The sequence below is a fragment of the Choloepus didactylus genome, chromosome 10 (genome assembly GCF_015220235.1).
Source record: "Choloepus didactylus isolate mChoDid1 chromosome 10, mChoDid1.pri, whole genome shotgun sequence".
Taxonomy (NCBI): Eukaryota; Metazoa; Chordata; class Mammalia; order Pilosa; family Megalonychidae; genus Choloepus; species Choloepus didactylus.
This window is the reverse complement of record NC_051316.1, coordinates 15,627,962-15,772,140: the sequence shown is the minus strand read 5'-3', so window position 1 is coordinate 15,772,140 and position 144,179 is coordinate 15,627,962. Positions and strand designations below refer to the sequence as shown.

At 41.6% G+C, this 144,179-nt stretch overlaps 2 protein-coding genes and 2 pseudogenes across 2 annotated transcripts; 3 read left to right on the top strand and 1 right to left on the bottom strand.

The window, feature by feature from the left end:
• The first annotated feature begins 11,040 nt into the window (after positions 1-11,040).
• LOC119545113 lies at positions 11,041-13,855 on the top strand (annotated as a pseudogene).
• A 17,811-nt stretch (positions 13,856-31,666) lies between these two features.
• Positions 31,667-100,823, top strand: LOC119545112 (putative serine protease 47). The gene is made up of 6 exons (XM_037850719.1): positions 31,667-31,769; positions 32,541-32,718; positions 36,696-36,973; positions 40,104-40,267; positions 44,192-44,455; positions 100,503-100,823. The coding sequence occupies exons 1-6, from the start codon at positions 31,667-31,669 to the stop codon at positions 100,821-100,823; spliced, it is 1,308 nt and encodes a 435-aa protein (XP_037706647.1).
• A 1,077-nt stretch (positions 100,824-101,900) lies between these two features.
• On the bottom strand, positions 101,901-102,297 carry LOC119505414 (40S ribosomal protein S24-like). Its single transcript, XM_037798189.1, has one exon. The coding sequence runs from the start codon at positions 102,295-102,297 to the stop codon at positions 101,977-101,979; it is 321 nt and encodes a 106-aa protein (XP_037654117.1). The 3' UTR covers positions 101,901-101,976.
• Positions 102,298-117,809: 15,512 nt separating this feature from the next.
• LOC119545420 lies at positions 117,810-118,245 on the top strand (annotated as a pseudogene).
• Positions 118,246-144,179: the final 25,934 nt, after the last annotated feature.

Below are 144,179 nucleotides of genomic sequence, written 5' to 3'. Positions count from 1 at the left end.
AACTTATGAAAAAAGTGGTCTGAAAAATAACAAACCCTACAAAAGGTAAAAACGGTAAATTATGGCCAGACATAACTGAAACCACAAATGCCATACACTGCCCAGCCCCCCGGCAGGCAAAGTAAAGCCACAGCACTAAATTATGTTTCCTTTTGGGAAAGCAAACAGGTAGTTACCCATTTCCATTGATTTAGAACATGTGTTCACATTTACAGTTAAAAATAATGATGATAATAACAAAACACCAAAAAAAAAAACAAAAAAAAAAAAAAACAGGATGGGGCAAAGACCAGGATTAGTGCACCTCTGGAGTGCACGTTGTGAAGGTAGGTGTGAATGGCTTGGGTCCTATGCCCAAGAAGGGGGTCTCGCGGGTAAGGGGTTCGGCCTACGCCTGCGGATAGCGGATAGCTCCTGCACCCGGCCCTGCCAGCCTTGGTTTAGTGGGCGGCCACGACTGACATGGAACAGCCCGGACGCAGCCAACTGGCTGCATGTGCCGCGGGTGGCAGGAGCTTAGTCCTTTGCCACAGGATTGCGGGCAACGCCTCTGGCAGGGGGGTTCCAGGCATTCGCTGATTATGGGGGTGGGGGTGGGGTGGTGGTGTCTGATTTCGAGGGTGGTCAAAGAAGCCGGTAAGGCAAGGGTCACTACGCGCATGGCAAAACCTAGAGCACCCGGTATTCCCAAGCGTCCTCCTATACAAGGCTTGACCCTGCTTAGCTTCCAAGCTCAGACGCGGCAGGTGGGATCAATATATTATGGCGACAGGTACTGTCCCCCGCCTGCTGGAGCCTCAACTGTCAGTACTGCCGTGATCAGCTGCGCAGCCTCGCCCGACCAGCTGTCTGAGCTGCACCATCTGGTGCGGGGCTCGGAGACGCCTGGCACCACTTTCTGCACTTCTCAGGGTTCCTGCGGGGGCAGCGCAGGCGGCCAGAACCCCTGCCGGGCAGGGGGCGGAGCCTATGGCACAACGCCTGCCACTGTACCCTCAGCAGGCAAGTTCTTTCAGAAAGGCTTCTGAGGCTCAGAATCTGAGACCCTCCAGCTTGCAGTGTTTAGGGGGGCTGCTGCACCACCACTCCTGCCCCCGTCAAGCCCCCGTCGGCCCCGTCAACATCCTCAACCCCTGCCAGGCACCACCATATATAGATCACCAGCCCACAGCCGAATCTGTCCCAGGCCTTCCAAGAGCTCCAGAAAAGGTGCTCATTTTGGCCACCTGCAGAGTATCCGCCTCTTTCCAAGTTTGACCAAAGCGTCCTGGACCATTGAGGAACCGCTTCCTGTTGTTTCTCCCAAGGGGCTCTCAATTGGGGACAAGGCAGGGAGTGCACTTCCCATATCGTCCGGGCAAGCAAGCCCTCCCGGTGCAAACACCCCCCCCCCCCACCGCTGACCTGACTCCCGGATTCTTTTCTTCTGCAAGCACTAGCCTCGAAGTTGGGTGAGAGGCAGCGACTCAGCCCACTCTGCTCTCTTACGCCACACGCGATCAGCGCCAAAGGTAGACCCTAAGGCAGTCTGGTCCATGTGGGCAGGAGGAGAGGCATGGCAGGTGGGCTCTCTGAGCCCGTGGGTGGCCGCTGCACAAGGAGGGAGCGCTTGTGCAGGGAGAAGGCCTTGAAAGGAAAAGTCTGTCCTGTGGAGGAGATTCAGCCAAGTATGCCTCAGGGTGGCTCTTTGTTTTATTGCTAAATTCTTAATTATTTAATTACTTAATTACTTAATTAAATTATTTCGGAGAAAACAAATTTTAATGGAAGACATTCTTTAGTGTAATATAAAATATGTTATCGAAAAATTTGTTCAACCTGGTAGTATGTGTTGATGAAATTACTATAAAGTCAGGTAGCTGCCCAAATATAAGCCAGAGGAACTGTCTTCTGCTCTAGTCGTGGCACAGAATTTATTGAGTTAAACTGATGTCATTTTATTAAAATAAAATTTGTTTTCTTTTGACATCTTATTAGGGGTGGAGCAAAACTTGGTTTATTTACACGTATTGTTAGAAAAGTTAATTTGTTTCCAAGATCTGAACAAATACAGCTCTACTTGATGAACCCAATCTTATGAAAGATACGGTTGAAAATAAAGAGCTCTCCAAAAGGTAAGAACGTTAAACTGAGGCCATTTCAAACAGAGCAGAAACCACAATTTCCATAGACTGACCCCTCCCAAGGCAGCCAAAAGAAAGCCAAGGCACTAAATTATTTTCCTTTTGGGAAAGCAAAGAAAGAGGTAGTTCCTTATTCCTTTCTCTTTGATTTAGAACATTTGTTCACCATTTACAGTAAAACGAAAACAAAAACAAAACAGAAAACAGGATAGTGCAAAGAAGTTCCAAGCCAGGATTGGTGCACCTCTAGAGTACACGCTGTGAAAGCAGGTGTGAATGGCTTGGCTCCGATGTCCAAGACTGGGTCTCGCGGGTAAGGGGTTTGGCCTCAGCCCTGGGGGTTGCTCTTGCACCTCACAGGCTTGGTTTAGTGGGAGGCCAAAACTGACCTGGAAGATCCCGGACGCAGCCAACTGGATGCATGTGCTGCGGTTCGCAGGAGCTTAGGCATTTGCTGCAGGATCGCGGGCAACACCTATGGCAGGGGTCTCCAGGCATTCGCTGAGTATTGGAGAGATGTCTTATTTCGGCGGAGGTCAAAGAAGGGAGTAAGGCAAGAGTCACGACGCGCATGACAAAAGCCTAGAGTACCCGGTATTCCCAAGCGATCTCGCATCCAAGTTCTTACAAGGCTAGACCCTGCTTAGCTTCCTAGGTCAGACGACGCAGGCGGGATTAATATATTATGGCGATAGGTACTGTCTGCCGCCGGGGTTAGCCTCAAGAGTAAGCGCTGCCTGGAACAGCTGCGCAACCCCGCCCGACCAGCTGCCTGAGCTGCACCACCCAGTGCGGGACGCCCAGACGCTTGGCACCGCTACTTTCTCTTCTCAGGGTTCCTGCGGCGCCAGCCCAGGCAGTGGGCGGAGCCTCTGGCACAACTCCTGCGACTTCACCCTCTGCAGGCAGGTTCTATCTGAAAGGCATTTGAGGTTCAGAATCTGAGATCCTCGGGCTTGCAGTGCTTAGGAGCAGATGCTGCCCCACCACCCCTGCCCCTGTCAAGCCCTCGCCCGCCCGGTCCACACCCCCACAGCCAGCCAGGCAACACCACAAATAGACCACGGGCCACAGCGGAATCTGTCCCAGGTCCTCCAAGAGCTTCAGAAAAGTTGTTCATCTTGGCCGCCTTGAGAGGATCCGCCGCTTTCCAAGTTTAGCCAAAGCGTCCTGGTCCATTGTGGAACCTCTGCCTGTTGCTTCTCCCACAGGGCTATAAGCTGTGGTCCGGGCAGGGAGTGCGCTTCCCAGATTATCCGGGCAAGCGAGTCCTCCCGGCGCAAACACCTCTGCCGCTTCTGTGACTCTCGGATTTCTTTCTGCAGTCGGTCTGTACCCGCTAGCCTCGAAGTTGGGTGAGAGCAGCGACTCAGCCCGCTCCACTCTCTTGCCGGACAGGCGATCCGCGCCCAAGGTGGCCCTCAGGCAGTCTGGGCCCTGCGGGCAGGAGGAGAGGCATTGCAGGTGGGCTCTCTGAGCCGGTGAGTGGCCGCTGTACAAGAAGGGAGCACTTCTGCAGGGAGAGGATCTTGAAAGGAAACCTGGGTCCTGTGGAGGAGATTCAGCAAAGTATGCCCAGGGATGGTCCTTTGGTGTATTGTTAAATAAATAAATAAATAAATAAATAAATAAATAAATAAATAAATAAATTACTTCCGAGAAAAAAAATGTTAATGGAAGACGTTCTTTAGTGTTTTAAAAGATGTTTTTGAAAAATTGGTTCAACCTGGACATATATGTTGAAAAAATTTCTATAACAGATCTCATAGCTGCCCGAATATGAGACCGGGGAACTGTCTTCTGCTCTAATGGTAGCCTAGAATTTATTGAGTTAAACTTATTTCATTTTATTAAAATAAAATTTGTCTTCTTTTGACATCTTATTAGTGGTGGAGCAAAACTTGGTTTATTTACACATACTGTTAGAAAAGTTAATTTGTTTCCATGATCTAAACAAATGTAGTTCTACCTGATGAACCCAATCTTATGAAAGATATGGTCTGAAAAATAAAGAACTCTCCAAAAGGTAAGAACATTCAATTAAGGCCATTTCAAACAGAACTGAAACCACAATTTCCATACACTGACCACTCCCAAGGAAGGCAAAATGAAGCCAAGGCACTAAATTATGTTTCTTTTTGGGCAAGCAAAGAAAGAAGTAGTTCCCTATTCCTTTTTCTTTGATTTAGAACATGTGTTCACCATTTACCGTTAAAAAAAAAAAAAAAAAGAACAAAACAAAACAAAAAACAGGATGGTGCCAAGAATTTCCAAGACAGGATTGGTGTACCCCTGAATTGCACGCTGTGGAGGCTGGTGTGAATGGCTTTGGTCCGATGTCCAAGACGGGGTCTAGCAGGTAAGGGGTTTGGCCTCAGCCCTGGGGATCGCTCTTGCACCAGTCCCTGCAAGGCTTGGATTAGAGGGCAGCCACGACTGACATGAACAGCCCGGTCGCAGCCAACTGGCTTCATGTACCGCGGGTGACAGGAGCTTCAGGAGCTTAAGAGGTTGCTGCAGGATCGCGGGCAACGCCTGTGGCCGGGGGCCTCCAGGCATTTGCTGCGTATGGGGGTGTTATCTGATTTCGCCAGCGGTCAAAGAAGTGAGTAAGGTAAGGGTCAGGACGCGCATGGAAAAATCCTTGAGTACCCGGTATTCCCAAGCGGTCTCCCAACCAAGTTCTTACAAGGTTCGACCATACTTAGCTTCCTAGGTCAGACTCCGCAGGAGCATCTATATATTACGGCAACAGGTACCGTCCGTCGCTGGCGGAAGCCTCAAGTGTCAGTGCTGTCGGGATCAGCTGAGAAGCCCCGCCCGACCAGCTGCATGAGCTGCACCACCCAATGCGAGGCTCTGAGACGCCTGGTACCGCTCCTTGCTCTTCTCAGGGTTCCTGCGGGAGCAGTCCAGGCGGCCGGAGCCCCTGCTGGACAGAACACAGAGCCTCTCCAGCCACCGGACCTTCCGCAGGCAGGTTCTTTCGGAAAGGCTTTTGAGGCTCAGAATCTGAGCTCCTCCGCCTTGCAGCGTTTAGGTGCTGACGCTGACCCACCAACTCTGCCCCCTTCAAGGCCTCGTCCGACCCGTCCATACCCCCCATCCCCTGCCAAGCACCACCACATGTATACCACGGGGCCACAGAGGCTCATCTTGGCCTCCTGAAGAGCATCTGCCGCTTTCCATGTTGAGCCAAAGCTTCCTGGCCAACTGAGTTATCACTGAGTGTTGCTTGCCCAAGGGGCGTTCACATGGGTTAGGGGCTGGAAGTGCGCTTCCCAGATCGTCAGGGAAAGCGAACCCTCCTGACGCAAACACAGTAGTGCCCTCCGTGACTCCCGGATTCCTTTCTTTCTGTCTGTCTGTACCCACTAGCCTCGAAGTTGGATGAGAGCGAGCGACTCAGCCCGCTCCGCTCTGTTACCAGACAGGCGATCCACGCCCAAAGTAGACCCTCAGGCAATCTGGGCCTGCGGGCAGGAGGAGACGCATTGCAGATGGGCTCTCTGATCCCGTGGGTGTCCACTGCACAAGGACGGAGCGCTTGTGCAGGGAGAGGGCCTTGGAAGGAAAAGTCGGTCCTGTGGAGCAGATTCAGCAAAGTATGACCCAGGATGGCTCTATGTTTTATTGTTAATTGCTTAATTATTTAATTATTCGTTAATTAAATTATTTCAGAGAAAACAAATTTTAATGGAAGGCATTCTTTAGTGTCAATATAAGATACGTTATTTAAAAATCGGTTCAACCGGGTCGTTTGTGTTGATGAAATTACTATAAAAGATCTGGCAGCTGCTGAAATATAAGCCAGGGGAACTGTTTTCTGCTCTAGTGGTAGCATAGAATTTATTGAGCTGAACTTATTTAACTTTACTACAATAAAATTTTTCTTCTCTTTACATCTTACTAGTGGTGGAAGAAAACTTGGTTTATTTATACATATTTTTAGAAAAGTTCATTTGTTTCCAAGATCTAAACAAATACAGCTCTACTTGATGAACCCAATCTTATGAAAGATATGGTCTGAAAAATAAAGAACTCTCCAAAAGGTAATAAAGCAAAAACACTATATTATGTTTCTTTTTGGGCAAAAACCAGGTAGTTCCCTATTCTTTTCTGTTTAACTTAGAACGTGTTCACCATTTAACGAAAAAAAAACAACAACAACACAGCATGGGGCCAAGACCTTTCAGGCCAGGGTTGGTGCACCTCTGAAGTGCCTGCTGTGAGGGCAGATGTGAATGGCTTGGTTCCAGTGTCCAACAAGGAGTCTCGCGGGTAAGGGGTTTGACCTCGGCAATGGAGATTGCTCCTGCACTGGGTTCTGCCAGGCTTTTTTTTTTTTTTTTTTTTTTGCGGCCACGGCTGACATGGATGAGCCCAGATGCAACCAATTGGCTGCATGTGCCGCGGGTGGCAGCAGGTGGGGATTTTCTGCAGGTTCGCGGCACTGCCTGTGTTAGGGATCCTCCATGCGTTCGCTAAGTATGCAGGGTGGGGCGCTGCTCTTGGCGACGACCAAAAGTAAAGAGGAAGGCAAGGGTGTCGACACGCCTGGCAAATGCCTAGATTACCCGCCATTTCCCGGCGGTCTCACATGCAAGTACTAACCAGTCCTGACCCTGATTAGCTTCCCACGTCAGAAGCAGAAGGGGCATTCAATGTGTTACAGCGGCAGGTACTGCGCGCCGCCGCCAGGAGCCTCAAGTGGCAGTGCTGCTGCGATGGGGTGCGTAGCCTCTCCCGACCAGCTGCTGGAGCTGCACCATCCGGTGCGGGACTCTGGGACGCCTGGCACGGCTCCTTGCTCTTCTCGGGGTTCCTGCGCGGGAAGCACAGACGGCCAGAACCCCTGCCGGGCAGGGGGCGGAGCCTCCGGCACAACTCCAGCTACTGGACCCTCTGCAGGCAGGTTCTTTCCGAAAGACTTTTGAGACCCAGAATCTGAGATTCTCGGGCTTGCAGGGTTTAGGGGCGGATGCTACCTCACCATCCATGTCCTCATCAAGCCCTCGCCGACCCGGTCCACACTCCCAACACCTGCCAGGAACCTGCACCTATAGACCACGGGGCCACAGTGGATTATGTCCCAGGGCGTCCCAGAGCTCCAGAGAAGGTGCTCATCTTGGCCGCCTGAAGAGGATCCGCGCGCTTTCCACGTTTGGCGAAAGCATCCTGGCCCATTGAGGAACCGCTGCGTGTTGCTTCTCCCACTGGACTATCACATGGGGTAGAGGCGGGGAGTGCGCTTCCCAGATCAGCCTGGTAAGCGAACCCTCCCGGAGAAAACATTTCCGCCGCTTCCGTGACTCCCGGATTCTTTCTTCAGCCTGTCTGCTGCCACTAGCCTCGAAGTTGGGTGAGAGCCAGCGACTCAGCCAGCTCCGCTCTCTTACCCGACCGGGGATCCGCGCCCAAGGTAGACCTTCAGGCAGTCTGGGCCCTGTCGGGAGGAGAGGTCCAGTGGTGCAGCCAGAGGGGTGGGCGTCTAAGGCATCGCAGGTGGGCAATCTGAGCCGCCGTGTGGCCGCTGCACAAGGAGGTTGCGCTCGTGCAGGGAAAGTCACTGGTGAGCCAGGGCCTTGAAAGGAAAAGTCAGTCCTGTGGAGGTGATTCAGCCTGGGTTGCCGGGTGATGGCTCTTTGTTTTATTGTTAATTACTTAACTACTTATTTAATTATTTTAGATAAAAGGAAATTTTAATGGAATACATTTCTTAGTGTCAATATAAGGCACTTTATTTAAAACTTGGTACAACCTGGTCGATTGTTTTCCTTTTTTCCTTTTCAATATCTTATTTTCAATGCAGTTTTATTGAGATGTATTCATGTACCATACAATCATCCATGGTGTACAATCAACTGTTCACAGTACCATCTTATAGGTGTGCATTCCTCACCCCAATCTATTTTTGAACATTTTCCTTACAGCAGAAAGAAGCAGATTAAGAATAACAAATAAAAGTAAAAAAAAGAACACCAAAATCACCCTCCTCCCCAATTTTTCATTTAGTTTTTGTCCCCATTTTTCTACTCATTCATCCATACACTGGATAAAGGGAATGCAATCCACAAGGTTTTCACAATCACCTTATCACCCACCCCTTGTAATCTACATTGTTATACAATCGTCTTCAAGTGTCAAGGCTACTGGGTTGGAGTTTGATAGTTTCAGGTATTTACTGCTAGCTATTCCAGTACATTAAAACCTAAAAAGTGTTATCTATATAGTGTGTAAGAATGTCCACCAGAGTGACTTCTCAATTCCATTTGAAATCTCTCAGCCACTGAAGCTTTATTTCGTTTCATTTTGCATCCACTTTTTGGTCAAGAAGATGTTCTTAATCCCATGATTCCAGGTCCAGCTTCATCCCTGGGAGTCACATCCTGCATTGCCAGGGAGATTTACACCCCTGGGAGTCAGTTCCCATGTAGAGGGGAGATCAGGGAAATCAGCAAGAAACAAAAGGACAAATACTGTATAGTCTCACTAATATGAACTAACATTAATGAGCAAACTTTGAGAGTTACAACTGATAACACAGACTACCAGGAGATAGAAAGAGGGTAGAGATCAGGCATGTGATGCTGAAGGACTACAAAATGTTCAGCAGGATTGATTTCATAGATCCAGAAATAGATACCATAGTACTGTGTGATGGTAGCACAAAATTATAAGCACACTGAACAAAGAAGTCTGTGAGTAAAGCTGAAAAAGGTGGTACAGAGGTATGTATGACACCAGAGGTAAAAATAGATGATGAAGACTGTAACTTGGCAAAAACGAGTGGCCAATGACAGTTACTAAATGTACAAATATGAAAATATTCTCACATGTGGGAGAACAAATGAAACGTCAATCATGCAGAGTGTTGAAAAGGGGATGGTTAGGAAAAAAACATAATCAAAGCAAACTGGAGTCTATGGTCAACAGTAACATTGTAATATGCTTCCATTAAATGTAACAAAGGCAATATACCAAAAGTTAAATGTGTATGAGAGGGGGATATAAGGGAGAGATATGGGATTCTTGGTGGTGGTGGTGTTTTCTGTACTTACTATTATATTGTACTGTATGACATTTTACTTTTCTATTTATTATCTTTTTTATTAGTCACCAAAAAAACTTTTTTGTAATAATCAACATGTTCAAGTGCTGAATGTGGTGATAAATGTACAACTATATGATGATACCATGAACAACTGATTGTACACTGTGGATAATTGTATGTTATGTGAATATATCTCTACAAAACGGTCAATTGTTTTTGATAAAATTACTATAAAAGATCTCTTAGCTGCCAAAATATAAGCCAGGGAGCTGTCTTCTGCTCTAGTGGTGGAGTAGAATTTATTGAGTTAAAATTATTTAATTTTATTAAAGTAAAACTTGCCTTCTTTTTACATTTTATTGGTGGTGGAGCAAAAATTTGGTTTATTTACACATATTATGAGAAAAAGTTAATTTGTTTCCAAGATCTAAACAAATACAGCACTACTTGACAAACCCAATCTTATGAAAAAAGTGGTCTGAAAAATAACTCTCCAAAAGCTAAGAACATTAAATTATGGCCATTTCAAACATAGCTGAAACCAGAATTTCCATACACTGCCCAGCCGCCAGGCAGCCAAAATAAAGCCAAAGCACTAAATTGTTTTCTTTTGGGCAAGCAAAGAAAGAGGTAGTTCCCTATTCCTTTCTCTTTGATTTAGAACACATATTCACCATTTACAGTAAAAAACAAAAACAAAAACAAAAACAAAAAACATAAAACAAAAACCAAAACAACAAAAAAAAAAACAGGATGGGGTGAAGACCTTCCAGGCCAGGATTGGTGCACCTCTGAAGTGCCTGCTGTGAGGGCAGGTGTGAATGGTTTGGTTCTGGTGTCCAGCAAGGATTCTCACAGGTAAGGGGTTTAGCCTTGGCCCTGGGGGTCGCTCCTGCACCAGGCGCTGCCATGCTTGGTTTAGTGGGCGCCCACGACTGAAATGGAAAGGCCCTGACACACCCAACTGGCTGCAGTTGTTTGCTGAGAATGGAGGGTGGGTGGTGCTCTCGGCACCAGCCAAAAGAATTGAGGAAGGCAAGGGGACACCACGCGCCTGGCAAAAGCCTAGAGCACCGTGTATTCCCAGGCAGTCTCCCATCCAAGTACTAACCAGGCCCAACTCTGCTTCAAGTTTTCCAAATCAGATGAGGCAGGAGCTTTCACCATGCTATGATAGCAGGTGCTGCCTGTTGCTGCCAGGAGCCTCAAGTATCAGTGCTGCTGTGATTGGCTGCCCAAACTTGCCAAACTAGCTGCTGGGGCTGCACCAGCCAGTGCGGGTCTCCCGGACACCTGGCACTGCTCGCCGCTATTTTGAGGGGGTTGTCTGTGCCTTGGGACCACCAGCCCAGGCCATTCCTGCCTAGTCCATGTCATTCCCGACACAGTCCACCTTAACCATAACCCCACACAGCCACCCAGCACAACAAGGTTACCACCATAGGTGCCTGCCAATCCCGGGTCTCTGCTTTTCCCCAACCCCTAAACTGAACCGCCCATGACCCCTGCTGATGGGCTGTGTGGCAGTGGCCATCCTTCCCCTGGGACCCTTCCCCGGGGACTCGAGTGCCACCGAGCTCTGCAAGACCAGATCATCCCTTGGGACTTGACAGAGAGCGCCAGGCCAGACCAGGGGAAGGAGGCAGCCTGAGGTGTTTGGCCACCTAACTCACAGGCATGTCTTCCACCTACAGCCATCCCATTGCCTGGCCTCCCCTCCCAGTGTGTCCCACTGACACACCCATCCTTTTGCCCCTGGGACCATTGCATTCCTGCCACTAGCTGACCCGGTATTAGCACAGGATCTGTCCCTCGGCCCTTAGAGCCATCTAGGAGCTGTCTTACCTGGAAGCGGACTTGGCCATGAGGGTCCTCCCAGGCACGTCGCCGCGACTTCATGACGCACACACGTCCAGTCCCCTGAGCATTCAGAGCTGCCGATCTCATCCACTGTCGCCCAAAACCCCAGCCATGGCCTGGGACAGTGGCGAGCAGATCGTGGCCTTGGAACAGGCTGTCTGTCCAGAGGCATCCTCCTGTGGCGGAGTAGATGCCCTTGGAACAGGCAACTGACATCTGTCTTGACTGGGCAGATGGCACAGGCTCTGGGACGAGAGGTGAGGCTAGTGAGTCACGATGGAATTCCCTGAGTAGTGGCCGCGGCAGCTGCGGCAGGGCAGGTGGCGGGCACCCTGCCAGACAGTGGGTGGAGCCTCTGGCACAATTCCCTCCACTGGACCATCTGCTGGCAGGTTGATTCCAAAAGCCCTTGAGGCACAGAATCTGAGGTCCTCGGACTTGCAGTGCTTAGGGGTGGATGCTGCCCCACCACCCCTGCCCACTCAAGCCCTTGCCTGCCCCTCCCCAACCCCATCCCCTACAAGGCACCACCCGGGGTCACACTGGATCCTGTCCCAGAGCTCCTGAAAAGTTGCACACCATGCCCCCCTGGTTGAGGATCCACACACTTTCCAAATTGGGTGAAAGCATTCAGGCCCTTTGAGGAACCCCTGCCTGTTGCTTTTCCCACTGGGCTATCGGTTGGGGGTAGGGCAAATAGTGCACTTCACAGATCACCCAGGCAACTTAGCCCTACCTCTGCAAACCTCACCTCTGGTTCAGTGACTCTGGGATCCGTTTTTTCAGCTGTTGTCCACCCACTTGTCTCCAAGGTGGGTGACAGCCAGCTACACAACCTGCTGTGCTCTCATCTGAGACAGGAGATCTGCACTCACGGTAGACCCTCTGTCAGCCTGGGCCCTCCCAGCACGAGGCAAGGGAGTCCAGGTGTGCTGCTGGGATAGGGGCCAAAGGCATTGCAGGTGGGCTCTTCGAGATTGTTGGTGGCTGGTGCATTCTCCCAGGGCAGGGTTCAGCTGAGATGGCACCACAGCTGCCAGCACTGAATCTGTCTGCTACCAGAAGTCCCTTCCTGCTGGCCACCCCTGCTGCTTCTACCGTTGACTAAGCAGCCACTTCTGCTCCTTTGTTTTTTCCTGGCCTGGTACCTCCACTAGGTCTTTCTGCTCCCACCCAGCCCCTCAGGCCACATCTCCATGTCAGGCTGCCCCGTCCCCACTGAGACATTTGCACCCACCTCTGTCCTTGTCAGCACCCTCCCCTCTTCTGCCAACTTGACTTTGAGTCCAACAACAGCTCCAATTCTGCGTCATTGTTATGGGTTTTTGCAGGGTTCCCCTTGCCCTTAACTTCCCAAGGGGCATCCACCCCCAGCCCCTCCGGTGTTTGCTGCTGGCTCTGTCCGCAGTGCCGCTGGCCCCTTGGTATGAGCAGTCCCCTTCTGTCTGCCCTGAAAGGCTCCCTGCCTCCAGTGACACCAGTTTATCAGCCCCTCTGCTCTGTCCTCTGGCTTTGTAAGTGGGCTGGCCTCCTTGGCTGTCCTCACTCATCTGTGCTCTGACTCTCTGCTGCTGGACCCCACCAAGTGCTGCGCCCCCTAGCGGTCCCCCACTCCACAACTGGCTGCGCTGCCAGGTGCCTCTCTCCCTGCCACCAACTCGGCACCCACCCACCTGCTGTGCCTGTGCAATCGCCATTGGCTGCACCCATGTTGTCCTCAGCAGCAGCGCTTGTGAGTCTTGGCTCCTTGGCCATACCCTTGTGGGGCGCAGGCCCAGGTAACTCAGACCTGCACATCCTGCCACCCCCACTGTCACAACCTTTGCTGTTAAGATCAAAGCTAAACCCAGTAACCTCACTCCTTCGGCCTTCAGGTTCCGTCTCACCTGCCTGGGCCCTGTCCCACCTTAGGGTGCCAGGGGCCTTGGGGCACCGCATACACGCTTTACCTGCTTGCCTTAACCCTGCGATGTCAGGGCTCCACAGTTTGAGTTCTCCCTGGGATGGTTCCAACCCACTTTCCTTTATTTCCCTCCCACGACACGTTCGGGCCACCACCCTCATGCCAGTGTTCAGGGCTCTCTTCCGTTCACGTCTTTGACCAGCAGTTTCACTTTAGCTGGCAGCCCATCCCTCAGCCCGTCAGTGTCTCTTGCCGGGGCCTTAGCAGCCATTTTGTCTCCCACCACGGTGCCCACGCCGGCCCCTCACCCCAGCTCCAGGGCCGCAGTCCTCTCGGACCTGTCTGCCTCCCCACCGCTCTCGACAGCGCCTTTTGCCCTCAACGTGTCCGCCGCTGTCTCCTCGGTTTTCTCGGTCACACAAGAACTGCTGCCACCTTCGAACTCCTCCTACCGAAGCTTGTCCATCTCTGGTGCACCCAGCGTCACCCCTGCCCTCCCTCCCCAGGGCTTCAGGAGGCTTGCACGGTTGCGGCAGCACGCCTGCCGTCGCAGCCACCGCCTCATCCCCAGCTCCAGTCCTCCCAGGGTCCGCGTCAGCGTTCAGCTCCAACTTCAACTCCGCTCTTGCTGCAGCAGCCGGCTTCTAGTGGGGACCTGAGGCCTCAGGTGGCTCTGTGTTCCCAGGCCTTCTGTCCCTCCCTGGCATCCCGGGCTGTTCCCAGAGCCCCTCGCAGTCGTCTCTGCGGGAATTCCAGCGCAGCGAGGTGTCCCAGCCAGCGCCGTTACAGCAAGTCCATTCTGACTCTGCTCTGGAAAACTCTCCAGCTCAGCCTGCCGGGTTTCCTAGTTACCCTTCAGCACCAGAAGCACCATTTTCTCTGCAGTCAGGCCTCTCCCAGAGTGGGTGGCAGTGAATGTGTTTTCATGTTGTTCTACCTGGGAGCAGCACCAGGACTGCCGGAGAACTGCGGCTGCGGCGAGCCTGAGGGGCCAAGTCGGGAAAGGGTCAGAAGAGGAGAGTCAGGGTGCGCTGGGGAAGTCGTGATAAAATTTAAAAATCATGGTTGCATTTTTAAGAACAGTTTTAGATAGGTACACTCCCTATGTAAATAAACTGACAGTAAACTGTACAGGGAATAATATTAAAAAAGCATTTGGGGGATTTTCACCTCCCATCTTATGAAGTTTTGAATGATGTATGTGATCGACATAGAAGGAATATTAAAGAGGAGACTGAACTCTTTCTAGCTGACTACAGCCTTATATCTGCTTGTGTGGCCTTGCTGGCGGAAGTCACAAGTGCCCTGGATGCTGGGGTGGCCTGTGGCCACAAAGGGAGCTCTAGATGACACTATTTTTTTAATTTTTGATACTAATGACCATCCTTGTACTGTTGAATTTAACTCAATATATTTCAGGTAAGTGAAAACGGTGCTTAGTGTAGTTTTAGAATGACTTTCAGGTGTTTCCAACTAAAATATATATGCAGAACTACTTTCTTACAGGAATACAAGTGAGGCTGATGATTTGCCTTCAAACCTTATCTCTTCACCTAAGCACTGTCCAGGTGGGCGAACATTTCACGGGCTCCTGGACCACCTCTGTTACTCTGGAAGCTCTGGGCAAATGTTTACAATCATGGGATGTAAGATTTCTATTTGTACTTAAAATTTGGATGCTCCAATTTCACACTGATTATGTGAAGCCAGATGGAGGAGCCTTCCTCTGTTAAATTTTGCCCTCTGTTTAAGGATCTGTGGTAGTGGAAATTTGAATGTCATTTATTTAAGAATAATAACTGTCACATCTGGGGGGAAGTAGGGAGAACGATATCCAATCCTGGGAGGTGAGTACAGGATTAGCAGGCACTGAAGCCTCTCTTAGGTGGAGGTTGGATGGCAGGCTCCTTAAGGCAGACTGGAGGTGGGGAAGCTGTTTCTTTAGGGCAGACTGGAGGTGGGGGGGGGGGGTGCTGTTTCCTCAGGAAAGCGTACTACAATGACTCAGCAGAATCAGGGGTTCCAATGTCTTCACTGCCATTATTATCAATCCATATGTGCCTATCCCAAGTTTCAGGATCCCATTCCTTTCCCATTAATGCCTTTACTTTCACAGCAGACACCCTGAGAGGTTGAGATTTTAGTTTACATTGTAAATCTGCTACTTGCACAATGAGAGTCTGTGGCCACAGGAAATAAGATTTTCTTTCAGAGCACACGAAGAAACCTTTAAATCTGTCATATGACACTTAAGTTTTAAATTTGAAGACTTTAGCTCCTCCCTTTCTCTTATAACTTTATACAATGTACCTAAGAGCAGCCAGCCAACATTATTACACCTCTTAATTAAGCAAAACTCTGTGAAGGTGTTGAAAACACTGTCACCCAGAGCCTTGCTTCATACAAGAGTATGATTAGGAGAATCAAATGGTGCTATTTTTGCATATTTCCATTGCCAACTCACGCCATGGACTGTCAATGCCATCTTGATTATTGGAAATGGAGTCATTAGTGCCTTTGAATCTAATCAGAGTAGAAAACAAATTGTAAAAGCCCATTTTAAGATTTTGTTTCTCAAGAACCAGTCCTGGTACCAAGTTGTATCAGTTAGGGTTCTCTAAGGAAAAGAATCAATGAGAGATATCTATAATAGAAGACTACAAAAGTGTCTCAAGCAACTATGGATATGAACAAGTCCAAATTCCGTACAGCAGGCAGCAAACTGGCAACTCCAGTGAAGATGTTCGATGAACTCCTCAGGAAACGAACTGGCAACTTTGACAAACTCCTCAGGAAACACTCCGCTGGTCAGCTGAAAAAGAAATGAAGGTCCTTTATCTGTCTCTCTTAAAAGTCTTCAACTGATTGGATTAAATCCAGTTGACTGCATTCTCTCATTGTGGAAGACATGCCCTTCATTGATATCATCAGTCACAGCTGCAGCCAATTGACTGATGATTTAATAAACCAGCCTGTTGGTTTATTAACCAGCCACAAACATCCTCACAGCAACATTTAGGCCAGTGCTTGCTTGACCAGAGAGCTGGGTACCATCACCTGGCCAAGTTGATACATAAACCTAACCATCACAAAGTATAAATGATAGAATCTCCTGCATAGCAGCATCTAGAAGTTTTACTTTTATAAATTTGGTGTCTGGAAGATGTTGCTAATGTATTTTCCTTCCACATGGGAAATAAACTTTTTAAGGTTAGTAAATATTCCTGGATGATTAGTTTTATGTATTTATTTACTTATTTATTTTAATTTTTATTGAGATTGTTCACATACCATACAATTATCCAAAGATCCAAAGTGTACAGTCAATTTTCCCTGGTACCCTCATACAGCTGTGCATCCATCACCACATTTAACTTTTGTTCAATTTTTAGAAACTTTTCATTACTCCAGACAAGAAGTAAAGTGAAAGAAGGAAAAAAAAAAAAGGAAAAGGAAATTCAAATCCTCCCATATCCCTAACCAATCCCCTCCATTGTTGATTCGTAGTATTGGTATAGTACATTTGTTACTGTTTATGAAAGAATGTTGAAATACTATAACTGTAGTATATAGTTTGCAATAAGTATATATATATTTCCCTGTATGCCCCTCTATTATTAACTTCTAGTTGTATTGTCATATATTTGTTCTGGTTCATGGAAGAGATTTCTAATATTTGTACAGTTAATCATGGACATTGCCCACCATAGAATTCAGTTTTATACATTCCCATCTTTTGACCTCCAGCTTTCCTTCTGGTGACATATATGACTCTGAGCTTCCCCTTTCTACCTCGTTCACTCACCATTCATCACTGTTAGTTATTCTCACATCTTGCTACTGACACCTCTGTTCATTTCCAAACATTTAAGTTCATCCTAGTTGAACATTCTGCTCATACTAAGCAACCGCTCCCCATTCTTTAGCCTTGTTCTATATCTTGGTACCTTACATTTCATGTCTATGAGTTTACATATTATAATCAGTTCCTATCAGTGAGACCCTTCAATATTTGTCCTTATGTGTCTGTCTTATTTCACTCAGTATATTGCCCTCAAGTTTTCATCATCAACCCATTTTTTTTAAGACGGTTTTGTTCCCATGCCATACATTCCATCCTAAGTAAACAATTGATGGTTCCCTATATAGTCACATATTTATGTGTTCACCACCTTCACCTCTATCTATATAAGGGCATCTACATTTCTTCCACAAGGCAGGAGGGAGAGTCAAAGAAGGTAGAGAGGCAAAAGAAAAAGAAAAAAGAAAGAGGAAAAAAAATGACAGCTAGGAAGCAGCAAAAGGAAAGATAATCTTAAATTAAAGTAGAATAAATAGCCAGACAACATCACCAATGTCAAGTGTCTCACACCTGTCCTCTATGTCCCCCTCTTATCTGCATTTACCTTGGTATATTGCCTTTGTTACATTAAAGGAAGCATAATACAATGATTCTGTTAATTACAGTCTCTTGTTTACGTTGATTTCATCCCTCCTCCAATGCCTCCCCATTTTTAACATGTTGCAAGGCTGACATTCGCTTGATCTCCCTTGTGAAAGAACATATTTGTACATTTTATCACAATCTTTGAACACTCTAGATTTCACTAAGTTACACAGTCCCAGTCTTTATCTTTCCTCCTTCCTTCTGGTGTCTCATATGCTACCAACCTTCCTCTCTCAATCTTCCTCTCTCAATCATATTCATAGTTATCTTTGTTCAGTGTACTTACATTGCTGTGCTACCATCTCCCAAAATTGTTTTCCAAACCTCTCACTCCTGTATTCTCCTATCACTCTGTAGTGCTCCTTTAGTATTTCCTGTAGGGTGAGTGTCTTGTCCACAAAGTCTCTCACTGTCTGTTTGTCAGAAAATATTTTGAGCTCTCCCTCATATTTGAAGGACAGTTTTGCTGGATATAGGATTCTTGGTTGGCGGTTTTTCTCTTTCAGTATCTTAAATATATCACACCACTTTCTTCTTGCCTCCATGGTTTCTGCTAAGAAGTCCGCACATAGTCTTATTAAGCTTCCTTTGTATGTAATGGATTGCTTTTCTCTTGCTGCTTTCAGGATTCTCTCTTTGTCTTTGACATTTGATAATCTGATTATTAAGTGCCTTGGCATAGGCCTATTCAGATCTATTCTGTTTGTAGTATGCTGTGCTTCTTGGATCTGTAATTTTATGTCTTTCATAAGAGATGGGAAACTTTCATTGATTATTTCCTCTATTATTGCTTCTGCCCCTTTTCCCTTCTCTTCTTCTGGGACACCAATGATACGTACATTCTTGTATTTTGTTTCATCCTTAAGTTCCTGGAGACATTGCTTATATTTTTTCATTCTTTTCTCCATCTGCTCCTTTGCGTGTAGGCTTTCAGGTGTTTTGTTCTCCAGTTCCTGAGTGTTTTCTTCTTCCTCTTGAGATCTGCTGTTGTATGTTTCCATTGTGTCTTTCATCTCTTGTGTTGTGCCTTTCATTTCCATAGATTCTGCTAGTTGTTTTTTTTAACTTTTGATTTCTGCCTTATGTATGCCCAGTGTTTTCTTTATAGCCTTTATCTCTTTTGCCGTATCTTCTCTAAACTTTTTGAATTGATTTAGCATTAGTTGTTTAAATTCCTGTATCTCAGTTGAAGTGTAAGTTTGTTCCTTTGACTAGGCCATAACTTCATTTTTCTTAGTGGAGATTGTAGTTTTCTATTGTCTAAGCATCTGACCTCCTAGGCCACCCCAATCAGGTTTTCCCAGAGGAGAACAAGCTCAGATCACAGAAGCTTGAGGAAATATTCAGTATCTAGTTTCCCTGAAGGTTTTCTTAGAAGATTGACACACCTTGTGCTTTTCTGCCCAGCAGGTGCACCTGTCAGCCTATCACAGGCTGGTTTAAGGGGGTGTGGCCCACAGCTCTCCTCCCCCAGGCTCTGCAGTCTGGTTTTGAATGTAAGGCTGGTAATAGAGCTGGGACTCTCCCTTTCCTCTTGGGAAGCTATGCCCCCTACAGAGAGGTCATTTGCATATAAATAGATTGTTTCTCTGACTCTGCTGGTCAGAATGCTGTGATTTAAAAATGACTGAAGCTTTCTCTACTGCAAAGTGCTGCGAGCTGGAAACAGCTGAGGCTTTCTCCACTGAGCCGCCCAGGTTGACAGAGAGAGAAAGGAACAGAAAGCTCCCAGATTCACCTTTCAGCCAGAGGTGGCACCCAATCCTCTGGGCTCCCCATTCTGAGTTAGATATGTCCCCTGACTCTCCTAAGGTCAGTCATCACCAAAAGCCTCTGTCTGCTTTTTGGGGATTCGCTGTCTGAATTGAGCAGTTAGCATAAAACCTCAGTTGGATCTGGGCTGAGGTACACTTGCTTGTTCAGACAGTTCTGTTCTCTAGCACCCTGAGGCTTCCATGAGAGAGAGGCTGTCGGCACGGGTCTGCAGTTTTTATGTACAGATTTTATGCTGCTATCTTGGGCATTCCTCCCTATTCAGGTTGGTGTATGATGAGTGGACAGTCACGTTTGTCTCTCCACGGTTATTCCAGGTTATTTACTAGTTTTTCGGTCATTTAGGAATTGTTCCAGTGGGGCTAACAGTCTTCCACTCCTCTCTATGCTGCCATCTTAGCTCCTCCGGATGATTAGTTTTTAATAATTTTTTAAAATAAACTTTATGGATATATAAAAAAAATTGCTGAGTCTCATCAGGGTCTTCCCCCACCACCCTTTTTGCTTCCAGACCTATAACAAGATTCAAGTCCCAGTAAGCCCTGAAATGTGAGATCACAAACTGCACGGATCACAAACTGTGACCATGAAGAGGTAAACTGTACCAACGTGGAACTGCATAATATTCCAAACTTTACAGACAGAAATCTGGGCAATATGTTTGGAAATGGATATTAAGGATGTGAGATAACAGTGGAAGGAACATAAAGATTGATCAGGCTGAATTTACTGATACTGACCCACTAGGCAGAGATTCTGGGTTCAAAGTGTTAGAAGTGATTGTTGGTGTGGTTGGATGAAACATGAAGAAAAATTTGGCCTACATTTAATGAAGTTGAAATTCCAGAACTGCCTTGTTAAATTGTGGAAGCTATCCAAAGGCTTTGGGACCCTGGAATGTTCCAGGCAATTGATTATGTAAACCTGCTCACCAACATAAAGAGTGTCCAGAAGACATACCTTGCACAATGACTGTGGAAACCAATTTGTGAGGAAAGCCTCAGCATCTTTGAAAAGGTCTGTGGTTAGTCTTCAGAGGTCAGAAATTACAATGGTGGGAACTGCTGCCACTGAACTGGGATCTTTAAACGTAATGAGGATAACTGGACCCTGAGAAGACAAGTGCCAAATGGCAGTATTTAATCGCCAAAGTCAAGTTAGGTGTGGTTACCATAATGGAAAACAGAGTTCAAAGCAGTCATCAGAAGAGTCTGACTTGCAGAGAACCATGATGTTGGCTAGTTTTTCATGATGTCCCTAGAAGATAAATAGAAAGGTATCTACTAAATTCTTCTTTGACCTGTTTAAGAGGAAGAATTCTGGGTCTAATGAGTAGAAGTCTAACTTCAATCACCAAAACAGAGAATCATGATCCCTCAGTAGATTCCAAGATTTGAGCCCATTTGCAGAACAAGAACCCCTTGAATGAAGTGGAGGATGCATTCCTAATGGAAGTACCCCAACATGCTGTCAAAATTTATATTGTCGCTCTTTCTCCCAAAGGGACCTATGGCCTTCACCAAGGTGAGAGTGCATTGTGTTAAAGGGAATAATCAGACATTGGGGGATTATAGGAAACTGTCTCTGAAATGACAGTAATTCCAGGAGACTCAAATCATCACTGTGGTCTAGCCTCCAGGGTAGGGGCTTATGGAGGTCAGGTGATCAATGGAGTTTTAGCTGAAATCCATCTCACAGTTGATACAGTGAATCCCCAAACCTATCCTGTTATTTGTCCAGTTCTGGGATGCGTGATTAAAATACAAATATTCAACAATGGTCAGAATTTCCACATTGGTTCCCCAATCTGTAAAATGAAGGCTATTAGGATAGGAAGGCCAAGTGGAAACCACTACAAATGCCTCTATCTAAGAAAATAATAAAACACAAACAACAGCATATGCCTTGGCAGGTTACAGAGATTAGTTGTACCAGTAATAACCAGAAGGATGCAGGGATGGTGATTCCCACCACATCCTCATTCAACTCACATATTTGGACCATACAGAAAATAGATGGATCTTGGAGAATGACAGTGAATTATATTAAACTTAACAGGTGATGACTTCAATTACAACTGCTCTTCAGATATGTTTTCATTGCTTCTGCAAATTTACAGATCGCCTGGTGCCTGGTGTGCTGCTCTGAATCTGGCCAGCATAACAGGATACTAAATCCAGATGAAGACAGTTTGAGAGAAGAAAACTACAGACCAGTATCCTCTTGAACACAGATGAAACAATATCCTCAACAAAAATGTTTTTGTAGTAGTTTCCTAGAGTGCTGTAACAACTACCAAAACTTGGTATTTTAAAACAACACATTTATTTTCTTCCTGTTCTCCAGCCCAGAAGTCTAAAATCAGTTGCAGTGTTGAGTGTTGGCAAGACTTTTGAGGTGTCTTCTGAGGCTTCAGGAGATAATCTATTGTCCTGCCCTCTCCAGCTTCAAGAGGCAGCCTTTGTTCCTTGGATTGTGGTCCCCTCTTGCACCTGTAGAGTGAATCACCTCAATCTCTGTCATCACATGGTCTCTCTGACCCTCACTCCTCCTGTGCCTTCCTATAGGGACTTGTGATTATACAGTCTGAATTACCCCCAGGTAATTCAGGATAATCTCCGCATTTTACAATCCTTAACTTAATCACATCTGCCAAGTCACTTGCCCTATAAGGTGAAATTTGGAAGTTCTAGTGATTAGGTGTGGATGTATTTTGTGGTCCATTATTTCAGCTTACTGTAAGAATTCAGCAATGTGTTAAAAAGGAAATAATTCACTTTGACCAAGTACAGTCTAATCCAGGAATTAAAACCTGGCTGATTATTCTAAAATCATCAACATAATCCACCAATATGTTAACAGTCTAAAGAAGAAAACTGCCACAGTCATATAAATGCAGACAAGGCATTTGACAAAGTCCAATTCATTCATGTTAAAAATTCTCAGAGAACTAGGAGTAGAAGGGCACTACCTCAGTCTAATAAAGAACATCTACAAGACACATACAGTTAACAGAGACAGAATGAATGTTTTCCCCCAAGTTTGAAAACCAGGCCAAAATGTTGTCTCTCACCTCATCCTTTTCAGTTTACTACTGTACATCAGAACCAGGGCAATATGGCAAGAAAAGAAATAGAGGAATACAGATCAGAAAAGAAGAAATATAACTAACCATCCTTTTTGCACATGACATAGTCGTCTACATAGAAAATACCAAGGAGTCTATAAGAAAACCTTTAATAAATTATAATTAATTACTTCAGCAAAATCTCAGGATAAATGATCAATATAGAAACAATCATGTTTCCAAGTACTAACATTAAACAACTGTGAAAAATTTTAAAACAAAATACCTTATATTTCAAAAAATTAAATATTTGAATATAAAACTAAAAAGATCTGTATGAGGAAACCTACCAAACTCTAATGAAAATAATTAAAGAATGTTGAAATAAATGGAGAGAACATGTCACTTCCATTGATTGGAAGACTCACATATTAAAATATCAATTCATCACAAATTGATTCACAGGCTTAACTCAGTTCCAGTCAACTACCACTGGGACTTTTATTTTTGTCAATATAGACAAGTTTACGCTAAAATTTATACAAAAGGTAAAGGAACTAGAATAGCTCAAACTATTTTGAGAAGGCATAATAAACTGGGAGGAATCACCTTATCTGATATTAAGACGTTGCATAAAGCTACAGTAATATAAGAGAGTGTGGTATTGTCAGAGGGATAGACACATATTTCAATGAACAGCATCGAGAGTCCAAATGTAGATGCATACAAGTACCATGCACCTTTTGACAAAAGAGCGAAAGCAATTTAATGGAAAATGGATAGTGGTTTTAATGGATGTTCTAGTTTCAAAATGGCTTTCTCCCACGATGTTCCTCTCTAGGCCACAGCTCCTCTTCAAAATGTCACTCTCGTTTGCTCTTGGGGCATCCTCTCTTAGCTTCTCCGGAGCAAGAGTCTGCTTTCAACGGCCATCTTCAAATTGTCTCTCATCTGCAGCTACTCTCTCAGCTTCCATGCGTTCTTCAAAGTGTTCTTCTTGGCTGTGGCAAGCTTGCTCCTTCTGTCTGAGCTCATATAGTGCTCCAGTAAACTAATCAAGGCCCATGCTGAGTGGGTGGGGCCACACCTCCATGGAAATTATCCAATGAAAGATCTCACCCACAGTTGATTGATCACCTCTCCATGGAAACATCCAATCAAAAGTCTCCAATCCAATCAACACTAATAGTTTCCTGCCCACTCAAGACTGAATCAAAGATAATGGTGTTTTGGGGGACATAATACATCCAAACCAGAACAATGGATTTTTTAATTTATTGACTATCCATTGGCAAAATAAAAATAAACTTTGGCCTAAACCTTACACCATATGCAAAAATTAATTCAAAATGCATCATAGATACAAATGTAAAAATGAAAAGTATAAATATTTTTAAAGAACACAGAGAAGAACATCTTCAAGATGTAGAGTTATGTGAACAGTTATTAGACAGGATACAGGATTGGGAAGGGGCCACAAGAGCGTCAGAGAACAAGGGGAATGGGAAGCATAGGCAGGAGTGTTGGGGAACATGGGGAATCGAAAGAGGTCAGAGGAGTGTTGGGTGACACAATAGCAAAGGAGTCCAAAGCAGATCTAGGGTGAACAGAGAACTGGAGAAGTTCTGAGAGGGTTTAAGATCCAGGGGAGTTTTAAATAGTAGCTGGATTGTTGGGAGGCACTGCTTGGGGAAGTGTTAGCTGTGGCTGGGGACAGAGAGAATGTGGAAGAAGTCAGAGGAGAGTCCAGGTGATTGGAGACCAGGAGGGAGTCCTATGTGGTTCAGGGGCACCAAGTAACCTCAGTTTCTTAAGGCCAAGTGTGCCATATAACATAACCTAATTAAGGAAGTAAAATTCATCACATTCATAGTGCTGGGGTTTAAACATACAATGTACACAGCAGCAGTGGGAAGTCTTGGGAGACCTCTTAGAATTCTGCTTATCACAGCTTCCCATCCCATTCCTGTCCAGCTGGGATGGACACTTGGTTCTCAAGGGAGGCATCTGGTGATTCACTCATGCCCCCCACATAAGGCATCTTCAAGTCCCATTGAAATAAACTGTTCACTGAATACACTTTGGCCTGTGAAGGTGAACCATATGTAATTAAGACCATTGAAGATATTTTAAGTTAAGATGCACCAAATTGGATGCAAATTGGATGCAGATGGACCTTATTCCAAAATGGTTGAAGTCCTTATAAGCAAAGAAATTGGAGCAGCCAGAAATTAGAAGTCCTCAGAACCTGGAAGAGAAAAGGGAATATGCTGCTATGTGCACTGCCATGTAAAAGAAAAGCCAATGACCAGGGGTCACTGGTAGCCAGCCCCAGAACACAAAGGCCTTTGGGAAGAGAACATCAGCTTGCTGGCACCTCACCTTGGGACTTCTAGCCTCAAATCCATGAGCAAATGAGTGCCCATTGTTTAAGCTAACCCACTGAATGGTATATGTTTTAGTAGCTGGGAAACTATAACAGCAGGAGTTTTCAAATATGTGCGTGCAAGTTGGATCTCCTCCCGATACTTTTTTAACCCTATTGAAATACCTTCTCTTACCTCAGGTATTATACCACTGAAAGGAGTTCCAAGGCCTCATCCTCTTCCCTGGATGGTCTATAGAGAATCTGGATCAGTCAGGGTTCTCCTGAGACAGATATATATATATATATATATATATATAAAAGAAGAGATTTATTTTAAGGAATTTGCTCACATGATTGTAAGGAATGACCAGCCCTAATTCCTTGCATCAGGGCAGATCATGGGAAGTACAATAAGACAGAGGCTGAAATCTTGTGTCTGTATTCCTTAGGCTGGAAGCTGAAGAAGGATTGGAGGGTGTTTTCTTGAGGAAGTATTCCTTATGGTTACTGGAACCTCCACTTCTCCCTTTTGAGACCCTTCATTGATTGCATGAGCTCTGGCCATATTGGTAAGGATAATCTCCTTTACTTAAGGTCAACTGATTTTGGATACCTAATCCCATTTATGAAATAACTTTGCAGTAACACCTAGGCCAGTGTTTGAGCAAACAACTGGACACCATAAACTAGCTATGATGACATATGAAATTACAATCACAGTCCATCAATTTGTCAATTTGATACCCATTCACATCTCCTTAAACCATACTTATCTCCACATAAAGACAATAGCAAAGTCATACTTCCATCTCACATGATTCAACTATTCCATTCACAACTGAAAATGCACTATTGCTTTCCTCAGAAGAGAAGGCAAGTCCTTGGATGATAATGATACTCACTCTTTGATATCCTGTAACTTAAGCGCTATGATTTAAAGTTAATATAATTAATGTTATTTTATAAGAAGATAGGAAAAGGATGAAAAGAATGATGTTTTCTTTATACATGCAAACACATTCATACACAAACATACTTATAACAACATAAGGAACAAATATTCCTGAGAATTACTGTTCTTGTTTCTGCAAATGGTCACATGGTCATAACTGGTCATTATAACTACTTCCTCCTACCCATTCCATATTTCATTTGCCTTCAAATAAACACACTAGCTGGCCATGATTCTTTGCCTGATGGGGTGACCCAAACCTTTATTCCTGAATGGTCTGAGCTGTTAGTGGTCCTACATAGATAGGGTTGTTGGAGTTTTCCATTGACTTTATTCACAGGAATAGTACTGAGACACTCTAGGGAATATCCTATAATATGGAACAGTCTTCCTACATTCCACTGTGTAGTAGTAGTCTACTTTCCCCCAGGTAATCAGGATCAATCACCTCATTCAATCCTTTGCTTGTTGATTCAAGGCATGAGGAAACCAAAGTGGTCCATGGTAATCTTGACTTCCAGTTCAATGAAATCATTTTGTGGTCTCCTGGAGGAAGACCTCCTCCCTTTGGAACTAAGACCTCTAGACCAGCAGAGTTTAAGGTCATGGGGATAAGATGTAAAAATTTTATTAGTGGATCACTAGTGACTGATTCCCATTTCCATCTCTTGATTTCTGAACTCATGAATCATGGCTGTGGGAGAAACAGAATAATATATTGGATGGTGATTTAGAGTACACACAGACTCCTGGAGAACATTTACCCAGCACCATAAAGCGGGTACCACAATTGAGTCTTCCAAAGGCCATTAACAGTCATGTCAATCCAGCTGTTTCAGGATGATGGGGAATCTGGTAAGATCAGTGAATTCCATGAGCATTGGCCGATTGCCACGCTTTATTTATTGTGAAGTGTATTCCATAATCAGAAGCAATGTCGTGTAGAATACCATGATGGTGGATAAGGCATTCTATAAGTTTTGATAGAAGTGTTCTTCCTGGGGAAGGATAAGTAATTTTCAGAGTAAGTGGAAAATTATGTCAATTTGAATAGACATTTTTTGATTGATAGACAAGATAAAAATGCAAGATCCCTATAAATGTGATAACCAAAGGTACACATTAGATTCAAAGGCACAAATTGGCCGAAAGTAAAAGGATGAAAAAGGATGTACCACTTGGACAGCAATCATATAAGAGATGGGGTATCTATTAATTTCAGATATAGTAGGCTTTAAGACAATAAATTTTATAAAAGCAAAGAGGAATATTTTGTAATGAGAAAATGTCAATACATCAGAAAGACACAATTGTAAAATATATACATACCTAACAAAAGAGTTTTAAAATGCCAGAAGAAAAAACTGAGAGATGTGAAAAGAGAAATAGACAATTGAACAATTATAATCCAAGGTTTCCATACCCACTTTCAGTAATTTATAGAACAACTTAGACAGAAAATCCTCAAGGAATATATTTGAACCACACTATCAGCAAACTCTGCCTAACTGACCTGTACAAAACACTCCATTCAGTAGCTGCAGTATACGCATTGTTTTCAAGCACACACAAAACATTCTCCAGGATACAACTTCTGCTGGACAAAACAAAACAAACAAAGCAGCAAAACCCAAGTCTCAATAAATTGTGAAAGATTAAGTCATGCAAAGTATGTTTTCCAACTGCAACAGAATGAAAATAAAATAAACAACAGAAAGAAATCTTGGAAATCCCCAAGATTTGGAAATTAAACAACAAATGTGAATAACCCATGGGTCAATGAAGACATCACAGGGAAATTGGTAAATATCTTAAACTGATCTAATATGAAAACACAACATATCAAAATCTATGGGCTACATCTAAAGTAATGCTTAGAGTGAACATTATAGACTTAAACACTCATATCAGAAAACAAGTATCTCAAATAAATAAGCTAAACTTCAACTTAAGATAGTAGAAAAAGAGCAAAGTGTGTCCAAAGCAAGCAGAAGGAAATAACACAGATTAGAAATGAGATCAAGGAAAGAGAAAGCAGAAAACCAACAACAAATAATGCAGACATATATATATATATATATATATATATATATATATATATATATATATATATATATATTTTAAATGGGAATAAATGGAGAAGCATTCCATGTTCATGGTTTCAAAAATTTGATATTATCAAGATGGCAATTCTCCTCAAACTGATCTATAATTTCAATGCACTCCCTAACAAAATCCCAAAAGTTTTCTGTGCCAGTTTGAATGTACTACATCCCCCAGAAAAAGCCGTATTCTTTGATGCAATCTTGTGGGGCAGTTTTACTGCTGATTAGATTCGAATCCTTTGAGTATTTCCATGGAGATGTGACCCACCCAACTGTAGGTGATAACTCTGATGAGATAATTTCCATGGAGGCGTGGCCCCACCCATTCAGCGAGGGCCTTGATTACTGGAGCGGTATATAAGCTCAGACAAAAGGAGCGAGCTTGCTACAGCCAAGAGGGACACTTTGAAGAAAGCACAGAAGCTGCAGATGAGAGACATTTTGAAGATGGCTGTTGGAAGCAGATTCTTGCTCCGGAGAAGCTAAGAGAGGACAAATGCCCCAAGAGCAACCAAGAGTGACATTTTGAAGAAGAGCTGTGGCCTAGAGAGGAACATCCTGGGAGAAAGCCATTTTGAAAACAAAACTTTGGAGCAGATGCCAGCCATGTGCCTTCCCAGCTAACAGAGGTTTTCCGGACACCATTGGCCATCCTCCAGTGAAGGTACCCAATTGCTTATGTGTTACCTTGGATACTTTATGGCCTTAAGACTGTAACTGTGTAACCAAATAAACCCCCTTTTATAAAAGCCAATCCATTTCTGGTGTTTTGCATTCCAGCAGCATTAGCAAACTAGAACGGGGGGAAGTCTAGTACTAGCATTTTGTTATTATTGTCCTTCTTCTTCAACAAATGGTGCTGGGGCAAATAAATATCCACAAGCAAAAGTCATAACATAATAAAATGAAAAAAAAAAAGCAAAAATCAGGTAAGGGCTGAATTTAGAGCTAAATGTAGGTGCCAAACATTTAAGAAACATAGGAGGAAATTTTCATGACCTCTTAAATATGACATCAAAAGCACAATCCATATAAGAAAAAATTGATGAAAAATATTAAAAAGTTGCTTTTTGAAAGTCGTTGTTAGAAGAACAATAAGACAAACCACAGATTTGAAGCACATATTTGAAAATCAGTTATCTGGTAAAAACTTGTATCCAGCACAAATAACAAACTTTTACTATTCAAAAAAAAGGAAAACAATCTATTTTTTGAAATGGGCAAAAGGTTTGAATAGACACTTCACTAAGATATATGAGTGGCAATTAAGTAGATGAAAAATGTTCAACATCATTAGGAAAATGCAAAGTAAAACTACAATGAGATAGCATTTCAAACCCAAAAGAATGGCTGTAATAAAAAAGACGGACAATACCAAACATTGGCAAGAATGTGGAAAATGTGGAACCTTCATTCATTGCTGGTGGTAGTGTAAAATGATTCAGTCTCTTTGGAAATAGTTTGACATTTTCTTAAAACATTAAATGCGAACTTACTGTATGATCCCGTAGTTTCACTCTAACAATCTACCCAAGAGAAATGCAAACATATGCCCACCTAAAGACTTGCACTGCAGCATTTTCATAGTAGCCAGAAACTGTAAACAATTTAAATGCCTATGAACTGATAAACAGATAATCAAATTGTGGTACAAGTATACAACAGAACAAAAAGAAACCCAATACTGACACATGCTACAACATGGATGAACTTCAAAAACATTACGCTAAGTGAAAGAGGCCAGAAGCAAATTCTACATATTGCATCATTCCATTGATAAGAAATGTCCAAAAAATACATATTTACAGTACATATAATTGGCCAGTGGTTACCCAGTGGTGGCTGTGAAATTGGGATTAACTGCAGATTTGGTGATAATTGTGTAATTTTATACACTTAATAAAAACAATTGAACTGCACACTTATGAATAGTGAAACTGCACACTTGACAAGATGCAAAATTGTATCTCAAGTAGGCTGTTAAAAAATGGATAAGAGATCTTATAAAGATACTTGATTCAGTCTTTCAGTGGTTTACATTTATCCCATGCAGTCCTCAATCTCTCTTTTTTTTTTTTTCTTGTTTGGCCCTTATTCAGCTCCTTAAGTTTCAGTCTCCAATTTTGCTCTTCATGCTTTTTTTTGATGAACTTTGCTACTCACAGGGCTTTGACTATCACCTAAATCCTTAAACTTCTCTAATCTATGTCTCTACTGAAATCCACTTGCCAAATTCCAAAGTGGTATTTTCAAATGTATGTTGGAGAACTCCAACTATATATTCCATAGGTACCTCAATCATTTAATATGGTACTCATTATTTTACCCCTCCTTCACTCTCATTTCTATAGTCCCTTTTGCAAAATGTGTTGGAGAATGAATTCTTCTACTAGTCTCAATATTGAAGTCTAAACTCTCCTAACACTAACACAATTTTTCCAAACCCTAAACATATACTTCAAAATTTTTATTGAAGTTTAAGTTCTTAATTATTCCTTAAGTAAGACTGCTGCCCTTGGTTTCTGCTTTCATTAATAACAACAGTAACTTTAAATTGATATTTAGGTGTAAACTGTGTGCAGTGCTACTTCCCTTACTGTCTTCTCCCTGGAGTCAGTGGCCATTAAAATAATTTTCCTGCCCTCTGGACTTGACAGTATAGGGATGAAGACAAAAACATAAGGAAATAAATGTAAAACGATGAGCTCTCACCTCTAGTATAAAAAATTCAGGACATTCCTTCCTGGGGTAGACAATAGGGAGCCTGGCTCTGAAATTTGAATCCTTCCCCCTTCCCACAACTCTATGGAATAATCATTGATTAATATAAGATTAGGGGCCTTTATCAATCTTATGAAATGTTTGCAATTTGATAGTTCAATTTGAAAGTGGTGAAAATGGGACATTTTCCGTTGCATGTTTCCACAACAAAATGTATACTAAAAATACACTTTGCTTTTATTTCCAGATTAGATTGAGCATCTTTTATTACAAATAGTCCTTGCTTAATTCCATCTTCCGTGACCTATTCTACATATTCTTTCCCATTTTTCTACATGTAGTTTACGTTTTACTCATTAATTCACGGGAGCCCTTGATGGCTTTTGGGGCGGGGTCGGGCGCCAGGCTCTTGGTGGAGTCAGGAAGAGAACTCGGACCAGCTGGGGACAGAGTCAGGGGTTGGTCTCCTGCGGGGTCACGTATCGGGGTCGGGACTGGCTTAACCCGAGGCCCCTTAGAGTGCGTCGGGGGCGGGCTCAGGGAGGGAGGGGGGACGCGGTCAGCGACAGGACCAGATGCCTGGCTTCGGGCGGGGGTCAGAGGCCCGGCTCAGACGCTGTCAGGGGCGGGGCCAAGGGAGCGGTTAGGGGCGGGGTCAGGGCCTGGCACGGGCGGGGCCAGGGCGGGGCCAGAAGCCAAAGTTCCTTGGGGTCTGGGGTCAGGGGCGTGGTTAGCGGCCGAGCTCCGGGAGTGAGGGGTTGGGGTCAGCAGTCGAGCTTGGGCGGCATCAGCAATGGAACTCTGGCGGGGTCAGGCGGCAGGATCACCGGCCGAGCTCGGGCGGGGTTAGTGGTAGACTCAGGACCCGACCAGGCGCTCCGCTCTCTGGGTGTCGGGGGCCGCCGGATGCGGATCCTGGTCATGGGCGCTAGCGCGGAGCGCCCTTGGGAAACGCTGCCCAGGTGGCGCCTGCAGCTGCTGCTGCTGCTGCTGCCGCCGCTGCTGCCTCTGCTGGTGGCGGCCCTGCCTAAGGATCCCCCTGCTGCCGAGTCCCTTTCCCCTGCCCCTTCCCAGGCTCACGGTGAGGGGACTGAAACATTCCCTACCAGGGGGAGGAACAGGAGGGTGCAGCCACGCTGACCCCAGAGGTGGAGGCGTCGGGAGTGGATCCCAGAGCTGGGGTCAGGGTGGGTGGGGACAACATGGCAGGTACTGAAGCCCAGGTATGAAGGACTGAGATCAATTTAGGTGGGAAGAGCCGGGGAGGGAGGGGTCTTGGGGGAGTCAGACACGATGCCACTTGCCCTGGTGCCTGGAAATCACCTGAGTCTCATCTCTGCTCTGTTTTCCTCTCTGAACAAGGAAGCCCCAGAGACAGCATCAACCAAGGTGGGTCAGCTCCCCACACTCCCAGGCCCTGCTTGGGTGGGAACTCGTCCCAGGCTCCAGTGTAGGGCCATAGAAATGGGCAGAGGCCAAGGGCTTGGGGCCTCGTGAAGGAAGGGAGTACCAGGACTGCTGAAGCTGGGGGCCCCTGAGGTCTCTTGGCCTTTGCCAAGGCCTGAGGAACTCAGGACACGCCCTCTTCTGAGTCTCTGAACCAGGCTTGTCAGCATTGGCCCCACACCCCTTCTTCTTTTAGAAATGGAAAATTGTGAGTCCAGAGATTGGAAGCAACTGCCTAACTCACCACATAGCCTCACAGAAAGTCTTGGCTTTTCAAACTCCTGTTCCCGCCCATGGATCTCTCTTCTCGGTATATAAGAGCGAGGTGGAAGGAGCACAGCTACTTAAAAGCCATGACCTTGAGCCAGTCAAGTAGCCTCAAAGACCCTCAGTTCCTTCACTTGCACACTAGGTGTAGAGGTGTGAGTTAAGGAAAATTTTCTGGCAGGCCAATGGAAGGAGGGGTCTGTCTTCCCAGGAGATGCTGCCCGGAGCTCCTGTGGCCCCACCGTTCACCTCCCTCCCCCCACCCAATCCCTGGGTCCTCATTCCCACGAGATTTTCTGGGTTTGGTGGTCCTCAGCAGCAACCACTGAAGGCACAGATGGGGCAGCCGTCAGCCATTTTGGCCAGGTGACATTTCTCTTGAAATGGAGGAGGGGACTCATTGGTAGGGACCTTCTGGGGTACCACTGGTGTCTCTGATGTTTGTGGGTGGGTGGGGGTGTCTCCACAGTGTGCGGGAAGCCAAAGGTGGTGGGGAAGGTCTTTGGTGGCCAGGACGTCGTGGCCGGCCAGTGGCCATGGCAGGCAAGCCTGCTCTACCAGGGCCTGCACCTCTGCGGAGCTGTCCTCATCGACTCCCACTGGGTGCTTTCAACTGCCCACTGCTTCCTCAAGTGAGTTTTCCTTCTTGTGTTCCCCTAGCAGAAGGGCTGGGATTGGGGAGGAGGAGAGAAGGGGTGAAGGCCGTCCCAAGCCTTTCTCTTTTGGCCATTGCTCGGGGACAGTCTGCTGGCAACAAACACATCACTGTTCCTGCCTTTGAACAGGCAGTTCCTGCACATCTGGAATGTCCTCCTGATCACCTTCCAACTCTCCTTTCATCAGCCTAAATCCTTCTCATCCTTTATCCTCAGATCAGGCAGCCCCTCCTCCAGGCAACCTTGGGCTCCCTTTGTGCTGGGGTCAGGCACACTTGTGGGGTAGCCTAGGGTTTCCTCTTGGAGGCTGCTCTGCCTCTTTTTCTCCCAACACAGAGGCTTTTAGAGCATCTAGAGTGTCTTCCTGGCCATGATGCTGTGTGGATGAGCTCCTTGCCACCTGTAGACCAGGTTTTCTCCATGGATCACCTGGGCCCTCAATATCCCACACACTATTGTTGAGTCAGAATCTCTAGGCAGAGACATGGGACTCCAGAATGTACAGGCAAACCTTGGAGACACTGCAGGTTCAGTTCCATGCCACCACAATAAAGCAAAAATCAAAGTAAAGCAAGTCACACAAAATTTTTGGTTTCACAGTGCATATAAAAGTTATCTTTATACTGTAGTCTATAAAGTATAGAATAGCATTATGTCTAAAACATGGACATACTTTAACTAAAAATACTTTATTGCTAAAAAATGCTAGTCATCATCTGAGCTGTCAGTGAGTCATAAACTTTTTGCTTGTAGAGTCTTGCCTCAATGTTGATGCCTGCTGACTGATCAGTGTGGTGGTTGCTGAACGCTGGGGTGGCTGTGGCAATTTTTTAAAATAAGACAACAGAGAAGTTTGCCACAGTGATTGGCCCTAGATTTCACAAAAGATTTCTGTAGCATATGATGCTGTTTGATAGAATTTTACCTACAGTAGAACTTCTTTCAAAATTGGAGCCAATCAGCTTAAACGCTGCCATTGCTTTATTAACTAAGTTTATGTAGTTTTCTAAATATTTTGTTGTCATTTCCACAATGTTCACAGCATCTTCTCCAGGAATAGATTCCGTCTTAGAAAACCAGTTTCTTTGCCCATCCAATAAGAAGCAACTCCTCATTAACTCAAGTTTTATCATGAGATTGCAGCCATTTGGTCACATCTAATTCTAGTTCTCTTGTGATTTCCACCACATTTTCAGTTACATGCTTCACTGAAGCCAGGAATCCCTCGAAGTCATCCATGAGGGTTGGAATTAACTTCTAAACTCTTATTAATGACGATATTTTGTCCTTCTCCCAAGAATTAGGAATGTTCTTCATGGCATATAGAATGGTGAATACTTTCCAGAAGGCTTTCAATTGACTTTTCCCAGATCCAATCAGAGGAATCGCCATCTATGGCCATCGTAACTTTATGAAATGTGGTTTTTAAATAATAAGACTTGGATGTTGAAATGACTCCATGATCCATGGGCTGCAGAATGGATGTTGGGTTAGCAGGCATGAAAACCACATTAATCTCATACATCTTCCTCAAAGCTCTTGGGTATCCAGGTGCATTGTCAATGAGCAGTCATTTTCTGAAAAGAATCTTTTTTTTTCTGAGCAGTAGGACTCAAGAATGAGCTAAAAGTATTCAGTAAACCATGTGATAAATAGATATGTTAGCAGGCCCAGGCTTTGTTGTTCCATTTATAAAGCAAAGGCAGAGTAGATGGCATAATTCTTAAGGGCCCTAGGATTTTCAGAATTGTAACTGAGCATTGGCTTCAACTGAAAATTTTCAGCTTCATTCACCCCTAACAAGAGTCAGCCCGTCCTTTGAAGCTTCGAAGCCAAGTATTGACTTCTCTTGAGCTATGAAAATCCTAGATGGCATCTTCTTCCGATAGAAGTCTGTTCATCTACATTGAAAATCTGTTGTTTACTTTAGCCACCTTCATCAATTATCTTAGCCAGAACTTCTGGGTAACTTGCTGCAGCTTTTCCTTCAGCACTTGCTGCTTCACCTTGTACTTTTATGTTATGAAGATGGTTTCTTTCCTTAAACCTCATGAACCAGCCTCTCCCAACTTCAAACTTTTTTTTACAGCTTCCTCACCTCTCTCAGCCTCCATAGAATTGAAGAAGTTAGGGCCTTCCTCTGGATTATGTTTTGGTTTAAGGGAATGCTGTGACTGGTTTGATCTTCTATCCAGACCACTAAAACTTCCTCCTTATCAGCAATAGGCTGTTTTGCTGTCATCATTTGTGTGTTCACTGGAGTAGCACTTTTAATTTCCTTCAAGAACTTTTCCTTTTCATTTATAACTTGCCTAACTGTCTGCACAAGAGGATTGGCTTTCAGCCTCTTTCTGCTTTAGACATGCCTTCTCCTCACTAAGCTTTACCCTTTCTAGCTTTTGATTTAAAGTGAGAAACGTGTGACTCTTCCTTTCACTTGAACACTTAGAGGGCATTGCAGGCTATTAATCAGCCTAATTTCAATGTTGTCTTAGGGAACAGAGAGGCCTGAGGGGAGAGAGATCATGGATGGTGGTCGGTGGAGCAGATAGAGCACACAAAACATTTATCGATCACCTTTGCCATCTTATATGGGCATGGTTTGTGGCACCCAAAACAACTGCAGTGGTAACATCAATGATCACTGATCCCAGAACACTGTAACAGATATAATAATAGTGAAAAAGTTTGAAATATTGTGAGAATTACAAAAATGTGACACAGAGTGAGCACAGGCTGTTGGAAAAATGGCGCTGATAGACTTGCTCAGCTCAGTGTTGCCAAAATCCTTCAATTTGTGAAAAACTCAGTATCTCTGAAGCCCAATAAAAGGAAGTGCAATAAAACAAAGTAAGTCTGTATAGCCAGCATCTGGGGAATTCTTATCAGTTCTGAAAGCAGTGTGCTGGGAGGAGCTGTGGTACCTGATACCTTTGTGCTGGGCTGCATGGGTGGGAAGGGTGGGGGCTCCCTACTCCTCAGGCCTCTCCCAAGCCTGGCTGTGTGCCTAGATTCTGAACAGAGTTGGAGGGATCCTGGAAGGGTGGGGGAGGGACAGCACAGCCCCAGGCTGGGAGTTGGAGCTCTGGCACCCACTGGCTTTGAGGCCCCAGCTGGGTCCTGTCAACCTCTGCTCTGAGCCCCACTCCAGATGAAGTCTTCTGGCACAGGGGATGGCAACACCCCACCTTGAGGGGTCACCAGCCTGTCAGGAGAATGAGGCACAAGCTCAAATAAGCATGATGCAGGAAAGCAAGCTCAAAGTAAGAAGGGCAGACCCGAAGAAGGGAAGTCAGAAGAGATGCTGTGCTCCAGCCTGGGTTGTGAGGGAAGCTGCCTGTGGAGGGGTGTGGAGATGCAGGGCCTTATCCTATGGAAGGATCTGGACATGCAGAGTGTGGGGAAGGGCCTTCTGAGTGGATGACTTGGGTGGACAAAGTCATGAAGGTTGGAAGTTTCTTCACTCATTTTCAGGGAACATGGGGAGGTTCAGTTTCATGCACTTATTCGTTCAATTAACAAAGTTATTATGAATGCTGGTGACATGTGGGATAGGGTGGGTAAAGAGGAGAGGAGTAAGGCAGGTGTTTGGTCCAGCAGGTGGGTCATCAGCTACCTCCAGGAGGCCCAGGTGAGAGCCAGATCTCCTCCTGTTTAAAATGAAAAAAACTTGTTGTGATGATCCCTCCAAGGGTTCTTCTACCACTAGGATTCCCTGTTCCTCTGATTGTAGCATGTGATAGGGAAGCCATATGTCCTCAGGTTGTGAGCAGAATATCAGTCCACCTCAAGAAAGAAGGCTAAGGAGTAGAGGAAAGAGGGAGACCAAAGCTTCCTGGAATCTTGGCAGGGTGGATGACCCAGAAGGGTGTGGGAGGTTAGGCAAGGATGCAGGGAGAAAGTACTGGCCCCATTCCGAGATAATGGGTGCTAATGAGCCCTTCTTCCTCCAGCAAATCCCACGCCCCTAAGGACTACCAGGTTCTATTGGGAAATACCGAACTGTACCAGCAAACCCAGCACACCCAGAAGATGTCTGTGAATCGGATTATCACCCACCCAGACTTTGAGAAGTTCCACCCCTTTGGGAGTGACATCGCCATGCTGCAACTGCACCTGCCTGTGAACTTCACTTCCTATATCACTCCTGCCTGCCTCCCACCCCCTGGCATGCAGCTGACCACCTACAAGTCCTGTTGGATAACTGGCTGGGGAATGCTCTCCGAAGACAGTGAGGGAGTGTGGGCCAGGGTGGGGGAGTAGGGGTGGAGGGATCATGAAGGAGGGGAGGGAGAGGAGGGAGCAAAGGGAGAGTGAGAGGAGGAGAGAGGAAGAAGGAGGGGAAGAAGCATCCCCAGACAGAGAAGCCCAGGACTGCAGGTAGGTCGTCGGCAGCCTCCCTATCCTTGAGGCCCTTCTAAGACCTTGACTCTCTGTGCCTCTTTTTCATCACCTTTAAGTACTAGTCCATGTGGGAGCCCTTACAGCTTCAGAGGCCCTGAGTGCAAGGCTCTACAGTCTGAGAGTCTTCTACTTTGGGAAGCAAGAATGGAGTTCTTGATTCCAAGCTTTGAATCATTGATGGATCTGAAATTTTTTGCTTCAATTCTAAGGTCATGTGTGGGACTGGCCAATTTGAGACCACAATCAAAAACCTTGATTTTCCATTGCCAGAGAACGGACTGGGAAAACAGAAACCACATTTATGACTTCTCACCTCTGGGCCTGCAAGATGAAGTTAGAATGATTATGACTTCAGTGGGTTTAACCTCTCTCAACCTCGCCTTGTTCTCTCCTAGCCCAGGTCAGCTGCACACTTCATAGCCATATTAGGGTGAGCTGAATAGCAGAGGAGGAAGTATTTTATTTAGATTGAAGGAGAAACTCAGGCAAAGATTTATTCAGGATATTTATTAAAGACAGGAACGTTTGTAGTTTGGGGAGCTACTTTTGGTGTAATGTTAAGGAAAAAGAAGAAGATATATTTGGAATTATCAATAGGGCCATAATTTGGTTGTGTTTTCCAACAGAGGTACTGCAGGCATTTTGGGCAGAATACGTCCTCATTAGTTGGGGCTGTGCAGTTCAGCTTCTCTGGCCCTTTCCCACTAAACGGCAGGAACACTCCCTAGTCACTGTGACAAGCAGCTCCCCAGCATTTCCAAACCTGCCTCGTTGAGCAAGGACATTAGTGTAAACTGAAAAAGTACATCAGCACTCAGAATCTGGAAGAGAAACAGCCACTCGAACAGAAAGCAAGTAAAAGATTCATGAGGGACACAGGCCTTCAGCTATCTGTCCCACCTAGCCTCTCCCCCATATAGCTCTGTGTTTGAATATTTGTTGGTTCACTTCCTTACACACACACACACACACACACACACACACACACACACACACACCCATGACAGGGGCCATGTCTTATTTGCTTTAATGTCCCAATCTCCACCACAGGCCCTGTCACCTTGTAGGGTCTCCACTGCTGCTACCCTGGGCTGACAGATCATCATGTCTTGCCTGTGGCCTCCTAACCGGTCTCCCAGCTTCTGCTCTTGTGTGCCTCCACTTTACTCTCCACACAGCTGTCATTGTTCATTTCTAGTCATGACTTTTGTCACTTACCTGTTAAGGATGCTCCGGTGCCTTCTCATTTGTGCTTTGAATCAAATCCAAACTACCTACCTTGGCTATAAGGCCCTGCATGATATGGCCTCCATCCCTGCCACAAGGGCCTCAATTGTGGTCCTTGACCATGCCAGCCCCGTCCCTACCTCAGGACCTTGACCGCTGCTGTTCCTGCTCTAACATGCTTTCCCCCTAATCTGTGCATGACTAGTTTCTTCTTCACATTTGAGAAGTTTTAACTGGTCGTGTGAGCTAAAATAGACAACTCTCATTATGTTGCATCCCCGTTGTTTTTTTTTTTTTTTTTGCTTCATACCATTTCTTATATCTGCATTAATTTTTTTTCTTAATTCAGTTTTATTGAGATATAGTCACATACCATGCAGTCATACATAGTGCACATTCAGTTGTTCACAGCACCATTACATAGTTGTGCATTCATCACCAAAACCAATTCTTAAACTTTTTCCTTACCACACACACAAAAATAATAAGAATAAAAATTAAAGTGAAAAAGAACAATTAAAGTGAAAGAGAACATTGGGTGCCTTTTTTTTTTTTTTTTGCCCCCATTTTTCTACTCATCCATCCATACACTGGACTAAGGGGAGTGTGGTCCACATGGCTTTCCCAATCACATTGTCACCCTTCATAAGCTACAATTTTATAGAATCATCTTCAAGATTCAAGGGTTCTGGGTTGTAGTTTGATAGTTTCAATATTTACTGCTAGCTATTACAATTCATCAGAACCCAAAAAAGGTTGTCTGTATTGTGCGTAAGAGTGCCCACCAGAGTGACCTCTTGGCTCCTTTCAGAATCTCTCTGCCACTGAAGCTTATTTCATTTCACATCCCCCTTTTGGTCAAGAAAATGCCTTCCATTCCACGATGCTGGGCCCAGATTCCTCCCCATGAGTCATATTCCACGTTATCTGCATTAATTTTATTTATGTATTGATTTACTTCACTTAGTCTGTTTCTGCCAACTAAAAATATTCCCTCTATCTCATGAGTCCGTAAGATACCTAGCATGAGTACAGGTGAATAGATGAGTGAGTAGGTTAGTGATTGGACAGAAGGACAGATAAGAAGATGGAGGGGTGGATGGGTGGTGGGAGGATGAATGGGTTGGTGCAGGGGAAGATGGATGGAGGTGAGAGAAGAGTGGCTGCCTGTGTTGATAGACAGAGTACAATGGGTAGGTGGGTGATGGAGGATGGATCAAGAGATGAATGGAAGTGTGGGCGGATGGGAAAATGGATGAAAGAGTGAAAGCAGAGTGCAGGTTGTGAGATAAGTAGATGGAGGAATAGGCAAGTGGATGGGTGGTTGGAGAAATGGCAGAATGCTGAGTGACGGATTGAGAATGGATGCAACAGTTCATGAATGAGTAGGTGGGCCAGTGGGTGTTGTTAAGGTCCAGTGAAGGTGTCAAGTGTTTGTGAGGCTTGTCTCTTTTCTTTATGGAAGGAGGGGTGTAGTCTATGGCTGAGAGGAATGGAGAAAGGAGAATGAGTTTGTGTAAAGTGAGTACAGGAGAAGGGTTTCTCAGGTGTGTGTAGAGACACCTGAAGCAGAGCTGAGAGTTCAGCTGCCCTGAGAAAACTCCATGTCTGGGGGAAGGTGATACTGAAGAGACACTGGTGAGCAGGCAGGCAGAATGGGAGTGCAGAGAGCCTGGGATTCCTCTGCTAGTCTACAGACCACCTCACTGACTTCCCCCTCATCCTCACAGCACGGCTGCTCCCACCCTTCCATCTCCAGGAGGGTAAGGTGGGCCTCATAGAGAATGAGCTCTGCAATATGCTATATACTCAAAGGACTGCTAATGGCAAGAAAATGGTGCATGAAGAGATGCTGTGTGCTGGGGACTTCTCATCCGGAAAGTCCATCTGCCAAGTGAGTAAGGCCGTTTCTCTTCTTCCCTTGCCTGTCCTCACAGTGTCAGTTTCTCCAGGGGGGAGCGTGTGTTGCCCCTACTCTCTTTGAGGAGACACCCAGGCTTCCTGTTCCCTCCTGCTGTGTGTCTCCCTAAATCCCACACCTTAGTAGTGTCCCTAGCCAAGCACCTTCCCAAGCCCATCTCAGCAGGATGGCAGCAGCTAGAAGGACCTTCCAATAGCATCTACTTTTGTTGTGTGTTTTTAAACTTTTTATTGAACTATACATTCCCACAGAAGAGTGCATAATGCATATGAGTATAGCTTGATGAATTCTTACATGCTCACATGTGGGTTACTAGCAGCTCTGTAGTCCCCTTCCTTTCCCTTCTTCTCACTAATACCCAAGCACAACCACCACCTTCACTTTTATTTATAGCTGGCATCTTTCATGTCTGTTCTCTTTCTCTTTACATTGTATTTGTAGTTATACTTTGATTATTCTCATTGCTCTCTGGTATTATATTATGTGAACTGAAGTCTATTATCAATTCTGTTGATTGGTCTTTGAGGTGTTTCCAAGTTGGAGGTGTCACGAGTCGTAGGGCTATGAACATTTTCATACTAGTGTGCGAACACATTTCTGTTTCATAGATACTTCTGGATAGAATTGCTAGATTAAAAGGTAGGTTCAGCTTTGGTAGATGCTACAGAGCAATTCTCCCCAGTGGTTGCTCCAGTTCATGTTTCCTAAGGTGGTGGATGAGAGTTTAAATCTTGTCAATTCTTGGTACTTCCCATTGTTTCTCATTTTAGCCATATTGGTACATTCATAGTGATTTCTTATTGTGGTTTTAATTGTATCTTTCTCACAACTAAATTAAATACATTTTTCATGTTTATTGTCATTGGGTATTCTCTTCTAGGAATTTTCCATTCAAGTTTTTTTCTTCCTTCATTTTTCTGTTGGGTTGTCTATCTTTTTTTTGGTGGAAGCTCTGTATTCTAGATATAAGTTCATTGTTGGATATATGGATTTTAAAGGTCTCCCACTCTCTATAATGTCCCATTTTGTAAGTGTGGAAACTGAGGCCCACAGAGTGAATCTGGCTGGCCTAAAGGACGGTAGCACAAGTTGGGGTTCTGTGTTCTGCCTCCAAGCTCAACCTGCCACTACAAGGTCTCCCGCAGACCACCCTCCTCAGCTGACATCTGTGGGTGGAGCTTTTGCACAGAGCTCCATGGGGACATGGCGAGGAGAGCATTAGGGCTGTGGAGTTGGAGAAACCAAGCTTCAGATCTGGCCTCTGCTGCATATGCCAGCTCTGTGGCCTTGGACAGTCTCTTCACCTTCTGAGCTTGTTTCTCGTCTATAAAGTGGGGTTATTAGGGCCTCCTCATGGGTTGTCTACAGGATGGTGCTATGGAGTGAATAGTGTCCCCCTGAAATTCATGCCAAATGGAACCTCAAAATTTGGCCTTATTGGGAAATGAAGTCTTTGCAGATGTAATTAGTGACAGATCTGGTGATGAATTCATCCAATGACTGGTGTTGTGGGGAGGAGAGGACAAGGGAGACCCACACAGGGAAGATGCCATGTGAAGGTGGAGTCTTAGACTGGAGCGATGCTGCCACAAGCCAAGGAACGGCAACATCCACCAGGCTCTGGAGGAAGCCAGGGTGGGTCCTCCCTCATAGACTTCTGAAGGAGCACAGCCCTGCTGAAACCTTGCTTTCAGACATCTGACCTCAAGAACTGGGGGAGTAAATTTCTGTTCTTTAACCCACAAATTCCTGGTCATGTTTACAGCAGCCCTGGGACACTAATCCAGACGGGCTGAGATGAGTCTGGCTCCTGGAAAGGGCCCACTGCCCAGTGAGCTGGCTGAGCCAGGGGGAGGAAACTCTTCTCACCTGCCTTCTTGACAGCAGGTAGACACAGGTTTCTTGACTCATAGTCTGTATCCCTATCATTCTCTCTGAATGTCTGTCCTGACCCATCCTCTCACAGCATCAGCTGAGCCCAGAGGTGGAGTGGGGTCCTATAGAGAGCCAGAGTCTGGTGGAGGCTCATCTACTGAGTCCCCAGTTCAGGCTGGCCTCCTTGACCCCCCTTCCAGCCTTGTTTCCCACGTGACTTCTCCTGCAGAGGCCAGACACATGGAGCCCCCATTAGCACCATTTGTCTGCTTGCTTGATGGACATCCCTAGTGCCCCCAGTCCTGCCCCTCCTGTGATTCCATTCCCAGCCTGAGGATGCCACTGAGCTCCACACCTGGGAATCAGCAGGTGCTTCTTCCCTCTAGCCTTCTCTCCCTCTTCCCGCCTCAGCCTCTCAGTTGCTCAGCTTGTCCCTGAGACTCCATTTGGATTCATCTTAGGCCAAACCAAGGTTCTACTTTCCACTCCCTACCCCAGGCGTTGCCCTCCTCTCTCTTTTGAGGGACCTCCTACCCTGCCCCTGGCCTGAGAAGCACATCCCTGAGGAGAGACAGGGTTGGAGGGAGTGAAACAGCTTTCAGACTACAAAGGGTACAGACCTTGTTCACATCTAAAATCTGTCACTTACTCCCTCTGTGGCATTAGCAAAGTTTACATGCCCATGGAATGCACTTACTAACAGCCTCTACTTCTTAAGGTTTTTGTAGGAGTGAGATGATACAATTCCTGTGGAACACTGAGCAAAGTGCCTATCATTTAGTAGGTACTTAGCAAGTGCTGGTCTTTATGGACATTGCCTTATCTATTGCCACCTGTATGCATTGTTCACACATTTCTAGGCCTGTCTTAGACCTGTCCTCTCAAGCACAGGTGGAATTTACCACCTCCATGCACACACACACGTGGTTTCCTCCTATCTCTACAGCAGTGCAATGGGGTTGGGTATATTTGTATTTGTTTTTCCTCTCCCAGCTGGGAGCTCCTCTTGTCTGTTGGAGTCCTTCCCTTCTCTCCCAGACTGGGTCACAGTCTACCTCGTCCACCTGCTGAATCACTGCTGGCTGGTGGGGACAGGGACCCCTGCCCTGGAACATCAAGCCTTCCCGAAGGCCATGGACACCTCAGGGTTGGGGATGCTGTTGGGAGGGGCAAGGGTACTCCTGAGGGGGACCCTAGAGGAAAAGCACTGACACAGTGATGGGACACCCTGACTCTTCGAGAAGACCACATGTGTTAGTTTCCTAGTGCTGTGAAACAAATGACCACAAGCTTATTGGCTTCAAAAAACAGAGTTTATCATTTTACGGTTCTTGAGGTCAGAAGGCTAAAATGGCCTGGCAGGGCTGTGTGCTTTCTGGAGGTTCTTTCTTGCCTTTTCCAGCTTCTTGGCTTGTGGTTCCTCTCTCCATCTTCTAAGCCAGCAGTCACTTGACTCCCTTCTCTTCTTCTGTCATCACATCTCCTTCTCCAACCTATTCCTCCCTCTTTCCCTTATAAGGATCCTTGTGATCACATTGGGCCCCTCTGGATAATCTGGTATCATCTCCCCATCTCAAAGTACTTAATGTAATCCCATCTGCAAAGTCCCCTTTACCATGTGAGAAGTATGTTCACAGATTCAGGGGACCATGACATGGACATCCTTTGGGTTCCATTTTTCATCCATCACACCAAATCACCCCTTCTTTCTCCTTCCAGCCTCCATGTCTGATGTTTGACAACCCCCCACCCCCTCTCAACTGTTGATGCTGCTTCTTATTTCACTGTCCAAAGCAAAGCCACAAGGCCAGAGCCCTCTTATATCCTCAACTCTGCTTCTCCCACCTCCTGCATCTGTGCCTGGTCTCTCCTGACCCCTCCCCTGCCTTGACTCAGGCCAGCCTCTCTGTTGACCACAGGGGTCCTCAGAGGCTTTTCTCCTGCTCCTCTGCCACAGGCCTTTCCCTTTGATACCATGAAGGGTAACTCCCTGGCTCAACTAACTTCTATTTCTTTGCTCAGGGTGATTCCGGGGGGCCCCTCATCTGTCAGCTCAGCAGTGCCTGGGTTCTGGTGGGGTTGGCCAGTTGGGGCTTGGACTGCCGGCCTCCCATCTACCCCAGCGTCTTCACCAGGGTCACCTACTTCACCACGTGGATCGATGGCATCAAGAGAGTCACACCTGTTCCTGAAGCAATTTCTGCTCCTACTCAGAACCCCCTTTCAGGCCAGCTCCACACAGCTGCTTGCTCACCCAGGCTCTGTCCATCCCTTGTGCCTCCACAGGTCTTTCTCCTACTGCTATGTGTATTCAGGTCCTGGGGGCAGACCCTGTAGTGACCTATTGGGCCCCTCCTCTCCTTCAGCCTTCTATCCACTTTGGGCCCCAATCTCATGCTAGAACCTTCCACAGCCCCACTGTCTCTTTGAACATTTCCTTCTCTTTAACTTTACTTTTCACTAGTTCCCACCCTGCAAACCAAGCCTGACAAAATAAAACCAAAGTTAATAATGGTCCCCCTCCCTGCTCCTTCATCTGCCCCATCTCCAGCTCTTTTCCAGCACCCCTGCACCTTCTGCTCTTGCCTGCCCATAGTGAGCATGCAGCCTTTCAGAGCAAGTATCTATACTGCAAAGAAGTAAGGGCTTCACCCAGTATAGAATAACCAGCACATCTGGGGTTGGGAAGAGTGGAAACCAAGGGAGGGGAGGCTTCTGGAGCCTGGGACCATTGACCTAGACTTGGGTCCTTGACGTCAAGGCAGGGGGTCAATAAGGGGGATCCATGCCTGCCTATCTGGAGCATTCTCAGCTGTGGTTGGAGCTGGAAGAACAGTGTTGGAAGCAGGCAGGGGTGGGGGAGATGCCGATGCCAGGCTGAGAGCCAAAGTTTAAGTCTGAAACCTCAGGCCTCTGCTCCTGGAGTCAGCTCTGAGCCCCATCCTCAGCTACCCCACAAGCCTCACTTTCTCCTTGTCTGCAGAAGCCACTCCTTACCTTTCATGCCCACCCCTGCATGGACTTCTTCATCCTGCCAGAGGCCACAATGCAGGCCTGGCTTGACATGCCCACACACTTTCTGTGTTGGAACTTGGTGTCACCTTTTCTGCTTAACTGAACTGGGACTTATTGGCCCAGCAGTCAGGCTCTAAGCAGAGTTCTAGGCCATCCTTCATGCCATTCTTCTCAGAAAGAGTCCTTCTGCTCCCAGGAAGGCCCCACAGCCCACGATAAAGTGGGGGAGCTCCCATTTCTTACAGATCCAGATCTTTCACAAATATATGCAGGTTAAACAACCAATGGGCCAAAGAGGAAATTGCAAATGAAATAGGTAAATACCTAGAAATGAATGAAAATGAGAACAAACCATATCAAAACCTAAGGGATGCAGTGAAAGGTAGTGCTGAGAGGAAAATTTATGACTCTAAACGCATACATCAAAAAGAAAGAAGGAGCTAAAACCAAAGATCTAACTGAACAACTGACGAGGCTAGAGAATGATAAGCAAACCAAACCTAAAGCAAGTAGAAGGGAAAAATCAAAGATTAAAGCAGAAATAAATGAGCTGGAGAACAAAACAAAACAAAAAAACAGTAGAGAGAATAAATAAAACCAACAGTTGGTTGCTAGGATCAACAAGACTGGCAGACCCTTAGTTAGACTGACAAAGCCAAAAAGAGAGAAGACACAAATAAACAGAATCAGAAATAAGAGCAGGGTAATTACTATGGATTCTGAACAAATATTTAAAAATCATAAGAGGATACTATAAATAATTGTATGCCAACAAGCTAGACAATTTAGAGGAAATGGACAATTTCCTGGAAACACATGAACAACCCAGACTGACCCAAGAAGAAATTGAAGACCTCAACAAACCAATCACAAGCAAAGAGATCAAATCAGTCATCAAAAATCTACCTATAGATAAATGCACAGGGTCAGATGGCTCCCCAGGGGAACTGTATCACACTTTCCAAAAAGAATTGACAGCATTCCTGCTCAAACTCTTCAAAAAACTGAAGAAAAAGGATTATTACCTAATCATTTTTTCTTTCTTTTTTTTATTTTTTCATTTTTTTTTGTTTTTTTATTCATTTTATTGAGATATATTCACATATCACGCAGTCATAAAAAACAAATCGTACATTTGATTGTTCACAGTACCATTACACAGTTGTACATTCATTACCAAAATCAATCCCCAACACCCTTATTACCACACACACAAAAATAACCAGAATAATAATTAAAGTGAAAAAGAGCAACTAAAGTAAAAAAGAACACTGGGCGCCCTTGTCTGTTTGTTTGTTTGTTTCCTTCCCCCACCTTTCCACTCATCCATCCACAAACTACACAAACAGGAGTGTGATCCCTATGGCCCCCTCAATCCCACTGTCCCCCCTGATAAGCCACATTTTTATACAATTGTCTTCAAGATTCATGGGTTCTGGGTTGTAGTTTGATAGCTTCAGGTATCCACCACCAGCTACCCCAATTCATTAGAACCTAAAAAGGGTTGTCTATATTGTGCATAAGAGTGCCCACCAGAGTGACCTCTCGGCTCCTTTTGGAATCTCTCTGCCACTGAAGCTTATTTCATTTCCTTTCACATCCCCCTTTTGGTCAAGAAGATGTTCTCCATCCCACGATGCCAGGTCCACATTCCTCCCTGGGAGTCATATTCCACATTGCCAGGGAGATTCACTTCCCTGGGTGTCTGATCCCACGTAGTGGGGAGGGCAGTGATTTCACCTTTCAAGTTGGCTTAGCTAGAGAGAGAGGGCCACATCTGAGCAACAAAGAGGCATTTGGGAGGAGGCTCTTAGGCACAATTATAGGGAGGCCTAGCCTCTCCCTTGCAGCAACAGTCTTCCCAAGGGCAAATTCCTTGGTAGAGGGCTCAATCCATCAAACCACCAGTCCCCTATGTCTGTGGGCATGTTAGCAACCATCGAGGTAGGGAAGGCCAATACCCTTGCATTCTCCACCAGCTCCTCAAGGGGGCTCTGCATATTTTTTTTCCTTTTTTTTTTTAAAAAACTTTTTTTTTTTCTAAATCAACTGTATGAAAAATTAAAAAAATAAAAAATAAATTAAAAAAAACATACAATAAAAGAACATTTCAAAGAGACCATAACAAGGGAGTAAGAAAAAGACAACTAACCTAAGATAACTACTTTACTTCCAACGTGTTCTTACTCTACCCCAAGAAAGTAACCTAGTATAGCAACATTTCTGTGAACGTGGTCCTACTATACCCATCAGAAATTAACAGACCATAGCCATTCCTCGGCATTCCCAGAACATTAAATTTATCCATGATAGCCTATCTGTTCTTCTAGGATTATTGTTCCCTCTTCCTTAATTGCTCTCTATCGCTAGTTCCCCTACATTCTACATTGTAAACCATTTGTTTTACAGTTCACATTAGTGGTAGCATGTAATATTTCTCTTTTTGTGCCTGGCTTATTTCGCTCAGCATTATGTCTTCAAGGTTCATCCATGTTGTCATGTTTCACAACATCGTTCCTTCTTAATGCCATGTAGTATTCCATCGTGTGTATATACCACATTTTATTTATCCACTCATCTGTTGAAGGACATTTGGGTTGTTTCCATCTCTTGGCAATTGTGAATAATGCTGCTATGAACATTGGCGTGCAGATATCTGTTCGTGTCACTGCTCTCCGATCTTCTGGGTATATACCGAGAAGTGCAATCACTGGATCGAAGAGTATCTCTATATCTAGTTTTCTAAGGAACTGCCAGACTGAATTCCAGAGTGGCTGAACCATTATACAGTCCCACCAACAATGAATAAGAGTTCCAATTTCTCCACATCCCCTCCAGCATTTGTAGTTTCCTGTTTGTTTAATGGCAGCCATTCTAATTGGTGTGAGATGGTATCTCATTGTGCTCTTAATTTGCATCTCTCTAATAACTAGTGAAGCTGAACATTTTTTCATGTGTTTCTTGGCCATTTGTATTTCCTCTTCAGAGAACTGTCTTTTCATATCTTTTGCCCATTTTATAATTGGCCTGTCTGTACCATCATCGTTGAGTTGTATGATTTCTTTACATATGCAAGATATCAGTCTTTTGTCAGATACATGGATTCCAAAAATTTTTTCCCATTGAGTTGGCTGCCTCTTTACCTTTTTGAGAAATTCCTCTGAGGTACAGAAACTTCTAAGTTTGAGGAGTTCCCATTTATCTATTTTTTCTTTTGTTGCTCGTGCTTTGGGTGTAAAGCCTAGGAAGTGGCCACCTAATACAAGGTCTTGAAGATGTTTTCCTACATTATCTTCTAGGAGTTTTATGGTGCTTTCTTTTATATTGAGATCTTTGGTCCATTTTGAGTTAATTTTTGTGTAGGTGTGAGGTAGGGGTCCTCTTTCATTCTTTTGGATATGGATATCCAACTCTCCAAGCCCCATTTGTTGAAAAGACCATTATGAACCAGTTCAGTGACTTTGGGGGCCTTATCGAAGATCAGTCGGCCATAGATCTGGGGGTCTATCTCAGAATTCTCAATTCGATTCCATTGATCTATATGTCTATCTTTGTGCCAGTACCATGCTGTTTTGACAACTGTGGCTTTATAATAAGCTTCAAAGTCAGGGAGTGTAAGTCCTTCCACTTGGTTTTTCTTTTTTAGAGTGTCGTTAGCAATTCGAGTCATCTTCCCTTTCCAAATAAATTTGATAACTAGCTTTTCCAAGTCTGCAAAGTAGGTTGTTGGAATTTTGATTAGGATTGCATTGAATCTGTAGATGAGTTTGGGTAGAACTGACATCTTAATGACATTTAGCCTTCCTATCCATGAACATGGAATATTTTTCCATCTTTTAAGGTCCCCTTCTATTTCTTGTAATAGAGTTATGCAGTTTTCTTTGTATAGGTCTTTTACATCTTTGGTTAAGTTTATTCCTAGGTACTTGATTTTTTTTAGTGGCTATCAAAAATGGTATCTTTTTCTTGAGTGTCTCTTCAGTTTGTTCATTTCTAGCATATAGAAACATTACTGACTTATGTGCATTAATCTTGTATCCTGCTACTTTGCTAAATTTATTAGCTCTAGTAGCTATATAGTCGATTTCTTGGGGTTTTCCAGATATAAGATCATATCATCTGCAAACAATGACAGTTTTACTTCTTCCTTTCCAGTTTGGATGCCTTTTATTTCTTTGTCTTGCGGGATTGCCCTGGCTAGCACTTCTAGCACAATGTTGAATAACAGTGGTGATAGCGGGCATCCTTGTCTTGTTCCTGATCTTAGGGGGAAGGATTTCAGTCTCTCACCATTGAGTACTATGCTGGCTGTGGGTTTTTCATATATGCTCTTTATCATATTGAGGAAGTTTCCTTCAATTCCTACCTTTTGAAGCGTTTTTATCAAAAACAGATGTTGGATTTTGTCAAATGCTTTTTCAGCATCTATTGAGATGATCACTTGATTTTTCCCTTTTGATTTGTTAATGTGTTGTAATACATTGATTGATTTTCTTATGTTGAACCATCCTTGCATGCCTGGAATGAACCCCACTTGGTCATGGTGTATGATTTTTTTAATGTGTCTTTGGATTTGATTTGCAAGTATTTTGTTGAGGATTTTATATTCATTAGGGAGATTGGCCGGTAGTTTTCCTTTTTTGTAGCATCTTTGCCTGGTTTTGGTATTAGATTGATGTTAGCTTCATAAAATGAGTTAGGTAGTGTTCCATTTTCTTCAATGTTTTGAAAGAGTTTAAGTAAGATTGGTGTCAATACTTTTTGGAAAGTTTGGTAGAATTCTCCTGTGAAGCCATCCGGCCCTGGCATTTGTTTGTGGGAAGCTTTTTGATGACTTATTGAATCTCTTTGATTGTGATTGGTTGGTTGAGGTCTTCTATTTCTTCTCTGGTCAGTCTAGGTTGTTCATATGTTTCCAGGAAATTGTCCATTTCCTCTGCATTATCCAGTTTGTTGCCATACAGTTGTTCATAGTACCCTCTTATAATTTTTTTAATTTCCTCAGGATCTGCAGTAATGTCACCTTTCTCATTCATTATTTTGTTTATATGGGTCTTCTCTCCTTTTGATTTTGTCAGTCTAGCTAGGGGCTTGTCAATCTTGTTGATCTTCTCAAAGAACCAACTTTTGGTGTTATTTATCCTCTCTGTTGTTTTTTTGTTCTCTATGTCATTTATTTCGGCTTTAATCCTTGTTATTTCTTTTCTTCTACTTGGTTTAAGATTGGTTTGCTCTTCATTTTCTAGCTTTTTCAGTTGATCCATTAGTTGTTTGATTTTGGCTCATTCTTCCTTTTTAATATATACGTTTAGTGCTATAAATTTCCCCCTATGTACCGCTTTTGCTGCATCCCATAGGTTTTGGTATGTTGTGTTCTCATTTTCATTGATCTCTATATATTTAGCAATTTCTCTTGCTATTTCTTCTTTAACCCACTGATTGTTTAGGAGTGTGTTGTTTAACCTCCAGGTATTCGTGAATTTTTTATGTCTCTTAGGGTTACCGAGTTCTAATTGTATTCCATTGTGGTCAGAGACTGTGCTTTGAATAATTTCAATCTTTTTAAATTTATTGAGCCTTCTTGATGTCCTTTATATCCCGTGCCATGGTCTCACTGTTCATCTTTAGTTCTTTAATTAGTTGCTCTAAGTACTGTATTTCTTCTGATCTTTTGATTTGGGGGCTTGGGCTTGGGTTATCCATATTGTCTGGTTTTTACATGTGCTTTAAAATTTTCTGTTGTTTTTGGCCTCTTGGCATTTGCTTAACTTGGTAAGGTTCTTTTAGGATTTGTAGACCAATTGAAATCCTTATCTCTAATTTGTCAGGTCTACAGTTTCGTGCAGTACACTTTCTGTGACTAACCAGCAGGTGGTGTCCGTGAGCCACCTGTTCCCCTCAAGCCAGTTCTCCCCCACTTTGCCTCTGTGGTGAGTGGGGGAGTAAGTCTTGTGGGGTCCAGTCGGTGTATCAAGCTTGCGTGTGTAGTTGGTTTTGCCCACCCTGTATAAGGGGCATGTGTCTGGGCGATCAGGGAGGGGGGCGGCTCTAACAACCAAATCTCCCTGGTGTTCCTGGAGTTTTAAAGCTACTGCAACAGTCTAATCCTTCAGTTCAGTCCTGCCACAGTTTGTCTCTGCCACTGACCCACAAGTCCTTGGTATTGGCGTGTGGCCCCTGAGACTTGTGAGTGGGTCCCTCTTCCAGCCTTGCACCCCCTAGTCCTCTCTTGAGGGGTGACTGTGCTATGTCACAGGTGAGTGCCATCCCCCCAGGGTGGTTCTGGGCTGCCGGTCTGTGTAGGGAGGCTCCCAGTCTGCTGAAATGATGCTTGAATGGGGCTTGTTAATTCCCACTGCTCCACCTTCCCAACTCTGGGACAACCAGCTGAGGGTGCAGGGAAGGCTAATGTCCATGCCCAATTTTGTGATGTATGTGTGCTATTGTAAGCACTTCCATCACATTTGGTTGTCTGGGGCAGCTCTGGCCTATGGGGCTGGTGATGGGCAGGAGTGTTTCCTGTCCACCAGGATGATGGCTGTGAGAAGATGCCCCCCTTTTCTTGGGAAGTTGTGGTGTTTAGTGAATTTTCTCAGCCACTGGATCATTGCCTTTTGTCTCAGAGCTCTCAGTTCTGCTCTTGTCATGACCTGCCCAAATCACAAGTCTTTGAGGCCCTCTGTATTGGGCTTCCTAGAGTAATTGTTTTAGAAAATGAAAAAAAGATTTAAAAAAAAGAAAAAAAGAAGGGCCCTCCAGCAGATCTAATGCATTATTGAAATGCTAAGAGACAAAGCAATTAGGGCTATTAAGGAAAGATCCAGGGGGCAGAGAGATCAGTTTTTCTTCAGGTTTTGCAAATGAGCCTGCAGGCCTGAGCTCTGCCCTTCCCCTTTCCATGTTCACCAGAACTCCAAAAAGCATCCGCTTTCATTTTTGAGTTTGTCTTGCTGTTTTTTTGCTATGCCTATCTCCTCTCTGCTGGGCTGGCTGCTCTCAGATTCTCTAGTGTCTGGTCTCAGTCTGTCTACGATTGGAGTTTGGATCAGTAGAATGAGTTTCTGATAAGAGCTGCCACTGCAGTTTTCCCTTCTCCTTCCTGGTGCTGACAGCCCCTCCTCCCAGGGGACTAAGCCTGGTAGGGAGGGGCGTGGGTCCCCTGGCCGCAAAAATGTACAGATTTCACTGATCTCAGCAGTTCCACGTTTTCATGAGTGTTGTATGAAGTATGCCCAAAGTCAGATTGCTCTGCGGTGTCCAGTCCATGCAGTTTCTGGCTTTCTACCTACTTCCCTGGAGGGGTAACTAAAACATACACCTCACCAATCCACCATCTTGCCCCGCCTCCCCTAATCATTTTTGAAGCTAATATTACTCTAATACCAAAACCAAATAAAGATACTACACAAAAACGGAAAACTATAGGCCAATCTCCCTAATGAAGACACATGAAAAAATTCTCAACAAAATACTTTCAATTTGAATTCAAAGGCCATTAAAAGAATTATACACCACAACCAAGTGAAGCTTCTTCCTGGCATGCAAGGGTGGTTCAACATAAGAAACTCAATCAATGTAATAAAAAACTTTAAATAAAAAGGGAAAAATCAAATGATCATCTCTATAGGTGCTGAAAAAGCACTTGACAAAATTCAGCATCCCTTTTTGATAAAAACACTTCAAAAGGTAGGAATTAAGGTACCTTCCTTAACATGATAAAGAGCATATATTAAAAAAACACAGCCAGCATAGTACTCAACAGTGAGAGACAGAAAGTCTTCCCCCTAAGGTCAAGAAAAGACAAGGATGCCCACTGTCACCTCTATTATTCAACATTGTGCAAGAAGTTGTAGCCAGAGAAATTTGCCAAGACAAAGAAACAAAAGGTATCAAAATTGGAAAGGAAGAAGTAAAACTGTCTTTATTTGCAGATGATATGATCTTATATTTGGAATATCCTGAGAAATCGATGACAAAGCTACTAGTGCTAATAAACAAATTCAGCAGAGTGGTGAGATACAAGATTAATGTACATAAGCCAGTAATGTTCCTATACATTAGTAATGACCTAACTGAAGAGACAATAAAAAAAATCCATTCATGATAGCAACTAAAAAATCAAGTACCTAGGAATAAATTTACCAAGGGTCCAAAAGACCTCTACACAGAAAATTACAATTTGTTACTAAAAGAAATCAAAGGGGACATAAAGATGTGGAAAGATATTCCATGCTCATGGATAGGTAGGCTAAACATTGATAAGATGTCAATGATACCCAAACTGATCTACAGATTCAACACAATTCCAATCAAAATTCCAACAACCTACAGACCTGAAAAAGCTAGTCATCAAATTTATTTGGAAGGGAATGGGGCTTCAAATTGCCAAAAACACTCTAAAAGAGAGGAATGAAGTGGGAGGACTTACACTTCCAGGCTTTGAAGACTACTATAATGCCACAGTGGTCAAAACAGCATGGAGCATAGTCCTGGCACAAAGATAGACATATTGATCAATGGCATTTAATTGAGAGTTTGGAAATAGATCCACAGAACTATGGTCAACTGATTTTTGGTAATGCCCCTAAATCCACTGAACTGGGACACAACAATCTCTATAACAATGAGCCTAGAAAAACTGGACATCCATATCCAAAAGTATGAAAGAGGCCCTCTATCTCACACCCTATACAAAAATGAACTCAAAGTAGGTCAAGATCTCAATATAAGACACAGCACAATGAAACCCTTAGAAGATAATATAGGGAAACATCTTCAAGAACTAGTAAGAGGAGGTAGCTTCTTAGACCTTACATCCAAAGCACCAACAACAAAAGAAAAAAATAGATAAATGGGAACTCCTCAAAATCAAAAGCTTTTGAGTCTCAAAAGACTGTCAAAAAGTGAAGAGGCAACCAACTCAATGGGAGAAAATATTTGGAAACCATATATTTGATAAGTGACTTATTTCCTGCATATATAAAGAAATCCTACAACTCAAAAGTAGTACAAACAAACCAATTATAAAATGGGCAAAAGATGAAAAGGCATTTCTCCAAAGAGGAAATACAAATGGCTAAAAAACACATGAAAAATATTCATCTTCACTAGCTGTTAGAGAAATGGAAATCAAGACCACAATGAGATACCATTTCACACCAAAAAGAATAGCTGCCATTAAACACATAGAAAACAGCAAATGCTGGAGAGGATGTGGAGAAATTAGAACTCTTACTCATTGCTGGAGGGAATGTATAATGGTACTGCTGCTGTGGAAGACAGTTTGATGGTTTATCAGAAAACTAGATATCGAATTACCCTATGATTGGCAATTCCAATTCTTGGATCTGAAAGCAGTGACATGAACAGACATTTGTACACCAATTTTCATAGCAGTATTGTTCACAATTGCCAAGAGATTGAAACAAAGTGTTCTTCATCTTCACAAACGAGTGGATAAACAAAATGTGGTATATATGTATGATGGAATACCATGCAGCAGTTAAGAAGGAACAAGAACCTGTAACATATGGCAACATGAATGAACCTTGAAGATATAATGCTGAGTGAAATAAGTCAGAAACAAAAGGAGAGATATTGCATGTTACCACTATGAACTCCCTGAACAATGTAAAATCAATGTCTTATAATGTAGAATATTGGGGACCTAGAGTTAGAAGCTAGTGAAAGGGGAATGATAACCTAATAATTCATCTATATTAATGAGGGTGAATTTAAAGGTATGGGCATGGATAAGGATGATGATTCTTAATGGGATTATAAGTATCAGAGCTGCACCGCAGACAAACAGGATTGAAAGGGGTTGTTTAAAGTCATGTGTCCCACAGATTAGCACTAAAATACAGATAGGTGCTTGCATGATATACTTCTAAGATATGACACTGGTGCACAGAGTTGACAACAGGGTGGCATATGGGAAAAATTTACCTATTGCATACTAGGGAATATAATTAAAAGTAACACCTTACTAGTACTACACAAATACTGGGGACAAATAATCAAGGGCTGAAAAGAGTTGTGGTGTGTTTTGGGTCATGAGAACTGTTTAAAATGGAGAGTGATGAGGATTGTACAACTAAGTGATGATAATGTGAGATAGGGATGGTTTATCATGGATAGAACATATGCTATGTAAAATTAGGAACCCCTGAACCCCTACATTATAACTCCAACCCTCAATCTTGAGGCTTGCTCTGGTGAAACTAATGGTGTAAAATGTAGGCTAAGCCCACCTATAATTATCCCTAGGAGCGACCTCCAGAGAACCTCTTTTGTTGCTCAAATGTGGACTTTTTCATCTAAGCCCAACTCTGCAAATAAATTCATCACCTTCCCCCCAATGTGGGACAGGACCCCGCAGGTGAGTGAGTCTCCCTGGCGACATGGGACACAGATTCCAGAAAAGAGCCTGACCCTGGCATCAAGGGGTTGAGAATGCATTTTTTACCAAAAGGGGGAAAAGAAACGCAAGAAAATAAGGTTTCAGTAGCTAAGAGATTTCAAGTAGAGTCAACAGTCTGTGCTGGATGTTACTCCTATGCAAGCTTCAGCTAGATAACACAAATGGCCACAATATGATAAGTCCAAGTCAACAGTAGTCCTGAAACCCTAAAGAATACCTGGGTCCCCCTTTGAGACTTTATAAAAAGTTTCACTCACGAAGTTTATTCTTCAGAAACTTAAATCTTCCAGAGAGCTCCTATGCCAACAAAGTCCCCAAACCCAGAGCTAACAGTCTCTTCAAGAACATCAACCAGTTGCATCATCTTTTCCCATAATGTCAACACTCCTTTACAACATGAACAAGTTAGTGTGGTCACTGCCTAGACATCCCTAAAGATTGGGAAAATAATTAAACTAGAGGCAGGGGTAGCGACAGAATAGACAGAATTTAACAAAGGATTATGAATACTGAATCTCTATGTAATTTTCTTTTTCTTAGTTGCTAAGGTATTAGAATAGCTAGAAGGAAAGAACTGAAATGGTGGAACTATATCCCATGACATGCTTTGAAATTTGACTATATAGCTACTTGTTAAATTGTAATTTGAAAGTTATCACCTTTTTGTTTATATGTTGTCTTTCACAATAAGGAAATAACTGAAACTATGGTACTGTAACCCATAACATTCTTGGAAATTTCCCATATAACTACTTTTAAAATTATACTTTGAAAGTTATACCTTTTTGCATATATATTTAACAATAAGGAAATAACTAAAACTGTGGAACTGTCTTTGAAATTTGCTCTCTACTTATTAAATTACACTTGGAAAGTTATCACTTCTATGTAAATGTTATAATCCACAATAAAAAAAAACCCACACTCCTCACCTCTACTTATTCCCAAATATCCACATGGACACCACCAATCCACAAATTGGAACATATATATGTGTGTGTGTATATGTATACGTATATGTATATGTATGTGTATATATTCCCACCAACCTATTAAATATGCATACAAACCCCAAACTATGAATTCATAGGAACACAATCCCAAATAGATGCACAAGACAGCTCACACTCTCAGAATTTCTACTATCCCCAAGAGGCCCACAATTATCACATATAGAATATCCCATTTCAAGGAACATAATCAGCCATTACTTCCACTCCCACAAGGTCAAAACAAAACTTGCTGAAATACATGTCCTGACCCCTAATAGCACAATGATGAACACATATGGACCTCACACTCCAAACACATCCCCTTCCACCAAACCTCCACTCCTCAAGAATACAAGGACAAAATCATGCAAGCACCTCAATTACACAGAGTGGTGCGCAGCAAAATTTAACAACCTGAACATCTGCTTTCTCTAAAGTGCAGATGATACATATACACATGTATAAAAAACTTTAATATGTGTGTAGCTTGGATCTACAGTTACAAAATATATAACACTATTTATTGTAATTCCATACAGCCAAATGATTCTCACATAATGCTTTTGCCAATTTTTATAGATTAGAATTTCGCTCAAGTTTAAATGAGTTAGCAATCTCTTTCCTCAAAACAATAATGGTTTCAAATACTGAAGAACTTAACCTCATTTTCTGTATTATCAGAATGTAACAGATACAGACTTGACACAGTTAACTTTACAATATTAAATTTCCTAACACATTTTAACTGTAGACAATCCAATAATCAATAAATGCAGCCAGCTCTGGATCTGCATGTTTCCAGTTCTCAAGGTATAAATGCTCCCCCACAGCGCAGGGTTGCAATCTCGAGAGCAGGAGTGCACCTTAGGGAGCAGCCCCCGATACAGACACAACAGATGCAAATACCCTGAGAGCACATACTGTAGTGAGTTCAGTGACATCATTAGGAAGCCATGAGTCTCAGGAGCCACTGCCTTTATTTTTTATATAACTCGTGTATAAAAGTACATAGGAGCCACAGGACTGCCATCAGAGGATATCCCCTCCCTCCCCCAGCACTGAGGTCCACTGTTAGGGATGTGCCCTCTGTGCTGCATGCATGCACTTCCCTTCAGAGGATGGATCCCAAGGGACACCTGCTCTGGGAAGAGGCAATGCTTCCTATCCCTGAACTTCCACAGCCAACTATCCCTCCCTAAAAGAGCCTATAGGAAAAGCCCACCCATGATTTTTATAATTGCAAACCTGCAGGGCAGTTCCTTGCACTTAGAGAGGACCCTTGGTGAAGTATTTTTAGAAAAGGGCTACACTAAGGCTGTGTCCTCAGTTTGGAAGGATTGTTTATGCACACCTTGACTCCATTTATCTTGTTTTCAACCATGGCCTTTAAAAACTGCAAACATTTTCTCAGCATACATGTATATCATGTAACATGTGGGACATTTTTTTTTTAATATTCATTTTATTGAGATATATTCACATACCACACAGTCATATAAAACAAATCATACATTCGATTGTTCACAGTACTGTTACATAGTTGTACATTCATCACCAAAATCAATCCCCAACACCCTCATTACCACATGCACAAAAATAACCAGAATAATAATTAAAGTGAAAAAGTGTGCTTCAGGTTTTAAAGCAGGGAAGGATAGTGAGGCATTTGCCTTGGGCCCCAAATTTAAGGGGCACCAAAAAACTCAGGAAATAGTATTTGAATGCAAGGTTTTAAAAAATAAAAAGTAATGCAAAAAGTCCGTGGTGAACAAAATATCAAAATTTCAAATACAGATAACATTGGTAATGGTGCCATGCCAAGCCATTTAAGAGCATGATGCAAAGGTAGAATATCAACAATACTAATTTTTTTTTTTAGAGATAACAGTAAAAATAATGTTTATTGTTTATTTTCTGATTACAACACAAATATATGTTCCTTGAATAAAATTTGGAAAACATATAAAAGTTTCAATGAGGAAAAGTAAAAATTACATATAACCCAACTTTTTAAAGTAACCAAATTTCTTATTATATTTCACTGAGTTTCTTTTTTTTATCTTCATTTTGTTGAGATATATTCACATACCACGCAGTCATACAAAACAAATCGTACTTTCGATTGTTTACAGTACCATTACATAGTTGTACATTCATCACCTAAATCAATCCTTGACACCTTCATTAGCACGAACACACAAATAACAATAATAATAATTAGAGTGAAAAAGAACAATTGAAATAAAAAAGAACACTGAGTACCTTTGTTTGTTTCCTTCCCCTATTTTTCTACTCATCCATCCATAAACTAGACAAAGTTGAGTGTGGTCCTTATGGCTTTCCCAATCCCATTGTCACCCCTCATAAGCTACATTTTTATACAACTGTCTTCGAGATTCATGGGTTCTGGGTTGTAGTTTCATAGTTTCAGGTATCCACCACCAGCTACCCCAATTCTTTGGAACCTAAAAAGGGTTGTCTAAAGCGTGCGTAAGAGTGCCCACCAGAGTGACCTCTCGGCTCCTTTTGGAATCTCTCTGCCACTGAAGCTTATTTCATTTCCTTTCACATCCCCCTTTTGGTCAAGAAGATGTTCTCCGTCCCACGATGCCGGGTCTACATTCCTCCCCGGGAGTCATATTCCACGTTGCCAGGGAGATTCACTCCTCTGGGTGTCTGATCCCACGTAGGGGGGAGGGCAGTGATTTCACCTTTCAAGTTGGCTTAGCCAGAGAGAGAGGGCCACATCTGAGCAACAAAGAGGCATTTGGGAGGAGGCTCTTAGGCACAACCATAGGCAGGCCTAGCCTCTCCTTTGCAGCAACCGTCTTCCCAAGGGTAAAACTTATGGTAGAGGGCTCAACCCATCAAACCACCAGTCCCCTATGTCTGTGGTCATGTTAGCAACCATCAAGGTGGGGTAGGTGAATACCCCTGCATTCTCCACAGGCTCAAGGGGGCACTACATCTTTTTTTTTCCTTGTTTTTCTTTTTTTTTTTTTTAACTTTCCCTTCTTTTTTAAATCAACTGTATGAAAAAAAGTTAAAAAGAAAACAAACATACAATAAAAGAACATTTCAAAGAGACCATAACAAGGGAGTAAGAAAAAGACAACTAACCTAAGATAACTGCTTTACTTCCAACATGCTCCTACTTTACCCCCAGAAAGTTACATAATATAGCAACATTTCTGTGAACTTGTTCCTACTATATCCATCAGAAATTAACAGACCATAGTCATTCCTGGGCATCCCCAGAACGTTAAATAGCTTATCTGTTCTTCTTGGATTATTGTTCCCCCTTCCTTAATTGCTCTCTATTGCTAGTTCCCCTACATTCTACATTATAAACCATTTGTTTTACATTTTTCAAGGTTCACATTAGTGGTAGCATATAATATTTCTCTTTTTGTTCCTGCCTTATTTCCCTCAGCATTATGTCTTCAAGGTTCATCCATGTTGTCATATGTTTCACAAGATCGTTCCTTCTAACTGCCGCGTAGTATTCCATCGTGTGTATATACCACATTTTATTTATCCACTCATCTGTTGAAGGACATTTGGGTTGTTTCCATCTCTTGGCAATTGTGAATAATGCTGCTATGAACATTGGCGTGCAGACATCTGTTCATGTCACTGCTTTCCGATCTTCCGGGTATATACCGAGAAGTGCAATCGCTGGATCGAATGGTAACTCTGTATGTAGTTTTCTAAGGAACTGCCAGACTGAATTCCAGAGTGGCTGAACGATTATACAGTCCCACCAACAATGAATAAGAGTTCCAATTTCTCCACATCCCCTCCAGCATTTGTAGTTTCCTGTTTGTTTAATGGCAGCCATTCTAACCGGTGTTAGATGGTATCTCATTGTGCTCTTAATTTGCATCTCTCTGATAGCTAGTGAAGCTGAACATTTTTTCATGTGTTTCTTGGCCATTTGTATTTCCTCTTCAGAGAACTGTCTTTTCATATCTTTTGCCCATTTTATAATTGGGCTGTCTGTACTATTGTCATTGAGTTGTAGGATTTCTTTATATATGCAAGATATCAGTCTTTTGTCAGATAGATGGTTTCCAAAAATTTTTTCCCATTGAGTTGGCTGCCTCTTTACCTTTTTAAGAAATTCCTTTGAGGTGCAGAAACTTCTAAGCTTGAGGAGTTCCCATTTATCTATTTTCTCTTTTGTTGCTTGTGCTTTGGGTGTAAAGTCTAGGAAGTGGCCGCCTAATACAAGGTCTTGAAGATGTTTTCCTACATTATCTTCTAGGAGTTTTATGGTACTTTCTTTTATATTGAGATCTTTGGTCCATTTTGAGTTAATTTTTGTGTAGGGGGTGAGGTAGGGGTCCTCTTTCATTCTTTTGGATATGGATATCCAACTCTCCCAGCTCCATTTGTTGAAAAGACCATTATGGCTCAGTTCAGTGACTTTGGAGGCCTTATCAAAGATCAGTCGGCCATAGATCTGAGGGTCTATCTCTGAATTCTCAATTCGATTCCATTGATCTATATGTCTATCTTTGTGCCAGTACCATGCTGTTTTGGCAACTGTGGCTTTATAATGAGCTTCAAAGTCAGGGAGTGTTAAGTCCTCCCACTTCGTTTTTCTTTTTTAGAGTGTCTTTAGCAATTCAAGGCATCTTCCCTTTCCAAATAAATTTGATAACTAGCTTTTCCAAGTCTGCAAAGTAGGTTGTTGGAATTTTGATTGGGATTGCATTGAATCTGTAGATGAGTTTGGGTAGAATTGACATCTTAATGACATTTAGCCTTCCTATTCATGAACATGGAATATTTTTCCATCTTTTAAGGTCCCCTTCTATTTCTTTTAGTAGAGTTATGTAGTTTTCTTTGTATAGGTCTTTTACATCTTTGGTTAAGTTTATTCCTAGGACTTGATTTTTTTAGTTGCTATTGAAAATGGTATCTTTTTCTTGAGTGTCTCTTCAGTTTGTTCATTTCTAGCATATAGAAACATTACTGACTTATGTGCATTAATCTTGTATCCCGCTACTTTGCTAAATTTGTTTATTAGCTCTAGTAGCTGTATCGTCGATTTCTCAGGGTTTTCTAGATATAAGATCATATCATCTGCAAACAATGACAGTTTTACTTCTTCTTTTCCAATTTGGATGCCTTTTATTTCTTTGTCTTGCCGGATTGCCCTGGCTAGCACTTCCAGCACAATGTTGAATAACAGTGGTGACAGCGGGCATCCTTGTCTTGTTCCTGATCTTAGAGGGAAGGCTTTCAGTCTCTCACCATTGAGTACTATGCTGGCTGTGGGTTTTTCATATATGCTCTTTATCATGTTGAGGAAGTTTCCTTCAATTCCTACCTTTTGAAGTGTTTTTATCAAAAAGGGATGTTGGATTTTGTCAAATGCTTTTTCAGCATCTATTGAGATGATCAATTGATTTTTCCCTTTTGACTTGTTAATGTGTTGTAATACATTGATTGATTTTCTTATGTTGAACCATCCTTGCATGCCTGGAATGAACCCCACTTGGTCATGGTGTATGATTTTTTTAATGTGTCTTTGGATTCGATTTGCAAGTATTTTGTTGAGGATTTTTGCATCTATATTCATTAGGGAGATTGGCCAGTAGTTTTCCTTTTTTGTAGTGTCTTTCCCTGATTTTGGTATTAGATTGATGTTAGCTTCATAAAATGAGTTAGGTAGTGTTCAATTTTCTTCAATGTTTTGAAAGAGTTTGAGTAAGATTGGTGTCAGTTCTTTCTGGAAAGTTTGGTAGAATTCCCCTGTGAAGCCATCTGGCCCTGGGCATTTATTTGTGGGAAGATTTTTGATGACTCATTGGATCTCTTTGCTTGTGATGGGTTGGTTGAGGTCTTCTATTTCTTCTCTGGTCAGTCTAGGTTGTTCATATGTTTCCAGGAAATTGTCCATTCCTTCTACATTATCCAGTTTGTTGCCATACAGTTGTTCATAATATCCTCTTATACTTTTTTTAATTTCTTCAGGATCTGCAGTTATGTCACCTTTTTCATTCATTATTTTGTTTATATGGGTCTTCTCTCTTTTTGATTTTGTCAGTCTAGCTAGGGGCTTGTCAATCTTGTTGATCTTCTCAAAGAACCAACTTTTGGTGATATTTATCCTCTCTATTGTTTTTTTGTTCTCTATGTCATTTATTTCTGCTTTAATCCTTGTTATTTCTTTTCTTCTACTTGGTTTAGGATTGGTTTGCTGTTCATTTTCTAGCTTCTTCAGTTGATCCATTAGTTCTTTGATTTTGGCTCTTTCTTCCTTTTTAATATATGCGTTTAGTGCTATAAATTTCCCCCTTAGCACTGCTTTTGCTGCATCCCATAGGTTTTGGTATGTTGTGTTCTCATTTTCATTCGTCTCTATATATTTAGCAATTTCTCTTGCTATTTCTTCTTTAACCCACTGATTGTTTAGGAGTGTGTTGTTTAACCTCCAGGTATTTGTGAATTTTCTAAGTCTCTGATGGTTATTGACTTCTAATTGTATTCCATTGGGGTCAGAGAATGTGCTTTGAATAATTTCAATCTTTTTAAATTTATTGAGGCTTGCTTTATGTCCCAGCATATGATCTATTCTGGAGAAAGATCCATGAGCACTAGAAAAGTATGTGTATCCTGGTGATTTGGGATGTAATGTCCTGTATATGTCTGTTAAATCTAATTCATTTATCAGATTGTTTAGGTTTTCAATTTCCTTATTGGTCTTCTGTCTGGTTGATCTATCTATAGGAGAGAGTGATGTGTTGAAGTCTCCCACAATTATTGTGGAAACATCAATTGCTTCCTTTAGTTTTGCCAGTGTTTCTCTCATGTATTTTGTGGCACCTTGATTGGGTGCATAGACATTTATAATTGTTATTTCTTCTTGTTGAATTGCCCCTTTTATTAGTATGTAGTGGCCTTCTTTGTCTCTCAAAACATCCCTGCATTTAAAGTCTATTTTATCTGAGATTAATATTGCTACACCTGCTTTCTTTTGGCTGTAGCTTGCATGAAATATTTTTTTCCATCCTTTCACTTTCAGTTTCTTTGTGTCCCTGTGTCAAAGATGAGTCTCTTGTATGCAACATATTGATGGTTCATTTTTTTTGATCCATTCTGCGAATCTATATCTTTTAATTGGGGAGTTTAATCCATTTACATTCAACGTTATAACCGTGAAGGCATTTCTTGAATCAGCCATCTTATCCTTTGGTTTATGTTTGTCATATTTTTCCCCTCTGTCTATTAATAGCCTTTATTGTACCCATACCGAATCTCTTTAGTACTGAACCTTTCTCCAAGTCTCTCTGTCCTGTCTTTGTTTCTCTGTCTGTAGGGCTCTCTTTAGTATCTCCAGTAGGGCAGGTCTCTTGTTAGCAAATTCTCTCAGCATTTGTTTGTCTGTGAAAAATTTAAGCTCTCCCTCAAATTTGAAGGAGAGCTTTGCTGGATAAAGTATTCTTGGCTGGAAATTTTTCTCATTCAGAATTTTAAATATATCGTGTCACTGCCTTCTCACCTCCATGCTGGCTGCTGAGTAGTCACTACTTAGTCTTATGCTGTTTTCTTTGTATGTGGTGAATTGCTTTTCTCTTGCTGCTTTCAGAACTTGCTCCTTCTCTTCTGTGTTTGACATTGTGATCAGTATATGTCTCGGAGTGAGTTTATTTGGATTTATTCTATTTGGAGTTCGCTGAGCATTTATGATTTGTGTATTTATGTTGTTTAGAAGATTTGGGAAGTTTTCCCCAACAATTTCTTTGAATACTCTTCCTAGACCTTTACCCTTTTCTTCCCCTTCTGGGACACCAATGAGTCTTATATTCGGACGTTTCATATTATCTATCATATCCCTGAGGTCCATTTCGATTTTTTCAATTTTTTTCTCCATTCTTTCTTTTATGCTTTCATTTTCCATTCTGTCATCTTCCAGGTCACTGATTCGTTGTTCAACTTCCTCTAGTCTTGTACTATGAGTGTCCAGAATCTTTTTAATTTGGTCAACAGTTTCTTTAATTTCCATAAGGTCATCCATTTTTTTATTTAGTCTTGCAATGTCTTCTTTATGCTCTTCTAGGGTCTTCTTGATTTCCTTTGTATCCCATACTATGGTCTCATTGTTCATCTTTAGTTCTTTGAGTAGCTGCTCTAGGTGTTGTCTCTCTTCTGATCTTTTGATTTGGGTGCTTGGGCTTGGGTTATCCATATCGTCTGGTTTTTTCATATGCTTTATAATTTTCTGTTGTTTTTGGCCTCGTGGCATTTGCTGAACTTGATAGGGTTCTTTTAGGATTTGTTGACCAATTGAAGTCCTTATCTCTAATTTATCAGATCTACAGCTTCGTGGGGTACACTTTCTCTAACTAACCAGCAGGTGGTGTCGACGAGCCACCTGTTCTCCACAAGCCAGTTCTCCCCTGCTTAGCCTTTTTGGTGAGTGGGGGAGTGAGTCTTGTGGGGTCCAATTGGTGTACCAAGCTTGCATGTGTAGTTGGTGTTGCCTGCCCTGTATATGGGGCATGTTTCTGAGCAGTCAGGGAGGGGGGGTGGCCCTAACAATCAAATCTCCCTGGTGATCCTAGAGTTTTAAAGCTGCTGCAATAGTCTAATCCTTCAGTTCCGTCCTGCCACAGTTTTTCTCTGCCACTGACCCACGAGTCCTTGGTATTGGCGTATGGCTCCTGAGACTTGCAAGTGGGCCCCTCTTCTAGGCCGTGCACCCCAGGTCCTCTGTTGAGGGATGACTGTGCTATGTCACAGGTGAGTGCCATCCCCCCAGGGCAGTTCTGGGCTGCTGGGCTGTGTAGGGAGGCTCCCAGTCTGCTGAAATGATGGCTGAATGGGGCTTTGTTAATTCACACTGCTCCACCTTCCCAACTCTGGGACAATCAGCTGAGGTTGCAGGGAAGGCTAATGTCCACGCCCAGTTTTGTGGTGTGTGCCTGTTATTTGAAGCACTTCTGTCACCCTGGGTTGTCTGGGGCAGCTCTGGGCTATGGGGCTGGTGATGGGCAGGAGTGTTTCCTGTCCACCAGGATGATGGCTGTGAGGGGACACCCCCCTTTTCTTGGGAAGTTGTGGTGTTTAGTGAATTTTCTCAGCCACTGGATTATTGCCTTTTGTCTCAGAGCTCTCTTAGTTCTGCTCTTGACTTGACCTGCCCAAATTGCAAGTCTTTGAAGCTTTCTGTATTGGGCTTCTTAGAGTACTTGTTTTAGAAAAAGAAAAAAGGATTAAAAAAAAAAAAAAAAAAAGGGGCCCTCCTCAGAGATCTAATGGGTTATTGAAATGCTAAGAGACAAAGCAACCAGGGCCATTAAGGAAAGGTCCATAGGGCAGAGAGATCAGCTTTTCTTCGGGATTTGCATATGTGCCTCAGGGCCCTTCCCCTTTCTATGTTCACCAGAACTCCAAAAATCCTCCGCTTTTATTTTGGAGTTTTTCGTGTTGTTTTTTTTTTCTATGCCTGTCTCCTCTCTGCTGGGCTGGCTGCTCTCAGATTCTCTGGTGTCTGGTCTCAGTCTATCTATGGTTGGAGTTTGGATCAGTAGAATGAGTTTCCGATAAGGGCTGCCACTGCAGTTCTCCCTTCTCCTTCCCAGAGCTGATGGCCCCTCCTCCCATGGGACTGAGCCTGGCAGGGAGGGGCGCGGGTCCCCTGGCCGCAAAAACTTACAGATTTTGCTTATCTCAGCAGTTCCACGTTTTCATGAGTGTTGTATGAAGTATGACCAAAGTCAGATTGCTCTGTGGTGTCCAGTGCACGCAGTTCCTGGCTTTCTACCTACTTTCCTGGAGGAGTAATTTGTGCAGGGAGCTACACTCAACATTTTTATACTAAAATATTATTTATGGCTTACTGAATTCTAAATTGAACTGGGAATGAGGTATTTTTTTTCTTAACTACGCCAACCTTATTCTTAGGCATACTTTAAAATTTAAAAGAATTGTAGACTTGCTCCTTTGAATAATCTATCCTAAAAATATAAGGGTAATAACTAAGCTACCAGTACAAAGATGTTAAACACAATGAAATTGATAATGGAAAATGTAGACCCATGTATTGTTTTCATAATAAGAAATAAAAGTGGAAAAGGTTATCTAAAATGAACTTACATGATACTAGCTTTTAATTGCATGAAATGTCACTGCAACATTTATAAAGAAGCAATTAATCTTGATATCCTATGGTTAGGTGAACAGGGTTGCCAGTGGAAAGGGGCAGGTGGAAGACTTGTCACTGAATTTTCTATTTTGCAAAATTTGACTTTCAAATCATGCAAAGGTGTCCTGTTTAAACTAGAAAATTAAAAGAATCAAAAGTTAAAATTTAAATATTTAAAAACAACAAAATAATATTGGAAAAAGCTATGATTTTTCCAGTAAACCTAAAAGCCTGGAGTTCTTTGATGTAGTGGGTCCTTACCACAAAGCAAGATTATTAGTAAGACAGGCCTTGATGGACACTGCAGAGCTTACAGTAAGGGACATTAATTATGGGAAATACAGATGATATACATACAGAACTCGATCATGCATTACCTGCTAAGTCAATCCTAATTTCAAACATGGTGTTACCTTGTCTCCATAAACACACATGAATTTACCAGATTATATGTTCTGATTTTTGTACAGAAAATAATGTTGCCTTGAAATGAATGAATAACATACCACTACAGTTGCAGAGCAGGGTTGGTTGAAGGACACAAAATTAGGTTTACTGATAAAGAATCCAAGCATAAAGAATGTAGAATAAGTCTTTTGCTGTGAATCTGAGAAAGAATCCACAAACTGCCCTGAAGAAGTACTTGCCAATAGTGCTGTCCAATTATACTTTGAATGGAACACCTACATTTTGCCCACCTGTCAGAATTCTTCAAGAAATGTCTGGCCCGCACCTCCCCCCATCTCAGGCCACCTACCCTCTGACACCCCCACACTGTAGAATGTCTTGAGTCCTACATTCTCACCCTGTTTAGATTCAAACTTTCTCATACCTTCCTTGAATTCCTGAGAATCTGCTGGAAGCAGGTCACTCTCTGAGAACTGGAATTGAATCCTTGTGAACCTGGGGGCTGCCAGACAGCAGTGGTCAGTGTCCATGCCTGTGGGGGTGACTTCAGAAGGAGGCAAGAATGTAGGGTAGAGGGTATGTTACTAGAGAATTTCTTCAACTTCTTCTAGGGCCATTCTTAAACTCTAGGAAACTTCAAAACTGACAAGATTTGAGATGAACAAGAGGAAGAAGAAAGTACTGGACTTCACCAAAGACCACTCAACTGGAGGGGTGGGGATTGGTCAGAAACCTGAGACTTACAGTTGAGAAAGGAGTCTCCTTTGAGGTAGACCTTGATTTCTGAGAACTACTCTGGCTATACAGAAATAAAGGGAGCAGGCAGATTGATTCTCTGTAGAATACAGAAAAGCCACATAACAAATGTTCAAAGAATAGTAGGATTATGTTATGTGGTGGCATAGACTGGCTAGCCTAGATCCTGTGTCATTTCTTTGGGTACCTGGAAATTCTTGCATGAATTTATTTGAAGGATATGAACTGAAGTAAATGAGATCTTCTGGAGTAGTTATAAGCAATGGTCTAATCTAAAATCTGTTCAGAGGGATTATCTTGTCAGTAGTGAAAGATTCTATGGATGAGAAAATCTGGAAGTTACTGTAGCCCAGGGTCTCTAAGTTTCTACCAGCCCAGAGATGTATTCACTTTCAATCCAGATAGATATTTTCTTTCATTCAACAGGGTCAGGGCATATGGATAACTTCAATTTGTATTAGAAGAAGTTGGGCTTACTTGAATTGTTCTCAGATTGTGGAATCTCATATCTTCAGAACCATGACAACCCTTAGCCCTTCATTTTACAGTTGAGATGAAGATGTTGTTTATGTTCCATTAATCCTTCATGGTCATGGAATGGAAACTGGGTGGTGTTGGTTTTTCCAGTGGAACATTGTATGAAGGGTGATTTCTTTTTAAAGAGGGAAAGCAAAGTAGCAAAGACTTAAGTATGTTTTCATCTAATATTAATGATCCTAGGACAGCTGTTTGATTAATTGCACTCATGTTATGGGTTCCTGGTCTCTTTGACTCCAATCTGAGAGAGGATCTTATGAACAGGAATGTGTTCCATATTCCATAGACTCTGCTCCAACCCAGCTCAACCCCAAGACCGGAGAAAACACCAGGCAAAAAGTTACCCATGAGTTTTACTTAGGGACTTACGTACACGAGGATTTTTCCCAATGGTGGCTGGTTGGGAAATGGAAGTCGATAATGCAGGCAAACAAGAGGAAATGGAGTGCTTTATACAGTTCGGCAGAACCTTGTGATATTTGGTTACAAAGAAGCCTCAGCAGAGTCTCAGGAAAGTTGATTACCAACAGTGATTAGGCTCAATGACCTTCAATGTCTGTGCTCTGGTAATGCGGACTACTGCATGCTCAAGGCTCCATCCTTTTCACTAAGAGAGGGGAGGTTCCAACCCCTGTGCTGCTACAATCCACCCCCAGGCAGTAGTTTGAATTGGCCAAAGGACAGACATTGTATCTATATTCCACAACAGCAGTATAAGAGATAACAGAACCTTAGGAGTCCCCCCCACAGAAATAACAACTTCACAAAATGATGCCGCCATGGCCTAGAAAAGGAATTAAACCATTCTACTGATAGCTGATAAGACCTGTTATTTCAGTCTTAAATGAAAAGATCCTCTTCCAGATTTTCTGATATGCTGAATTCTGTCAGGCCAGTGGGGTATTTAATGCAGTCCAATTTGCAGGGGTCACAGTCCAAGACAGGCCGGTGGCATCCAACGATGACAGTTCAGCTTTGAGATTTATTGTGCATGTAGATTAGATTAACGCAGAAGCCGATGGCAGAAATGTATTTGCTACACTGCTAAGGGCAAAAAAAAAAGATGTTTATGGGAAACTAGGAGAGGCAAATACTGTTCATGTAAAAGAATACAAGCTAAATTTGCATTAGTAGACAGAAGTGTTCCTGGAAAGGGGGTATTATGAGGAGGGTTTCAAATACCGTATTTTTCCTCCATGAATTTGCTTTTTGGTATTATATCCACTGTTAACATAGAAACGATATGTGTCCATAAAGTAATACATATAGTTCCCTAGGGAAGTGGGGTTCCTGGATTAATGATATAAAAACCTGTGGCATTTTTTGTATAAACTGTGGTTTAATATTCAAATTCTGAACAACAGCAATACCCCATGGGCTTAGGATACCCAACCAACATGGCCCAGGACCAGGGCCAATCGACTCACTCTTCCCCAATTTCTAGGATTTGTTGCACAGGCAAGAGCACATTATTTTCATTACCTTGTCACAGTTGTAGCATCACTGGTCCCTTTACCTATATTTGAACAGCTTTCATAGTTCCCACAGTTACAAATTCAACATGAGTGGGAGGAGTTGCATGGGGCCAAACTGAGATTGCTGAGTGCTGGACACAAACAGCATGTCCACTGCTGCAGAGATTACCTGTTACTTTTTAACTGCTTTTAAAAGCACATTCATTTTTTTCAATTAACCTCACTGCTATAGGGTTTTAAGGCAAATGAAATGCTTATAAGGTGTCATGTTCAGTAGCTCAAGCTTTGGTTAGCAGTCCAGAAAAGGGGGTCCCTCTAACACTGCCCATATTGTGGGTATGCCAAAAAAAGCACTTAACTTTTCTAGACTACACAGTGTAGCCCTATGGCTAGCTTTCCTTACTGATAAGATCAGCAACAGTCCAGTGACCATATCTATGACTGTAAAGGCATATTTTTCACCTTCTGATAAGGAAAAGGGCCCAATTTAATCTACCTGCTACCTGGTGATTGGAATCTGCTTACAGCTGATGTTTCCGAGTTCATGAGGAAGCATCCCCAGGCATCACAGTGGACAGGAGGGGCAGGCATCCGTGATTAATTTCATTTGTTGTCTTGTGATGGGCAGCTGTAATCGCTGTGCTGGTACCCTCGGAGCCTAGTATTTCTATGCAACCATTTGGCAGCCTCGTGCAATGTTGGCTCTAGGCTACAAATTTTTGCTAAAGCATCTGCTTCAATAATGTCAGGTAAAGAATCAGTGTTATGGGCAGAGACATGAAACAGTTACCTGTTGCTTATGACAAGCAGCTGATATGTCCTCCCACATTTATTTTACCCATAAGGGGTGGCCAACAACTGTCCATTGCTCTCACTTCCACATGGCCATCCATACCGTCAGGCCTCAGCACACTGCCCAATTCTCAGTACAAATAGTTAATGCATCTCCAGGTTCATGAACAATGACCATCCACACAGCCCTTAATTCAGGCCACTGGCAGCTTTCCATAGTCTCAGCTTCCCATCATATGGTGTCTGTATTAGGTTGCATGGCTACTGCTGTTCAGGTGGCAGGCTGCCAGTGTGCTGTCATCAGTGTACCAAGCAGACTCAGGTATACTGCCACATCTGTCAATGGTGGGCACAGAAACAGCCACCTCAGGAGGATCAGCAGGGAGGGGCAAATCTTGTTCTTCCACATAATAAACTGTCCTAAGATATCGTGCATCTCAGCTTAAAGAGCTGTTGTTGAAAACGCTGCGCTGTAGCAGATAAGCTTTCCATTTCATTAACGTGCTCAATTGTACAGAGTGAGCTTAATGGGAATGCCCCATATCCACCTCTGTATGGGGATGGCTGTACTAAATTTCGCAGAGAATTTCTGAGTTGGTCCTTCAGCTTTCTGGGTGAGACCTTCAATGTCCTAAGGCATTATAAGCAGCACACAGTTGTTTTTCTAAGAGACTCTACCACAGTTCGGCTCCTTTCCTCAAGAGACCAAAAGCCAATGGAAACCTGGTTTGCCTGTTGCCTTTACCACAATCCCCCTCCATGCCAATATCCGTACTGACAGCCCATCTTCAGCTCTCAAGGTGGGCCACAATAGTCTTAGCTGAGGTTTCCAATTCTGCAAGAGAGTTACTTGTTAATATATCATCAATATAATGAAAGAGAAGTGACTTCTGCTGAAGGTTTCCACATTTTATAATCTTGAGATACCAAATCAGGGACTATGAAGATATCCTGTGGTAGCATGGTAAATGTCCACTTTAGTCCTTCTCACATGAAGGAGAATGCAGGCTATCTGGGGGATCTAAAGAAACACTAAAAAAAGTAGTTAGCAATATCCAACACAAAATGAAACTGGGCTAAGTGAACACCTAAGGCCTATAACCAAGTAGCTATGTTTGGTACAGCTGTAAACAAAGGAGAAGTTACTAGGTTAAGTTCTGTATAATCAAGTCATCCCCCAGGCACTATCAGGTTTCTTCACTGGCCAGACTGGGCTATTAAATGGGTTGTGAGCGGGGATTATAATGCCCACTGTTTCCAATTCCTTAATGGTGGCAGTGATTTCTTGATGGCCCCCTGTTCACTTATATTGATGCACCACCATTGTGCATCTGGCAGAGGGTACCTCTACTGGTGACCACTTAGCTTGTCCTCTTTGAACATTTTTTGGGGGTTTGGTTTTTTTCTTTTTTTAAATGCAATTTTATTGAAATATACTCATATACCATGTAATCCATCCAAAGAATACAATCAATGGCTCACAGTATCATTGTATCATTCAGTGCCACAATCAATTTTCAAACATTTTCATTATTCCAAAATAAAGGAAAAATATGTAAAAAAGAAAAAATAACACCCAAACTATCCCATACCCCTTATCCCCACCAATATTTATATATTTTTGTCATTTTATTACTTATCTGCCATATGATGGTTGAAGGGAGTGTCAGTTACCAGGTTTTCATTACCACATGGTCACATAATAAAAGCTACATAGTTACACATTTATCATCAAGAACCAAATCTTCTGGATTACCTTCAACAGACACACGTATTTCCTTCCAGCTATTATAATACACTAGAAACTAAAAAGTAGTATCTATATAATGCATAAGAATAACTTCCAGATTGACCTCTTGACTATCTGAGATCTCTCAGCCACTGAAGCTTTATTTTGTTTAATTTCTTTTCCCCCTTTAGGTCAAGATGGCATTCTGAATCCCAGGTTGCCAGGGCCAGGTTCATCCCTGGGAGCCATGTCCCTTATTACCAGGGAGACGTACACCCCTGGGAGTCATGAACAGTTCTGACCACCCAACACCAGATACAGAATTCACCTATAGTTTGCGAAATGATATTCTGCAATATATCAATTCACAATATATATCCTGGAATAGGAGATATGTACATGGTATAACTTTGAGGTGGTAACTGGCCAATCTGTGTTAGTATTTGTCGTATTAGTTGTTGTGTTGCTTTAATACTTTGGCCCCAATATCTGACAATGATTAGCATAGAGCCCCCAGTCTGTGGCCATTTCCCATAAATTGAGGTATATCTGATCTGGTGTCTGTTAATGCCAAAACCCTATGTTCATTGGCGGAGTACGAAAAACAGATAGTTCTATATGTGGCCTCCAATCCCAGTGTCACATACATTGTTCTTATTTGGGGATCTCAACTTACTCTCTATGCTAGGGGGAAGGGGGCCTCATAGGGGGCTATTTGAGCAGCTTGCTCAAGTCGACTGCATTTGACTGTCCATCAATATCCTCAATTTCAGCTCCAGCAGCTAATAGATCTCTCCACATTTGTCTATGCAACACCTGGTCAGGACAATCATGTCCCCTCGGGACATGACCCACAGCTCCAACTCCAGCTCCCCATCACCTTAGGTGAACTGTATCTCCCAGGTGTGCAATCATTTGCGCAGCCTGTGAGACGGACTGTCCTATAAGTGGGTTGAGAAAGGCACCAAAGTTCCATACCACTGACTGGGAGCAGTATGTAGAATTATCTCATTAATTCCTGTGGGGTAAGTTCCACTACTTGGTCCAATGGCAAACTGGTGTATAAATCATATGCTTCATCCACAGCCCCCTAAATACATCTTGTAGTTCTTCAATGGTATTCTAGTAGGGGGTATGATGAAGAAAATCCCTCTCACTGGGCCACACCTCCTTACACTGGAATGTAAGTCAATTAAGTAGGAAATTTCTCTCCATTTTAGGGGCTAACAAATATATGTGCTGATGCAGAGAAGGATGGATGATGAGAAAGGACAATTTACTCATCTCATAAACTGAGAGCAGTACACCATCTACACCAGTATCCCACCATCACAGTAGCCAATTTGGTAAAAGTTCTTTAGGTTTTTGCCTATAATGAGTACCAATTTCTCATAATTCAGAAATGGTAAAATCTCACATTGTAATGTATATTCTTTGCTCAATGGGTGCAGCTGGGGCTGTGGCCACATCAATGGCATCATCCCCATCCACCTGGGGGCCCAGTGGAGCTGGGACATGCACTGAATTAACCTTACATTGGACCAGGGAGTGAACAAATTTACACCCTTCCTCCTTATCCAGACTGGGAAGCCTGAAGAAAAATCCACTGGGTCCCAAACTTCAGGATCCAAATCAGGGGAAGTTAGAATATGTATTACTTGAACCTTAAGTAACTTCTTGCCCATTACCCTAGTTTAATGACATGTTCATTCTTCCAAATTTCTATCTACTGGGCATAGCCTCTCATTTAATTGTCCAAATCAGGAAACAAGGGGGACCAGCTGAGGTCCCTCTAACTCACTTCTTTGTCCATCCTCAGACCACACAAATTTTGAGTGCTCCAGGGATCCTCTGTGGGGGTGTTCAGCATCCCACTCCTGGAATCTCAAGAGCCTCTGTTGAGGAGCTCTATAAACCTGCTATGCCTGTGCAGGGCTCACAGATTGCTGAGGGTGGCTGGTCCCAGGCCTTCCTACTCAAGCTCCACCCCCAGCTACCCAGCTGAGCCCCACAGTTCCTCCAGAGAAGGCTTTCTCTATGCCACAGGGAGCCACCAGGGAAAGAGTCCCTGTCTCCACCCACACAAAACCATCACTGGATGACCCCTGCAACTCCAAGAGTGTTTACCAGAATTTCCAACATTGGTTGGAGTTCAAGTCCCTTGCCTGGAGGCACTTTCTAGTAACTCTGGATGCTGAAGCTTTTTCCTGCATTCTCATATGACTGACTTCCCCTTAGGGACATATTGATTGCCCTGGAGTATTCCAATAAACAGGGCTTGGGAATGGACAACTGAGTTAGGGTATTCGGGAATACTTGAAGAAGGTCATGATGCAAGGGGAAATGTTGTTAGAAGATACATTCTCAATACTTTATAACATACTTTTAGGTGCACATCTCAATTGCTCCTTCACCAAACTCTATTAGGTGTACAACAATCTTCATTGTGTAGCATTATCCTAATAATCATTTACGTAAGACTAAAAATCAGAGAGGTTTCAGGTGATGAAGTGAGGAGCAAACACTTGAATTGAGGTGTCTGACTACAAACATCACACTCCTCCCATTGTATTTTACCTTCTAGCACAAGACTTGAAGTCAAATACTCCAAAGTGATGAAGGGTGCAAGTATTAGGCAAAAAACTTTACTTATGTCCCAACCCTGAGAGTTCTGGAAAATTCCAATTAGAACCGGGAGGTGGTAGAACATGTACAGTTGCTAAGCACTTGGACTTCCACTCACTCAATTTGTAATCCTGGAGTGGGTACCTCACTGGGTAAACTCATCTATAAGGGGACCATTATATTTAATTCAGAAGATTGCTTAGAAAGTTACATAAGCTAATATATTAAGTCCTTGGGAAAGTGGACTGCACAAGCTGTTTCATTTTAGGACAGGTACTGTTTTTCTTACTATTCTTATAAATCATTTTTGTTACTGTTATTATCATTATCATTTTTAAAATTTTGAAAGTCCAATGAAGAGGAGCAAAAGAGCTCACAAAAGCAAAATATTCTACTAATGTTTAAGAGTGAATGCTTGAACAAGGAGTCCAGGGCCATGAGCAATTTTGAATGTGAGGCAGAGACATTAGGCGTTACGATAGTTTTGTCTTTTCTTACCTAGAATGGCCAACTTTCTCTACTCTGCACAGCCTCCCAGTAATGACATGTCAACCACAATCAACACATCGATTCTATAGGACACTTGTATTTCTATTACATTATGATCCTCAATGTTTGAACTCCAGAAAGACTCCCCTGCTCCAGGGAATAATATAATGGGGACCCTAAAAATTCCATTTCCAAACAGTCTTAAAGATTCCTCACATCCTTGAACTGCTCTTAGCTCCCTCTAGGAACAGACATTGAAATACAGTCAGGCAGCCTGATCTTCTAACTCTTGAGCCAGCTCAGGGCTCCCTGCATCTATAGGGGCTCTGATCACCTTTGTTTCTGGACATGTAATCCTGTTCCTCACATCTGAGGCTCCAGGTCTGTGTTTCCCAAAGTATATACCTCCACCTCAGAATCATATGGGGAGTTGCTTAAATTGCCACTCTTTGGATCCCTGGGAATCAGACACGGGAACCTGCTTTTAATGCATCCTCCCTGGTCATCCATAAAATAAGAGAATGACAACTCACAGGCAAATCAGAGAGTCTGAAACAAGTCTTTCCTCTGAGCTAGACCTTCAAGAAGAGAACCCCAGTATGGATATTTGATCTCCAACAGGGATAAATTGAAGCAGGAGTACTTAAATCCCAGATTAAATGTAAGAAGGAGGGCATGAAGGGATAGATGGCAAAGTACATACGATTTGGGGGCAGGAAATGTGTGTTGGGGCAGGGGAAGGGGGAGGTGCATGTAGAATGTTACAGACAGGGAGGATTTTAGCCCAGTGCTTCCATCTCTGGCCCATTATAAGCCCACCATGACCCTGGAGGAGGGACTTTGTAGGACCAGGCAGGAATGGTGGTGCACAAGCAACTCTGACCAGATGATCTACTTGGAGATGGCAGGAAAGTGAGTCCCAGGACCCTTGTTACTTTGAGGGGGCTGTGGGGTAGGGGATGATGGAGGAGGATGAGGCAGACTCTTGTCAGGCAGTGACAAGAATGAGTCTCCCTGGTGATGTGGGAAATGGATTCTGGGAATGAGCCTGACCCTGGCATTGAGGGATTGAGAATGCCTTTTTGACCAAAAGGATGGAAAAAAAGGCAACAGAATAAGGTTTCAGTGGCTAAGAGATTTCAGATAGAATCAAGAGGCTGTCCTGGAGGAATTCCCATGACATTGAAGGTGCAACCCTTCCCTGCAGTACCTTCCCCCTTTACCTTGAGTGCTGGGACTGTTGTCACCTCCCTTTCCTAGGATACTCAGCCCTTCTCTGAGAGGGGGTCTGAACACACTGTGATAATGACAGTCTTTGGATGGTGTGGGGGATAAATCTTACAGATACCACTAGGATTAAAATTCCAACTTGTAGGGACTGAGCAGTGGATGATATGTTCCACCAGTGACATCCATATCCACTTTTGTGGATACATAACAGAGGCTATAAGCATAGACCTTAGAGCTCACCACTCCTCAGGAAATAGTGATGAGAAATTGTTTCCTCTCAAATCAGAGAGGACAGGGTTCAAAGAGGTAGGTCAAGGGGAAACCAGGGTCTCAGACGTCCTGTGGATTGGCCCTTCAGCCCTTACCTCTATGCCTGCATGTTAATCCTTTGGCTAAAACACGTCATGGCAAACACACAAAAAAACCACCTCTTTATCACCATCCATTACCAAAATATTTCATCATTCTAAATAGAAGGCCTGCACATTTTAAGGGAAATTAAACCCTTTACTCAATGTTGGCTTCCACTTTCTTTCCAGGAACTACTTCACCTTTTCCTTGCTAGGTTTACTGTTCCAAAGCTCCAAGTCCCAGCCCAGGATTCCTAGATCTAGTCACTGATCCTTGCTTTATTTACAACAGTTAACATTCCAGACCCAGCTTCTGACTGTCAGCTCTTCTGTGTATGTCCAGGCTGTGATAGCAGTGCCTTGGATGTGGCGGTCCACCTGTGTGGCCTTGACATGTATCACACAGGACTGATTTAATTCAACAACCTATACCAATATTGTTTAACCCACTGGGTCCTAGATGATGGAGGGTAAAGTAAAAAAATTTGAAGCTATGGATCTATCCTTGAGACTCTGCCATGCACTAGATGGTTCATTTTCTTCACACCCTTCTTAAGCGATGATGGGTTGTGCTATAAGTGAAAGGATGATATGGTGACCTCAAGAGGTTCCCCAGAACTGTGGGTGTTCCCCTGAGAGAACAGCCCTTTTTAGGAAAGGATTTGTCCAGGACCTTGATAATTCACAAAAGACATTTCTTTTCCTCTGTTATTGGTGCTGATGTCCAGTGCTCGGCTCTCAGTTGGCCAAGACTTCTTAGCACTGTTTTCACCTTCCTCCCATGCTAGGTTCATGGAGTTTGAGATTGAGAAAGAGATGCAGATTGAGATGTTGGAGAAGTGGAATGGTCCCCAGTGACCTCCACTTCCAACCCCTCTGAAGCTTCATCTTCAGGTGCCCACAGGCACTGTGGAAGGCAAGCAGCCAGGTACAGATCACAATATTAGAAGAGAAGATGAGGGTCAAATGCACATAGAGAAAGCCATAGGACTCACACTTGCTACATTCCCTTCAAGGTGTGCCATTTCATATTTCAAACAGAAAAAAACCCACCAAGAGCCTGGTTCTCAGCTATACTTTGTCATGAACTTGGTCAATTTTTGAAGTCATAACTATTCTCTTCCTTCAACCATAAATTGAGGTCCATTTATATAATATGCTTAAAATTTAGGGGATTGATGAGGGGATATCATAAAATATTGAAGGCTCCAGACTTCCTTGTACAGTGACTCTCTCTGGGATCCTTCATCTCTGAAATCTTCTCTCAGATGATCTGACCCACGCAGAATTTTTTCTTTTTTGGCTGTCTAGGCAGTGACCACACTAACTTGTTCATGTTGAAAAGGGGTGTCAACATTATGGGAAAAGGGGACACTTCTGGTTGATGATCTTGAAGAGGCTCTTGCCTCTGAGTTTGGGGACTTAGCTGTCATAGGAGTTCTCTGGAAGATTTAAGTTTCTGAATAACCTTAGTGAGTGAAACTTTTATAGAGCTCAGATAGGTATCTGGTTATTCTTTATGGTTTTCAGGGCTACTGTTGACTTGGGCTTATCACACTTGGCCATGTGACATATCTAGCTGAAGCCTGCATAAAAGCAACCTCCAGGACAGCCTCTTGACTCTATTTGAAATTTCTTAGCCACTGAAACCTTATTCTGTTGCCTTTCTTTTCACCCTTTTGTTCAAAAAGGCATTCTCAATCCCTCAATGCTAGGGTCAGGCTCATTCTCAGAATCCATTTCCCACATCACCAGGGAAACTCATTCACCTCAGGAGTCCTGTCCCACATCAGGAGAAGGGTGACAAATTAATCATGCAGAACTTTTAATGTCCTTAAATTATTGCTATTACCAAAATATGGTTGAGGATAAAGCTGGAGACTCACACCACTTTCTCTTCCTGATTTGCATCTCTACCTTTAATGCCAATTCTGAAGAAGGCAGGTCTCAAGGCACTGTGTCCCAGACAGCAGAAACACAGACATTAGCAGAGTATTAAGATGAAGGCACCGAAGGAGATCCCACCTGAAGCCCTCCAAGAGTACACTGACATCACGGATGCACTGCTGGGGCCTTTGCTCTCAGTCTCTGAGGAGGCAGATGGAAAATGGAAAAGAGGAAGACCACAAGGAATAGCAGGAAGAGGATGCAATTTATGCAAACCCAGGTTTCTTGATCTACATCAACAAGCTGTGTGCACAAGCTGTGTGTTAACAAGGTGGGCTGGATCTACAGGTGTGGTGTCTAGCAGATTACCGATTCTTGGCTTTGTCAACAAGATAAGATCTGCCCATTTGCCATAGGCCATAGGAACTCAGGTCACTTCCTTAGCAGTGGGGCTGCGTATACATATGCAGTTTCTTAGATGTGTATTTATAAATGTGTTCATGAGTGTATAGGTTTGTAGCTGGTGATGCTCATGGTCCAAAACAACCACAGAATGCATGCCATGGTGCAGTATCAAGGCTTATCCTCTTGGTCTCTAGACTGGCAGGTTACATTTATTAAGGATGGTCACTACTATTTTGCTAGGTGGATGTTGTCATTCACCCTCAATTCCAAGAAGAATTGCCTTCCTCAGGACCACATACAGATTTCTTGGCCCTAATAGAGGAGCTGCAGCAATAGGAAGGACTCACTGCCACACAGGTAAACCTAGGGTTGGAGGGAACCTCACAACATAAAATCCAAATATTATCTACCTGTACCTCGCCTTGGATGTCATAGCTTCTTTAGAGAAACAGCAGGTGTGGGCACAGGTGGAGAACTAGTGCATAGGAAACTGGAGATATGTTGGAAAGGAGTGGCAAGGGTTGAAATCTTGGGATAATGCACAGGAAGATGGGAAAATGAGTAATAATATCTGCACATGAAACACAGCTGCATTGTGCCAAATGCAATCACATCCACCATCAATCAGCCCCCTTATCTCGCAATCTTGTGCAGAGCTATTAATTGTCCTTTCTCCTTCCTCACTGCCAGTTGAAAAACATCTCCTGGTCTTGACAGATGGACAGTGTGTGGAAGCACCCCATGTTGCAACATATCCAAGTTAGACTCAATCACTTCCATGGGCAAGAAGAGCCAGGGAGCAGTGAGCAGAGATGACTATTGCCTCCATCTAGGAGATAAAATTAGTACTTATACACCACATAGGGATGGCAGTGCAGAGAATAGCCTGGCCATCTCTAAAGACCTTGCTTTCTCTCCAAGGGAACATGAGTCTCCCAAAATCATAACTACAAAAATCACCTCTCATGACAGTTCCCCCAGATTGGGAAGCAGGGATGAGGAATTTTCCCAAGAAACCTTGTCTACATGTACAAAATCCAGGCCAACAGCTGGGACCATTGAGGAGGAGGTGTAGCTCCCAAGCTTTGCTTTCCTACTGGCTCCAAGGGGTTTTTTCCAGCATCCACTTTCTGCCTCAGGCTTTCTCTCTACTAGAGTTCAGGAGGCCCAGGAAGCATCCCAGCCCTACCTTCTGAGAAACATAGTCTCAGTCATACTCCACAATCTGCTGCCACTTCTCCAAAGAGAGCTCCCTTTGATGACCCATCCTCTCCTGAAAACACACCCCCATCAAGAGGTTGATTTGGCGGGCGGAGGCTACCCTTGGTGCTGGGTTTGGTTCTTAACCATCAAATTCAAAAAAGGTGTGACCCTCTTGTAGGTCTCAGAAAGAAGTGCCATTGTAGAGAGTAGGGAGCAGTGGGAAGAAACTCTCCTCATACCAGCCCCTCCATGTTGGGTCCCAAAGAAAATTCTCCCCTTGCAGTACCAAAATGACCCTCAATGCTGCTTCTGATGCCAATGCTTGTCCTTGGCAGTTCCAGAGTGTGTGTGTGGGGGGGGGGGGGTGGGTAGGGAGGGGTTTAAGACTTTCCAAGGTGGAAATGATCTCCTGGGCATGGGAAGAGGGGTGGTACTTTTAGAGGAATTTTATACAAAATGTATTTAAAGGTAGTTGGGTTGAATATACCAGTGCCGAATATTCTATAAACCCATCACTGATGTGATGATTGAGGGACTGTGAAAAAGGAAGGATGTGGATGGCAGCAGGCTCTTTGGTTCCATAGTTGACTGGCTGAGTTCTGACTTCTTTTAGACTCCTCCTGGAAATAGACTCACTCTCAGGCTTTCCCTGGTAACTGGCCAGTCTCCAGTGATCCCTTCCATCATCGACTTCACCCAAATTCTGGGTTAGGTGTGGGTGCCATTCTTCTGTACTTGCCTTGGTAACAGACAAGTCCCCAGTGATCCCTTTCCTATTTCCCCCCCATACAAGCCCTGGATTGGTTTTGAGTGGCCTTCTGTGGACATCACAACATTTTCTATTTATTTTCATAATTTATTGATGGGAAGTTGCTTTCGTACCATTCAGATTTCTGGACAATTAGCTAATTTTCTATAATTGATCCTAGATGAAACACCTATGCCAGTTTGTATATATTATGTCCCCAAGAAAAAGGCATATTCTTTAATGCAATCTTTTGGGGGCAGATTTATTAATCTTTCTGATTAGGGTGTAATCTCTTGATTGAATGTTTCCATGGAGATGTCACTCACCGAACTGTAGGTAATACCTTGATTAGATTATGGCCAGGGAGGTGTTACCCTGCCCATTCAGTGTGGGTCTTAATTAAATCACTGCAGTCTTATAAGAGCTCTCAGACAGAAGGAGCTCAGTGCTGCAGCTGAGACTTTTGGAGAGATGCTTTTGCTGATGCTTTGAGATGCTGGCCCACAGTTTGCTCTGGAGAAGCTAAGAGACAAAAACACCCCAGGACACACTAAGCCAGGAGACCCAGATGCTTACTGATGCTTGGAGATACTTGGAGATGTGGAAAGAAGGACATTTGGAGATGCTAAGGTAAGAGATGAAGCCCAATGACATTTTGGAGAAAGCCATTTTGAAACAGAACCCAGGAGCAAAAGAACACAGACACCAGCCACATCATGCCTTTCCAGCTGACAGAAGCGTTCCAGATGCCATTGGCCATTCTTCAGTAAGGTACCATCTTGTTGATGCCTTAGTTTGGACACTTTTATTGACTTGGAACTGTAAATCTGTAACCTAATAAATCCCCTTCATAAAAGGCAATCCATTATAGTATTTTGCGTAATGGCAGCATTAGCAATCTGGAACACCTTCCATTAGAGTTCTTCTGTTGTGCTTCAGTGAAAGATGAAGACATCGGGGCTTCAGTGATCCTCAGCACACCAAAGTTAATTGCTGTGTGGGTGGTTTGAGCAGAGATAAATGACCCTGGCTTCTTGGGGATACAGCTGTGTGCATTTCAGTCTCAATGTAGGAGATGACATTTTTAAGACACAGAAATTACTAAATATGTAATTGTAGTCAGCTGCTTTTTAATCTTAGTTAGGACAGACAAAATGAAATGAGCTGGAAAGAGATTCGTGATGCATCTATCATGAAACAGTTTATATTAAGTAGGGCATCAGTGGCAGAATATGAAGACCATTTGTGTATTTCTGTGCAGGATTGACTCTTGTCCAAGTAGATGGGAATGAGTCCATTTCCAGTGGCCAAGGGGCCTGATCTCAGGAGATTTGGGGATCTTTCAAGGATCATCCCACAAACACTATTCCCTCTCCTTCCCAATTAATGACTGAAATCCTTATATTGAAAACATGTAAATAGTGATTTATATTCATATCTAAATTACTTCCAACAAAACTAATATCAACTTGATTATAAAAGCCCAGACACGGGTTCAGGTGTACTGCAGGCCCTGGGCGACCCGTGGTGTGCAAGGTGAATATGAGCTGGGGAGGAAGGGGGTTAGTCTCCACCTACTTGGGCTCTTACACAGGCCATCGTCAGAGCAGTGGAGCTGCCTGGAGAGGAGTCTTTGGGTATCTGGGATTTGATTCTGGTGTAGAAGGTTTAGGTGGGCACTGGGCAGACAAGTTCAGGACCTGACATTAAAAGGTAACTACCACATGAAAAAACATTCAAGAGAGAGCTGACACCAAGGAGACAGGGTGAACCCACTCCTTCTGCTGAATGGTCTAGTCCTCACCTTTCGATCTCTGGGTAACTCTTCAAAACCAAATTTGCATGCTCAACCTCTCTGAACACTTCCTACCAGCCCTGTCAGACACTCATAATCCCTGCATGGAAAATCCCTGACACCATCCCTTGTTCCTGTTCACCAGTGGTGGCTTCTCCAAGTTTTAAGTCCTGATTCCTGCCCCACTGCCTGTGTGGTTTCAGGAAAGCTGTGACTCCCAGCGTGTTTCCCTGGCACAGTTCAGCAGGCAAAGCTGTAGTCCCAGTTATCCCAGCTGCAGAGGCAAAGTGGGTCTAAAATAGTCCTTGGACCAAGGTGGCCTAGCCCCAATGCTAGCTCCCAGCAGAGGTTAGGACAGAAAGAGCCAGATGTCAGCATCCTCTCTTCTTATTATCTTCCCATGTATTTCACATTTTTGCTCTACAGTTTGTCCCAGCCACTACCTTCATCTTCCCAAGTAGGCAGTATCCAGGACTTGCCTCTCTCTATGGGCTTTTGTGCAATGGAATTTTTTATGCAGCCTTACTTTTCCAAGTTGATGGCCTCTCTCTGTCCCTAGCTGGGCCTCAACAAAGAGAAGCAGGGCTCACAGGCTATGGCCCCCTTAGGCAGTATTACCAGTGCTGATGCCAGGCACCAAATGTCCAGAAGAGTCTTACATATTCCAACAGGCCCATGCAGGCCCCTCTCGGGTGAGCCTCCTTACAATATGCCCCCACCCCCTACTTTTCCTGATATCTAGACCAGCACTCATATTGGCAATATACTGAGGAAACAGCAGAGTCCTGACTCCACCATTCACAGGTGTATAACTTTGGGCAAGTCACCAACTCCTCTACATTCCAAGGTTTTCATCAGGAGATAGAGGTAACACAGAGTATCTCAGGAAGTTCAGCATAGTAAATGCATCCTCTTTGAAGGGAACATGGTTCACTCTTGTCCTGTTCTCTCCATCAATGATGGGCATCACCAAAGTTACACCCTGGGAGTGCAGGGGTTACACTCATGTACTCACACACCTGGCTCTCCTGTGCCCTTTGCATCCTTATTTTGTTTGAATTGACAGCAGGAGACAGATTCTGTTGCTTCCCCACCCTAAATTCTACCTGAACCTGAAGAGTAGGAACAGACTGAAAGTCCATCTTGTGTGAAACTCCAAATCTACCATTGGACAACCATGCGTCAGGGCCACCAGCAGTGCGGACCTGCCAAGGTTTCCCTGGCACATAACAGGCATTCACTCACCAATGAGTTGTTGCTTCTCGGCCAAGTTTTCCATATCTTTTCTGGGAACACATGTAAGGTCAGGATTCCTGATGTGAAGGATTGATTACTCTCCTAGTATCGACAGAAAGTGAGGAAGACATTGTAGGTCATCCACTATTTGCTGCTTAGGGTTAATCAATTAACACACATCCCACCCACACACCAACACTTCTCACTGCCCATCACACACTAACATCTCCATGGACACTCATCACTATCTTCTCAGGGTTTATATTTAAATACAAGTCAAGTTTGCCTTGGTATTCAGTGGGCAATGGTATACTCCAGTGACGTCTTTTTCATTTTTTCTTTAATGCCCTTTGACTTTGCCATTCCTGAGCTGATTTGCAAGGGTCCAAAGTAAGAGATTATGCAACTAAATATGCTCTAATTCTACCTACAGAGGATGGCATGCGAGTCATTGGAAAAATAGTATAGGAGGTCCAACAGGAAATGAAAATGAAGTATATGCTGTCAAGATACTTCAATCTCACAAAACATACGACATGTGAAACTATACAAGTACAGTGTATAAGACATGACGAGGTACGTTAGATGTATGAAAACATCTTGCAGACCCTGAGGTGCCTTCAGGGCCTGGGTGCAAGGCAGAGGCATCTGTAGATAAGAATGAATTCTTCTGAAACCCAAAGCAGTTAAGGAAAACAGAATACATTAATTGATTACAAGTCAGGGATCATAAATTCTCCAAAAAGTAGTGTGATGCTTAAGATAAAGGCTAACAAGGAGGGCAACAAACAGCAGGGAGGGAATGGAAAATTCCAATCCCAGAACCTCACCTACAGCTCTCCAATTAGTACAGAGGCTTCAAAGGCCAATTGACAATCTATATTTTATATGTGTATAAACCAATAAAATGTGCCAATGTCTCTAATCTTACATTCCTCTGTTTAGACTAATAAAACCCCATGTGCCAAACAGCATGGCGCATGTCTCTCTCTTGAGCACAACTCTGCTGACCCCCTTAAACATACACTCTCTTTCTCTTCAAGAAACTTTTCTCACTTCCTTTTACCTGCTTGTCTCCTCCTTGAATTCCTTCTCACAACAAGATGTCAAGCCTGAATAGGGGCTCCCATGACAAAGGAGCTCCTGTAATACTCTCACACATGTTCTCAATAAATTTTCTGCCTTCTTATTCTATACTGTGCTGTGGCCATGTATTCTTTCTTGTAGCATGGCCATGAACCTGGAAGCAGAGTCTGGCAACAATGGACCTAGAAAATATTAAAAGAAAGTGAATGAAAATCTATGAAAATTCACATTGTCAACATATCATGGCTCATTACTCTTTAAACAAGGGAAATAATGATATTTACACAGAGAAAATGCTTAATATGAACTGCATATGCCCAAGTGCTTTATGGCCTGTTAACTCATTTATTCTCCACAAAAGAAAGCCTCTGCAGTTAGTTGAAATCATCTCCTTTTCTGTATGAGGAAACCAGGGCATAGAGATGTCAAGTGACTGCCTCCAGGTCGTGTAATAAGAAGAAGGACAGCCAGAATTGGCCCAAGCATGTTTGGTTTTGGAGCACACATCTTTAACTACTAATTAATAAAACATGTCAAAGTAGTTATATTATCCTATGCAAATTTCACTTGACAATCTGAGAAAGACCTGGCACAATAAATGAAAACACAGAATGTCTGCCAGTGACCAGGATGGAATCCCTCCATATGTCTCCCCTTTTGTGGGCAACCTTTCATTCATTCTTCAGAATTAAAGGATGTTCTACAGTTAAACAGTCAGCATGTGATAATGCCGGAACATGTTCTGGAGTTTGTGTTGGGGGGGCAGGGATAGGGCAGGGGCTTGGCCAAGCTGTACCCTTGTTTCCATATCAAGTACCTGATCAATGGCTCTGTGTGCCCAAGGCTGGCCACTGGGCTTAGGTCTCAAGGAGGCTCATAGCTGAAGATACTCCATCAGGGGTCTGGAAATTACATCCAGAATATGATTCATTTCACGCCATTCCTCCAACCTCATAAAGCATGTGTGCAGAGATTCTGGGTTTGGAAGAATGGAACTTGGAAAGTGGCCATTTTGTGGCTCCATCTGACCTACAGGACCCTCAACCTAAACTGGCTGTCAAGTGTCAACACACTCGTAATACATACCTCCCTGTGACAGACCCTGAAGAGACTTCAGAAGCCATTTTACTGAATTCTGAGACCAGACGGTTTTGGTATGATTTGTGAACTAACCTGGGCCCTTTGACATATTTTAGTAAAATGCAGTGAGATTCAGATTGAGATACAGAAAGCTATCAGAGAGGGGAATATTTGGTCAAGGCTTGGAAGTCTGTTTATTGTTTAGGATGATGGACCCTCCCTTTATCAGAAAGACTGGCATAACTGGAAAGGGTAAGCTTTAACTTGGATTTAAAATTTAACAGTCAGGAACTAAGAAACTTAATTGCAAGGAATTTTACAAAGAATTACAAAGATTTAATGCTGAGATCCCCTTATCAAGGATGGGCAGTGCTCTCACTGTCAAAGATGGGAACTCTGAGACCTAGCTGCAGGGGCTTTTTCAGATTGAATACACTCAGGCAAATAATAAATCTTTGCCTATACTTCCCACCTTACACAAAAATTAACTCATCTTTTGTCATTTAAATATGAAACATAAAACTATGAAACTTTAAAAAGATAATATAGGAGAAATCTTCAGTACCTAGGGCTTCGTGAAGAGTTCTCAGACTGACATCAAAAACAATATGAATAGAAGAAAATACTGATAATGGGACTTCAAGAAATTTAAAAGGTTTTCCTAGGTGAAAGACGCTGTAAAAAGATGAAAATGCTACAAGCTTACAGAAACTATTTTCAAAGTGTCATGTTTAGAAAATATAAAGAGCTCTCAAAACTCAGCAGTGAAAATAGAGACAGCCCAAGAAGAAAATGGACAAAAAATATGAAGAGGTATTTCCCAAATAGGACATATACTTTACAAATAAAATATGAACAATTTTTAAAATCACTAGCCATTTAAGAAATGCAAATCAAATAAACAATGAGACATTATTATGCATTTATCAGAAGAGCTTAAATAAAATTTAGTGACATTATGAAATGCAGATGAGGTTGCCAAAAACCTGGATTATTCATACATTCATGGTGTGAAATGATCCAGCCACTTTGGAAAATAATATGACAAGTTCTTACAAATTAAACATACACTTATCACACTACCCTGCAATTGCACTGCTGGGCATTTATTCCAGAAAAAATGAAGAATCACATCTACTAAAAAATCTGTACATGAATGTTCATAGCAGTTTTATTTGTTATAGCCCAATTCTTGAAACAACTGAAACTTCTCTCAATTGATGAATATTTAAACAAACTGTGGTACATCCATACCAAGAACTACTACTCAGCAATAAAAATAACATCTTTTAACATAGAAACAACTTGGGTGGAACTCAAAAGAGCGTTGAAGAAAAACAATCTGAAAAGATCACATATTCTGGGATTCCATTTATGTAACATTCTCAAATTGACAAAAAGTGTGGAGATTTGGAGCAGATTCATGGTTGCCAGGGGTTAGGATGATGAAGGGGAGGATATGTGTTTGGCTGTGAAGGGGCAGCATCAGGGATTTCTTTGTGGTGCTGGAATCACTATCTTGATTGCAATGGTGCTTACCTGAACCTCCATGTCATAAAATCATATGGAGCTCTGCACATATGCTGTGCCAATGTCAGTTTCCTGGTCTTGATATTGTTTCATAACTATGTAAGAAGTCATGAACGACTGTGGGAAATTGCATTTCATTGTTATTGTCTCCTTGGTGTCTCTCTCTCTCTCTCTCTTTTAAAATTTTGGTACCTTATACACAACATAAATTTTCCCATCTCACCCATATCCAAGCATAAAATTCACTGTAATAGGTCACATTCAAAATTGTGCTACCATCACTACAATCCATTTCCAAAATTTTCCATCATCCCAAACAGAAACCCTGCATCCATTGTGATGGTTTGAAGCTGTATTGTACTCCAGAAATATCATGTCCTTTTAATCCATTCCTGTGGTACACCTACAGCTGTTTTTGGTGGGACCTTTTGATTAGGTTATTTCAATTGAGGTGTGACCCACCTCATTCAATGTGGGTTTTAAACCTCTTACTGGAGTCTTTTATAAGAGGATAAAAGACAGGAAAAAAACTTCTGAGAGGCTGAGAGGGACAGAAGTTAAAAGAAAGGTCTACTGGTTTGAATCTACTATGTACCCCACAAAAGCCATGTTCTTTTAATCCAATCTTGTGGTGCAGACTTACTGTGGGTGGGATCTTTTGATTAGGTTATTTCTGAGATGTGACCCACTGAATATGGGTGGGGCATTTTGATTAGATTATTTCCATGGAGATGTGACCCTGCCCACTCAAGGTGGGTCTAATTAGTTTTCTGTAGCCCTTAAGAGAACTGACACACACCCAGATGCTTGGACATGCTGACAGAAAGACATTTGGGGATGATAAACTAAGAGATGAAGCCCAGAATTTGCCCCAGAGAAGCTAAGTGAGAACCCACAGACACTTGAAGAGAAGCCATTAGAGTCAGAAGCTGTAAGCAATGCAACAAGGGAGAAAATGACTAGCAGACACCAGCCACACACCTTCCCAGCTGAGAGGTGTTCTGGAGGCCATTGGCCTTTCTTCAGTGAAGTTATCCTCTTCTTGATGCCTTGGTTTGGGCATGCTTATGGCCTTAGAACTGTAAATTTGTGAAATAATAAACCCCCATTGTAAAAAGCAATCCATTTCTGGTATTTTGCATAAAATCAGAGAGGAACCCACTAAAGCTAGAAGATGAAAACAACAAAACCTAGGAATGAAGGACCAGGAGAAGCCGGGATGTGCCCTTCCATGTGACAGAGGTGTCCTGGATGCTGGCAGCCTGTCTTCAGAGTCCAGGTATCATTCAGGACAAATTAAAATCAGGGACCCAAACAGATACTTATACCCCAAGTTTAGAGCAGCATTATTCACAATATCCAAATGTTGGAAGCCACACAAGCGTCCATGAAGCAAAGAATAGACAAACAAAATGTGGTACGGTGTATACAAACAATGCAATAGTATTCAGTCATTTAAAGCAATCAAGTTCTTATATACATGACAACAAGGATGAACTCTGAAGACATTACGATGGGTGAAAAAAGTCAGAAGAAAAGGACAGATATTGCATGATTCTGCTTATAAGAATTAACTAGAATATGTAAATTCACAGTGAAAGAAATCCTAGTATAGATTATCAGGCACAAAGGAGGGGACAGGAAATGAGGAATTAATGTATAACAGGTATTTCGGTTTGCTAAAGCTGCCAGAATGCAATATAACAGAATTCAGTTGGCTTCCACAATAGGGATTTAACTTACAATTTAGTCCTTAGGCCATGAAAACGTCTAACTCATGGCATCAACAGGATACCTGGAATCTTAAGTCAGGCTGCCAGCATCTTGGACACCTCTGTCACATGGCCAGGGTATACTGGTCTTTCTCTCCCAGGTTTTGATGCTTTCAGGTTCTGGCTTCAGTAGCCTCCTCTGTATTTTCTGTGGGTCCTTTCTTAGCTTCTCCGGGGCTTTTCTCTAAACTTCTCTTAATTTCATCTCTATGTGCTTTATTTTCTTAAAAAGGATTCCAATAAGAAGATTAATACCAACATCTCAATTTAAATAACTTAATCAGAAGGTCCCTCACACGAAAGGTCTAAACCCACCAGAATGGATTAAAAGAACATCATCCTTTCTGGGGTACATCCAGTCTCCAAACTACCACATAGATCTTCACTGTACTTGGTGTATCTCTTACTCTTACATGTCTGTGGCTGAGGATCCTTACACTACAAACTATCCTAACTTGATTATGTTGGCTCCAAAGTCTGCTCTTCATTGTGTTTAGTTCTCATTTGTAATTTTCTGTTGTTCCAATCTATTGAATGCATTATTTAAACTATTATATTTTTCATATGTTATATTAAACTTGTGTTGTTTTCTATGGGTTTCTTAGGTTGAGTCATATTCCTAATAATATTTCCTTATTTTCATAAGAATATCTGTTGGCCTTCTCTAAGAATTTTAGTCCACCTGTTTCAAATCACATGTAATTTTCAGCTTGTTCCCTTTTGTGGTAATTCTACTTCTTGGGTCTGTATTACTGTGATTTATGAGCTAATGCCCCCAGGGTGAGAAGCTACTCTGTACTGTGTACTGTGGAAGGGCTGCAGAGCAAGACTTAGCCCATGTCCAAAATGGTGAGTTAAAGGAGAAGAGAGGGGCCCAGGTACCAGAGAACCACCGCTAACCTCCTTCTTCCAGTCCCTCCACCAGGAAACTCCCATTCTTAGGCTTCAGCCTCAATCCCTTAGAAAGTAACCACACTGGAAGGAGACAGTCTCCCCAGGTAATAATTCCCCAGCCCTGGACATGGGGTCTGTGTAGGGACACATGCTCAAAAGTGGCTGCCCAGGCCACATGCACCCTCACCAAACCTTGCTGGCTATGCTCACACACTTCCAGACAACACCCCACTGCTAGCTGGCAGCAGAGAAGGATAAGGCAACATATACCCCAAGGCCATGAGGTGGGAAGATGTAGGTACAGAAAAGGTAAATGGCCTTCTTCTAACCCAACCTTCCGTTGAGGCCAATTCCACCCCAGGCTGTAGCCACTCAACACATCCACACATGGAGTCAAGACAACCTTAAGTTTCCCCAAGGCTTTCTAATGGACTTTGGTTTGTTACTCTGCCACAATTACCCACCCCCACCATAGCTTGTCCAGGGTTGACTCTGGCAAGGAGAGCCCCCAGCTGCTGCCACCGTACCACAAGCAAGAATGGGAAATCGAGACAGGGAGCAAGGTGGTTGCACAGAGAGGTGTGGAATTTAGTTAGTCCTCTAGAACAACTATTAAATAACCAGTAACAACTAGAAAATAATCTAGAACAATTGTTGGGAGACATCCATGAATGGACACACATTGTACACCAGCCTGGAAGAGGTGAAACACCTCAGGCTGTAGAATAGAATCATAAGTAAATCTCTGCAAACCTGGAGCTGGTGCCCCTCCCACCTTGAACAGGGCAGGCTGAGCTGAAACATTGCCATTTGGAAAAAAGAAACAGGTTACAGGGAAAGTAACTCAGCCAAGCTGCAACTGTGGTTTTAATTTAACAAAATTGGACTACTGAATATAAGCTACAAGCACAGATAATCGTGCTTGGAGCAGCAAGGGACGCCGGTTCCTTCCAGTAGGCAGGAGACAGGGCTTATGGGAAAATAATACATAAATAAATAAAAACAGAGACTTTTGGAGATGGCTGAGCTCAGAATACTGGAAGATGGTTGTTTCCCAAGGGAAGAGGCAGACTGGTGAAACTGAGGGGCTGGGGACTTGCTCTGAAAAGTGGCTTTTGCTCTTTTTCTATTTTTTTCTCTCATTCTAAGCAGCCAATTAGAGAAAGCCTCAGGCATTTTCAACTCCTTGCTGACCCAGGCAAGGGAGGAGTTAACAGAGCCAGAAAAACAAAGGAGGGATTCAAGTGGAAAAGACAACACCCCAGGGGTTATATCTTCCCTAAGAAAACGGTGGTAGGACTGGCTCAAGTGGCTGCCCTCTCTCAGAGAATTCAGACCTGAGGAAAAACAAACAAACCAGAAACAACTTAAGCTTGGCTTCTGACACCCTTGGCCCCTTGCCAGGTCAGGGTCCACTGTGAATTAAAGGGACCACACCTCTTTACACCAGCGGAGAGCTGCGGGCTGACAAGCACCATCTGCTGGGTGAGGGAAAGCACAGAGTCTAGAGGCCTCATGGGAAAGTCTGTCAATCTTCTAGGACTCACCCACAGGGAAACCTAATACTGAATACAGACTCCTCCTGAGACCTGAGCACCTCTGGTCTGGGAAAATATGATTGGGGCAATCAAGGAAACCAGATGCCTAGACAACAGAAAATGAAAAATCACACAAGGAAAAACAAAGACATGGCCCACTAAAAGGAACAAACTTACTCAACTGAGTATACAGGAATTGAAACAACTAATTATTAACCAAACAAAACTACTAAATCAATTAAAAAATCAATCCAAAAATCAATTCAATGAGTTGAGGGAAGATATGGCAAAGGAGATGAAGGATATAAAGAAGACATTGTGCAAACACAAGGAAGAGATTCAAAGTTTGAAAAAACAGTTGTCAGAACTTATGGGAATGAAAGGCACAACACAAGAGATGAAGGACACAATGGTGACATAAAGCAGCAGATTTGAAGAGAAAGAAGAAAAGATTCATGAACCAGAGAACAGGATATCTGAAATCCTACACACAAAAGAACAGGTGGGGAAAAGAATGGAGAAATATGAGTGATGTCTGAGGGAACCGAGTGACAACATGTAGCCTTTGAATGTACGTGTCATGGGTGTCCTGGAAGGGGAAGAGAAGGGAAATGGGGCAGAGGAAATAATGGAGAAATAGTCACTGAAAATTTCCCATCTTTTATGAAAGACATAAAATTACAGATCCAAGAAGGGCAGCAAACTCCAAACAGAATAGATCGAAATAGACTTACACCAAGACATGTAATAATCAGATTATCAAATGTCAAAGACAAAGAGAATTCTGGAAGTAGCAAGAGAAAAGCGATCCATCTCATACAAAGGAAGGTCAATACGACTATGTGCAGATTTCTCAGTAGAAGCCATGGAGGCAAGAAGGCAGTGGTATGATATATTTAAGATACTGAAAGACAAAAACCACCAACCAAGAATTTTACATCTGGCAAAACTGTCCTTTAAACATGAGGGAGAGTTTAAAATATTCTCAGACAAACAGACAATGAGAGAGTTTGTCAACAAGATACCTGCTCTACGGGAAATACTAAAGGGAGCACTACAGACAGCAAAAAAAAAGGAGAGACAGATTTGGAGCACAATGGTTGGAGATGGTAGCACAATAATGCAAGTACACTGAACAAAGATGACTGTGAGTAGGGTTGAAAGAGAAAAGTTAGGGGCATGTAGGACAGAAGGAAAGATAGAAGATAAAAACTGGGACTGTGTGGCCTAGTGAAACCTAGAGCAGTCAATGATTGTGGTAAGATGTACAAATATGTTTTTGCATGAGAGAGAACAAATGAGTGTCAACTTTGCAAGGTGTTAAAAAGGGGGTGGTATTGGGGGAAAAATACAATCAATGCAGACTAGAGTCTACGCATTGACTCTGCATAGAGAAATGCAACAGTAACATTTCTTTAATTGTAACAAAGGCAATATACCAAAGCTAAATGCTTATAAGACCGGGACAGAGGGAAGGTCATGGGATTCATGGCATTAGAGTTGTTGTCTGACTTTTTTATGGTATTTTATTTTATTTTTAACTTTCCTTTTGTTGCCATTTTTTCTTTCTTACAGGGAAAAAAATAAACAGAGGGACACAAGTGCTGGATAGAACTTGGAGGGAGAGATTTACGTATTCACCGTTGGTAGGGAAGTACAATGGTGTAACCTATATGGAGAACAGTGTGGTGGTTCCACAAGAATCTAGGTATGTGGGTGTCACAAGGTCCTGCAACCCCACTATGGGGTATATACTTGGAAGATCTGAGAGCAAGGACACTAATGGACATTTGTACACTTGGTGTCTATGGCAGCAGTATTCACAATTTGCAATGGATGGAGGTTGTCTAAGGGTACATTGACTGATGAACACAATGGTGAACTGTGGTAGATGCACACAATAGAATATTGAGTGGCTACAGGAAGGAATGAAGCTATGAGACCTAGCTGAATGGATCTTGAGTACAGCATTTTGACTGAAGCTCGCAAGAAACGAGAGGAAAAACATTATAATGCCTCACTAATAAGGACTAACAACAATATGTAAACTCTCAGAACTGAATCTTAGGGCATAGCTTATCAGGAGAATGACTATTGTAATATTCCCTAGATTGTAAGCTCTTACAGCAGCCACATCTATTCCTGAGTTGTAATGGTTATCTCTAAACTCTGAGACGCTGAGCTCCTTGTGTATAACCTGGTTGATCTCTGGAACTTTGGGTATCTGTGTGACATCTGAGACTTGAAGCTAGAGCCTGGCAGCTAAGAATGTCAGTATTACCCCATAAGGCAACTGTTGATAGAGCTGAAGAGGAGTTCAGACTCCAATCAGAGATATGAATGAAGCAGATATGGTTAGGACTAAGGCAAACTAGTTCCAAGGGTAAAGGACGATACTGACTAGGTTTTAAAACTACTACTTTTGTGCAAGACCAAGGGAGAAGACGTTTAATTGGTGCAGGATCTATATTTTCTGTAGCACACTAGATAATTTAACTTGTACAATCAGTTTGAACACCATAGGTGCACGGAGCTGTGAAGGGAAGGGGGACTTAATGAGTTTGTACAGGCTGGGATGAAATCCTGATACATCCCAGAGTGATATAGGCAGAGAGTAAAAGTGTATTTGTGGGCCCCCCTGAGGAACTGGGGAGAAATGAGGAAATGTTGGACTTCCCCACCTGGGTTATTGCCTTGTCCTTGATCTAGGGGCTCTTCCTTTTGAGGCTAGTTGCTGCAAGGGAGAAACTAAGCCCACTTACAATTGTGTCAAGAAGTCCCCCGCCCCAGAGAGCCTCTGTGTTGCTCAGATATGGCCTCCTCTCTCTCTAGGCCCACTTGTCAGGTGAACTCACTACCCTACCCCTTATGTGCGACATGACACCTAGGGTTGTAAATCCCTTTGGCAATGTGGGAAATGACTCCTGGTGATGAGCCTGGACCCAGCACTGTGGGATTGAGAGGATCTTCTTGACCAAAAAGGGGAAGGGAAATGAAACAAAATAAGGTTCCAGTGGCTGAGAGATTTCAAATGGAGTTGAGAGGTCACTCTGGAAGGTATTCTTATGTGCCATATAAAAATCACCTTTTTGTCTTTAGTGTGTTGGAATGGCTAGAGGGAAATGCCTGAAGCTGTCTAACTGCATCCCAGTGACCTTGATTCTTGAAGATGATTATATAACTTTGTAACTTGCACAGTGTGACTGTGTGATTGTGAAAACCTTGTGGCTCATACTTCCTTTATTCAGTGTATGGACAGATGAGTGGAAAAATGGAAACAAAAATTAGATGAAGAATAGGGTGGGATGGAGGGGATGGGAAGATCTAGGTGTTCTTTTTTGCTTTTATTTTTATTCTGGAGTAAGGAAAAGGTTCAAAAATTGATTCTGGTGATGAATATACAAATGTATGATGGTGCTGTGAATAATCAATTGTACAACGTGGATTACTGTAGAGTATGTGAATACATTTCAATAAAACTGTAATTAATAAAAGTAAATGAACAACATGGGGGAGGAGGGGAAAGGGATGTTTGGACATTCTTTTTATCGTAATTTTTATTTTATTTTTTGGAGTAATGAAAATGTTTAAAGTTTGACTGTGGTGATGAAAGCACAACTATATGACAATAGTGTGAACATATGTGAATATATCTCAAAAAAATTGCATTAAAAAAAAAGAATGGGAAATCCCTGATGACTGACCTTTCAAAGTCCCTGGGTCCTGCTAGTGAATTCAGGTCCCCTCCAGGCTCTGCGCTGACTTGCTGATCCCCTGCATCTTCTTCTGCTCCATCCCTCTTCCTCTCCACTGAGAATTAGTCTCCACTCCCATCTTAGTCTAAGTGGGAGTACAAGTCTGGGGCTCACACTTGGGGCAGGTCTGAACAAGCCCCTGAAGGGCAGTCCCAGGAACGGTCTGACAGGGGAAAGGACATTTAGGAGCAGCCTGCAGAGGTGCGAATAACAAAGGCTTTCAAGTTCTCAGGAGAGGTCCAGGTTTCACTCCTGTTCTGCTATTTACTATCTATGTGATCACAGAAAAGCTCTTTAATCCTACCAGGCTTCGACTTGTTTACCTTTAAAAGAAACTAAAAAAGCATAAGAATACTGAGCATTCAAGTTGGTTTCAGGTAATGGAGGAATGGGCTGAGCTGGAGCTGACATTTGTTATGTGGACTTTCTAGGCATTTGGATCCTTTGACCTACAGATCATAGAAAGTCTAGAAGTGTTAGTTTAAAAAGCTTATGGAAAAATATTTAACTAAAAATCATAACAAAATCAGTGGTCTAGTAACTTTAAACAACATTTTCTTCTTAGGATGTGACATTCCTTTACAAACCCTAACTGAACTCTTGTTTGAGTCTCCCACAGAAGCCAGGGCTAGTCTTCAGGAGCAAATAATCTACTGCCACAGACAATGGGATACCAAGAGAAAGGAGTCCAGACCCCCATGGCTGATTAGTTAAGATCATGAAGTTCTGCATGTAAGAGTGGTGAAGTGTAGAATTTAATCACTCCTCTAGGGCAGCTGATAATTAGCCAGGAACTGTATGAAACAACATTCTCGGGGTCTCCTTGCCAGTGCACTTTCCATAAATCATCTTCTCACTAAAAGGGACATTTTTACCTTCCTTAGTGCTGAATCAGACGAGCCAAAAGTGGTGATAACAGTAACAAATTTTGGCATTCATGGCAGAACACGAGCTGCTTCCCATATCCCAGATCCATGTCACGTTGGCTGCGGGGCTTCTCCCCCACCTCCAATCCCTTTGCTCCATGCCTAGCCGATGCCAGGGGATTTCCCTGGAGGGCCAGAGCCAGTGGCTCTGGGTGGGGCTCTCTCTCTAACTAAGCCACCTAGGCAGGTGACCTCACTGCCATCCCCCTTTATGTGGGACTGACTCCAAGGGGCATAAATCTCCCTGGCAACGCAAGATATGACTCCTGGGGATGAATCTGGACCTGGAATCATGGGATTGAGAACATCTTCTTGATCAAAAGGGAGATGTGAAATGAAACAAAATAAAGCTTCAGTGGCTGAGAGATTTCAAATGGAGTTGAGAGGTCACTCTGGTGGACATTCTTATGTACTATATAGATAACACTTTAGGTTTTAATGTATTGGAATAGCTAGAAGTAAATACCTGAAACTATCAAACTCCAACACAGTAGCCTTGACACTTGAAGGCAACTGTATAACAATGTAGCTTACAAGGGGTGACAGTGTGATTGTGAAAACCTTGTGGATCACACTCCCTTTATCCAGTATATGGATGGATGAGTAGAAAAATGGGGACAAAAACTAAATGAAAAATAGGGCGGGATGGGTGGGATGATTTGGGTGTTCTTTTTTACTCTTATTTTTTATTCTTACTCTGATTCTTTCTGGTGTAAGGAAAATGTTCAAAAATAGATTGGGATGATGGATGCATAACTATATGACGGTATTGTGAATAGTTCATTGTACACCATGGATGATTGTATGGTATGTGAATATAGCTCAATAAAACTGAATTTAATTTAAAAAATAGAAATTCACCTTAAATTCAAAGACACAATTAGGCTGAGTGTAAAAAAAATGAAACAAAATATGGCATGCAAACAGTAAACAAAAGAGAGCTTGGGGAGCTCTACTAACATCAGATAAAGTAGACTTTATGTTGAAAATGATTTGAGGAACACTGGTAATAATATACTTTTAAAGGCATCATCCTTTATAACAATTAAAAACATTTATTACCTCACAACACAGCCCTAAAATATAAGAAGCAAATATTAACAGATTTAAGGGAGACACAGATGTTTCTACATAAACAGTAGGAGACCTCAATCTACCACACTCAAAATGGATGGAACATCTAGACAAAAGTGCAAGAAGAAAATAGAAGACTTGAACAACAACCAAAACCAACTAAACATAACAGATATATAGAGAACACTTCTCCCAACAGAATATACACCCCTAGCAAGTACACATGGATCATATGTTGCGTCATAAAAGAAGTCTCAAAAAATTCAAAAATACTGAAAACACATACAATGTATCTTCTCCAACCATGATGGAATGAAGCTAGAAATGACAGCAATTCTTCCTTCCCCCTGACTGTTGAAATCATCAGGTCTCCTTTTAAGGCCTTCAGCTGACTGGATGAGACTTTGCTCATTGTTGAAGGCAAGCTCCTTAGTTGACTGGACATTTAACCAGCCAAAGATGCAATCAACTTACTGTTGATTCAAATCCACAAGGTATACTCACAGTAAACAGACAGGCCAGTGCTTGTTTGACCAAACAATGGTTACCATAATCAAGTCAAGATGACATGTGACCATAACTGTAACACCCAGCAATCCCACTTCTAGAAGTACACCCAAAAAACTTGAAAGCAGTGAATCAAAAAGATATATGGTCATCAATGTTCATATCGGCATTATTCACAATTTCCAAAACATGGAAGTAACTAAAGTGACCATCAACCAACGAATAGATGAATAAAAAGTGGCATATACATACAATGGAATATTATTGAGCCATAAAAAGGAATGAGATTCTGAAACATGCAACAAACAATATGGATGAACCTTGAAGTCATCATGTTGATGAAATAAGCCAGACACAAAAGGACAAATATTGCATGATCTGAATGTTATGAAGTAATTACAAAAAGAAAATTCATAGATTTAGACACTAAAATATATGTTATCAGGCTGGGGTATGGGCATAGAACAGGGAGTTAATGCTTAAATTGTACCGAATTTCTATTTGGGGTGATAGAAAGGTTTTGGTAATAGATGGTGGTGATGGTAGCACAACATTATGAACATAATTATAGCACTGAATTATATGTTTGAATATAGTAAAGGGGGAAATTTGGGATTGTATATATGTTACTAGACTAAAAATTGGAAAAAAAAAAAAACCCATAATGAACTGTAGAACACAAACAGAAAATCCCAATGTAAACCACAGACTACAGCTAATAGTTCAATTAGGATAATATTCTGTCAAAAATTGTAACAAATATTTCACATTAATGCAAGCTGTTAATGTCATATGACACTTCCTATATATAGAAAAGTCTGAAGAATCTACAAGAAATCTTGTAGAGCTAAGAAACACACTCAGCAAAGGGACAGGTAAAAGATCAATATGACACAATCAGTAGGTTTTTCCATACACTAGCTATGAACAGTCCAAAAACAAAATCAGGAAAAATAATTCATTAACAACAGCAACTGAAAGAATAAAATGCCTAGGAATAAATGTAACCAGGGATGTAAAGGAACTTGTACATGGAAAACTACAAAGCATTACTGAAAGAAACTGTAGAAGATCTAAACAAATGGAAAGATATTCTGTGTTCATGGATTGGAAGACTTAACATCATTAAAATGGCAAGACTACAAAAAGCCATTTGCCAATTTAATGCACTCCCAATCAAAACTGAACACCATTCTTTGAAGAAATGGAAAAGCCAATTATCAAGTTTATATGGAAGGGCAAGAGACTCCAAATACCCAGAATTACCTTAAGAAGATGATGTTAGTATATTCACGCTCCCCAGTTTCAAAACTTATTACAAAGCAACATTAATCAAAACATTGTGGTACTGGAAGAAGGAGAGACATATGAACTAATGAAACAGAACTGAGAATGCAGGGAAAAACTACACATCTATGCACAATTGATTTTTTACTAGGGTTCCAGGTACATCAATGGGGAAGGAATAGTCTCTTCAACAAATGGTGCCAGGAAAACTGGTCATTCATGTGTAAAAGTAAAAAGTGGACCCTTCCTAATACCGTATATAAAAATTAATTCAATACTGATCAGTGGAAGAAGTGATCAACGGAAGAAATGATCAATGGAAGAATTTTTCCTCGTTTTTGTTATTCAAAATCTAACAGATAATAAAACAATAAACTTTTATATCCAGTCTTCTTTATTAAAATTGCCCCCTTCCCCCCCCCCCGCCCCGCCCCCCAACGCCCGCAATCACTTTAGATCTTGCCATCAAAAATATCAGTAATTGGAGCAGGTTCTGGAGCATTTGCCAATGCACAGGTATGAATAGGCCCAGCAGAGCTCAAGTTACCACCCTGAAGATAGGGATCTAACTATAATGCAGCAGTCCAGGGTAAGAAGAGTATCCATCACCTCTGTTTTTATAAAAATGAGGTGAAGGGCACAACCAGGTCCTCCTCGCCCACCCTGTCTCCAGGCTCCGGGATCCACTCCCGAGGCCTCCACCTCCTGGTCAGCGGCACCCCGCCCGCCCGCGCGCCTTTTCACCCCTCACCTGGAGCCCGGGCTGTGGCAGGAGGAAGGGACTCATCCTCCGCGCGAGGGTCCAGCCCGCAGACTGGCCGCCTCGAGCAGAGCAGGGTTAGCTTGCGTTTCCCTAGCGCGCTCCCCGCCGGCGCCCACCAATGCCTGCATCGGACGCTGGGGACACCCAATGAGGTGAGCTTCCGGTCCGGTACTGATCCGCCCCCTTAACGGCGCCTGAGCTACCCTTTGGCCCCGCCCGTAGCCCCGCCCTTAATCCCGGTCCTAACTTGAAAACTCGGGCCCTGCCCTTGACCACGACCTCTGCCTCTGGCCAAGGTTCTCCCTGCCGGTTCCTGATCCCCCTTAGCTGGGCCTCTTGTCTCACCATAGCCCGATCCCTGAACCTGATCCCTGAACCCAAAACCTGACCCAGCAGGTCACCGCTCCAGAATCCACCCCCTGCCGGGCCCAATTTTTGTTATTTTAAAATTTTAATATTTTTATTTGTTAATTTAAAAATTAGTGTGTCATAGTTCATACGCTAAAATTATTAAAGTACAAAGAATGGTTAACAACCACAAACTCATTATTCGGCTTAGAAATATTACCACACTGGAGAAGCTCCTATAGGGTCACCCTCCCATCCTGACTCCCCAGGGATAAACACTTTTTTCTGATTTTTGTGTTCATCATTCTCTGCTTTTTATTACAGGTTTGCCACATAAATATGAATCCTTAAATTGGTTTAGTTTTTGTGAATGTTTGACCCTTATTTGGTATCACACTGTTTATATTCTTCTGTGACTTTCTTCCGTGTTTCATAGATTCACTTTTAGAAAAATCTAGTATATATAAGATTGTAATTATTTTTCATTCAGAAAATAAGTGGACCACAATTGATCTCCCTGATTTCCTATTGAAGAGCATTGTATCAATTCCACTTTTCCCCATTGCTGATAGTGCTGGTCAGAGCACTGCTGATCATACTCCCTGGTGCTCCCAGGAAGAGTTTTCTCCAGAGAAGAATTGCACAATAGTGTAACTGGCGCATCTTCACCTTTGCCAGATAATGCCAAATTGTTTTCCAAAATGGTTGTAGCATTTACACTTTCAACAGCAGTGTTTAAAAGCTCCAATTTCGCCACAACCTGGCTAACATTTGGTATTTTCTAATTTTAAAAATATTGCCTCTCTGAGGTGTGTAAAATGATATTGATGTGTTTTTTTTTTTTAAGTTTTTATAGTTTTATTAATGCTCTGGTGAAAAATCTGCACAATCATGGATCAATTCATCGAAGAATCTTTACTCCTTCTTTTTGCCAGCACCAACATTGGCCTTTGCAGTCCCCCTGACTTTCTTCATTCTGTTCTTGCGTTCCTTTCACTGTTTACTGGAGGTCTTTTTCTTCTCATACAGACCATGTCTTACAAGTCTGTGTTTGGGTTCATTTTTCTTTGCATAATCCAAGGAGTCATAAATCATGCCAAAGCCAATTGTCTTGCCACCACCAAAATGGGTTCTGAATCCAAATACAAAGATGACATCTGGTATAGTCTTGTACATTTTGGCTAGTTTTTCCCAAATTTCTGTCTTAGGTACTGTTGCCTTTCCAGGGTAAAGAACATCGATGACCATTTGTATCTGCCGAAGTAGTTGGTTGGTCACAAATTTCCTGGTCTGGATGGTTAGTGTGTTATTCATGGTGGCAGGTGATCCTCAAGCAGCCAGAGAGGAAAAGAGTTGATGTGGTTTTAATTCACATTTCCTTAATTACTCTTGAGGTTGGGTGTTGTTGCATATCTTTCATGGCCACTTGTATTTTTATTTCTGGGAAAATGTTCATGTCTTTTATCTTTTTTTCCTATTCATTGTTTGTCTCAATATTTTGTTAGTCCTTTATATATTCTGGATACTAATTCTTTATTGGTTGTGTGTGTTGCAAATATCTTCTGGCTTGTGGAATGATTTTCAATATCCTCAGATTGTTTGGTGAAGAGAAGTTCTTAATTATAATGTCAAATGGGTGTTTACTTTATGTTTTGCTCTTTTGCATATTGCTTCAGAATGTCTTCCCCACCCAAAGCTATGAAAATTTTCTTATAAATTTTTTAAAGTTTTGCCTTTTACAGTTAATTTTCTATTCCAGCTGCAATTAATTTTTCTGTATATTGTAAAATAGAGGTCAAATGTTATTTTTTTTCCCATATGGATAACAAGTGTTCCGCCATTGCTTTAGTTTCCAAGGCTGCTGAAAGCAGATAGCATGAACTGGGTTGGCTTAAACAATGAGTATTTATTAGCTTACAGCTTGAGGCCATGTAAATGTCCAAATCAAGGCATCATTAGTGAAGCTTTCTTCCTGAAGACTGGCTGCCGGTGATCCTTGGCTTCTCTGTCATATGGCAAGGCAAGTGGCAGCATCTGTTGGTCTCTACCTTCTCTTCATTGATTTGTGTTTCTTGCTTCCATGGCTTTCTGTCCTCTTTCTGAATTTCATTCTATTTATAATGGACTCCAGTAAGAGGATTAAGATCCATCTGGAATGAGGTGGGTCACAACTTAACTGAAGTAGACTCTTCAAAAGGTCCTACTTACAATGGGTTCACACACAAAGTAATGGATTAGACTTAAGACTATGTTTTTTGAGGGGTACATACAGCTTCAAACCACCACAACCATCATTTAAAAAATTATGCATTTTCTCCTGTGATCTGCAATATTGTCTCTGGGCTCTCCGTTATGTTCCATTGGCTTAAAAACTTCTCCCCCTCTTCATACCAGGTGCAGAGAGTGAAGTTAATCATCACATATTTCATCTTAGGGCATTTTACTACTACTACTGCTACTACTATTACTACTGGACTAAGTGAGCTCTTCTACTGCCTCCCTCCTCTCTCTCTCTCTCTCTCTCTCTCTCTCTATCTCTCTCTATCTCTCTCTCTCTCTCTCTCTCTCTCTCTCTCTCTCTCTCTCTCTCTCTCTCTCTCTCTCTCTCTCTCTCTCTCTCCTTTCCTCTCCTCTCCTCTCCCGCCCCCTCCCCACTTCCCATTTTCCTTCCCCCTCTTCCTCCCTCCTTTTATTCCTTTCTTCTTTCCCAAAGGCAGTATTTCTAAAGTATAAAATGTGTGTCCTTTGCTTTTGCTTTATGCATTCTTATAAGACTCTATGTATAATCGGCTTTACTGATGTATAATTTACATACAATAAAATCACTCACTTTATATGTACAGTTCAATGAATTTTGACAAATGCTATAATCATGTATACAAATATACTGTATACAGTATATTTCCATCACCCCCAAAAGTTCCTCCTTGGCTCTCCGTGTTCAGTCCCTTCTCTCCCACCTGCTCCTGGCAACAACTGGCATGCTTTCTGTCTCTCTCTATTTTCTCTTTTCTAGAATTCCAAATAAATGGAATCAGATAATATACAGTCTTGTGTGTCTGACTTTTCTCAGTTGTTATAATGCTTTTGAGATTCTTCAATGTGATTGCATGTATCAGTGGTTCATTCATTTCATTGTTGGGTAGGATTCCATTGTACATATATATCACTATTTGTTTATTCACTTACAAATTGATGGATGTCTGGATTGTTTCCAATTTGGGGAGGCTATTGTGAATAATGCTATACATTATGCATAAAACTTCATGTGGACATATATCTTCACTGTTTTATTTGAATACTGAGGAAGGTGACTGCTAGTTACGTATTTAACTTTATTGGAAACTGTCAACATGTTTTCCAAAGGGGCTGTACATTTTGCATTGGCAGCATCAAGGAATGAGAGTTCCAGTTTCACATCTTCATCAATAAAAATATTGCCCGTCATTAAGTTTTTGTCACTTTAGTGATGTATCGTGGTATCTTACTGTGGCTTTAATTTGAATTCCCTTGATGACTACTGATGTTGTACATTTTTCACATGCTGTTGGCTATCTTTAAAACTTTAGCAAAGTATTTGTTCTAATCTTTTGTACAGCTTGTTTTTTACTGGTTCCTTTTCTTCTTATTGTTGAGTTGCAAAAGTTTGTTATACTTACTAATAAAAGTCCTTTATCAGATATGTTTTGCAAATATTTCCTCTAAAGATGTGACTTGCCCTTTTATTTTTTAAAGTGTCTTTCAAAGAACAAAAGTTTTAAATTTTGATGAAGTCCAATTAACCAAATTTTATTTGATGGTTTATGTTTCTGTGTTCTATCTGGGAATATTTTTTGTAACCCAAGTGAGAAACCCAAATCTTTTTTCCTATGTTTTCTTCAGAACACATAGAAGAGTTCTTTGAACTCTTACATTTAGGTAATTGATCCATATCAAGGTTGTTTTTTTAAATATGGTGTGAGGTAGTGGTTTATATTAACTTTTTCTCATATGAATATACAATTGTTTGAAAACAATTATTGGAAAGGCTACCTTTTACTCCATTTAATTTTTTTGGTTTCTCTGTTGAAAATTATTTGACCATATGTTTGTGCATGGGTCTACTTATGGTCTCTTTATTCTGTATAATTGATTTTATTGATCTTCACAGCTATTCTTTTGCCAGTACTGCACTGTTTGATTACTGTAGCTTTACAGTAAGTTTTGAAATCAGATAGTGTAAGTCTTGCAAAGTTGTTCTTTTTCAAAATTCTTTTGGCTATTCCAGGTCCTTTGTATTTCTATGTAACTTTTTAAATCAACTTGAAAATTTCTATAAAACAGAACTTTTCTGCTAGGTTTTTGAGGTTACATTAAGTATAGAGATCATTTTAGAAAGAACTGACATCTTAACAATATTGAGTCTTCCAATCTATGAAATGGTTTCTCTACATATATTTCTTGAAGTTTTTCTTTAATTTTTCTCAGACAGTTTTTTCAGTTCTCAGTGTAATTCTGGACCCAATTCCCAGTTGTTGTTTTTTTTTTTTTTTTGTATATGGAAATACAATTTTATTTTTTGTATATTGATCTTGTATCTTGTGACCTTGCTAAATTCTCTTACTAGTTCTAGCAGCTTTTTGTGTGTGGATTCCTAAGCATCATGTCATCTTTGAAAAAAGGACAGCTTTATTTAGCTTTTTCCTATTTTTATCAGTTTTTTCCCTTGCGTTGTTATACTGCCTAGGAACTATGGCACATTGTTGAATAGAAGTGCTAAAGATAGGCATTCTTGCCTTATTCTTAAAGTAAACATATCCAGTCTTTCATTACTATGCATGATGTTCACTGTAGATTTTTAGTAGTTGCATTTCATCATGTTGAGAAAGTTTTCTTCTAGTTGAGGGTTTTTAAAATCATGTAGAGATGTTGAATTTTGTCAAATGCTTTTTCTGGATCTATATGAGATGACCATATGAATTTTCTCTTAAAATTATTAACATGGTTAATTACATTGATTGAGTTTTTGAATGTTAAACCAACCTCACATATCTAGGATAAACTCACTTGTTCATGATGTATTATCCTTTTTATGTATTGCTGGATTTGGTTTGCTAAAATTTTGTAAGGGAGTTTTGCAACTATGTTGTATTAATTTCCTGTTGCCTCTGTGACAAATTACCACAAACTCTGTGGCTTAAAATGACTCAAGTTCTCTTACAGTTCTGGAGGTCAGAAGTCTGAACTCCATTTCATTGAGCTAAAGTCAAGGAGTCCGCGGAGCTGCTTCCTTGGGAGGTTCTGAAGGGATGACCTGCTTCGTTGCTCTTTCAGCTTGTGGTGGCTGCTCACATTCCTTAGCTTGTGGCTCTTTCCTCCATCAAAGCACATCTCTCTAACATTTGCTTCCATTGCCACCTTGCCTTGTCCTCTGGCTCTGACATGCCAGCTTCCCTCTTTTAAGGACCCTTGAGAGGCCCACCAGGATGATCCAGGGTGATCTCTCTACATGAAGATTCCTAACTTCATGGCATCTGAGGCTCCCTTTTGCCATGTGCCCAGGATAAGGGCCTGGGAATATTTGGGGGCCATTATTCAGCCTATTACATATGATCATTAGGCTCTCTAGTAATCTCCTCTTATGATGTTTTATGTGGCTTTGGTATCAGAGCAATGCTGATCTCATAAAGTTGGTTGACAACTGTTCCCTCTTTGATTTTCTGAAAGGATTTTTGTAGATTTGGTGAAATTTTTCCCTTAAGTGCTTAGTAGAATTCATCGAGAGAGCCAAATACTCCTCAGAGATGTCTCCCCTGAGTCTCCAGTCTAAATCCAGATCTTCTGTTATACTTTCTAAGACCCCCCCATATCTTTTCCTCAGAACACTCAACACACTTTATAATTGTATGCATGTTCATGTGGTTATTTGATTGTCCATCTTCCTGCCAGGTTTGCAGGGAGTATGTCTGTTTTGTTTTATTTGTTTGTTTGGTTGGTTGGTTGTTTTGTTTGTTTGTTTGTTTGCTGATGAAGCTGCATATGATGGATACCTGGCACAAATTAGTTACGCAACACATATGTTTGAATGAACAAATGACTGACTGACTGACTGAATGAATGAATGAATTTCTGTCCCATAATATATGACCATAGTCTTACAATTCATTCTGTCCCCCACTACATTTTTTTGATCAAACTAGCTCAAGTTGCTTTCTTTTCCTGGTAACTTAACATGTTTTAGAGATGGTCAGGGGAGAGCTGATACTTTGTAAAAGGGGTAGGCCGATAGTATCCTTGAAGTTATGTCCAGGTGGTCAGAAAGCTCCAGTAAGCTGAGGATGAGGGAAAGCACAGTGGTCCCATGCTTCCTGCTCCACTCACTCCACCCACCTGCCCAGGCCACAGTCCTGTCCAGGGACTGCTCTGCCTGACCCACAAATAAGTCAGGCCAAAGGAAGATCCATCTGAGGCTTTGAGAGAGAAAAAGTAAGAACCAACGCAGTCTGCAGCTCATGTCCGTTAGATACTCTGGTGTATTTTGCCTTGCTTCTGTGGGTCCCTGTGTAGCTGGGCTTGCTTACCGATATGTGTCTTCTCCTTCCTCTTCCAAAGACACAGCCATACACACAGGTACAAACACAGAAATCCATATGCAACTCCAAATTTCAAACCTGCCTTCAAATGCAATCGATTCAGTGGTGATAAAGAACATTTCATTTTTGTCAACTACATTTACTAAAATATGAAGCAATGAAGGTCAGCTCAGACAGAACATTTACTTCCATATTGTTTTTTTTTCCTTTGTAGGGTTTATATACATCCTGAGTTTCTGAACAGACTCTACCACGTCTAACTTGGAGTTTCATTATAAATAGAATGTGCCCCTTGGGGCTTGCAATCAGACTTGACTAATTTATTGCGGTTGCTCTGAGATCAATCATCAACTACTAAATTTTGAAAATTTGCAAGGAATTGAAAAATCTCTGGAGAAGCAAATCTAGGAAAAGAAATGTGTCCTCAGATGCTCTTTCTTCACTCAATCTGACAAGTGTAGATTATGTTATTTGAAATACTTTCCAGTCTGCAAGGAAGTGTCCCCTAGCAGAGTCTAGGAAAGGAATGAAGTCTTTGTATTGTTACACACTGCTCTGCTATTTCTGAGATGACATAGATTTGAAATGAAAGACTTATAAAGTCATACAGTCCACCATGCTAGGACAGGCTTCTTTCTTTCTCGCACTCCATTTAGCCTGCAGTGCTTGCACACTCGACTGTAAATAAATGCTTATCCTTAACAAAGCTGCACAGGGAGAGAGTCATATCCAGTGCATTCTTAGGTCTGCAACATTAACTCAGTAAAGGTACCTGGTAGATGCTTAACAAATGTTTATTGAATGGAATTAAATTGATTTCTTCTCGAATGTTCAGTGTTTTGCATATTGAACATTTCCTAGTTTGTTCACTGAATCAACATTTGTCATCTGGAAATATGAAGCACTGGTTGCTTTTTTAAATGTTTCTTCATGGACACGTACAAACCTACTCACCCTTCTTAACAAATAAACAAGAAAAAACACATAATACCACTGAATGCTTAATAACTGACGTCATGCTGACCAGCTAACAAAAGAGAAACTGCTGTAATACAACCCAAATATCTTTTAAAAATGACAGAGAGCAGTGTGTAAAGAATAGAAAACAGACTCTGTTGGGGTCTCTCTTATTTTTCCTAAGGGCCAATCTTCATAGACACCACAGGCAAATAAACAAAAAAGACTAATATGGAGCTGTGAAAAACACTTAAAATATAAAGAACTCTTTGTAATATAAGCAAATCGCACAGAAATATTAGAAAAGATATAACAGGCTTCTCACAAAAGGAGAGACTGAAATAGCCAAGGACTATACATTTTCTACTCTGCATACTTCCATATTATTGCTTGAATTTTTATCAATAGAAAAAAATAAAGATTTTTATTTTAAAAATGATACATAAATTTGCCAGGTACAGACTATTTTGAAACCAATGCCTAGGGCCAGTGCCAACATCTGGATATCAGTATTCCCAAGGACTCATCTTAAATAGGATTGCCATAAGGCAGCTTTTATGTAGGCCAGTTGTTGCTTTGCATATTTATTCATCTCTGGAAACTGTGAGGGAAGAAGGGGAGATCTTTGTTACACAATACTGAATAAAGTATGCAAAAAAATTAAAAATTGTGAAAGGTGGGACTTGTTCATGTATCAAACTTTTCAGAGCTATTTAACATTCCTTTAAAATCTTTCTTGCTGTTATTATACTATGGCACCATCAAGTTTAAAGATCATTCCTTTCTTTGCATAACTGGCTTCCTCAGAGCCCATGTGGGACCCAGCACAAGGCCTCCAGAACTCAGCCTCTGCTCTTCTCCACAGACCTCCCTGTTGATTAGGGTTCAGCCAGGGCCTTCTACGACTTCAGAACTTAGTTCTTCTTTGATATCTTTGGGAATCTTTTTGGTATCTGATTCTACCCGTTGATTCTAAGTCAGCAGTGCTTGGGAAATCAAAATCCTTAAGTCACAACTACATATAAAAGTATATTTTAAATCTGATTTCATATTTATTGTTCTGCCATCCTCTTGTTTTTATTTTCAATAAGAAATGTGAAAGGAGAAAGTTCTCCACTGCACCACCTTGCACAATCGTGCTAAGGATGCTCTCCGCTTGGGAAAGGCTCTGCAGTCACCATCTTGGAATTTTCAATAATCTTTGAACAAGGCACCCACATTTCCATTTTGCTCTGAGCTCAGCAAATTATGTAGCTTGTCCTGTCACCACCCATACCTCTCTATTTCCTTTTTAGACAAGGTGAAAACTAGAATGGATGAATGACTGGGTCTATGTGGTTAAGAACACACTATGGGTTTTTGCGTTGTTTGTTCATAGTTGCTGAACACAGCATCACTGGAGGATCCAGATTCTTGCTGGGGAATGGATGTGGTGGTCCCTCATGCTGCTGGCTGTGATTCCTTATGATGTGCCTGAAGTCTGGTACACCTTCCTGTCAGTATTCAAGGAAAAAAGGAAATGCATGGGAGCTAGTGTTGTTCATGTTGCCATATTTTCCCCAAACATTTGGCTACTCTGGACCAAGATTTTTAAAACACTGTGTTACATTCTGATATATCAAAGTAAATTCAATCCATATTGAGTCTTTTGAGTTTCTGAGTCTTTTATAACTAATTCATAGAAATACTATTCTTAAAGGCCCTCTGAGGTGTAGAAAAATCTCAGAAACTCTTCTATAAGTTTTATCGACTCCTTTTTGCTGAAATTAAAAATAGAAAATTTAACATTAGGCCAAATATGTGAAAAGAAGAAGTTGTAGAATGTGGCTTGGAACCCAAGTGTGGCCAAGTTTTGTTAGGTTCACCAAGGTATCAGACCTCATGCTCTCCTACTGACACCTCTGCACAAACATGTCAGCTCCCTTTAGTTGTGGCACACTGGCACTGTAGGTAAATAAAGATAAACCAGTCACTTTTTCTAAGATTGCCTCTGTCTTAAAGATAATCGCCAATGGTGGAGCTAAATAGAGAGAATAATGTATGGTTTCTGAAGATCAGATGTCAGGCTATGTGCATTCCACTCATGCCTCAGGAGTTCTGGTAACCCTGGGAAGGTCTTTATCCCTCCAAGGCCTTGGTTATCAGGTCCAGGGTTGAATGACCCTACATGTCACAGAAACTGCCATTTGCTCCTGCTTTCATGTTGGTCCCTGGACCACATGTGTGAACCCTAAGGGGTTTTTATTTAGCAAAAGGTAGGGTCACAATTCTCTACATTATTTAGTGGAGGTGCCATATGTAGTACGACATTGCCAACCTAAGTATGACCAACTCTTAAGTAGTATGGCATGGCCCAACCCAAGCACGCCCAACCATAGGTAACATGTCATGGCCCAGCTCAAGTCTGCTCAACTCTAGGTAGTATAACATGGCCCAACACAAGCATGCCCAACCATAGGTAGTATGATGTGGCTCAACGCAATCATGCCCAACAATAGGTAGTACGGCATGGCCCAAACTGGGCATGCCCAACCATATGTTGTATGGCACAGCTCAACCCAGCATGCCCAACTGTAGGTAGTATAACATGGCCCAACCCAGGTATGCCCAACCATAGGTAGTATGACATCAAGCATAGAGATGATCTCAGTTTTCTTTGAAACCATAGTGTAGACATAAATTTAAAGATTTGACTTATGAATGTTTATCTCTAAAGTTCTTAGCGGAATTCCTCACCACTAGAAAACCTCTCAATATATATTTCTGGTATGATTAAACTGCTTTCAATAAAGAAGCAAAGATGGAATGTTTAGTGGTAATTTCTAAGTGAGTATAAGGACATTTAAAAAAAAAAAAAACCTTTTCCCAACAATCAACACTGTCATGATATGTTTTACTAAACAGAAACAGATGGGTCAAATAATCAAAAAGCATCCTAAAATTGTATTATGCCAGAAAGGAAACTTTAGGAGGACACAGATACTTTTCTATTTGGATCACTAGTTATTCCCAGGGTTTAACATTATGCCTGTCATATATGGGCACTCAATAAAAATAAGAAGAATAACTATTATTAGGAGTGGACATTTCTAGAAGCCAAAGCCCCTAAGGACAAAGGCTATGTTCTCTACTACCTCCATCCCCTTTTGCCCTCATCCCAATTAAAAAATAAGCCTTCAAAGAAAAAAACATCCTCCCTCTACTGCACATCCCCATAAGTAGGTCAAGTGTAGTCTCCAGATCAAGAATATAACAGCTTTGGAAAGCAATACAATTAATAATAAAACACAATTATTTGAATTCTTTATCAGTTATAGGCATGTACAGTTAAGAAAGGACTGAGGTTTCAGAGCAACATTCTATTTTTCAACAGAGGCGAATTTTTTTTTTCTGGTACATGTCCATTTATGTCTGAGTCACCCTGCTTTATTTTTTACACAAAGACTAGTCACTGTGGTGTCTGAAGTAACATATATTATATAATTTATGTGGCTGTGGGGCTTTCTTCTGCAATCTTTTGGCTTAAACTCTATTATTAGCCTTTTCATTTATTTTCCCAGTCAAGAAGTTTTGTAAATCAGAACAGAATCACAGTACTGGCAAGAGCTATCTCCTCTACGTTCTCATTGGTTTTGTTAATTTTAAGATAAATTGTATTCCACATTTGTTTTCAGGTGGTTTAGAAAGAAGTTCATCCAAAACCGACCCTTGCCCTTGAGGTTTGATGATTAAGGGTAGTTTAGGAGTTGCAGCTGTGATTGGAGTTGAGGGCAGGGATGTCACCAGCTGGCCTCCTCTCCCTTCCCTTGTATGTGTCCAGCACTGCCATTCCTTCTGGCTCTCTCATTGGCTGGTTATGGCCTTGGGCCCCTCAGTGTGTTGCTACAATTATCTTCCAGGAAACTGGAGTTGGCTATTCACCATCATTATCTTAGGCTCTCTTCAAAGTGCTGCTTTGGAAGATATTTCTTTTAAAGTAGTTTTAATATGATCAGGGCCAGTTTTTGTAGTGTACGAAGAGATTAGAACAATCCTACAGATTTTTCTGATCTTTGATTGGAGTAGCTGGAAGCTCTCTTTCACACAAACACCCTCACGAAGGTTCCTCCTATTCTCTTTGAATGGGTCTCCATCATGTAATGATAATGTGCCAGGTTTAACTAGTTGAGGCCAAGATGACTCGTGCTCACTAAATATAACATCAGCTCCTTTGGGTGCCCCAGCCTACTTTGCCATTAGGTTGGGCCATGTGACTAGTTCTGGCCAAAGGACTGTGTCACTTCTGTGCTAAGACAGGTAAAAGCCATTCTTCTCTTCCCCTGCAGCAGTGACCTTACTGAGTTGGCAGCAGCATAAGCAGAAGGAGCCTCAATCCCTCAATCACCAGGTGGAAAAGAGTTGTACCCACTTGCATTGGACTTGTGCTAAGCCACCACAGTTCTGGTCTTCATCTATTGAGGCAGCTAATGTCAATACCCTACCCTGATTAAAATGCTATGTGAGTGAAGTATCACAGTAACGTGCAAGAGGGAAAGAGTAACCCAGCATTCAATGTTTGTCTGACATTTACCTGCCAGTGGAAACCACTGCAATCCTCGAATGTGAACCTATATTGCCTACCTTGAAAACATGGAGCAGAGAGGATTACGTGACTTCGGTGGAGAGACAACTCCCCTGACTCCTCCACCATTCTAGGCAGATACTCCTCATCTTCTCAGTTCTCCACTCCAAGGTCCTCCACACAAGCTTCCCTTGTCAGTTTCCTTTCCAAGGCTGTCTCCTTATTTCTGTAACTGCCTGAAAACACTGAGAGAGCAGGAACTGGGTCTGTGTTGCTACTGCCTACTTCTGTGCCTAGAACAGAGTAAGCACTCAAGAAACCATTTCAAAAGGAAGGAAGCAATGTCCTTCTCCCTGCGTGGTGGGGATGGCATGGTTCTAATTAACACCTCTGTTCTGGGGAGTTTGAGATCTCTGTTCCTTCCCCGTGGTCAAAGCCAGCCTGGGTCACATAATTACAGAAAAATTTCACGGAATCCTATCTGTTTTCCATGCATTCATCCTTCAAGATATAAGAAGCAACTGTAAACATCATTAGCCTTATTTAATCACTCACTATGGGATTTATTACATAGTTATCTATCCAAAAGTTATCTCCTGTGGTTATTTAGAAGAGGGAAATCCTACGTGAAGAGAAGGACAAATGCACAAATCTTGCTTTTAAGATGTATTTTTGTATATAGAACTTCATTTTATGAAGCAGTACTCTCCTTTATTTGTTTTTTAACTATAACATCTTCAAACTAGTGTCTTGCAGAGTTAAATTCAAAATGTTTGCTCCTAATTATGCTTTTTGATACAAAAGCATGTGTTTGCCCTATTTTTGTATTTTTGAGGTTATGAATTTTCATAAGATCTTCTCTTGGCCCTCATCATCAGACCAAGGCCCTATTCAATAGAGTAGTCCTTGTGGAAGGCCTACTCCACTCTCTGCCTGTTGACTTTTGTTGTTCTTCCCCACTTTCCCACTTTTAGTTTCAGGATTTTGTGCAAGAGAAGCATAATATTTTATGCCTTATTTCCAATACTCACTTGTAAGTTTGCTTTCTGGTTCGCCACTTATCACAGTGGTGAGTGCTTTAGGGAAGAGTTAAAATAATTCCAATATTCCTACTAGTTAGTCACTGTCTTCATCAGGAAGTATTTCACTGCAAGTCACGGAAACCAATTTATCAGTGTCTATATCAGGGTGTTCAACCATGGGCAGTATTACTCCCACCACAGGGACATTTGCAGATGCAAGGAGGGTGTTTTCAGTTGTCACAATGACTGAAGGATGCTCTGTCATTTCTTTTCTAGGGGCCAGTGATGCTACACATTCTACAATGTAAAGGGTTGTCCTGCACAACAAATAATTGTTCCATTCAAGATGCAGTTAGTGTCCCATTGAGAAATTCTTGCGCAGAGAAAGAAAGTGAAGTTTACCATAACTCAAGGAAAACTGAGCTGCCCTCTGTCCAGTCTCAGCCCAGGATCCTATTAAGAAAGCAATGCAAGTCTATTTCCTAAGAAGGCCTTGAAAAGTTAAATTTTTACCAAGACAAGTTGAAGCTTCCAAAGGAGAACTGCGTGGAAACAAATGGTAGAACTTGGTAAAAACTTTCCCAGGATCTCAATTAGTATCAGTTGCCTTCAGTCTTATTTTATTCTCTTAAAGTGTCTAGAACTTCTACCTCAAACAAAAGATTTTTTTTTATCTTTTACAATGGTAAAGGTAAGGGGGATTGCCCAAGGCCACAAGGTAAGCTTTTAAAACCCAAAGGCCAGCTTGACCAAAAGGGGAATGCAAAATAAAACGAAATAAAGCTTCACTGGCTGAGAGATTTCAAATGGAGTCAAGAGGTCACTCTGGTGGATATTCTTATGCACTATATAGATAACACTTTTCAGGTTTTAATATAGGGGAATAGCTAGAAGTAAATACCTAAAACTACCAAACTCCAACCCAGTAGCCTTGACTCTTGAAGACAATTGTATAACAATGTAGCTTACAAGGTGTGACGGTGTGATTGTGAAAACCCTGTGGATCACACTCCCTTTATACAGTGTATGGATGGATGAGTAGAAAAATGGGGACAAAACCTAAATGAAAAAAAGGTTGGGATGGGGGGAGGTGACTTGGGTGTTCTTTTTTTATTTTTATTTTCTATTCTTATTCTGATTCTTTCTGGTGTAAGGGAAATGTTCAAAAACAGATTGGGGTGATGAATGCACAACTATAAGTTGGTACTGTGAACAGTTGATTGTACACCAGGGATGATTGTATGGTATGTGAATATATTTCAATAAAATTGAATTTAAAAAAAACCCGAAGGCCAGGAGTATAGCAGTGTGTCCTAGGAACTAGGAAGCCATAGGCATCTACCATCTCCACCCTTCCCTTTCCAGCACCACTCATATCTTCTTCCCTTGGTGATCTGCTGGATTCCCCTTTGGGCTGTCCTATATTCTCAGTCAGCCTTCCAGTTCTGCTGTCCATAACTTTGACTTGTATTTGTCTTCAGAATGCCAGGTTGTCAGCTCTGGATCTAACTTTACATGACCCTTCAGCTCCAGGTCCAACATATCTGACTGATTCATTGCCAATTCCATATTCCTGGATGGGAGGCTCTGATTGGTCACATTTAGGTCAGGTGCCCTCCCCATCCCTTCCTCCAAGCAGTTATAGTCTGTGGGGTGGTCTCTTCCAGGCTATGGGTGAGGCAGATTCTTCAAAACTGTTTTTTGATGATGACGAAAGGATGGCTATTTTTGGTCCAGCAACACAAGTCCATTCAGTTCATAGTGACAGTTAATCAATATTAGAAAATTCCAGCTTAAGGTTAAGAAAATATCTTGAGCTCATTATTCCTCCAAAGCAACTAAGCTAGTCCTGCCAGCAGATTAGTGAATTGCAGAGAGGCTTAACATGATGCACCTCATTCCTTTCTGGCTCCTTATAACTACAGAGTAAGAACAAAGCTGAATTTTTAGCTTTTAGCTTTATTTTGAGTTTTTAGCTTTATTTCAAGTATTCCTGGTTTCCACCCAGTTTGGTCATGATATTAATATTTAACTTAAAATTTCAAAGGTAGACTTGTCATAAACTCTAAGAAAATTTTAGGGATGGTCCAGACTTCTGAAAGGGAGATGAGCCACTTACTTTGTGATGATACAGTAACTCTGAGGCATTAAAGATACTTCATTTTAATAGCTTCAAAGACATTCATTGATACTTGTTTAGAGTCAGGTAGATGTGCTCAATTTGATGCACTGTGAAAAAGAATGAAATTCTTTGCTTCTAGCTATTTGTTGAATCTTCATCATACAAGGCCATCATTTCCATTGTTCAATTGGGAAATGTAAGTTAAACTATTATTTTTATGTTGACACAAAGTTAAATAAAAAAATAAGACCTTTGATCTTTCTACTTATTATTCTCCTAAGTCAAATTGAAGATACCAGAAGTACTGCTAATACAACTAAGACTCACTTTTCATTGCAATATGGATATCTAGGGCTGATTGTGACCTTAGATCTACTCTCAGCTTCTTGATTTTAAGAGGAAACTGAAGTGTAGATCAAGGGGTTAAGTGACCAGTTTAACCTCACATAGCTAACACGTCTTTCTGGAACAGCACCATTTCCTTGGTGACTAAGATCTGAAGTTGTTAGTTGCTCTCCAGGTAGGTAAGAAAGTTGCTAGACAAAGGGCATCCACATACAGGGTGAACTTGAGAGAGTGTCCACATTACTTTTTGGTGCTTCCCTAAGGAGATGTCTCAGTTAAGATTCCAGAAATCCTGCAAAATGACCAACTTCATATTGTTTTTTAAATTCTTGACCTAGTGTGTCTAAATGTCCCAGAAAATTTATGCTTTTTTTTCTTTTAGGTCTTTATTTTGTAGCTTCGAGTTTATTTTTTCCAGAAAAGCAAAACATATTCAAACAGAGTTATCAAGGAATTATAAATCAGTTAACCAAGAGGTAGTGGGACATAGGACCAATATGTAAATTCTAATCAAGCAGCAGATGGATAGGCCCAGGAATAAATGATCCCCAAAAAACAAAATTAGACAAATGGTCTGAATGTAGACAAAACAGAATTTCCCATAGATCAAAAGCATCTTACTGCAGCAACCTACTTAAAAAAAAATTGTGGGTACCGTAGACGCAGTAAAGTGCAAAAAGTGTACTAAACTTAAGTGTTCAGCTGGCTGACATTTTGTACCTGTATTTATCCAGCAACCACCATCCAGATCAATACCTCCAGCACCGCATAAGACATCCCTTCTCAGTCTGTACCCCATCTCTCCACAGATAACTTCTCTTCTGGATTCTGTCATCACTGGAACATTATATTTCTCATCTAAAAGGATTTAAAGATTTAAATCAGCAAAATACCATGATTTATGTGGCATTCATTAATTTAATAAATACTTAATGACTACCCTAGAATAAGCATTGTATAGACACTGGTGATTGCACGGGTGAACACGACAAAAACCATTTCCCATTATTATAAATAAGGCTGTGACCATCGTCACCCTTCAAAATCTTTATTTTCTTAACTTTTGTTCCAGTTGGGTAATTCTGTGAAATATATTTCAAATATCAGTTTGTATTATCTTTTATAGTTTTACTACTGGATTTGGACTTTAAAAAAACTTTCTGTTGAAGTTTAAAAGGCTTGACCGTCGCAGGGCAAGTCCCTTCTCCGCGCAGGCGCCGCAGCTCCGTCAGTGGGGCAAGGGGGGCGCAGGAGAGGAGCGGACGCCGCTGGCGAGGATGGTGTTGGAGATGAAGGCCCGCATCGTGCAGGTGCAGCTCCCCAAGTATCCCAAGCGGCTCCCAGTCCCCGAGAGCATTACTGGATTTGCCCGGCTCACAGTTTCAGAATGGCTTCGGTTATTGCCTTTCCCTGGTGTGCTTGCACTACTTGGCTATCTTGCTATACGTCCATTGCTTCTGAAGAAAAAACAACAGAAGGATAGCTTGATTAATCTTAAAATACAGAAGGAAAATCCCAAAGTGATGAATGAAATAAATTGAAGATTTGTGTCTTACTAATGGAGCTTATTGCAAGTGTTGGCGTTCTATGACGTTTCCTGCCTGTGATGGTTGACGTAATAAACACTATGAATTGACTGGAGATAATGTGGGTCTACTTATACTAAAGAAGAAAGAAGTATAATAGTAATAAATTAGGGTTGAATTCAATTGGATGCTGTAAAATCTTGTAACAATATTTTCTCATCTTTTGTGTACAGAAAATCTTTGATATGGTGGTCTTAATTATTGCTGATGATTGAATAATTATTTCTGCCAGTTTATTTTCCTGCCATACTACTTTTTAAATTCGATACTTTGTATATTCAAAGTCATTTATGTAGAAATTAAATTCTGCAAGTCTCTTATTATGACTTCAAAGAATTAATGTCTTCCAACATTTCTGATTATCGAGAAAAATCTAAATTTTTCTAAATTAAAGCTGTCTTTGAATATAAATATTTTCAACAGAATTTACTTGAAATTTTTACACCCCCCCCCCCACACACACACACTGTTAAATACATTATTTTTCAGATCTCCTTTGCTTTGCTCATTTGAAGTGATTTTTCCCCTTTGGGCCTTTTACACATCATTCTTTCTGGATGAATAAGAAAAATACTGCCATCAAGAATTACTTGAGTTTTCACAGAGATAAACTTTTTGCTTTATAGAGATTATTGTCTAATTATTATTAGTATCCAAATTTAGAAAACAAAAAGTAAACTGGATATAAAAATTTCCAATAAGGGACAGCTATTTACATTGTAAAAGATTGATTTACTTTATAGAAGGCCTGTTTGTGTCTCTGTTGTACACATGTTATATGTGTATCTTGAGCTGTTTCACTCAGTGGCAGGGTGGGGTGGGGTGACAATGTATGTAGCTAAACTCATGGGCTGCTGCAATTGAAGGTCAATGATATGAACATAATCTGAATTTGTATTAAAATGATAAATAGTTCAGTGTTCAAAATTGTATTGTTATAACCATATTTCTATTTATTACAGTGTAAACCAAAAAATATATAAAAAAGCAAAAAAGTTTTTGAAAGAAACTACCATAGAATCTTTAAAACTTTTGTAATTTTTAATGAGTCTACTTAGTTTCATCTTACATTGCAATTCTCATATTAATAGCTGTCCTTAAATCTCATCAGTTCACTGTGCCTCCTTTTTTCTGTGAAGAAGGTTTAGAAGGAAGGCGTATCTAATAATTCCAATAATAATCAAAGCTAATAGCTATTGAGCACTTATATGTACCAGATATTTCCCTAAACATGGTACCTGAATTATTAATTCATTACATGCAATTTCAATACATTTATTACATGTAGTGTAAATAGGTTTCTATTGTGTGATCTTTACTTTCTTGTGACCGTCGGCAGGAATTTTTAAATTAGGGTTAGAAATGTAGTTTGTGGTTTTGAGAAGTTTGACAAGATAAATGTTCAAAATTATTGTTGTTTCTTCTTCTTCCCAACCTCCTTTGGGGGAGAAATATAACATAACTCTTATTCCTTTGGCTCTGGATGTATTTCCTGAGACCTTTTTTCAACACTCTTAAAGGTTTCCCTGTCAGTTTAGCTAATTGTTTTTCCACAATTGATTACAAGGCTGTGGGAAAACTTTCCCACCAAAAGTGTGTGTATCCTGGTCTGTGGTTATGAAATGCTTTTCTTTATGTAAAATCATACCCTTCAACTCACCAGCAACATGTTGCTGTTGTTTAATATATGTTCTAGTGGTTCTCATACTTGCAGTTCACAGGAGAAAGTAAAATTTCCTAAAAGTGTGGGGACTGAAATAAAAGTACCAACTTTCAATTTTGTCAAGTAAGAATATTAAAAAAATGGAAAGCTAATTATTTCATAAAGTTCATTTAAACACTCAAAAAGCTGTACTCAGAACAGAGGGTTTTGTTTGTATGCATGTGCCTGTTTTCAGTTTTTAAAGTCCATTAAGGAACTGTGTTGCCCATGTATTTTCTCACCTGTTGACATTTTTCAGAAGCCTGGGGCTGTTAGGAAGTTGTTTTTTTAATGACTCCTGTACATGAGAGTTATTATCAGTTGCCATCACTTCCTCTTGTAAATTCACAGCATTCTATCATGTCTACCTGAAAAAATTGGCATTTGCTAAGCAACTGCATCTGAATTGATATAACAAAAGATAACCTAGCTCTTGAAATACATAGCTTGAGTTTAGAAACAGAAGAAAACAGCCCAGCTTTTACTGTGCCACATTATGACTGCTATGAGGGCTGCTTCTCCTGCTTACCCAGTGAGCTGCTCATTGCCTTACTCAGCAAATGAGCACCAACATTACATAAATATCAGGTATTGAGCAGGCTTGAGGTATTAATGATTCATTCATATGGGTAATTAAGCTTTGAGTTCATTGTTTCATATGATGATTCATTAAATTGCTTTTGGAGTTTGTAACCTAATTTGTTACATTTATAGGAAGCCAATTAAGCCAGCTGCTGATTTATATGGTTCTACCTTCTCACTGATCCCTTTAGAAACTTGCTATCAGACTCTCTTCCTCTGTGAAAAGAATTTTAAAAATTCTGTTTAATAGGGTTCTTAAGATACTGTGGTGGATGTTTTCTTGGGTACCTAACAGAAACATCAAACTTCACCTGTTTGGAATTTAATTTTGGCAGTATCACCAATCCAGAGAGGAGCAGGGGAGATGTTACACAAATACTCATTCTCTTTACTCAGAAGCGAGTGCCTCACATCCCTGCCTTCAGAGTCTACTTATTCTTCACGCCTAAGTCTAACAAGTTTGGTGAACTGATTTCTGCTTGTGAACAAATCACAAATATTGAAGGAGTGCTCCTACAGGAAGGTGCCCAATAAGATATGGAGCTGAGGGCAGGGCAGGAAACCAAAAACTAAATTTAAAGCAAACATTAAAGTTGTAGCAGCTAAGAATTTAACAGGATCCTCAGTAGTCCCTGAGGGCATCACTGTGAACAAATTGCACAAGTGATGTTTAATAATTAATTTGAATCAAGATAAACAAAATATGGTATTTAAGAAGGTAGGATATGTGTTCCATTTGGTGATACCAATTTCCACTTTAAACAGTTAAAACCTTAGTGGTTAAAGTGCTACATTCAGGCAGAAAATACTTATGCTCGTTTCTTGATATTTGAAGGCTTTATCACAGGAAGTTTTTCAATTCACTTGTAACATTTTCCAATTTAGGGACTAATTCACTACATAAATTAATTTTGTAAAGCACGAGGAAAACTAAATAAATCAACAGTGTTTTAAATCCCATAAATTGTGTTAGATGACTTCCTGTACTTTAGGGAGGGTTAAAAATCATGTGTAAAAACCATGTGAGCAACAGCACCATGACTGCCTTGTTCTCTTGCTGACCATGCAGCCCACTGGCATTATCCAAGTTCGATTGCTGAATACCAGCACAGCTCTTTTCTGTTTTGTTTGCATGTTTAAGCTGATTTGCATCATCTAATGTATTTTTAGTTTCTCCTAATAGTCTTTCTTTTACTGGAAGTTCATTTTATCATATAGAACTAATCAACTACTTTTATCTTTTGCAAAACTACAGTTTAGTAAAGTTGTAGAAAGCATTTTAATATAAGAAATACAGTCCATATTTTAGTATGTAATTATTAGCAATTGTATTATGGAATTTTGTATTAGTTATCAACTTGAAGGACATTGAAAATCTGCTGAGAAAGTCTTATCTATGCCTTTCAGCTGAAGAGATGACATCACTCTCTTTACTTTGGTTCAAATGTTTGATTCTTTGCTTACAAAACAAAAAATTTATATTTTCAACAATTAAAAAAAAAGGCTTGACTTTGTACATGAAAAGAATGGGTGAGAGGAGAATCTAAGATGGTGGCTAGGTGAGACAGGGCAAAAAAACACCTCTGTGAAAAATACTAGATAAGCCAGAAAGTGACCCAAAACATCAGTTCCAGCGATGCACCAGCTGGACAAGGTCTGCTAAATCCACAGGAACCGTGCACTTGGTGAAACTGGGAGTCTGCATTCTGAAACAAGTAAGCCTGATGAATATACAGCAGCCACACTGCGGTGTGGGGAAACCGCGGATTGGCATTTGGAGGCAGACTAGTTCTTTTTTAAAAAACCCAAAAGCAGCTGCAGATATGGCAGCAAGAACTGCACAGTGAAGCGCAGCAGGAACAGGCTGTGTGAACGCCTCAATATCTGGCATGGAAGATAGCCTTTCACGCACCTGCTGCTAATTGTCTCAGAGCAAGGCAGGTAGAGGTAAGCCAAAAGGGGAAAATAACCATGCCCTTTGCAGCCATTTTCCCAGTGGGCTGGGAATGCTCCTGCCCGGTGCCGGTGCCACAGCCCAGAGCCATGCCAAAAAACCCAGCATGACAGGAAGTGTTTCCGGCAACACACATACATGCCACAACATCAGGGATGGACAATAGCCTTTTGCACACCCACAGCTAATTTTCCCAGAGCTGGGAAGGCAGAGCTGTGCAAAAATGGGTAAATTAACACACCCCATACAGCCATCCTTACAGCAGGCTGGGAATGCACCTACACAGCCTGGCGGCCTAGAACTTCCCTTGAGAGACGGCATGCACTTGTGAAATAGCACAACCTTCCCTCAGCAGAGGCCCTAGAAGGGCATGGCTTGGAAGAGGGACCTACTCGGAAATCCCAGGGACCATATGCCAATACCAAGGACTTGTGGGTCAGCAGCAGAGACAATCTGTGGTGAGACTGAAATGAAGGTTTAGACTCTTGCAACAGCCTTAAATCTCCAGGAACACATGGGAGGTTTGGTTATTAAAGCTTCCCTCCCTCCCTAACCGCTCAGACACACACCCCACATTCAGGGCAGACAGCACCAACAACACACCCAAACATGGTGCACCAATTGGACCACACAAGAATCAGACCCCCACTCACCACAAAAACAAAGTTGGGGAGAACTGACTTGAGGGGAATAGGTGACTAGCAGATGCCATCTACTGGTTAGTTAGAGAAAGTGTACACCACCAAGCTGTAGATCTGACAAATTAGATACTAGTCTTTGAATAATCCTACATATCCTAAAAGAACCCTATCAAGTAAAGCAAATTCCAAGAGGCCAAAACAACAGAAAATTTTAAAGCATATGAAAAAAACAGATGATCTGGGTAACCCAAACCTAAACACCCAAATCAAAAGATGAGAGGAGACACAGTACTTGGAGCAATTAATCAAAGAACTAAAGACAAACAACAAGAGCATGGAACAGGATATAAAGGATATGAAGAAGAGCATGGCACAGGAGATAAAGGACATGAAGACGACTAAAGGACATGAAGAAGACCCTAGAAGAGCATTAAGAATACATTGCAAGAGTAAATAAAAAAATAAATGATCTTATGGAAATAAAAGAAACTCTTGACCAAATTAAAAAGATTCTGGATACTCATGATACAAAGCTCGAGGAAGCTGAACAACGAATCAGTGACCTCGAGGGCCACAGAATGGAAAATGAAAGATTAAAAGAAAGAATGGGGAAAAAAATCAAAAAAGTCAAAATGGACCTCAGGATATGATAGATAAAATAAAATGTCCAAATATAAGACCCATTGGTGTCCCAGAAGGGGAAGAGAAGGGTAAAGGGATAGGAAGAGTATCCAAAGAAATTGTTGGGGAAAACTTCCCAAACCTTCTACACAATATAAATACACAAAGCATAAATGCCTAGCGAACTCCAAATATAATAAATCCAAATAAACCCACTCCAAGGCATATTCTGATCAGACTCTCAAATACTGAAGAGAAGGGGCAAGTTCTGAAAGCAGCAAGAGAAAAGCAATTCACCACATACAAAGAAAACAACGTAAGACTAAGTAGTGACTACTCAGCTGCCACCATGGAGGCAAGAAGGCAGTGGCATTACATATTTAAAATTCTGAGAGAGAAAAATTTCCAACCAAGAATACATTATCCAGCAAAGCTCCACTTCAAATTTGAGGAAGAGCTTAAATTTTTCACAGACAAACAAATCCTGAGAGATTTTGCTAATAAAAGATCTGTCCTACTTGAGATACTAAAGGGAGCCCTACCAACAGAGAAACAAAGAAAGGAAAGAGAGATATGGAGAAAGGTTCAGTATTAAAGAGATTTAATATTGGTTCATTAAAGGACAATAAGAGAGAGAGGGAAAAAAATATATCTGACGAACATTAACCAAAGGATAGGACGGCTGCTTCAAGAAATGCCTTCACAGTAATAACGTTGAATGTAAATAGATTAAACTCCCCAATTAAAAGATATAGGTTGGCAGAATGGATCAAAAAATATGAACCATCAACATGTTGTATACAAGAGGCTCATCTTAGACACAGGGACACAAAGAAATTGAAAGTGAAAGGATGGAAAAAATATTTCATGCAAGCTACAGCCAAAAGAAAGTAGGAGTAGCAATATTAATCTCAGATAAAATAGACTTTAAATGTAAGAATGTTATGAGAGACAAAGAAGGCCACTACATACTAATAAAAGGGTTAATTCAACAAGAAGAAATAACAATCATAAATGTTTATGCACCCAATCATGGTGCCACAAAATACGTGAGAGAAACACTAGCAAAACTAAAGGAAGCAATTGATGTTTCCACAATAATTGTGGAAGACTTCAACACATCGCTCTCTCCTATAGATAGATCAACTAGACAGAAGACCAATAAGGAAATTGAAAACCTAAACAATTGGATAAATGAATTGGATTTAACAGACATATATAGAACACTACATCCCAAATCACCAGGATACACATTGTTCGCTAGTGCTCACGGAACTTTCTCCAGAATAGACCATATGCTGGGACATAAAACAAGCCTCAATAAGTTCAAAAAAAATTGAAATTATTCAAAGCACATTCTCTGAGCACAATGGAATACAATTAGAAGTCAATAACCATCAGAGACTTAGAAAATTCACAAACACCTGCGGGTTAAAAAACACATTCCTAAAACAAATGGTTTATAATGTAGAATGTAGGGGAACTAGCGATAGAGAGCAATTGGTGAAGGGGGAACAATAACCCAATAAGAATAGATAAGCTATCATGAGTAAATTTAATGTTCTGGGAATGCCCAGGAATGACTATGGTTTGTTAACTTCTGATGGGTATGGTAGGAACAAGTTCACAAAAAAGTTGTGATATTAGGTTATTTTCTTGGGGTCGAGTAGGTACATGTTGGACTCCCTTGTTATGGTTTGTTTGAAATTTTTTTTTATTGTATGTTTAAAAAATTTTTTTTGACATAGTTGATTTAAAAAATGAGTTAATTAAAAAAAAAAAACAATGAAAAAATATGCATAGCCCCCATAAGGAACTGCTGGAGAATGCAGGGGTGTTGGGCTCCTCCACCTCGATGGTTGCTGATGTGTTCACAGACATAGGGGACTGGTGGTTTGGTGGGCTGAGCCCTCTACCACAGGGCTTCCCTTAGGAAGACTGTTGCTGCAAAGGAGAGGCTAGGCCTCCCTATAATTGTGCCTAAGAGCCTCCTCCTGAATGCCTCTTTGTTGCTCAGATGTGGCTCTCTCTCTCTAGCTAAGCCAACTTGGCAGGTGAAATCATTGCCCTCCCTCCGACATAGGATCTGACACCCAGGGGCGTGAATCCCCCTGGCAATGTGGTATATGACTCCTGGGGAGGAATCTAGACCCGGCATCATGGGATGGAGAACATCTTCTTGACCAAAAGGGGGATGTGAAAGGAAATGAAATAAGCTTCAGTGGCAGAGAGATTCCAAAAGGAGCCGAGAGGTCACGCTGGTGGGCACTCTTTTGCACAGTATAGACAAAACTTTTTAGGTTCTAACGATTTGGAATAGCTAGCAGTAAATACCTGAAACTATCAAACTACAACCCAGAACCCATGAATCTTGAAGACAATTGTATAAAAATGTAGCTTATGAGGGGTGACAATGTGATTGGTAAAGCCATATAGACCACACTCCTCTTTGTCTCATTTATGGATGGATGAGTAGAAAAATGGGGGAAGGGAAAAAAAAAGGCCCCCAGTGTTCTTTTTTACTTTAATTGTTCTTTTTCACTTTAAATTTTATTCTTATTTTTCTGTGTGTGGTAATGAAAATGTCAAAAATTAATTTTGGTGATGAATGCACAACTGTATAATGGTACTGTAAACAATTGAATATATGCTTTGCTTTGTATGACTGCATGGTATGTGAATATATCTCAATAAATATTAATTAAAAAAAAGAATGGGTGAGAGTGGCGGAATGCAACTGTCTCTCACTTATTCTACTGGATAATCAGCTGTTGGGACGAGAGGCCATAGCTTTGGCTGCACTTGGGCAGAACATCCTAGGTGAGGCAAAGTGACCAGAAGGGAAAGCAACATGCTCCTGTTTTGGGTGGTATCCTGTGTAGTTGTGGTGCAGGTGCAGAGTGTCCACGGCAGCAGATGAGAAGAGGAAGATGGAATCAGATGACATGGGGATGCTGCGTGGGCAACCACAGGGCATGGTGGGACTAGGTCTCCACACCTCATTCACTATTGAAGTATATATTACTGTTAGAGCTAAGCAGGCAGGAACTTGACTATTGAATCACCGTATCTGATGGATGACGGGTTACTTGCCAAGGTATTTCCCCAGACAGGAAGAAACCCCAAAGTTCAATTGTAGGTACTATTCTTAGTCAGTGCTCTTGGAGATTTCAACTCTTATCATAGCCAACCTATGACTTTCATAGGATAGAACTGGATTTAAATGCATCTCTTCTTAGAAAGGGAAAAAGCACTTTCAGTTTTCTACAAACTTAAAAAAGAGAGACGTTTACTTCCATTCTTTCTAACAAAAAAATAGTGGGCACAACTGAAAGCAAAACCAATGTATTGCAGCAGGAAATGGCTTCTGGAAAGTGGGATTTGGCCCCTGTGGATTTATGGGAGCTTTTGGAGCTCCCATAAATCCAGGAATCAAGAGGCTTGCCCTTTACCATCCACCAAAGTTTTGGGGAAGGTAAGAGGGGAGGAACTCACAGATTAAAGTCCAAGTAGCTGTGGGGAGTTCATTGTTTCTGTTTTTGTCTTAGTGGGAATGGAAAACTTCCCAGATGAACATTATTTCAGATAATTAAATAGAGAAGCTCATGACTGATGTGTTTTCATGTGATTCTTTCTTAGTTTGACACAGAAATACTGGGATTAAGCTAATTTACAAATGAAGGGGTTATTTTCCCTTTGGTTTGTGGACGTAATTAACTTTAATCCAAATAACAGGGCCAGTTCTGAAAGGAGAATGGGTGCCTACGGCTGGTGTGTTTTATTGAATTCACAGAGGAAATGCAGTGTGCATTTCAACAGCCACCTGAAGAAAATAGAAGCTGTTTGAAAGAATTCACATGTTTCTCTATCAATGACCTAAAAGGAAATAAAATGAAAACCCAGTGTGCACTAAAACAGTTTTGTGCAGCCATTGAAAAGATTAAAGTTCATTTAAAAAACACTTTTCTCGAGAAATAGGGGCATGTGTGGCAATATATGCACATAAGCCATGGGTTGCCCATGTCTGCATCTTGTAACCAGCCCAAGTCCATCACCCAAAGGTCAGGCTGGCCAATAAAAAATTTCCTGGCAAATGAATATGAGATATTACCAGGGAAGTATTTCAAAGTGAGGGCTTCTGTTTAGCACTTTCTAAACTAGTCATCCTGCAAGAGAATGACGTTCATGTTTAATGATGTAACCAGCTTAATTAATGATGAAATCGCCATATGGCAGTGTGTATTGTGTGAAAATGACCAAAGGGTTTTGGGTGAACAGAGCCCTCTCTGGGATTTGACTCATTTCTACATGCCTGTTACATATCTGGCACTCAAAAGCCCTTGTTGAATAAAAGAATGAGTGATGCTTATGATGGGCAATGTACTCTCCTAATCAAGAAAGTCAAACATGATCCCTGCTCTCCAGAAACTACACTCTAATGGATACACATACACAACTAGAAAGTTCTTCCAGCTGTAATGTTTGTGTTTCAAATAGAAAGCATATTACCCAAGTGCAGTATTTAAAAGTATAAACTAGATGAACTGGGAGCACGTAGAAGGGAACAATTCTGACTGAAGTGAGAGGGAAGTCTCCACAGGGGAACTAACACTTGACTGAGTCACCCTTGGATAGGAAGAAAAAGGAAAAGAATGAGCACAGGGTCACAAATGTGAAAGTGCCTGCTTTTGAAGAGCTAGTAGTCCAGTGTGACTGAAGCTGATTGGGTGTGTGTGGGAGGGCAAGGATAGGGAGAAGTAGGTAGAGGATGGTAGAGATGCAAGTTCCAGTCAAACTGTGAGGGATCTTGGGTATCATGTGAAGAATTTTAGCTCCTTTTAAATTTTCTGATGGAGTTATTGAGAATTTTTTTTAAAGTAAGATGATCATATGATTCAATCTGAGTTTTAAAAGGATGGATCAGGCAACAGTGTAGAAGATGCATTGGGAGGGAGAAAAGAGATTGGAAACAATGACATTCATTATAGAGGCCATTGTAATAACTTAAGTGAAAGATATTGGTCTGAGAAACAGGGATGGGGAAGCAGTCTACCCAAACTTCATCCATCCATCCATTTACTCAGTCAACAAATATCTACGAAGTGCTGCAAAGCCAACACCAATGCCTCCTCAACAACCATTTTGTCCTCCTCATTTCTTCAAAATATCTTGACTTAATTCTGATATTGGTGGCCATGTACTTTTGGAGATGCTGGGCTCTTCCTCAGTCCCAGGTAGTGGAGCTCAATTAGTTTAAAGCATTCATTCATTTGTTCATTCATTCAACAAATATTTAATGAGCACTTACTAGGGTACAGGCACTGTCTTCAGAACCCAGAATCTTGCAATGAGAATAATCATGTTTCCTTCAATTAAGATGCTCACACACTCTCATTGGAGACATTTACCTTACCTGGAGTACATAAAGATTAATTGTAGTTTAGGCTTGCAACGCTCACCCGTACCTTCAGCTTTTCTCCTGGGCACACATTACCCCTTGCAGTTACACAGCTTCAGAGTGACTATTTCTGGCCAATGGGCTGTGGTTGGAAGTGTCGGCATCATTTCTGGACCAGCGTCCTTTCCTCCTGCTGTGCTGACTGAATAGGCCCCACATTCCAGATGATATGGTAATGAGGACAATTGTCAGCCTGGATGTCTGAGTCTGAGTGGCAGACAGGTGTCCTGGAGAATCACTTTTATCTGAGCAGTCTTTGCTTTGAAAATAAATAAGCCTGTGTTAATATTATACCTAAGATTTTGAGGCTTGATTAGTACTGCCCAATAACCTATCCTAACCTGATTAACACGGTGATTAAAGCTAATATTCAGGTATGAACTAAGTGCTATAGGAGCATAGTAGAATGATGAACACACTGCCCAAGAGTCAAAAAGAGAGCTCAAGCAGGGACATGAAAATGATCAGGAGGTGTATAGCTAATCAGAGAGGAAAGTGAAGGGCTCCAATGTAGAAGAAACATCCTGGGTAGAGGCTTGGGGGCTTAAATGACATGCTACATTGGGGGAAGCACACTTGGTTTTCCTGGGCTTTGTGTAAAGCATGTTGATTTGTCTGGCTGGGGCTGAGCTCATTGCTTCTGAATTCCTTCCTAGCACACTGAAGGTGGAAGGCATAAAACAGCTTCTGAATGCCTTCCCAGCACACTGATGGTGGATGGCGTAAAAACAGCCTGAGGAAAAGAAGCAAATCGGACGTCAAAGCTTTTACTTAACTGTGGTAATTAGAGGTAGAATTAAGGGTTTCCTTTCCACTTGAGGCTTTCAGAATACCATTAAATGAAATGATTCAACCTATTAGGACCTTTCACACAATTTTCCTGGACCTACTTAGATCTCTTTAGAGACCTTTGGAACCAGTGGTGTAAATAGGAATTATCCAGGCAGAATTAACGAAGAGTAGGTAGAAGCCATTTGAGTTCTATACATTTATAGTCTAAAAAAGGAAACAAAAATATCCTGAGAGCAGTGACATGTTTGGAGGCAGATTTAGTTCTTTTTTTTAAATTCAATTTTATTGAGATATATTCACATTCCATTCATACCATGCAGTCATACACAGTGTACAATCAATTGTTCACAGTACCATTATATAGTTGTGCATTCATCACCAAAATTAATTTTTGGACATTTTCATTACCACACATACAAAAATAATAAGAATAAAAATTAAAGTGAAAAAGAACAATTAAGGAAACAGGAACACTGGGTGCCTTTTTTTTTTTTTTTTGCCCCCATTTTTCTACTCATCCATCCATACACTGGACTAAGGGGAGGGTGGTTCTTATGGCTTTCCCAACCACATTGTCACCCCTCATAAACTACATTTTTATATAATCATCTTCAAGATTCAAGGGTTCTGAGTTATAGTTTGATACTTCAGGTATTTACTGCTAGCTATTCCAATTCATTAGAACCTAAAAAGGGTTATCTATATTGTGCATAAGAGTGCCCACCAGAGTGACCTCTTGGCTCGTTTTGGAATCTATCTCTGCCACTGAAGCTTATTCCATTTCATTTCACATCCTCCTTTTGGTCAAGAAGATGTTCTCCATCCCATGATGCTGGGTATAGATTCCTCCCTGGGAGTCATATTCCATGTTGCCAGGGAGATGTACACCCTGGGTGTCAGATTACATGTTTGGGGGAGGGCAGTGATTTCACCTGCCAGGTTGACTTAGCTAGAGAGAGGGGACCACATCTGAGCAACAAAGAGGCATTCAGGAGAAGACTCAAGCACAATTATAGGCAAGCCTAGCCTCTCCTTTGCCGCAACAGTCTTCCCAAGGGCAAGTCCTGTGGTAAAGGGCTCAGCCCATCAAACCACCATCCCCTATGTCTGTGAGCACATCAGAAACCATCGAGGTGGGGAAGCCCAACACCCCTGCATTCTTCACCAGCTCCTCAGGGGCACTGTGCATATTTTTTTCATTGTTATTTTTTTAATTAACTTTTTTTAAATTAACTGTTAACCATATAAAAAATTTTACAAAAAGCATACAATAAAAAAGCATTTCATACAAACCATAATATAACTACTTTACTTCCAACATGTTCCTACTCTACCCCCAAAAAATAACCTAATATGGCAACATTTCTGTAAACTTGTTCCTACCATCCCACCAGAAATTAACAAACCATAGTCATTCCCAGGCATTCCCAGAACATTAAAATTACCCACAATAGCTTATTTGTTCTTATTGGGTTATCATTCCCCCTCCATTAATTGCTCTCTATTGCTAGTTCCCCTACATTCTACATTATAAACCATTTATTTTACATTTTTCAATGTACACATTAGTGGTAGCATATAATATTTCTCTTTTTGTGCTTGGCTTATTTCACTCAGCATTATGTCTTCAAGGTTCTTCCATGTTGTCACATGTTTCATGACATCGTTCCTTCTTACTGCCATGTAGTATTCCATCGTGTGTATATATCCATTTTATTTATCCACTCATCTGCTGAAGGACATTTGGGTTGTTTCCATCTCTTGGCAATTGTGAATAATGCTGCTATGAACATTGTCATGCAGATATCTGTTTGTGTCACTGCTTTCAGAACTTCCAGGTATATACCGAGAAGTGAAATTGCTGGATTGAAGGGTAACTCTATATCTAGTTTTCTAAGGAACTGCCAGACTGTCTTCCAGAGTGGCTGAATCATTATACAGCCCCACCAACAATAAATAAGAGTTCCAATATTTCCACATCCCCTCCAGCATTTGTAGATTCCTGTTTGTTTAATGGCAGCCATTCTCACTGGTGTGAGATGGTATCTCATTGCAGTCTTAATTTGCATCTCCCTAATAGCTAGTGAAGCTGAACATTTTTTCATGTGTTTCTTGGGCATTTGTATTTCCCCTTCAGAGAACTGTCTCTTCACATCTTTTGCCCATTTTATAATTGGGTTGTCTGTACAATTATCACTGAGGTGTAGCATTTCTTTGTATATGCAAGATATTAGTCTTTTATGAGATACATGGTTTTCAAAGATTTTTCTCATTGAATTGGCTGCCTCTTCACCTTTCGACAAATTCCTTTGAGGTACAGAAACTTCTAAGCTTGAGGAGTTCCCATATATCTATTTCCATTGTTGCTTGTGCTTTAGGTATAAGGTTTAGGAAGTGACCTCCTAATACAAGGTCTTGAAGATGTCTCCCGACAATATCTTCTAGGAGTTTTATGGTACTGTTTTTTACATTGAGGTCTTTGATCCACTTTGGGTTAATTTTTGTGTAGGGTGTGAGGTAGGGGTCCTCTTTCATTCTTTTGGATATGGATATCCAACTTTCCCAGCCCCATTTGTTGAAAAGACCATTATGACCCAGTTCAGTGGCTTTGGGGGCCTCATCAAAGATCAGTCAGCTGTAGATCTGGGGGTCTATCTCCAAATTATCAATTTGATTCTATTGATCAATATATCTATCTTTGTGCCAGTGCCATGCTGTTTTGACTACTGTGGCTTTATAATAAGCTTCAAAGTCAGGGAGTGTAAGTCTTCCCAATTCATTTTTCTTTTTTAGAGAGTTGTTAGCAAATCGAGGCATCTTCCCTTTCCAAATATATTTGATAACTAGCTTTTTCAAGTCTGCAAAATAGGTTGTTGGAATTTTGACTGGGATTGCATTGAGTCTGTAGATGAGTTTGGGTAGAACTGACATCTTAATGACATTTAGCCTTCCTATCCATGAACATGGAATAATTTTCCATCTTTTAAGGTCCTTTTCTATTTCTTTTCTTTTTTTTTTAAATATTCATTCTGTTGAGATATATTCACATACCACACAGTCATACAAAACAAATTGTACATTCAATTGTTCACAGTGCTGTTACATTGTTGTACATTAATCACCAAAATCAATCCCTGACACCTTCATTACCATACACACAAAAATAACAAGAATAATAATTAAAGTGAAAAAGAGCAATTGAAGTAAAAAAGAACACTGGGTGCCTTTGTCTGTTTGTTTGTTTGTTTGTTTCCTTCCCCTATTTTTCTACTCATCCATCCATAAACTAGACACAGGGGAGTGTGGTCCTTATGGCTTTCCCAATCCCATTGTCACCCCTCATAAGATACATTTTTATACAATTGTCTTCAAGATTCATGGGTTCTGGGTTGTAGTTTGATAGTTTCAAGTATCTATCACCAGCTACCCCAGTTCATTAGAACCTAAAAGGGGTTGTCTATATTGTGCGTAAGAGTGCCCACCAGAGTGACCTCTTGGCTCCTTTTGGAATCTCTCTGCCACTGAACTTTATTTCATTTCCATTCACATCCCCCTTTTGGTCAAGAAGATGTTCTCCATCCCATGATGCCGGGTCTACATTCCTCCCTGGGAGTCATATTCCACGTTGCCAGGGAGATTCACTCCCCTGGGTGTCTGATCCCACATAGGGGGGAGGGCAGTGATTTCACCTTTCAAGTTGGCTTAGGTAGAGAGAGAGGGCCACATCTGAGCAACAAAGAGGCATTTGGGAGGAGGCTCTTAGGCACAATTATAGGGAGGCCTAGCTTCTCCTTTGCAGCAACAGTCTTCCTAAGGGCAAATCCTGTGGGAGAGGGCTCAAGCCATCAAACCACCAGTCCCCTATGCCTGTGGGCATGTTAGCAACTGTATTTTGTATTTGGAAAGAATATGTTTTTCTGGGGTCCAGGGGGTGGAATGTGCCAGTTTGAATGTATTATGTCCCCCAGAAAAAGCCATATTCTTTGAGGCAATCTTGTGGGGCAGACATAATAGTGGGGATTAAGTTGGAACGTTTGAATTAGGTTGTTTGTATGGAGATGAGCCCCACCCAACTGTGGATGATAACTGATGGGATATTCCCATGGAGGCATGGCCCCGCCCATTCGGGGTGGGCCTTGATCAGTGGAGCCATATAAATGTGCTGACTCAGACTGGACAGAGTGCAGCTATGAGTGACCTTCTGAAGAGAAGCAAGCTTGCTAGAGAGGAACATCCTGGGGGAAAGCCATTTTGAAACCAGAACTTTGGAGCAGATGCCAGTCACATGCCTTCCCAGCTAACAGAGGTTTTCCGGATGCCATTGGCCATCCTCCAGTGAAGGTACCCGATTACTGATGTGTTACCTTGGACACTTTGTGGCCTTAAGACTGTAACTGTATAGCCAAATAAACCCCCTTTTTATAAAAGCCAATCCATCTCTGGTGTTTTGCATTCTGCAGCATTAGCAAACTAGAACAGCAACCATCGCGGTGGGGCAGGCCAATACCCCTGCATTCTCTACCAGCATCTCAAGGGGGCTCTGCATATTTTTTTCCTTGTTTTTTTTTTTAACTTCTTTTTTTTAAATCCACTGTATGAAAAATTTAAAAAATTAAAAAAATTTAAAAAACATACAATAAAAGAACATTTCAAAGAGACCATAACAAGGGAGTAAGAAAAAGACAACTAACCTAAGATAACTACTTTACTTCCAACGTGTTCCTACTCTACCCCAAGAAAGTAACCTAATATAGCAACATTTCTGTGAACTTGTTCCTACTATACCCATCAGAAATTAACAAACCATAGTCATTCCTGGGCATTCCCAGAACGTTAAATTTACCCACGATAGCTTATCTGTTCTTCTTGGATTATTGTTCCCCCTTCCTTAATTGCTCTCTATTGCTAGTTCCCCTACATTCTACATTATAAACCATTTGTTTTACATTTTTCAAGGTTCACATTAGTGGTAGCATATAATATTTCTCTTTTTGTGCCTGGCTTATTTCACTCAGCATTATGTCTTCAAGGTTCATCCATGTCATATGTTTCACGACATTGTTCCTTCTTACTGCCGTGTAGTATTCCATTGTGTGTATATACCACATTTGATTTATCCACTCATCATATGAAGGGCATTTGGGTTGTTTCCATTTCTTGGCAATTGTGAATAATGCTACTATGAACATTGGCATGCAGATATCTGTTCGTGTCACTACTTTCCAATGTTCCGAGTATATACCGAGAAGCGCAATCACTGGATCGAACGGTAACTCTATATCTAGTTTTCTAAGGAACTGCCAGACTGACTTCCAGAGCAGCTGAACCATTACACCGTCCCACCAACAATGAATAAGAGTTCCAATTTCTCCACATCCCCTCCAGCATTTGTAGTTTCCTGTTTGTTTAATGGCAGCCATTGTAATTGGTGTGAAATGGTCTCTCATTGTGGTCTTAATTTGCTTCTCTCTAATAGCTAGTGAAGCTGAACATTTTTTCATGTGTTTCTTGGCCATTTGTATTTCCTCTTCAGAGAACTGTCTTTTCATATCTTTTGCCCATTTTATAATTGGGATGTGTGAACTATTGTCATTGAGTTGTAGGATTTCTTTATATATGCAAGATATCAGTCTTTTGTCAGATACATGGTTTCCAAAAATTTTTTCCCATTGAGTTGGCTGCCTCTTTACCTTTTTGAGAAATTCCTTTGAGGTACAGAAACTTCTAAGCTTGAGGAGTTTCCATTTATCTATTTTTTCTTTTGTTGCTTGTGCTTTGGGTGTAAAGTCTAGGAAGTATCCGCCTAATACAAGGTCTTGAAGATGTTTTCCTACATTATCTTCTAGGAGCTTTATGGTACTTTCTTTTATATTGAGATCTTTGGTCCATTTCGAGTTAATTTTTGTGTAGGGTGTGAGGTACAGGCCCTCTTTCATTCTTTGGATATGGATATCCAACTCTCCCAGCCCCATTTGTTGAAAAGACCATTATGACCCAGTTCAGTGACTTTGGGGGCCTTATCAAAGATCAGTCGTCCACAGATCTGGGGGTCTACCTTCAAATTCTCAATTCGATTCCATTGATCAATATGTCTGTCTTTGTGCCAGTACCATGCTTTTTTGACAACTGTGGCTTTATAATAAGCTTCAAAGTCAGGGAGCGTAAGTCCTCCCACTTCGTATTTCATTTTTAGAGTGTCTTTAGCAATTCAAGGCATCTTCCCTTTCGAAGTAAATTTGATAACTAGCTTTTCCAAGTCTGCCAAGTAAGTTGTTGGAATTTTGATTGGGATTGCATTGAATCTGTAGATGAGTTTGGGTAGAATTGACATCTTAATGACATTTAGCCTTCCTATCCATGAACATGGAATATTTTTCCATCTTTTAATGTCCCCTTCTATTTCTTTTAGTAGAGTTATGTAGTTTTCTTTGTATAGGTTTTTATATCTTTGGTTAAGTTTATTCCTAGGTACTTGATTTTTTTAGTTGCTATTGAAAATAGTATCTCTTTCTTGAGTGTCTCTTCAGTTTGTTCATTTCTAGCATATAGAAACATTACTGACTTATGTGCATTCATCTTGTATCCCGCTACTTTGCTAAATTTGTTTATTAGCTCTAGTAGCTGTATCATCGATTTCTCAGGGTTTTCCAGATATAAGATCATATCATCTGCAAACAATGACAGTTTTACTTCTTCCTTTCCAATTTGGATGCCTTTTATTTCTTTGTCTTGCCAGATTGCCCTGGCTAGCATTTCCAGCACAATGTTGAATAACAGTGGTGATAGCGGGCATCCTTGTCTTGTTCCTGATATTAGGGGGAAGGCTTTCAGTCTCTCACCATTGAGTACTACGCTGGCTGTGGGTTTTTCATATATGCTCTTTATTATATTGAGTAAGTTTCCTTCAATTCCTACCATTTGAAGTGTCTTTATCAAAAAGGGATGTTGGGTTTTGTAGAATGCTTTTTCAGCATCTATTGAGATGATCATTTTATTTTTCCCTTTTGATTTGTTAATGTGTTGTAATACATTGATTGATTTTCTTATCTTTTACCATCCTTGCATGCCTGGAATGAACCCCACTTGGTCATGGGTATGATTTTTTTAATGTGTCTTTGGATTTGATTTGCAAGTATTTTGTTGAGGATTTTTGCGTCTATATTCATTAGGGAGATAGGCCTGTAGTTTTCCTTTTTTGTGGCATCTTTGCCTGGTTTTGGTATTAGATTGATGTTAGCTTCAGACATGGGCACAGTTCAGCTTCACAGACCTCTGTGGTCCCAAGAAGACAACAACTACTGTTAAGGTAGTATTTTGTATGTGTTGGTATATTAGTGTTCTCCAGGGAAACAGAATCAACAAGAGATATCTGTAAATATAAGATTTTATAAAAGTGTCTCATGCAACTGTGGGGATGCACGAGTCCAGATTCCATAGGACAGGCAGCAAACTGGCAACTCCAATGAAGGTGTTTGACGAAATCCTCAGGCAGCAAACTGGCAATTCTGATGAAGGTGTTTGATGAACTCCTCAGGAAATGCTTCACTGACTAGCCAAAGAAGAAGTGAAGGGTCCTCTATCTCTCTCCCTTAAAAGACCTCAACTGACTGGATTAACTCCAGCTGATTGAATTCTCATTGCAGAAGACATGTTCTTTGTGCATGTCATCAGTCACAGCTGCAGTCAATTGACTGATGATTTAATAAATCAGCCTTCTGGTCTATTAACCAGCCACAAATGTCCTTGCAGTAATGGTTAGGCCAGTGCTTGCTTGACCAGACACCTGGACACCATCATCTGGCCAAGTTGACATATGAACCTAACCATCAGAGTTGGCCATTGTTCTAAGCCCTTTGTGTATATTCATGCATTTGATCCTACTATGATGCTATCAGACAGGTAATAGGATGATTCTTTTTTTTTCTTTTTTTTCTGGTTGGTTGTTTTTATAATCTGTAGTTTTTTTAATGCAATCATTCAAGGTGTACTATCAATTGTTCACAGTATCATCATATAATTGTGCATTCATTACCACAGCCAATCTTTGAACATTTTCATTACTCAAAAAAGTAAAATTAAAATAAAAAGTTTCCAAAAATCCCCTTTCCTCTCTTCCTCCCATTGTTCATTTACTTTTCTAAATATGGTTTTATTGAGATATATTCCCCACCCTAAGTCATCCACAGTGTACAATCAATTATTCACAGCACCATCATACATTTGTGTGTTCATCACCAGAATAAATTTTTGAACTTTTTCCTTATCCAAAATAAAAATAAAAGCAAAAAAGAACACCTAGATCTTCCCATCCCCTCCATCCTACCCTATTCTTTATCTAATTTTTGTCTGCATTTTTCCACTGATCCGTCCATACACTGGATAAAGGGAGTGGGAGCCACAAGGTTTTCACAATCACTCAGTCACATTGTGCAAGCTACAAAGTTATATAATCGTCTTCAAGAATCAAGGTCACTGGGATGCAGTTGGACAGCTTCAGGCATTTCCCTCTAGCCCTTCCAACACACTAAAGACTAAAAGGTGATATCTATATAGTGCATAAGGATACCCTCCATAGTGACTTCTTGACTCCATTTGAAATTTCTCTGCCACTGGAACCTTATTTTGTTTCATCTCTCTTCCCCCTTTTGGTCAAGAGATCATCTCAATCCCACAGTGCTGTGTCCAGGCTCATCCCCAGGAGTTGTTTCCTGCATTTCCAAGGGGAATTTACACCCCTGGGAGTCTTGTCCCATGTAGGGGTAGGGTAGTGAATTCACCTGACAAGTGGGCTTAGAGAGAGAGGGGGCCACATCTGAGCAACACGGAGGCTCTCTTGTGGGGACTCCTCAACGCAATTATATGTAGGCTTAGCCTCTCCCTTGCAGCAACTAGCCTCACAAGGGAAAGCCCCCTGATCAAGGGCTCAGCCCACTAAATTGGCAGTCATGAATGATTGCGGTAAAATCAGCAATATCCCAGGAGGGAAAGTCCAACATTTCCACATTTCTCACCAGTTCCTCAGGGGGCCCCACAAATACACTTTTCCTCTCTGCCTATATCACTCTGGGATGAATCAGGATTTCACCTCAGCCTGTACAAATTCATCAAGTCTCACTTCCCTTTCACATCTCCGTGCATCCATGGTGTTCAAACAAACTGACCATACAGGTTAAATTATCTAGTGTGCTACAGAAAATATAGATCCTGCACCAAACAAATATCTCTTCCCTTGGTCTCACACAAAAGTTGTAGTTTTAAAACCCAGTAAGTATCATCCTTTACCCTGGGCCTGATTTGCCTTAGTCCTAACCACATCCTCTTCATTCATATCTCTAATTGAAATCTGTGCTCATTCAGCTCTCTCAACAGTTGCCTGATGGGGTAATATTTTTTTACTTCTTTTAAATTAAATTCAGTTTTATTGAAATATATTCACATACCATACAATCATCCATGGTGTTCAATCAACTGATCACAGTACCATCATATACTTATGCATTCATCACCCCAATCTATTTTTGAACATTTTCCTTACACCAGAAAGAAAAAAAAAAAGAATAAAAAATAAAAGTAAAAAAGAACACCCAAATTATCCCCCATCCCATCATATTTTTCATTTAGTTTTTGTCCCCATTTTTCTACTTATCCATCCATACACTAAAGGGAGTATGATCCACAAGGTTTTCACAATCACACTGTCACCCCTTGTAATCTACATTGTTATACAATTGTCTTCAGGAGTCCAGACTACTGGGTTGGAGTTTGATAGTTTCAGGTATTTACTTCTAGCTATTCCAATACATTAAAACCTAAGAGGTGTTATCTATGTAGTGCATAAGAATATCCACCAGAGTGACCTCTTGACTCCATTTGAGATCTCTCAGCCACTACAATTTTATTTTGTTTCATTTTGCATCCCCCTTTTGGTCAAGAAGATATCCCCATCCTGTGATACTGGATCCAGATTCATCTATGGGGTAATATTGGCATTCATAGCTGCCAAGCTCTAGCTCCAAGTTTCAGATGTCACACAGATACCCAAATTCCAGAGATCAACCAGGTTATACGAAAGGAGCTCAGCATCTCAGGATTTAGAGGTAACCATTACAACTCAGGAACAGATGTGACTGCTATAAGAGCTTACAATCTAGGGACCATTACAATAAGCATTCCCCTAATAAGCTGTGCTCTAAGATTCAGTTCTGAGAGTTTACACATTGTTTTTAGCCCATATTAGTGAGGCATTATAATTTTTTCCTCTTGTTTCTGGCAAGCTTCAGTTAAAATGCTGTACTCAAGATCCATAGGTTCCTTCTTGTAGCCACTCAATATTCTATTGTATGCATCCACCATTCTGTTCATCAGTCATTGTACCCTTAGACAACCTCCATCCATTGCAAATCATGAATACTGCTGCCAGAAACACCAGTGTGCAATTGTCCATTCATATCCCTGCTCTCAGATCTTCCAAGCATATATCCCATAGTGGGGTTGCGGGACCTTGTGACACCCACATACCTAGATTCTTGTGGAACCACCATTCTGGCCTCCAGATAGGCTACACCATTCTACTTCCACACCAACAGTGAATACATACATTTCTCTCTCCAAGTTCTCTCCAGCACCTGTGTCCCTCTGCTTATTTTTCCCTGCAATTTTATAAGGATATATTCAAATACCATACAATCATCCACAGTGTTGGATCAATAGTTTACAGTATCATCACATAGTTGTGCATTTGCCACAATTAGTACTTACATATATTCACTACTCAGATAAAGAATTGAAACAAAACAATAAAAAGGACAAAAGGAAAAGTAGAAATAAGATAAAATACAGCCACAAAGAAAAAGAGGAAGAGGTGATAAAAGTAAAAAGACAAAAGAAAAAGAAAAAGACAGAAAAAAGTGACAACTAAAAAGCCACAATAGAAAAGGTTAAAATAAAATACCATAAAGAAGTCAGACAACAATACTAATGCCAAGAATCCCATACCCCTCCCTTATATCCCCCTCCTATAGGCATTTAGTCTTGGTATATTGCCCTTGTTACAATTAATGAAAGTATATTGCAATATTACTGTTAACTATAGACTATAGTCCACATTGACTGTGTTTTTCCCCCAACACCTCCCCCTTTCTAACACCTTGCAAAGTTGACACTCATTTGTTCTACCTCGTGCAAAAACATATTTGTCCATTTTATTACAATCATTGACTGCTCTAGGTTTCACTAAGTCACACAGTCCCAGTATTTATCTTCTGCCTTTCCTTCTGGTGTCCTACATGCCCCTAACCTTTCTCTTTCAACCATGCTCATAGTCATCCTTGTTCAGTGTACTTACATTATTGTGCTACCATCTCCCAACATTGTGCTCCAAACCTCTCTCTCCTGTCTTTTCCTATGTGTCTGTAGTGCTCCCTTTAGTATGTCCTGTAAAGCAGTTACCTTGTTCACAAACTCTCTCATTGTCTGCTTGTCTGAGAATATTTCAAACTCTCCTTCATATGTAAAGGACAGTTATGCCAGATGTAAAATTCTTGGTTGGTGGTTTTTCTCTTTCAGGATCTTAAATATATTATACGACTGCCTTCTTGCCTCCATGGTTTCTACTGAGAAATATGCACATAGTCTTATTGACCTTCCCTTGTATGTGATGGATCTCTTTTCTCTTGCTGCTTCCAGGATTCTCTCTTTGCCTTTGACATTTGATGATCTGATTAAGTGTCTTGACATAAGTCTATTCAGATCTATTCTGTTTGGAGTTCGCTGCACTTCTTGGATCTGTAATTTTATGTCTTTCATAAAAGATGGGAAATTTTCAGTGACTATTTCTTCCACTATTTCCTCTGCCCCTTTTCCCTTCTCTTCCCCTTCCAGGACACCCATGACACATACATTCATGTGCTTTATGTTGTCACTCAGTTCCCTGAGATGTCACTCTTATCTCTCCATTCTTTTCCCCATCTGTTCCTTTTGTGCGTAGGGTTTCAAAAGCCCCGTTCTCCAGATCATGAATCTTTTCTTCTGCCTGTTGAAATCTGCTGCTCTATCTCACCATGTGTCCTTCATCTCCTGTGTTGCGTTTTTCATTTCCATAAGTTCTGCCAATTGTATTTCAAACTTTTGATTTTTTCCTTTGGTTTGCCAAATATCTTCTTTATATCCTTCATCTCTTTTGTCATATCTTCCCTTAACTCATTGAATTGATTTTTGGATTGATTTTTTAATTCACTTAGGAGATTTGTTTAATTATTAATTAGTTGTTTCAATTCCTGTATCTCAGTTGAACTGTAAGTTTGTTCCTTTGACTGGGCCATATCTTTGTTTTTCCTAGTGTGTTGTTTTTTTTTCCTAGGCATCTGGTTTCCTTGAATGTCCCAACCAGATTTTCCCAGACCAGAGGGGCTCAGATCTCAGGAGGAGGCTGTATATTCAGTATTAGGTTTCCCTGTGGGTGAGTCCTAGAAGATTGACAGACTTTCCTGTGAGGTCCCCAGACTCTGTGCTTTCCCTATCCAGCCCAGCAAATGGTGCTTGTCAGCCTGCAGCTCCCCACCAGCATAAAGAGTTCCAGTCCCTTTAATTCATAGTGGACCCTGACCTGGTGAGGGACTGAGAGTGTCAGAATCCAAGCTTAGGTTGTTTCTGGTTTGTTTGTTTTCCCCCAGGCCCTGGGGTCTGAATTCTCTGAGGGAGGGCAGCCACTTGAGCTGATCCCACCCCCATTTTCTTAGGGAAGATACACCCCCAAGGGTGTTGTCTTCTCCATTTGAATTCCTCCTTTGTCTTTCTGTCTCTGTCAACACCACCTTTGCCTGGGTCAGCAGGCAATTGAAGATGCCTGAAGCTTTCTCTAATGGGCTTCTTAAAATGAGAGAAAAAAATGGGAAAAGAGCAAAAGCCCCCTTTCAGAGCCAGTCCCAGCCTCTCAGTTTTCTTGAGACATAGCCATCTTCCAGCACTCTGAAAAGTCTCTGTTTTTATTTATTTATGTATTTTTCCCCATCATTGCTGCCTCCTCCCTGCTGGAAGGAATCTGCTTCCCTTCCTGCTCCTTGCTTGTAGCTTGTATTCAGTAGTCCAAATGTATTAATTAAAACCACAATTGGAGCTTGGTTGAGTTACTTTCCCTGTAATCTGTTTCTTTTTTTAACAGGGCTGTGTTTCAGCTAAGCCTGCCATGTCTAAGGAGAGAGGAGCTTCAGCTCTGGGCTTGCAGAGCTTTATTTATGATCTGTGCTATAATCTCTGCTGCTCCACCCATTCCAGGCTGGTGTATGATGTGTGTCCATTCACAGATGTTTCCCAACAGTTGTTCCAGATTATTTACTAGTTGTTCCAGGTTATTTACTAGTTGCTCTAGAGGACTAACTAAATTATGCACCTCTTTATGCCACCATCTTGCTCCACCTCCTCTCCTCTGCTTTTGACGTTAGCCTCGCCAATAAGTTAAGAACTTTCTATCCATGTTATTTCCCCCACTCTGTGAAAAAATATAGCAAAGAATGATCTAGTTTTTGAAACTTTGTTTGGAAAACTCTGTGAGCTTCACACAATTTTCCAGGGAGAATACCTTTGGATAATATTTTCATTTTTCTATAGTTATTGATCTATTAAAATTGTCCACCTCAGTATTTGTCAGGTTACGTAACTGTTCATTTTGCTTGTGTTTTCAAATTTGTTAGTATAATGCTGCACATATTTCATTACAATGTTTTTAAATATCCCCTATAAATGTAGTTAATTTTCTCATTTCTATTCTTTCTTAGTTTTGATAAATAATTTGTTTTATTTTCCTTCTTTTGTCAGCACTTTTAAAATTTCAAAATGTATATTTTTACTATACTTTTCTTGAATACTTGCTATATTATTTTAACATAAAAATTAAATAAATACTAAATGATATCAACTACATAAGGCAAGTAATAATATAAAAGCTTTTTCTATAATACATAGACAAGCCTTTACATCTGTTAATTTGTCTATTCTTGAAGAGTTATGTGAAATTGACTCATTATGATTGTTTGCTTATAATTTTCTCATTTTTTTTCTAGATTTTCAGGGGTCTGATTTGAAACCCTGATGTTGAAAGAATTAAAGATCCTAACCATTATGTCATCTTTGGGAATTAAAAATGTTAATATGAAATACATTTATTCATTCTTTTTAATGCATTTTTATCCTGAGTTGTGTTTTATCTACATTATAAATTTAGTGATATTTATTCTTTTTGTTAGCATTTGAGTTTTAAATATTGTTTTGGTTTGCTAAAGCTGCT

Coding starts and splice junctions, on each gene's coding strand:
- LOC119545112 (XM_037850719.1), top strand. CDS start 31,667: ATGCCACTTGCCCTGGTGCCTGGAAATCACCTGAGTCTCATCTCTGCT. Junction 31,770..32,540: donor AGCATCAACCAAGGTGGGTC/AGCTCCCCACAC, acceptor TGTGGGTGGGTG/GGGGTGTCTCCACAGTGTGC. Junction 44,456..100,502: donor CATCCCTTGTGCCTCCACAG/GTCTTTCTCCTA, acceptor TATAAAAATGAG/GTGAAGGGCACAACCAGGTC.
- LOC119505414 (XM_037798189.1), bottom strand. CDS start 102,297: ATGAATAACACACTAACCATCCAGACCAGGAAATTTGTGACCAACCAA.